This window comes from Pseudopipra pipra, chromosome 13 (genome assembly GCF_036250125.1).
Source record: "Pseudopipra pipra isolate bDixPip1 chromosome 13, bDixPip1.hap1, whole genome shotgun sequence".
NCBI classification, from domain to species: domain Eukaryota; kingdom Metazoa; phylum Chordata; class Aves; order Passeriformes; family Pipridae; genus Pseudopipra; species Pseudopipra pipra.
The window spans coordinates 417272-525718 of record NC_087561.1 but is presented as its reverse complement, the minus strand read 5'-3'; the positions used below and the strand labels follow the sequence as shown (position 1 = coordinate 525718).

General features: G+C 48.1%; 4 protein-coding genes and 1 long non-coding RNA gene across 12 annotated transcripts; 2 read left to right on the top strand and 3 right to left on the bottom strand.

Annotated features, from left to right (window-relative positions):
• Positions 1-2051: 2051 nt before the first annotated feature.
• Positions 2052-10079, bottom strand: LOC135421242 (G-protein coupled receptor 83-like). Its single transcript, XM_064669510.1, has 4 exons — positions 9096-10079; positions 7363-7488; positions 5679-5812; positions 2052-5159 (listed from the first exon to the last, which is right to left on the bottom strand). The coding sequence occupies exons 1-4, from the start codon at positions 9471-9473 to the stop codon at positions 4535-4537; spliced, it is 1263 nt and encodes a 420-aa protein (XP_064525580.1). The 5' UTR covers positions 9474-10079; the 3' UTR covers positions 2052-4534.
• An 11704-nt stretch (positions 10080-21783) lies between these two features.
• Positions 21784-43264, bottom strand: HEPH (hephaestin). Of its 7 annotated transcripts, XM_064669505.1 has the most exons (23): positions 43124-43264; positions 40177-40373; positions 37873-38117; positions 37113-37325; positions 36700-36795; positions 36396-36575; positions 35804-36058; positions 35085-35253; positions 33745-33884; positions 32760-32891; positions 32383-32594; positions 30596-30746; positions 30073-30285; positions 29521-29731; positions 29119-29258; positions 28064-28195; positions 27027-27133; positions 26294-26519; positions 24708-24847; positions 24181-24343; positions 23858-23925; positions 23437-23469; positions 22448-22706 (listed from the first exon to the last, which is right to left on the bottom strand). In XM_064669505.1, exons 2-23 carry the CDS (start codon positions 40335-40337, stop codon positions 22632-22634), a joined length of 3462 nt encoding a protein of 1153 aa, XP_064525575.1. In that variant the 5' UTR covers positions 40338-40373; positions 43124-43264; the 3' UTR covers positions 22448-22631. The 7 variants fall into 7 exon arrangements, with proteins under 7 accessions (XP_064525570.1, XP_064525573.1, XP_064525571.1 ...); XM_064669500.1 differs by lacking the exon at positions 23858-23925 and having other exon boundaries at positions 21784-22706; XM_064669503.1 differs by lacking the exon at positions 23858-23925 and having other exon boundaries at positions 21784-22706; positions 36700-36792.
• A 330-nt stretch (positions 43265-43594) lies between these two features.
• On the top strand, positions 43595-59754 carry LOC135421241 (heat shock factor protein 3-like). 2 transcript variants are annotated; one of them, XM_064669507.1, is made up of 13 exons: positions 43595-43858; positions 44894-45002; positions 46625-46752; positions 49672-49796; positions 50643-50718; positions 51377-51438; positions 51883-51964; positions 52248-52381; positions 53194-53439; positions 54695-54800; positions 55337-55402; positions 56231-56297; positions 57308-59754. In XM_064669507.1, the coding sequence occupies exons 1-13, from the start codon at positions 43610-43612 to the stop codon at positions 57637-57639; spliced, it is 1782 nt and encodes a 593-aa protein (XP_064525577.1). In that variant the 5' UTR covers positions 43595-43609; the 3' UTR covers positions 57640-59754. The 2 variants fall into 2 exon arrangements, with proteins under 2 accessions (XP_064525577.1, XP_064525578.1); XM_064669508.1 differs by lacking the exons at positions 49672-49796; positions 50643-50718.
• An 862-nt stretch (positions 59755-60616) lies between these two features.
• VSIG4 (V-set and immunoglobulin domain containing 4) lies at positions 60617-80449 on the top strand. Its single transcript, XM_064669498.1, has 13 exons — positions 60617-60762; positions 61719-62075; positions 62683-62964; positions 63839-63907; positions 64569-64646; positions 64953-65027; positions 65754-65867; positions 75580-75936; positions 76586-76867; positions 78146-78214; positions 78785-78898; positions 79138-79159; positions 79795-80449. The coding sequence occupies exons 1-13, from the start codon at positions 60708-60710 to the stop codon at positions 79973-79975; spliced, it is 2055 nt and encodes a 684-aa protein (XP_064525568.1). The 5' UTR covers positions 60617-60707; the 3' UTR covers positions 79976-80449.
• Positions 80450-83033: 2584 nt separating this feature from the next.
• Positions 83034-87355, bottom strand: LOC135421239 (uncharacterized). Its single transcript, XR_010433936.1, has 3 exons — positions 87241-87355; positions 85115-85179; positions 83034-84097 (listed from the first exon to the last, which is right to left on the bottom strand). It is a non-coding gene; the product is annotated as an uncharacterized LOC135421239 (long non-coding RNA).
• Positions 87356-108447: the final 21092 nt, after the last annotated feature.

The following is a 108447-nucleotide window of genomic DNA, read 5'->3' as shown; positions in this document are numbered from 1 at the left end:
AACGGCGCTGCTTTGGCTCTTATCGGTGGCCCTCGGTCAGCCCCGGTCATTAGTAATTGGCGCCTCAGCTCTGGGCTCCCCGAGACCGCTTGTGGTGATAAGCCTTGTGTATTCTCCTGCTTATTTAACTGAACACTTCCTTGGAAACACCAGGAGCCGAGTGAGCTGGGATCTGCTGGGCAAACCCCATAGAATCACACCCCGTTACAGCAAGTGGGTCAGGGGTGTTTGAGTGGGCAGAGATCAGGGCACTTTCTCACGTGAGAAGTCAGTTCCATACCTGACTGAAACATTTTGGAACAAAGCAAAGCAAACCACCAGGAATAAATAAACCACCAGAGACATCAATCCCTGTATTTCATGGACAGGCAGAGGTGAAACAGCCAAGCCAGCACAGGTGTATAAATGAAGTAAACAAGCTGTGTTGGCAATGCTGCTTGTAAAGAATCACAAGACCTTCAATGATGCCAGGACCTCAGTGTGATGCATTCCAGCTGAAAAATAGACTCTGCTCTTCCTGGCCTTTTGATTTACAGTGGGTGAAAGATGGGATGGGACCCAGCCCATGTCATGTACCCCTCCAGGTCCTTGGCCCTCCCAGGAGTTGCTAGCAGCTCGCTCCCCTCCAGGCTCCATCCTGCTCTCCCTGCAGTGTCCCTCTCTCCCATCTTTTTGTGGTGCCTCTCTCCCGTCTTTTTGTGGTGCCTGTCCAGGCCCAGACACTTGCCCACACAAAGCCCAGGGGGTTTCTGAGGCTGGTGGGACACTTTACCTGCTAGGTGAGTATCAATACAAATCCCATTTACTCTTGTCCACATCTTGTCAGGAGAATATTAAAAATGAAAATGAATCTGGGACAGTTTAAGGGTCAGAGCTGATGGTACAGATGAGAGTTTGTTCTTCTATGAAAAACAGAATAACTTCTCATTTTGGTGTGTAGGACATCAGGCCCCTTGTTCCTCAACTCACAGACCAGTCTCTGTGCCATTGATGGCACTGTGCAAGTTAACACCTTTCTTGTAAGGAAAATCATCAAGAAGAAGCAATACCTGTACCTGAGTCAGGGATCAAAAATTTTAAAAAGGCCAAAGTCCACAGTAGCAGAAAAGTGGCAAACCAAGTAAATTGGTTTTACCAGCTTAATAGTTACCCAATTAGCTAATAATTACTCACTGGCAAGCTTATCTCCTGCACAACAAGCACTGGGCTCTTCGGCAATAGCAACAATCCCAAACGGACTCTCAGTTCAGGTGACCCCTCTGGCGTGTTCATCACTGTGTTGGGGAGCAGAGTGCCCCATGAGCAAACCCAACAGGGTCTTCTCGCCACAGTTAAAGTGAGAGGAACAGACAGGTTACCTGTCTAAGCCCTTGCTGTCCTGCTTGCAGATTTGCCCAGCGAGCCTGGGTCCTGCACAGTCACAGTGCACATGTTGTTACCAAGCAGCTCCTTCCAAACAAATCCGACTGATAACCAGTTTTCAAGAGAGGCAGAGCTGTAGCAGCCTCAGCAGTGCATGGTTCCTGCTTTGTTCCTGCTTGGGGGCAGGTGAGGGAGAGCAGGAAGTCCCCAGCGAGGGGAAGGGAGACAGGGGATGGCTGAGGATCCCAGCAGGAGCACCAGGGAGAAATGCACAAGGAATCAATCAGGCTGTGCTTATTGAAGTGCTTATTGAAGAATAAGTATTAAATTCAAGGAATTGTCCTCAAAGAAGCCCATGCTCCTACCTGGACTGAGGCACCAGGCAAAAAGTGCTCCCAGGACCAGCTATTGACTGCACAAGCTGCAGGGAAGTGCATGGGAATGGAACAGCCTTTGCAGTCGGGGCACATCCATAGCTGCCTCCTCGCCTGGGTAATCACAGCGCTGCTTTGTGCAAAGAGCTTTTCATGCTGAAAGACGTCAAAACACATGGAGACAGAAGTTTTGGTTGTGGATTTGAGACTGCCAGGAGCAGCACTCTATGCTTTCTTGCTAATCCCCTCATAAGAGGGAATAGCATCTCCTTTTCAAAACCCAAAAGTTACACAAAAGCCACAGGAGAGAGAGGATCCTGGAGCAGTATTTTATTGACTGTTATCAGCTCCCAAAAAACACTAGTGGATCAAATCTTGTTGTATTATAACCGCACAGAAATTTTGACAGAGTTCATATTAAAGCAAGAGCATCCAGAGAGAGGTTGTGTGTGATGAGGGTGAAGTTTGCCAGACTCTTGCAAAAACAACCATCTCAAAGAAACGATGTTTATGAGGCAGCCCAATGTTGCCAAACTGCATGTGCTGCGAGGAAACAATGTCAGTTTTCCTTCCAGGAGCAAACTGTCCCTCGGAGAACCTGGGCCAGGCGAGGAATGTCTGCCCACTGCAGAGGTCACACAGGCAGCTGTGGGTTTGAGCTTGGCTACACCATCTGTCCTTCCACAGGGACACTGACCCAATGTGCTGTCCTGCCAAAGGATGAGTGGCAAGAATAGACTCTGCCTGATTTATTTATCCCAGACTAATGAGTTTGGCAGTTCTCTAGGGGCATGTTGGGAAATACATGCAAACTGCATTATTTAATCTCATTGATTTTTTCCAATGTAAAGAGAAGAACATTGGAATGAGAAGAAGTTTTACTAAGTTACTCACCATAACAATATTTCTTTGGGTTTGTGATTGGTTTGATTTCTTAACAAGAAACATCTTGTTTGTAAAAACGTCCAGATAGTGACATTAGGGAAATGCCATTTGCAGTGGCATGAATTCCCAGTTTTCCAGAAAGCAGAACACCAAACTTAGTAGTAATATATGGTTTATGCTGTCATTTACTTGTAACGCAAAATGAAAGGCTCCAGTGCTGCCTCTGTGGTGGCAGCTCCAGGAAGGATTCCACTCCAGCAGAACCAAAGTGAAGGCTCACACAGTGAAGCCCACAGGGAAAAGTCTGTAAAACACATTTCCTGCAGGTGAATTCCAGCTGGCACCCGAGCCTTGAGTGCTTGTTCTCTGAAGAGAGTTTTCTAATTCCATTTCCTCCCCTCTAGGCACATCTTCTGCAGACTAATTCCTGCAGATGAAGAGGACAAGTGAGCACTGTGCGTAATATGGGAGCCCTGACCTGAAGCCTTAGTGCTGGCAATGCCACTGGGGTTTGCAGTGTCCTGAGCCACACCAGGTCCCTGTCTCTGTTGTCCTTTCCCTTCCCACAATTAGCTTAGAAAGAAGAAAGATTCTCGTTGCTCTTATTCTTTCCTCAGCTTCACAGTTTCTTTTTGAAATGCCAATACATTCTCAGGTCACATATTCTTTCACCCATCAAAACATCTTGATTTTCAAATTTAAGCAGCCTTTCACCCAAGTCTGCAGCTATGGCACAGTGCCAGTCTGGATGGAAATGCCCAGCTGTAGATGTGTAGTTTGGATTATTTTGCATAGGAAGGATGAAGCTAATTTCCTTTTCACCGTCTTTTGAAGCTCAATCCTTTGCCATCACAAAGGCCAAGCCAGGACTGAATGGACACAAAGAAACTGGTTATTCTTTCTGAGAAAGAGAAAAACACAACCTTGGTGGATTTTCACAGCCATAGGTTGAAGTTGGCCACGTGTTCCCACTGAGTCTCTCTCACCTGTGACCTGCTCTGACACACAGGGGCTGGCTCTGCAGAGCCCCCAGAGCAGCAGCTGCCGGCACCCACTGTCCTGGCACTCACATCCCCAGGGATTCCAGCTGTCCCTTAGGTTCAGGAGGCACCACTCGGAGCAGGAGCAGCGCTGCTGGCAGCGCTCCATCACCACCCCAGCAGCGGAACACAGGGGGCTGTGGCACTTTGAGATGCTCAGTTTTACTGAATGGTGAGTACATGAAGGCTTACAAAGGAGCTCTCTCATCCAGGGCCAACTTCTCCTGTTTCCTGCTTTTTGGGTTGAAAACCTGCAGCTCTGTTTCAGCACAACATTGGTTCTATCTCAGACAAAGACGGGTCCCAAGTTCCACAGGTGCCGAGTGGTTGCCGCTGCTGCCCATGGGATAACTCCAGGACAGACAGACAGACTGACCTGACAGGGAAGGGCTGCCAGGCTGGCAGGGAAGCCACTAAGGATGCAGTTCTTGAGGACTGATAAAAGATAAAGTATTATTGAAAGTGAAAAAATTTAGATTTTATGTTAAGAAATGTCAATTAATGAAGTTAAAGCCCAAACGGCCAAACCACAGTGGGCACAGCTGGTGTGTATATAACCAGTGTGGCTTCCTCATGTTTGCTTAGATCATGAAAGGCTTTGTGTGCTGTTAAAGAAGTCTCTTAATTTTTTTCTGATTGTTCCAATGAAAAATATATTTGACAACCCTCATTCTGGAGCCCACACCGGGCAGTTCATCCCTGGAGAATTTTGACACCTGACAGGATGAGGTCCTGAATGACCCAGTCAAAGGTTGGAGTTCCTGTGCCTTGGGTGGAAGGCTGACTAGATGGTCTCCATAGAACTTTCCAACTCTATTTTCCCCATGATTCTGCAATCAGAACATGATGCTGCCCAGCTGTCAGGTGAGGGCTTCAGCTTTCTGCCACAATTGGCTGCACACTGGATATGTCTGTCTTTGCAGAGTTCCTCTGAGAGGGTGTCTGTGCCTTGTGACAGGCACTGCCTCTTTTGTCCCGGCAGTTCTCAGCCCAGGCGTGCTGGAACGGGGGGGAGATGGACTGCAGAGCATGGCCCTGGGCCGTGGCCCTGCGCCGGCACACGCACAGCAGCGCCCGGAGCTCCGCGCGGAAGCTCTCGTTCAGCCAGCAGTAGATGAAGGGGTTGTAGCAGGTGCTGCTCATGGCAAACCAGTGAAAAGCAAAGTACAGAGTGTTGCTGCTGTGGATGGCCCTGCAGGAGATCAGCACCACGTAGCAGTTCAGGGGGAACCAGCACACAGCAAACACAACCACCACCACCATCAGCATCTTCAGCGTCATCTTCTTCTTTCGCTGATGAGCGTAGTATTGCTCCATGGTGAGGTCCCCAATGGCATTCCTCAGCCAGAGCTTCTTGGCCACCATGGTGTACGTGATGGAGATCACAAGCAAGGGCAGGACATACAAGAGAACAAACGTAGTCAAGTCCAAATACTTCCAGAAAAGGTCAGCAGGAGGAGGGAAGCTGGGGAGGCAGACCATTCGGATGGTTCTGTTTCTGAAGATCAAAGAGAGAAAGAAATCTCAATTCCACTTACAGCTATACACATCTGAGGACAAACACCTCAGACATTCAAACAAGTTTCAGTTCAGGTACAGGTAGCAGAACTCATTTGGTATCATGGATAGGTGTCACTCTCAGTGGAAAATTTTTCTCTAGGTTTGACCTTTGGCCCCAGTGAAGGTATCTTAAACACACCCCCAGGAAAAGAAAGAAATCATCCATAGTGACATCTGTGCCCTCTACTAACAAGTAGTCCCTCTCCTCTGTGCCTGCCCCAAATTACAGGGTTGAATCTCTGAGTTCGAAACAACTAATGAACCAGCCTGGAAGCAATTCCATCAATTGTCATTGTCCCTTCATGAGAGACACAGTGCTCAGGCAAAGGGAAGGACAACTTCTCTGTTTCACCACTCTTTCTAGTAAGATGAATGAAGAGGTGTGGCCTTGGCATATGTGGGGCTTTGATTCAGCTGCAAACGTCATATAACAAAAAGCACCATGTAAATGTCTTACCCAATATAAAACCTTGTCAGAGTCTGATAAATGGCGTGAGGCAGCGAGAAGCAGCTGGCCATAACCCAGATGATGATGATGCAAATCCCTCCTTTCACCATGGTCATGCGTGGCTTGAGAGGGTGCATGATCACCTGCAGAAAACAACCACTCCTGAGGATTTACAGCATCTGGGTTACTCTTTGAGCCTCATATTACAGTGTGGCAGTTTCACATGCCTCTGGTGTTAAAAGGCAGAGAAACTTATTTTACAGGACTTCAGGGAGTACAAGGGCTGGGAAATGCATGGAGTTGTGCACGTATTGAGTGCTGCTGCTGGCCCAGAGTCTGATGCTCTGTGACACCCATCAGTGTGACTCCAGAGACCACGGTGGTGAGATCTCTGTTGAGCTACATGCACTGTGGGGAATTACATTAGGCAATGAAACAATAATTAAGAATAGACCTATCATATCATCCAAACGATCTCTTGGTTGATGAAGTCTTTGGTATTTTATGCATATTTTTTCTCATTATAAATATCTACTTAGTGAAGTAGTACAACTTCCATGGAACATCTGTCTGCTCTGGTACCTCTCAGGACTAGCAATATTTTTAGAGGCAAGTGTTGATTTCCCTTGCTGAGAGACATCTCCTTACTTCTGTCTTTATCTCCTTGGGCCATACTAGCTCATTCCAGTTCTGAGGAACCATCTCCACTGAATTTAAGGATGGGTATTGTGTTTGCCCTTAATTAAACAAACACTTCTTGATGCCTAGCCGTGCCTTGCAATCAACCCAGGATCTACTGATTAAAATTAAACCACTATCAAAATGCTTTGATTTCAGGAGCTGTAATGTTGCACATGAAACAGGCAGACTGTCAAAGTCTTTATGGTAAAAAAAGACTGAATTGGCTGATCTGTGCTCCAGTAGTCCCTGTGATTCTCTGACACCAGATGGAGCCCATCCCCGAGTGGAACCCATTCTTGTTTTGAACTTCATCCAGCCATATCACATGACATTGCTTTTCAGTAACAAATGTTTCAATGGCTCCAGCACTGCAAGAAATCCAGGTCTGCCTGAGAGCTCACTGTGCTGGATCTGTCCTCGTAGTGCTCAGCATTCATCAGCTAAAGCACAAATTGCAAACTGTGTTACACTTAAGGAAGCTCTTTGATCTGCACTCATTGCTTGGCCTGGAAGGTTTCCTGGCCTTGAACTGGATGGGCTAACACAGCTCTTGCTGCCTCCAGCCTTAGGCATCCTGAAGGAATGGGACAAGCCTCAGAACTAACAGACTCTCAGAAATCCATGTGGAGAGAACGTGTGGGCTGGCTGATGTTTGCATGCAGCACATGATCCTGTCGTGCTGTCAGGGCTGTGCTCCACAGTGGGGCTGAGAAGGGCAGGGAGTCCACGAGCCCAGGAGCCCAGGCAGAGAAGGAAGGGAGCAGGCTGCCAGCACTGATCTCCTGGGCTTTTCAGCGTCTCCAAGGACAGGGACTCCACAGCCTCTTCGTTTATCACACTCACTGTGAAAAACATGGGTGTTTTGTCTTCGCCATGAAAGCTGGAGTTCTTCCCTCCAGTCCCTGAGTCCCAAGTCAGTGCAGCTTTCCAGGTACTGGGATTTGAGGGGGAAACAACCATGTATTTAGTCCCTTATTTTCTTTGAAACATAGGGGTGGTGAATATGACATACCTGGTGCCGGTCCAGAGCGATGGCAGCAAGGGTCAGCACAGACACGTGGACAGAGCAGTACTGAACAAACCGGCTGATGTGACACATCAGCTTTCCAAAAACCCAGGTGCTGCTCACAAACCGCACCTGAAGAACAGACAACGTTGCATTAACAGGACCTGTACCTGAAGAGCAGCAAACTGGCTTCCCAGGCACATGGTACAGAGGAAATGTTTTAATACAGCTTCCCAAGGCTTTGTAGGTGCTTTATCCTCAGTTTTTCCTGTGGAAACAATGACTGTGCAAGGGGCTTTGAAGCAGCGGTGAGACTGAGCAGCGCCCTGTGTATGTGTTTGCATGTGCATGTGTGCACGTGTCCATGTACCATGGCCCTTCAGGAACACGCAAAGAAACCTTAGCTCTGGTCCTCAGTGAGGCTCTGAAGGGCACACTGGGTGCCTCCTTGAAAACATTTACACCTTTGAACATGTGGATGCTGAAAGCTGCATGGGCTCCAAACTTAGAGAGAGAAATCCTGTTCCTAGAGAGGTGTTGCTGATGATGACTTTTCTGCAGAGAAGATTGTGCCAAATTGCCTCACTCCCTCATTACTCCTGACTGCACAATATTAATTACAAATTAATGTAAGTCATTCTGCAGCAAATTAAGCTAATTTGAAGTAAAGCACATTTACTACAAAGCATCCGTCCACGCAGAAAATTAGTCAAGACTGTTTTCAATTAATCTAATTAATTTCCCTGTAGGGATGATTCTTGCAGCACTGACTGTCCCTGAACTGGAGCAGTGTGCTGGTTCTCTGGAGCTGATGTAAAGCTCATTCCTGAGAGAGCTGATGGATATTTAATTACTCGTGCTTAGTGTGTAGCTGTTGGTGTGAGAACACGCAAGAGGGCACCAGCCTCTCCCTGAACAGATTACAGAGTGCAAATCCCATCAGAGCAAGGTGGGGAAATCCCACCAAAGAAACAGGATCAGCATGAATTCAAATAGCTAATTTGGGATCTGCTTTTGGAAGGAAGAAGAACACACTGGATAATGCTGAGCAGGGATGAAGCAGTGGAATTTAGGAATATTTGCATGCTTTTGAATCAGAGTTCTGGATCAAATCCAGCTGCAGAGTCCTGGTTATATGATGTTTATAGTCTGTAATAGTGGGGCAAGAAATTAATCTTTACTTCTTCCCACCTATTCTTTAATGTTCTTTTATATTGTGTATTTTTTAGTCACTGCAAATAAAGAAAGGACAATCAGCCCCAGGAAGCACTGTCTGTAGTGCTGAGGGAGGGACTTGCTGGCTGACCCAGCTCAGCACAGCCCAAGTACTTCCCTGAGATCTTGCACAGGGACTGACCTTGTTCACGGGGTTTCCATAGGAAACTGGCCATTAATTGGATTTTGTCATATCAAACTAGTCCTCACTTCCTTCCCCATCAACAGACAAGAGGTCTCCAACATCTGTGCCCTGCCCGGGCAGAGGGGGTGGCCTGCAGCGAAGCAACCCCCGCTATGGAATGTGAGGTGGGAGCACGAGCCCCCATCTCCACTTGCTAAGGGGCTGTTGGGGAGGGGAAGCACAACTGCAGCTTCTCTGGGAGGGAAAAGGGGAAGGGGGCCAAAAGAAACTCTGGATCCCAGCCTGGTCCCAGCCCCTTCAATCCTCCTGCACACACAGGCAGCTGGCACACACAGCTGACAGGCACACACAGACAGCAGCAGACACGGCCGGGGCTCACCAGCGTGAAGGGGGTGTTCAGGATGGTGATCATCACATCGGCAATGGCGAGGTTGACGATGAAGAGGCTGGTGGCAGAGTGCATCCTCTTGTTCTTGATCACCACGTGGCACACCAGGATGTTGCCGAAGAGCGAGATGCAGATGATCACAGAGTAGGCGATGATCAGCAGTGCCTTCACCATCCGGCTCTGGGACTCACCCTCATACTTGACCCCGCTGTCAAAGTCGCCCAGGTCCTCCAGGTCCAAGTCATTGTGCAAGAAGGATTGGTTAGGGAAGCCATACAGTGCAGAGAAGAAGCTGGCTGTGCTGTTGTTCTCCGCCCTCCAGAAGGGCTTGGGGAGGTACTGCAGGGGGAACCAGGTGTGCCGGCTCATGGCTGGGGCAGCAGAGCCCTGGCACTGGTCACGCTCCTCTGCACCTTCTGCCAGCTCAGCTGCTGAAGCTGGTGGAGGCAGGAGGGAACACCTGCCTTTTGAAAATCTGCCCCGTGGTTGCAAACCAGAGAAAAGAATTGATAATTGGGTCCTTCTCCCTGTGCTGAGGACATGTCAGCTTCGCCCTAGGGGCTCTCCTTCTGCTGTCCTTTTGAAGTCCCACACGTCCCCTACACGGAAGCTGATTCGGAGGCTGAAATATCAGAGATCCCCAAACACTTTCCCTCTGCACCAATGAAGAAATCCTACTGAATATTTCCTTTTGAACACTGTTCTTCTATCTGCAACTTATCCTTGGAAATCTGCTTTATTGGTTCTCCACACAGTCCTTCATCCATCAGGTTTCTGTTTCCCAAGAGTTTTCAGAGCTTGTCAGAATCAAAAAAGCAAGGGCTGCCTTTCCCATTGCTTTCTCCCCTCCAAGTATCTCTGACTATCCAGTGAAGCAGCTTTGCTCAGCAGCCGTGGTCGCTGCGTTCCCTGTGATATGCACAGCTGCCAGATGACACACCGTGTGGGAAGGAGCCAATGGCAGATCTCTTCCCAGTTTATCCTGAGGTGTATCACAACCCACACGTGGGCAACGGCAGAGTCTGACGTGCAGATCTAGAGAGCAGCAAAACACAGAGAGTGGATGTGCCATGATCCCTCCTGTCTGCTCTCTCCTTTCTGGGCACCCAGCACAACACCTACATGGGGTGAAGCATCTTTACTACTTCACAGTATCACTCTTTCTCTCCATCCCAGAGTTTTTAGCAGACAGAGAACATCCAAGGATTTTCCTTTCTGGTGCTCTTTTGAAATTGCTGAAATGTCAATTGAGATGCAGATCCATCTTCTGAACAGATTTAGTGTGATCCAATGTAATCTCATCAACAGACCAGTGTGGATGAGGGCCAGAGAAATCAGAGCTGTAATATAAAATTTCAGATTTTTGGGAACATTAAAACATCAGATTTCAAGCATTTTCATAGGTCATTGCCACAGTTCAGGCCAAGGAGGCTGTTGAGGACAAGTCCCTGGGCTTGGCAGGTTTATGTACTTCCCTGCAGTGACTTTTTCCTGCCTGACAGAGAGAAATGAGATAATTCAGCAGTCACGCTCATTGTACAACATGTAAAAGCATTCAGAGTCAAGGCTGCTCACTGTTGCACCTGAATTTAGGCTAATTTTAAAGAAATTATTTCTAAAGACATGATTCATCTCCGTTATTGGAGAGAATTTAATGATGAGGCAAATCATAATAGCAATACAGCCTTTTTGCCCAGGCTGTTACCAGGGGCTCAGCAGGTACACACATACAAATGCTTGTCCTTGCCTGCTCCCATGAAGACATACAGAAAATGCTTTCATTACTGGAGTATTGAGCTTGAAAACTGAATAAAATTGTCCCCACACGTCCGTGCAGATTCTTATATCAAACCGGATTTCCCTCTATGACAAGGTGACCCGCCTGGCTGATCAAGGAAAGCCAGCTGATGGGATCTTTTTGGATTTCAGTAAAACTTTCAATACTGTGTCCCCCAGGATCCTTCTGGACTAACTGTCCAGCCCACAGCTGGATAAACACATCTGTGGGGGGTGAGCAGTTGGCTCTCGGGTAGGGCACAGAGGGTGACAGTGACTGGGGTGACATCAGATACCTGTCACTAGTGGGGACCCACAGGGCTCCATCCTGGGCCCTGTGCTCTTCAATGTCTTCATCAGTGATTCAGACACAGGACTGGAAAGGACACTGAGGAAGTTTGCAGATGACACAAAGCTGGGAGGAGCTGTTGACTCCCTTGAGGGCAGGGAGGCCCTGCAGAGAGACCTGGACAGATCAGAGGGCTGGGAATCACCAACCATGGGAAGTTCAACAAGGGCCAGATTCTGCCCCTGGGATGGGGCAACCCCAGATGTATGGACAGACTGGGAATGAGAGACTGGAAAGCAGAGCCAGGAAAGGGCCCTGGGGGTCCTGGTGGGTGGCCAGTTGTTCCTGAGTCAGCAGTGCCCTGGCAGCCAGGAGGGCCAAGCCTGTCCTGGGGGCATCAGGGAGGGGATTGTCCCGCTCTGCTCTGCCCTGGGGCGGCCTCACCTGCAACATTGGGGCAGTTTGGCTCCTGGGGAGGGACAGGTCCATTCAGCCTGCAGCAGCACGAAGGTCACCTGCATGTTCTTACATCCCACTCACATCACTCACCACATGCTTCCTCTCACACTCCTCTCGCAGTATGTGAGAGCATTGCAGATATAACCCAGCTTTTACAAAAGGTTCTCATTTACTGAGGGCAGACTTTTAGGCAAAATCATAAAATTTACCACTCCCGATGTGGTAAATTTACCAATCTCAATGGCTTTTATTTTTTTCACAGAGATAAAATCCCTCTTTGTGGGATAAAATGTGGGAGGAAGGTGCTGGGCACAGGCTGTCTCTGCCAGATACTGAATTACATCCCCTTGAAAGAATATTTGAGCTTTTATTCTCAGAGCTTTCCTGAAGGCAGAGTAATTGGATTCTCAAGCTGCAGACAGAGGGAAGGGACAGACAATGGAGGACACATGTGGGATACCAGGGCACTGACAGAGGGAAGGGACAGACAATGGAGGACACATGTGGGATACCAGGGCACTGATGGTTGAGTTAGGAGCTGGAAATGACTGAATACGCTGGACCAGCCTTTCTGCAGCGAAGCCTGACATAAATTAATCACAGTGAACTGGAACATGGGAGAGAAGCTGTATGACCTTGGATCTAAATGCTGTATTGTTATAGACCGTGTCCTTTCCTAGAGAGCAGCCTGGATTAGCTGACTGTCCCTCATCTGGCAAGGGAGAACTCCCCAGAGTCAGTTCCCGGCCATTGCCATTATGAAGCTCAGTACAACATACCTGACAGGTTTTCTGTGACTTCTCTAACATACCTGCAGTTATTTGTGAATCCATGTGCCAGACACACAGTGGAGACCAGCTGTAGCCCATGCAGGTCACTCACAGCAAAGTGCTCGAGGCAGGTAGAGACACGTCACCCCCAACAGCAAGAAAGGACAAAGTTATATTCTAAAATGTCACATTACTCCCTACGACTATAAACGGCTGTAAAGTAAAACCAAGGGACTCTATCAGCTCAGGACATGGAAGTTGAGATGCACTAATCCAGAAGGTTGGCTCTTGGCAAAGAAGGCTTAATGGATACAGCAGAGACAGGATGTACAGAGGTGGTGACACGGCAGCTGCCAGCCAAGGTTCATCAGGAGATGGATTCAAGCACTGCCAGGTTCAGGCAATGTGCTGGGGTTTTTTGCTTCCCAGATGATTCAATATCAGGAGGAAAAGCCAGACAGGCTGTTCAGCAGCCAGGTCACACTGGTAGAGAGAAGGGAGTTGCTGTGGAAGCTTCTGTCATGTCTTTTTTCCTTAGTTTGAAGGAAACTCCTATGGGAGGATGGAGTAGACTAAAAACTGCTTTGAAGTTTCTGAAAAACAACCAAAAAACTCCCAGCTGGACTTTACTAGCAGCTACAAACGTTCAAACAGTGATCAAGAGCCCTGGTACTTGAATAAGTGATACAGAAGATAAAGATTTGAAAGAAAAGACTACTGAAGACAGATATGCTGTGAGCCTTGAACACACAGTTACGAAACCTGCTTGTGAACAACAGCTTTCTTTTTCAGAGAGTGAAATGGATTCTGCAGGCAGGGTTCTGCACGTTGCATTTGTGTTCTGAAAACACTGTTTTTTCACTGAAAATCTGAATGAAAACGAGGACATAAACATCATCAAAAACAATCTGAAGTTTTAGCTATGGACGATCAATTTTACCCTATTCAATTAAAACTATAATTTAAAAAAATTGCTTTCCTTCAGAAGCAAGTATTTTTCTGCAATAACAAAATTTCCAGCTTCAGTCTCTCAACCCAGACTTCAGTTACTGAGTTGGGTCTTGGTACAGAGGTGGAGGAGGCAAATGCCTCTGAGTGACACGGCCCTGTGCAGGGAGGACATCCTTCAGGGATGAGAGTGGTGGTAGATTGACAGTGAGAAGCAGAAACTGGCCTTCTCTCAGGTGTGGGGAGGTCGGCTCTGGGAGCAGCTCACCCCAGGAGACCACCCCTCACCTCCTCCACAGTGCCCTTCACAGCCCCACCAACCCCGGCATCTCCCACTGGGATTCTTTTGCCCTTAAAGTATTCAGTCTCTTTCAGTGCCTCTTACTCATTCTGGAATTTTGTTTGTAATGTTTCATTTCTTCGAATGTTTCAGTGTTTCCAGGGCTAAGTTTTGGAAACACTGATGACTATTCCAGCTTGGATTAGTTTGCATTCATAGTATGAAAAACATTTCTTGCATTCAGATCCTTTCTCTCTTTTCAACTGCCCTTTATCCAACCGCTCTAGGAAAAGTAGAATTAGCCATTGCTTTGTTTTCTCTCCTTACAGCACTACCACAGCCCCAGCTGCACTCATTACAATTCCTGGTTTGCAAGAGAAAAAAACATTTACATCTACTATTTCCTTTAGCCACCAGATGCCACATTCACATTCTTGGATGATCTATGAATTCCCACATCTCTTTTCAACATCCAAAATTTCAGGGACAGAGGCAAACCTGCCCAAAAGCAAACCCCCTCTGTCACACCGACATACCCGAGACGAGGGCTGAGAGCATCCTGAGAGCTCTCCTGACTCTCTGGGCTCCAAAAGGCTCCTTGGCAAGCTGCAAACATGATGTCAGTGCTCAAAACTGAGCACCAAACAAGGGCTGTAGCTGGAGAAAAGCTTGGCAGGATGTCTGCTTGATGCCCACCTGCAGCAAGGGCACGGCTGGCTTTAAGGGGTTGTTGACCATTTCCCAGCTAAATTCTACCACCCTGTGCCTCAGCATCTCCTCATGGAAATGGAAACCAAGAGCAGGACACAAAGTAAGACCCACAGCTTTACTCCTGCCCCTCTGGAAGGGTGATGGCTCTAACAGCCCGTTCCTCACACTGGTGTGTTTCTGAGCACCAACCAACTGCAGCTCCATCAGCCCACAAAACCAGCTGTTACTGTGGTACAATCAGCTGAAACCTCCCCAGATTGTGCTGTTATGTAAAATCACACAGCTGCTGCCTTCTCTCCGTAGCATCCCAGCCTTCTTCCTCTTTGCCTGTTTCCTGGCTCTGAGGGAAGCCAGGTGGGTCACATCAGCAGTCAGCTCAGGGAAATGCAGAGCCCAGACTGTTCCTTGGGTTTGGCTTTGGGTACTGTGGCAGGAGGTGCTCTCAAAGCAGTTCTTCCCAGGTGAGAGCAGAATCAGGTATTTCCCATGCACCCCTGGGGACAGGGGACAGCAAACACCCCCCCACTCCCTCTGCAGCACCACAACAACTGCCACAAAACCTTTCCTGAAACTTTTTTAATTCCAAGTAACTGGTATTTTAAATTTCTTGTAAGTTACCAGTGATCAGCAGAGTAGAAATTATTTGGTCTTGTTTTCTCCCCAGCACACAAGTATTCCAGAAAAGTTACTTGGCAGTGAAAAGATAATGAGGGAGCCTTTGTGCTTCTTTATTTCTGTGCAACATGATCGGCAAGAATGAGGATGGGGGGGAAGTCAAAACCCCCAAAGAGGTTCCCTTGTACCTCACCCAGCTAAAATAATCAAGGGACAAGAAGAATATCCCTATGTCATGTTCCCTCTTCAACTGAAGGAACACGATTCAGCCAGACCCATTAGTAAGTGCTGAACAATTCACTGTCCTGGAAGCAACAATTGTAACAATAAAGGGAAATATGTTCTGAAAGACAGATAAAGCCATTCCAAAGGACTGAATCACTGAGAACAGGAGTCTCTTGGTGCAGGGAAGCGTGTGATCCAGAAAGAAAAAAGTGCCTGAGTCAAACTACTCTAATCCTAAAGGCTTTGCTTGATGACACAGCCTGATGAGACCTCACATGCCTCCAGAACATATTTTTTAAGGTAATGTCTTTAATTTCTTTAATACTGGTGAATCTCAACGAGGAAAGATGTCACCATCATAACTAGTTTCCTCCAAAGACTACAATTGTGTCTGGGAATTTATAAGGCTCTCAGCTTGGAAGAAATGCGGAAGAGAAAGAAATAAAGTTTGAGGCTGTATTACCTCTTTTCTAACAGTCAAAATTTGAAAAGAAATACAAGATTCTGTGGGAGGTTTCCTACCTGAGAGGTTTCAAATTCCTACATTTTTTTCTTTTCTGCTTCTGGTTACTTAAATTAAGGACCTTCTCCTCAGGCTGGACAGACTCAGGCATTAACCAAACACAGACAGCTTCTCTGAGGGCTAATGTCTCCTCTGGTCATTAATAGATCACAGCTGCAATTGCAGCTGTCCAGAAACCAACTGGGGGAAAGATGCAATTTGGGGAGTCAAATAATCTAAGTCAGAAATGTTTCTCCCCATTCACTTTTCAGTTATTTGTTTGACTACACTCCGGAGTCAGTACCCTGGAGAACAAGGGAGAAACAAGGGCAGAGCTGGCCACAGTCACAGGCTACTCACATTCCGGGGATGCTCTCAGGCTCCAAGTCTCTCTGTGCTCATGGAAAATAGAAGAATTTTCTTCCAAACAAAGAGGAACCACATGATTTATTCTGAAAGGGTTTTCTGCAGGCAGGGCACTCGAGGAGCTGCTTGCTATCAAGCAAGGCTTCTTTCATGGAATTGCCAATTAATTATTCCTCTCTGTAAAACGAGCACCTGGGACTCCCTGCACTGTTTAGACGAGGAACAGCTGTGGTTACACGGCCGCCAGCAGGAGGGGCAGCCCTGGCACGGCCGGGTGGGGTTAGGAAGAACGAGGCTCTACCCGGACCAGCCCTGCCCTGCCTCACCCGGCACCGTGGGATGCGGGGGGAGGGCATCAGCTTCACCACCCCGCTGATGTGGGCACCCAGGACACCCTCCTGGGAGCAGGAGGATCCCCTGGGGGAAGGTGATTTGGGTACTTGCTGTCTTGTACTGCTGTCCTTCAGCTCAGCTGGGTTGAAAGCTGTTTGGAAGCCCAAGTCTAAACAATATCCCAGCACTTCCAAAGGTGCTGACCAAGGACTGAGCCAAAACACAGAGAAATGCACCTAATTTTACAAAAGTAGCTTAGCGGTGAACACTGCTATTCCTGTCTTTAGCTCTAATCCTGATCCCTTTGAAATTAATGACATTCTTAATTTTTGTGTTTTCTGAAAATTTCCCAGAATTTAGCCCCATGAAAGATCAAAAATAATAATCTGTTTGGGAACAGGCTGTCTCCTTTCATACCCTTAAAACAACAGCCCCTCTAACGCTGGCCAAAAAAGGTTTTATGCGGCTGGACACCAGGGTGTACCTGATTTGCACATAAATCTCACCTCCAGAAGGTATTGCAAAATTTTAATTTAATAGTCAGTCTGAGGCAAAGTAGTCCTGGATTACATCCAAACTTCTCCCAGACTGGGCAGAGGGTTTTGTGGTTGGCAGTTTTACAAACCCCTTCAGCAGCCAACTTAACAGAATAATGCTCAAAACCCTTGAGAGCCGTGAGTGGAAGTGGCTATTAGTGAAAAGGCTTTATTATCAACAACAGCACCTGAATTGCTGAACCTCAGACCTAGCACAGAATGTCTCCATAACCACACATCAGCTCTTTTTGAGTCATTGGAACATTTGTGTGAGTCAACCTGAAGCAGAACAAGCAGTCCTGCACAAAGGATGCCTTTCTGTCCCCTGATCCATGGTGCTGCCTTGACTTGTGCTGGGCAGGGACTTCTGGAGCCAGTGGTGAGCAGCTGGAGCTGCTGGAGGGCAAAGCACTTTTAAGTATAGGCAGCTGGACAAATTTTCAACAGCACTGAAAAGATATGCATGTGTGTAAAACAAAAATCAAAGAAACTATTTCTGTATAACCATTTGATTTGGACTTTTTGTTTGTCGTAGCACCTTTTTGCCACAGAAAAGCAGGCCAAGTGAAGGCAAAAGCAACCCTGAAATCTCTAGCCACCACCTTGCTCCATCTGTTACTAATCAGCATCTTGGACAATATGACTTTTTCCCTGTTTTCTGTGCAGCCAGATTCCCAGAGCTGACACACAGGGTGTGGAAGGTGTGCTAAGTGCTCTGACAGCAGTGAAAACTTGCCTCAGGTGCTGGTGAGGAGCATCAGTGCAAACCCAGATGTGCTGACAGTGTATTGGCAAGGACTGGGAGGGGTAACCCGGGCCTGGAACCCACAGCACTGGGCTGGGGCAATCAGCCTCCAACCCCAAATTAAGAGGAGGTTGATGCTGCCAGGGCAGCAGCCATGCACACAAACTGCAGTTCCCATTCCTGACTAAGGCTCCTTCGGGAGCTTCCTTTCTTCCAAAGCCCCACAGACTTTCCCTCGGTCAATTCCCACATTCTGCCTCTCCACACTGTGCTCCACAGACTCAGCTGGTCACGTTTGCACAGCCAATGTCACCGTGACACACACCCGGGAACAGAACAAATTACTTCTGTCTTCACAGAGGTTTGGCATCACAATGCCGAGTGCAACAGGTGGGTGGCCTGCTGAAAAGATTCTTTTTTATCACACGAAGCAAACCACAAGCCCAGAGAAGCCCAGCTGAGCTCTGGCACTCACAGGGTCGTGCCCTGTGCTCAGGAGTTTCTTGTGCTGGGCATGAACCCAGTCAACACTTGTTGCCTTTCCAGTCCACAGGGTGACATTTATTTGCCATCACTCTGGGACAAGCCATGCAGGAATCCACCGACTCTCCTCCATTCAGTTTAGTAGTTTATGTGTCTTTAGCCTACAGAAAGCTGGGCCATGCCTGTCAGCTGGCAGGCCAGGGACAGAACCAGACAGTTGCAGGACATGTTCAGAATGTGCTTTATAACTTAATGTCCTATTCCATCAAAATCATCATCTGCCTTCTGACTCCAGACTCTCAGTTACAGGAAGCTGTCCAGGTACAAACAGGCAGAAGATCCAGATGTGGCGTTGCCATGGCAACACACTTGTAAAACGAATTTGCTGGTTTTCTAAGAGTCTCCATTTAGAGAGAAGCAGCAGTAAAGCTGGATGTTGCAGATGACCCAAAGAACTGTTCAACGGAGCATTTAGAGCACCAGGAGACCCTGAGAGAGGTGGTCAGTGGGACAGATCCTGGGGGGTAGTTAGGGATGGAACCCATAAAGCAGCCACTGTCACGAAACACTATTGAGGCAGTGAGGTTATAGAGGGGTGGATAAATAAATCAGCAGAAAGCAGCCTAAAGAAAAGGATTCACAGGGAAATCCTAATGGAGTGTGACTGTGTAACTAAAGAGCTGACAGAGGTGACAGACCAGGTGCAGCAGCCATGTGGCTCTAGACGCAGGGATTTGATGATTCCTGATTGAATATAGGCAAGGCCTGAGAAGCTCTTTGAGTTGATTGGGTTATATTTGGGCAAAATGGAATGAGAAGAATTTTGAATCTTGGTTCCATTTCACCTGACTATTCAAAATCCCCCAAATTAGGATATAGTTTGTGTTTCAGCAATACTGATGTTCCCCTGGGTAAGAATAAAATTGCTGTCTGTAACACGGTGTGAAATGCCAGTGTCACCTCCTGGTATTTAAATTCTTAGGCAATAAAGAAGCAGCATCAATTTATTCCCAAAGCCTTGTATAAGCTCTCAAGATGCCAGCTGCTTCCTTACAGTCCCTGAGGTCACAGCATGTAATCATCAACCACTACGTTAATTGGTGTCCCTGGGCATTTCCACGCTGTGTTACTGTGGCTGAGCTGAAGCATTCCAGACTCATTTCCCCACAGCCCCTCCACTTGTAACAAGTCTTCAGGCTCTCAACATGACTGAAGATGATGACTTACCTTGACAGTGATTTATATGAGTTTCTCAAAGAGGTAAAAGATGTGGCCTTGTCTCCCAGCCTGAGTCACTGTAGACAGTGATTTGATACTCTGATTGATGATCAACCTTTTGGGAATTTGCTGGCTAATGAAACACTGCAATCAGTTTTATCAAACCTTTGTAGAGCTTCACCCAAGGGAAATCACATAACTGAGCCAAGGCACCACCAATCAATTTCCCAGAAGATTCCTCATAAAGCAACCGTGAAACCTGTTACTTTTACACCTAAAATTTGCAGTTCTGCCATGAGTCTGTGGGTCCCAGTCACTGAGGTTGAGAACAGGTACCATGAGGATCCATTTCTGAGCTGTGCATCTGGAATATTAGCAAAGGCATAAAAGTCATGACTACAACACGCAGAGGTGGTTCATCACCCACTGGGCTTCTCAGACTGGCAATTAGCAATGCCAAGGAATCCTGGATGGTTCTTCCTGCCTAAATCAAGAAACACCCCCAAGCTGAGGATCTCTAAAGACTGTAGAGAGAAAACCGAGAGCTTGTATCTTTCGATACAAGACTTGCAGCCAGACCTTCAGAGGGAGTGAGGATGGGCAGGGAGGCAGAGGGGGGAGCACGACTGAGGAGGAGAGGACAGCCGTGTTCTTGGGCGGCAGCTTTGCTTCAGGACATTCATTGGTGCTTCCCAGACAGCTGCCTTGGGTCTGTGCCAATGGCCGGAGAAAGGGACAAACTCAGATTCCAGTTGCTGTAGGCTCTAGTCCCAGCATAAAACAATGGTAACTAATTTTTTAATAGTTTCAGTGATACCTTGTGAAAATCAAACTAATCATTCTGGTCGCATCAAAACACCTTTGTGAACTAAGAGATAATTTCTATTTCCCATTGTGAAGGCCTTTTGAAAGAAAGCGGGGAGTTTTGGCATAAATCTCCCTCAGGTTTTCAGAAAGCAGAGCTGGAGTGCCTGTTTCAGCTTTTCAGCTTTATTGAAGCAAAACCTTTCAGTCAGGAAATGTTCCTTGGTTTTTTCCTTGTGAAACAACAAGAGATTACAGCTTAAAGGCATGACATGCCTTGAGAAGTGGGAAATGGTCCCAGCTGCTCAGCTTTACACGGACCTGCATGTGTAAGAGTGTGGCAAGTCCTTGGTGCAGGACAGGAGCTGGCCACCAGCCCAGGGCTGGCAGTGGGAAACGAGGCCCCTCCTGCACAGCTGTACCACACATGAGGCCCCTCCCGTGTGGCTGTAACTCTTAGAATAAAGCACTCTGCACTGGGCTGGTGCAGAAATGTGTGTGTGGCCATGAACATCTGTACACAGGTTTATAGCAGCATGATATCAAACATGTGTGAAATCCAGCTCCTGGCCCTGTGCTACCCTGCTTGGGGCCAGCACCCAAACCCCAGGCTGGGCACGGGCTGCAGAGCTGCAGGAAGGGCAACTCCCCCGTTCTGCTGCCCTGAAGCAAGGGAATACATTTACACTCACTCCTCTGTCTCAGTGCAGGCTCCAAACCTTTTTGATCTATTTTTTAACAAGTCCATGGTGAAAAAAATAAAATAAAGGCTTCCTTCTCGGTTCTTATTTCTGATGCCATAGCTTCTAAATTCTCCATGGACTGATGGGCTTGGAAATCTCTGTTTTGCAGCAGCAGCTGAACCAGGCCTGAATCTGAGCAAAGAATGCTCTGAATATGGATGCTCAACAGCCATCCAGCCTCTCACCAGGTTTAATGAAGTGTAATGAAAGAAAATTAATGAGCTTTGTCCTCACTGCCAAAGGAAAAGGCAGCTGGAAATATGCAGGGATCCAGTATGAATTGAACATGATTAAATATGTGATAACTATTGTTCTGAAGAAAACAGTGTTGTTATACCTAAAGAGCCCCCAGAAGTCCCTTGTCATTACAGCCATTTAGCTGCTTTAATTGCCTCTGAAAGCCACTCAGATTTTTTATGCTCTTTCCACTTTAAAACCAGGCACAGAAATATGTAAGCACTAACCTGCATCCATTTTGATAGTGGGAATTCAGGGGAGTGAGCCAAAGACAAATGTTGCATAGGGAACTGCTCAGTTCTTGGCCCACAGGGTGATGTGACAGTGATGTAAGTGGGCGTGGCTGCCACTGGAGGATGGCTACCACAGCCCATGGGGTGGGCCACAGAGGTTAGTCCCACCACCCACCCTGGCCCCTGGCAGGCAGTTGTGGCAGAGAGAATAGGGAGTAGGAGGTGCCTGACCCCAATCCAAAGGCACCCCAGGGTTTGCAGGGAGGCTGAAGGACATGTCACAGCAAGGCTGACAGTGAGGCACAGCTCTTGTCATGGTCCTTGATGGGGCACTCACCGTGACGTGCACTACCCTGAATTTGTGTTGGCCCACTTGCTCATCAAAAAACAGCAATCCAACTCTAAATTAACAATTTCTCTTCTGTATTCTTAATTGATTCACAAAACTGAAAATATTACCTCCCCCCCTGTACATTAATTACTTTAATGGCTCACAGTTTCTTGGGAGACAATTCCCAACTCAGTTCTGGCAATGGAGCAAGACTGGAATGGGGCCTGAGCTAGTCTGCTAGGAAAGACCAAGTGGAGTTGTTCTGGAGAGAAGAAAATGTCTCCCTTCTTTCTTGGGGAAGAGGAGTATTTAAGAAGGACCTTTTTCACTCGTTACTTGTCTTCAGTCAGTTCAAAGGGTCCTTGGATGCCTCCTGGGCAGACATTTTCTTTACAAAGGGCTGAGAAGGATATATCATAGAATCATAGAATGAGCCGAGTTGGAAGAGACCTCTGAGATCAGAGTCCAACCCTTGATCCACTACCACCGTGGCTCCCAGACCATGGCACTGATGCCACATCCAGTCTCATCTTAAAAACCTCCAGGGATGGAGAATCCACCACTTCTCTGGGCAGCCCATTCCAATGCCTGATTACCCTCTCTGTAAAGAATATGAAGAAGTCAGGGTTCCAGCTTCCCCACCTCAGCTTCTAGAAGTACAGTGCACAATTGAAATGATGCCCCAAAATCTTTTCTGTGGACAAGGATCCAGCCCCTGCTCCAATCACACAGCCCAATGTTTGTATGTGGCTTTTAGAGCCCCGGATTCTTTTGAGACATGAGTTTGAATCCGTCATCCAGGATGGATCTCCGATTGCGTCGTAACCTCTTTTGCCTCTCGAGATGGATGACAGCTCCCAGGAGGATGCTGGTGGCCAAGAGCAGCAGGATCCCTACAACAGCCAGAGCGATGACTGTGGCCTCTATCTGCCCTTGGGCCACCTTAGATCCAAAAAGCGTGATCTTCTGGAACTCATCCTCATCCTCATATGGCAACCCTGAGAGACAAACAATAAGATATTATCAATGGGTTGTGAAGAAATACGAAAAATCAGGAAAATAAACCACCACCCTAAACTACTCAGACTTTTACACAGAAAATTTCAAAGGGATTGTATCTACTGCTGGTGCTGCTCAAATGTCTTCTCACATCTGTCCTTTACAACACCCAAAAAAACCCAGGCACCTGCTTGGGCTCTTTTCTCAGGGGAATATCAGAGCAGAAGGCAAATGTGCTTGTTTCATGCTGACTCCATCCCTTCAACTTGTAGTGGCGATGGTGAAACTTCCCTAAACCACAGAGTCACTGAGAGTCCAAGACAGGTGGGTAACTCAGGCACTCTCCTTCAACACTCTCTGAGTCTCTGCCAGTTCCTAAGCTCACACTCTCCTACGAAGCTGAATCCACACACAGCAGGCACAACAGGGGGCAGGGCCTCTAAACTTTTCCACCTAACACCAACAAACAAGCCTAACCAGCCCAACTTCCTTAATTCTATTCCAGGGCACAGACATTTGGCAGGCAGATAAACAAAGCAGCCTGGAGCTCTCCCCGCTATCCATCGCAGCCAGGCCTTGGGCTGAGGTGCTGCCAGGTTGGCAGAGCAGAGGCTGTGGGTGCTGTGTGTGCTCCTCCCTCCCCCTGCACCATCCAAAGCTCTGTGCTGCTGAGGAATCTGCCTCTCCCCCTTGCACAGACAGGGCTTGGCAGCGCTGTTCACACCATACCTGCAGTAACGCTCTCGACTTCCAGCTCTGACTCTGAAAGGAAACAAAAGGAGGGTTAGAAGGTGTTGGGCTGAGCAGGCAGAGCTCAGAACAGGGCACATCTGGTGAGGATCAGATCTAGAGGCAGCCTGGTTTCCAGGGTTTGCAGGTTTTCTTTTCTCCTGTCAGTGTTTTCCCTCTTCACATGAGACAAGAACATGTATCGCCTGCTTCAGAGGCAGCCCCCGTCCTGCAGCCCTTCCCAGCCTTTGAAAGAAAAGTGCTGAGGAAGAAACACAGATGACACTGACACTGGGCAGGCACTGGTCACCCACAGCTGAACCACCGGAGCCTTCACAGCTCTTTAGATTGTTAACAAATCTAAAACCACATCACCATGTGGACTCCGTCACAGCCAAACCCAGTACTGAGTGACACTCACCTCTGAGCACCTTCCAGCTCTTAGAACAATTACTGGCTGAGGGCTGAACGTTGCATGTCTGATACAAGCTAAAAATCAAACTCACAATAACAACACAGGCAATGTAAAATCCAGAAAACAATTTGTTATTAACTCCAGCTCCAGGTATTAGGATATTCAAAGGGAACATCCTAAATTAACTATACTTAAGTAATTAACTGCTCCATTACCTGGCTGCTTATGGTATGTAAGGGCATTGTACATGTGATGCAAACACTCAGAATTTTGCAGCTGTAGCAGAAAGTGCTGCTGGATGTTTTACAGTAACAGTGAAAGCTCCCTACCTGCTCTAGGCAGGACGGTGAAGAGGATCTCCATCCCAGCATGGATATGGTCAGACACATGACAGTGAAGCAGCCACGTCCCAGGGTTCCCAACCAGCATCTCCACCATTTCAAAGGTCCCAGGGAACAGATCTACAACATCTGCTCTATAGCTTTTGCCATTCTGTCAGAGAAGAGAGGCCATTAGCTGCAGTGCTCTCTGCATCTTCTCAGGAGGAAAACTCTGCCAGTGTCACTAGGGACTTCTTCAGCTTTTTAAAGCTCAAAAAAAAAAAAAAAAAAGCTTTCAGAAAGCAGCTCCAGGGCTGCAGCTGGGGAAGCAAACACAATCTGGTAATGCCTAACCCTAACAAGAATTAAGCTGGACATCTCAGCACAACACAGAGGTTCAGGGAGTCAGATTGCGATGTGTAAAACCACATCTCTTTCCTAGCTGGGTGAAACTGCTGTGGAGTCATTCAAAAAATTCAAGTCCAGAGTAAAGCAAAAGTGCTGATATCAGCTTTACTGTCAGCAGATATTCTTACCTTGTATATGAAGGTCTCAGCATGAAAATGGACTGTGTGGACATCAATCTCCTGACCCATCCCCAGCAAGTACCAGTTCACCCGCTCTCCCTGGTACATGGTCAGCCCAGGCAAGTTGGCATAGAGCCTGCCATTGATTGCTGTGCAGTAAATAACACAAAGGGGAAAAGGCTGTTAGTGAAATGGTAAAGGTGCTGCACCACCTCAGAGGAAGAACATGCAGGGCAAGTTACAGGCAACAAAGCTCATAAAGCCACCAGTGCATCAGCAGTTAGTGTTCCCCACATGACAGTCCCCCAAGAGTTTGGCAGTCTCTCCCCAGCTCAGCTACTTCTCCACTCTGCTTATAGCCAGGAAAAGTGACTCACACCCAAGGCCATGCTGTAGCTCAGCTCAAATAAATCTCAAAAACTACCTCTTGGTGTAAACCTGCAGTCAGCCAGCAGAAGTGGTTGCCTCTAGAAGTCAAGATGCATAAAAATGGCCTCCTTAGCCCAGTGATGGAGAAACATGTATATACCTACATACTCCCAAATGCCTGAGCACCTCCCTTGGTGAACAATGACAAAGGGTAAATCCTGCCAGTGGGCAGCCCTGGGGTGCTGTGCCTCAGCCTGGCCACACATGTCACACTCCAACCACTTGTAAAATCCCTGCATGGCAGGACTTTATCTCTCAAGTAGCACAGCTGGAAGGAATCCTGCTGTGACTGCGCACGCAGGAAAGGGATCCAAACAGTGAGTTAGCTGACTGCCATGGCACACACAGACTTCCATTTTCATGCTCAGATGACAACAGAGGGAACAGGATGGAAAGAGACAGGGTCTAAGGGCAGAGCACCAGGGTTTTACTCCCAGATCTCCCACAGGCACTTTGTGTAGCCTCAAACAAGCATCCAACTTCAGCCTGCTGGTTCTGCTAGCTGTAATACTGGGTTAACAATTACACCTTCACGGACACGTGTATTTGGAGAGTCTTTATCTCAGCCATACAAAACCAGCAGTAATGTCAGCACACATAATGCCACTCCTCACTACTCTTATCTCCACAACTGCTAAGGGACCTGTTCTGCTGAGAATAGATAGATCCAGATATAATATCAAAAAAACCCTAACATAAATAACATGCTAATTTAGAAAAATATGTTCATCCTGTCATGGTAGAAATAGCTTTTTGATAATTAGCTAACACAACTGAGCCATGTATTGCAGCCACATAGCTCAGAAAATTAATTTGAAATCTAACATTCTGATGGTCCCTGAGACAAACAGAATTAAATTAGTCTGATAAGTTAATTTCATGTTTGATTTTATTTCCTTTCCTGAGTCACTCAGACACATCGGAGATTAACCTCTCTGGCCTGGATGTTGTATTCCTCCTGACAGGGACAGCCACAATGATCAGCCCTCACTGCAGATCAAAGATTTGGGCTGTAGATGTGCTACAATATTGAGAACAGACAGTTTAATTCTGTTTGTGCGACTGATTAGGGAAAAGGATGAGGACATTCACCAGGAGTCAGGCTCCTGGGTTTTGGGTGGCTGACTACTTAGAGAGGCTGCAGAGTTAACACCGACTGCCATTACCGTGCATTTTGTTGCTTTCCACAAATTTCTCATCCATCAGGCTGATCTCCTTGTGATTGCCCTTACTGTAATGTTCCACATTCTCCTCCAAGTACCAGGACTGATTTTCATCAAAAACCAGGAACAGCAGAGCAAACTCCCTCTTTACATCCTTCCTGGTGCCATCAGCCCGCAGGGCCCCTCTCCGGCAGACCTTCAGGGGCCCGATCAGCCCACTGTACATATCCTAATCAGAAGGAAGGAGAAATCTCTGAGGCAAGGACCTTCTCACCCTCTTTTGTATGCAGTTCTTTGCCTTTCAACAATCATTTTCTGTTCCTGCATCACCCCACTTAAAAAAACTGGTGCTGCCGTGCAAGCAGCCTTGTTGGAGAGCATCAGCCACCGAAACACAGGAACCATTGATGCTCTTACAAGTGTAAATCTAAAAGTCGTAAACACGAATGGTATCAAGACATTCTCCACTCTGCGACTGCAAAGACATCTGCAATTTGAGATAAAAAGGCCATTACTTCTGGGTTGAATGTGATGGTTTATTGCAGGATCCTCCAGGTTTTATCTCCTGTGGAATCAGTACTATGACAATCAATTCTAGCAACGGTCAAATCTTCCTGCTTTATCCATGAGACCTCAGTTTGGACCAATCTCTAAATTGTACCCAACTCACATTGTTTTCTAGATGGGGTAAAAAACTGGTCTAATTGGGCTTTTCTGGCTCTAACTTCTATTTTACCTTTACTGTGTCCACCGCAGAGTAGTAGATCCAAGGAACACAGGCTGAATCATTTGGCCCTGGACCAGATCTCTCAGGAACTTCCCACCGGTATGTCACAATGTCACCTGAGGGACAGAGCAGCACATCACACCAGGTGACACACCCACTCACTGAGCAACAGGAAAGTAAGATAGAAAAAGAAAATCCTGCCTCCAAAGTCCAAATTCAATTCTGTTTTTCAGATATTTCATTTTCCTTCCCCAAACACTGAAAGCAGAGTAGAAGCTCCCCTCTTGCAGAAAGGCAGAGGGGTCACAGGATGCACACACTGTCTGGTACCAGCACAACTCAGGTTTATCTGCTGCCTTTGAGACTGGACCTGGCCATGGAAATTCCACCTCTTTTCATTCAGATGGGGCTTGAGGTGATCTTTCCTATTCTTGAAGTGTATTTATGATGCTTGTTCAAATTGGTTTTTAAAATTACTCTTTTGCACATTAGTAATCCATTGCAGAAAGACATGACCCAGCCAACAGCCTGGCTGTGGCTTGAACAGCTTGGGCAAGTTGGAGGGGATCAAAAATTACACACATTGGCATCTGTATCATGAAACAAAGTGGCAATTTCAGTCTGATCCTGGCAAACAATTGTGCATTTCTGCTTTTTCATACTATTGTGCTCATATATCCCCCAAAGAAGAAGAGCAGGCTTCCCCCATGCCATGGCTACTAAGGACTGGCTAAGCTGTCACCCACCACCACCTTCCCCTTCTCCCAGACAGACCACACTCAGTGTGGGGGAATAAAGCTGCACACAGAACTCTGTCATACACTTATCCTAGAAGTCTGAGCAGAATGTGAACTCCCAAGGCTGTCATTCCCACACAAATAGTACCACCAGAACCATGCTGGACCTGAAAGACCAGTTACTGTTCAGTTCCAGTTCTCTGTCATAAGAAAATCAGGACATCTGAGGCTGCTTAAGTAAGCCAGTTAGGCTCTGGGCTAAAATCAGCTGTGCCAGCCCACAGAGGAAAACTGGAGGCAGAGACCTACCGGGGTTTGCCACTTGGGGCTGCCCTGCGTGCGGCTCCAGCACCCCGTGTGCGTGCACGGAGTAGGGCCGCGAGGCGTTGTTCTTGAACACCACGTTGAGAATCTCGCCCACTTCCGCCCACAGAAAAGGACCTTGAGACAGCAAGAACATAGGCTGAGACCAGCAAAATCCATCAGCACATCTCCCAGGACACTCCCACCTCAACATCTCCCCGGAGATACCTTATAACATTTATGATGTTCCCCTCCCTCTTCTCTACTTCCCAAAAAGAGAACTGGACGTCAGTCCCAATCCAAGTCTTAGGAAACTGGACTGAGTTTCACAATGAGGGCAATGAAGGTGGTTACACATCCTAACTGGGCCCAGCACAACTAAGGCTTGATTTCTGAATACTGTTGTGCTAAGCGTCGCAACATGTTGATCATCCCTTGCTGTTGGTTTCAAAAAAATGTGGTAATATTCAACCTGGCCTGACAATGTCACAAATCAGAGCTGCAGCCTATTTTGAGTGGCAGCTGCTGCCTCAGCCTGGCTGCCCTACCACCACTTACAGCCTTGGGTTTGTAACACAATAAAAACAGAACTGGGTCTCTGCAGACTTTGATTAGTCACTGCAACCAGCTCCTCCACTTCCCAAGGCTGCCTTGGGAAGTGCATTTGCCTTGTCCTGCCTTGTCCTGCATTTCTCACAGCTACAAATTTTCCCCTCCATGTCTCAGTCCCCTCTCCAGAAGTCAGTGGTTGTTTCTGTCCCCCAGTCAGAGAAAGGCAGCTGTGAAACATGCTTTGCCTGAGCCATGAGAGAATGCTGGTGCAAAGGCAGGCAGGAGAGCCTAGGCTTTCCTACAAGCTGTGCTTAGGACCCTTCTAACTGTTGTCTCCAAAGCTAGCAGACGTGGGTAGGAGACAGTCCCAATTTCTCCTCACTTGCATACACAGCAGATGCCTAAATATTCAATGGGCTCTCAGATTACTGCCCTGAGCCACTGCAGCTCTAGAGCCCCAGTCCCATTGCTGTGTGAGCAGAAGGTGTACCCTCTACACACATCCTTACCCAGGATCCCTAGGTGTTCGTCACCACTTTTCCTGGCCTTGGGGGTCTGGAAAGTGCCATCCATGTACTCCCTGTAAACCGCTTTCTTGTACCTGGAGCCGAGCAGTCCGTTCTCGTTGCTCAGAAACACGTCGGCGTAGCTGAGAAACGCAGAACGAGTGCTGAATACACAAAACCTCACAGGGAGTAAGCAACTAAGCTGTGGCAGGGGGTCCACAGCTGAAGGGATTTCCCAGAGCCAGCTTTGGCTGCAATGGAGAGCACAATGACTCGGACGGCTGCGCTCCCATCGGCAGCACCACCAGCACATGCACCAGGTCACAAGTTGGCCAAGACACCCAACAGGCCCCATCAGGGTCTGCTGGGATACTGCCACAGGTTTCCCCAAAAGCTGGGCTCTACCTCTCTTCAGAGTGGTTGTGCCGCTCCCTCTCCCAGCTCCGGTCGGGCGCGTAGTCCCACACCACCTCCTCCGCCGCCAGGTAGTACGTCCGCACTCCCGTGTACCGACGGGAAGAAGCAGGGTCCCTCTTTCCACACTTGGAAACGACATACTGTTCCCTCATCCCATACTGGTAGTGATTGCTCGTCTGGCAGTAGATCTCAAAAGTCCCTGAGGGAGGCAGGATGAGCAAAGAAATCAGTTGCTTTTGAAGATTCCAGGAAACAGGTGCTTTGCCAGCCAGTGTCAGTATGTGCTGGGTGTATCTGTGTGGTGTTTAGGGAGCTTGGTTGCCACAGGCCAAGGTTAAAAGGAGTCACTAGAGAAACCAAGAAGGAATGGCACGACAAAGTCCTACACAAAAATCATTGCAGGAAGCTTTCTTACCCAATAATCACGTGAAGCACAGCTCACCCTGTAAGAGTTGACACTATGCTAGAGAATCTGCCACAGGGGCAAATACCACAATGGGAGACCCTTCCATCTGCCTGGGCAGCTGTGCAAGCACTCACCGCTGTTATCTGGCTGCATGAAGGCAGTGGCAAACGTGTGGGGGAACAGATTGGCTGAATCTCTCCGCATGCCGTTCATCTGCAGGGTGTTTCCCTGAAACACAGCTCCATGCACATCCGCTTCGCTGCCCAAGCCCAGGAGGTGCCAGGACACTTTGTCTCCATCACACATATCCAGCCCAGGCAAGTTACCAAACATAAATCCATTGATGGCTGCAAAGGAGAAAGCGATTAACTCTCTGCAGGCAGGTATCAGCCAGGAGGTTCATTTTGTGCATACAAAGAACAGGCCTGGCATGGGAAGGAAGGGTAGTTTATTTGCAATTCACCCCTGAGTACACTCAACACACACTTCCCCAGACAGCTGGGCTGCTTGTCCACACCCCACCTGCTGCCTCCAGGCTGGTTTGATTCCAGGCCAAGACCACACAGCCCCTCCAGCCCCCAGCTCAGCCTTTAGGTGAGCATCACCCAGTGCTTTGCAAGTTCATCCCTGCTGCCACAGAGCAGCATCCAACCATACCATGCATCCTGTTGGATTCCTTGAAGCCATCATCCTTCTTTACAGATGTCTCTTCCATTCTCAAGTAGTACTTTATGTTGGCATTTAAATACCAGCTGAGGTTCTCATCAAACACACTGAAGAGAAGGTAAAATTCTCTGTCGATCCCTTTCTATAATTACAATGATGGCTGTTAATTTTTAAAACACACCAATTAACTACCCTTAGAGTTAAAGCTGTCTTGCTTGGCTCTTGTGTCCCCCTTTACCTTAAAACCTGGCTCATTGAGGGCCAGGACTCTGTCCCTTTATTCATGTTGAATGTTCCTCTTTTATTTCACAAAAGGCACCACTTTTGCAATTTCCATGACACTTCCATGAATAAACTGATCAAAACTCAGCCAAGGGCATGAAGTCATTGCCCCCTTCCCCCTCAGCTGTAAATTTAGGTGTCAGTGCAAACCAGTCCTGAGACCAGAGCCCAGACACGAGGCTGGCTGATGAACACACTCGACCCTTCCTGCCTCCTACCACAGGCCGGAATTAGGGCTTTTTTTAATTACCCTAAATCCTTTCAAGTGTTAATTCTCCTACAAAATGCACTCCAAAACATGGTGTTTCCTCACTAAAAGAACATCCTGGTGGTGTCCAGACTCTCACTCTGGTGTCACTGTTCCCAGCAGTACTAAGGCACCTGGCCTGCCAAGAAGGTGAAGCAATTCCCAGACTGCGGCACACAGGTGCAGGGGAGTGGCCATGCACCTTCCACAATTAAGCATTCATTAAGGAGTTGCCTAAGATTGTGGAGCCAGAATTGCCACCCCAGGTGATTTTTCTCTGTCCTATCTTTACAAACAGGTCCATCCCTGTTTTGCTTACACCCTTCCAATACCTGCCCACATGGGCTGCACGTATTCCCGATCTCTCTGCTCAGCAGATCCACATTCCACCCTGGGTAGTGTGCTGATCTCTTCTGCATTCCTAATTTAGTCCCATGGTGCCCCCACTGCATGTGAACTCCCCCCAGGAGGCTCCGTGGGCAGCTGTCCCCAGACCCGTCCCCGCTCCCTGCTGCCGCAGGACGGCAGTGCTGGTTTATCTGCTGCCTGCTTCTTTCACAACAAGGCTCTCCCTCTGCTCATCTGTCTGGCATCTCCCCCAGATATCAATTTACTATCTTCCCCAGACTTATTTCCAGGAATGGACTATCCCTGAGTGAAATTCCAAGAGGAAGTTCTGTTTGCCCTTCAGATTTCACCCCTCCTTCATCAAAAGCATAAAGACTGACATGGATTTCCACATGCTTTTTTGTGGTCAGCTCTGCTTGAAAATGAACTTCTCTTGCAGAATAAACAAGGCTCATCCAAACAAAGCACTGTATCAAACAAAGCATTGTATCACCCAAGCAAAACACCTGTAAGTGAAAATGTCTTGTCAATGTTTCTGGGATTGCAATGAGTATTCCACATCCCTCTGAAAGCAGCCTGCTACGCAAGCCCCAGGACAAGAGTTACCTATAAGGTAACTGTTACAATTGTTTAGCCAAGTTCATCTATGAACTTAAAGCAGAGCTCAGAAACCATTTTGAGGGCAGCCCCTGGGAGCCCAGAACACTACTGGCCTTTCCCAGGCTAGACCTCGGCACCAGCTGTCCCAGCATTAACCTGACCCATGGCTTTGATTTGACTCTCCTGGACTTTCACTATTGCATATTTGTTTTCATTACGTTCCCTAGTGTTTTGCTGACACTTTCTTTCTCTACATGAAAGCAAAGAATCTGGTAGGAGCAGGGCAGATAAATCCCTTTACCTGTTTGTTGTTGTCATCCAAAGTGCCTGGCTGGCAGATGAGCAGAGGCCCCACTAAGCCCGAGCTGGAGTCTTTGACAGGGTTCACAGCTGAGCTGTACATCCAGGTGAGGCAGGGAGGGTCGCTGGCCGTGGGCCCCACATGCCTGGGCACAGTCCAGCGGTATGTGAAGTTGTGCAGTGGCGCCACAGACATCCCATTCTGGGACAGGCCTTTAAAACAGGGATTACAGGATTATTCCTGAGGTCCCTGCAAAACCTCAGTTACACCTTCTCACCAGCTACATTCATAGCAGGCTTTACTTTGTTCACGTCACCAAAACACCCAGCACCTCTGAAGGGTGATGTGGGTGTACTCAAGAAAAGGGATCCACCAACCGTCATGGTACCACATCCCTTCCCACGCCTTTCCGTAGGACACTCCGTGTGGCTGGATGCTGAAGGGCCAGGAAGCTTTGTTAAAAAACGTCACGAGGATGGTGTCTCCAACTTCAGCTTTGATCACTGGACCTAGAAAACAGCAGAGAGAACAGATCAGCAATAGAGCACCTCCCCAGGCCACCAGGCAAACCAAAGCAGCCATGGCACCTTCCCCCAGGCTGCAGGGGCTAAGGAGGAGAGCTGGTGGGTGCCCTGGCTGCTGAAGGGAGCTCAGTGGGAGCAGGGACTGGCAAGGGTCATCTGAAAGCACTTTGGGTCTGTGGGAGAACTCAGAGGTGTCAGGCCTTCACAGGGGGAGTAACAGAACAGCCAGATGCGCTGGAATGCCTTCGGGAGAGGCCCAGGTCTCTCTCCCACTGCACAAGGCCCCTCAGCCTCCCAACACGTGTGCCTCAGAGATGTGAGATGCTCCAAACTCACCACAGTCTGTGAGCCCCTGCCCCAGCCAGCCAGAGAGGAACACCAAGCCTTTACCATGCCTGTCCCCACCAGCCCCTGACCTGACCTGGGTCCACAGAGCATCCCAAGGACACAGAAGGGGCTGAGGAGCCAGGCTGCCTCTATGTGCACACTTGGCTGTGACAGAGAGCACCACTCAGGAGAGGTCTCTGTGAGAACATGGGGTTTGCAGCAGGCCTTGAAGGGACTCAGTCAAAAACATGTTAACAGGAGCTACCGCTGTGACCTGTTTACTGTTTACTACACTGTGTCCCTCAGATACCTTAAGAATCAGCTCTGAAGCGATTCTGTCTGTTCTGCCACCTCCCACCTTCGCCTGTCCCACTCGCTCTCAGATGTGACTGTTGTGAAGCACCTCTGTGCCCCCAAAACAAGAGGGCAGGTATAGCTAACTGGCACTCCCAGCATCAGCACCCTTCTCACCAACACTGACAGAGGATTTGCGTTCCTGGATGATTCTCACCGAGTATTCCAAGGTGTTTCTCTTCTTCTGATTGCTGCTTTTCCTCACGGAAGCTCTCATCAGTGTACTCTACATACTTTGCCTTCCAGTAGACACCCCCAATGCGGTAGAGGCTACGCTTGAAATACTGCTCAGCAGGGCTAAATGCAAAAAACAAATGTCAGGTTATTTCATAGGAAAAAAAAAAATTCAGTCGTGTTCCCCTGCTCCCCCTCCCCCTCCCTCTGGCAAGACCAGCAACATCTCCAAATCAAGCAGCATTTCAGACACGGACAGCACCTGTAGTTTGGAACCAGCACACCCTCGACTCTTCAAAGCTTTTTTATCCCTAGAGACTTGTCCACTTGCATGTTCAGAGAGCACCTGTGGCACACAGCCCTCTTCCAGCTGAACCTGCCAGGTTCGGAGGCACAGCTGTGATCAGCACTTCTACATAGGATGTGTAAAGGAGTCAGTGGGAAGGCAGTGCTAAAAGACCAAGCTCTTTAGAGGTCGTAGACAGCCCAGGGGACGGCCACAATCATAGCTAAAATAAACAGCTGTAAAGTGATTTATTTCCTCTGCCAACTCCCTCGCCAAACACAGACATAGCAAGCCTTGCAGGAGAGGCAGCACAGTTACAATGTCAGCTCACAGGTCTAAAGAGCTTTCAGTTCTAAGGTCTGCAAAGTTGCTGCACAGCACTGGGTAAATAATTAACTGCTCTGCATTTCTCCTTCTCCATCTGAATGAAGTATATCCTCTCCAGCAGCTTCCCAGGGAAGGGAGCGGAGGGAGAGGAATTTCTGTTTCAGTTAGCCAAAGCCTGAAGGGGAAACCTCTCACCAACTGCTATCACAGCCACTTGATCATGGAATAGAGGGCTGCCACCCAGGTCCCTGCATTTGATTTCCTAGAAACTGCTTCCTGCAGCAAGGCCACCCTGAGGCCCATCCACAGGCCAGCTCCGCCACCTCCGTCAGCTGCATCAGGGGCTTTTTGAACCATTCCTTAAATACAAAGATCTGTTCCTAGGTCAGGCACAGCAAGCAGAAATGAAGCCCAGAGGCAAACATGACAGCTCATGTTGTACATCTGCTAGGACTCCTGCTGCCTGTGGGTATGGCTGTGCCACACAGCATGCCCACGGGAAGACCCGAGGTATCTGTACTGCTCAGTGTGGTCTGGCTACAGCAGCCTCCCTTTCCAGACAGGGTGATCTGCCTTCCCAGGAAATGTACTTCATGTGAATTGCAGGCATGTATTTTGAAAAGAAAAAAATTCCACGTTTTCCTGAACAGGCTTCCTGACACAGGCCAGAGCCCCTAAACACTGCCCAAACCCATCAGCCTCTCGCTTACCTGCCTGCCTCACTCAGCCGCTTCCCACTGCTCTGCTCGAGCCCTGAGGGTCCGTAGTCCCACTGCACTTCCTTGGCAGCTATGTAGTACTTCCGAACTCTCCCTTCCAGGGTGGATGGCAGAGCTTGCCGAGAACAGGGCCGGACTTCATAGAGTGCTCCCATTCCAGCTGTCCAAGACATGGAGGACATGCACACTCAGCCCCCTCAGCCCCTCTCCGATGGCCAATGGACACAGTCCCACCTTCCCACCACCAACTGGACTCCTTCCCTCTGCTGTTCCAAAAGGCACGTGGAGGGGGGAAGGAGAGTAGGTAGTTCCCACAGCAAGGAGTTTGTCAGTGAGCAGAGCTTCCAACCTTAGGTATTGGACACTATGGAAGCATATATAGAGAGTGACTGGAGCCTTCTGCTGCCCTCAGCTCTACCATGCAAGCACCCCTTACAGGGACCAGAGCTCTTAAGGCACTGCCTCATCTCAGCTTTCAGCTGTACCAAATGTGGAACATCATACTCTGGTACAAATCACCCTCACCAAGGCTGCCCTGCACATTAATAATCAGCCCACTCCAATTTATACAAGACAAGGAATAACCCACTTATCTGGGGATGTTGTCATGCTCAAGGCACTGTCCCCAGCTACACCGTACATCACAGGACCACACTGACAGAAAAAACAGGTGACACAGAGTCCAGGTCATATTCCACCTTCTGCCTTACCTTGTATGTGATCATTGACCTGGCAGCTCAGCAGCCATCTCCCAGGGTTACTGGGGATCATGTCTGCTGTAACAAAAGTGGCTGGGAAGAGGCTGGCCACGTCTGTCCTGTGGCCTCGGATATTGAGTGTTGCTCCATGGAAGAAGGCTGTATGAACATCAATTTCATTTCCCATCCCAAAGAGGTGCCATGAAACATCATCCCCAGCACACATCGTCAGCTCAGGCAGGTTGCCAAACACATAACCATTAATAGCTGCAAAACCAAACAAGCCAGAATCAGAGAGCAGAAAAGGGGCTTTCAAAGCTCCTATCAGCAGGTCACAGCACAGACATAATGGGAGGATGCACCTAACCAGAACTCATCCTCCTCTTCTGTTTTGGAGAGCCTAGCTCCACAGCTCATTCCTAAAATGAAGGGTATAAAAGCTCACTCAAGCCAAAGATTAAATCAAAACAATACTTCCTTTTTCTGGAGTCGTTGCCCCATCCCTGTGACATTTGTTCAGCACATGATCTCAGAGCAGATCCCAGAGCACTGACACCCTTGAGTATCTTGGCAGAGTCAATGGCCTCACAAAGCTGACACTGACCATGCATTTTGTTGCTCTCCTGGAACTCCTCATCTTCTTTGTCTACAGAGCCAGGATCTATGCAGAATGATGCTATGTTCTCATCCAGGTACCAGCTTAGGTTCTCATCCACCACACTGAACATCAGAAAGAAATCAACATCCACATCCTGGCGCCTTTGAGAGCTGCCAGTCAGTATTCCTGAGGGAAAAGGAGAGAGGAATGAATGCAGAAAAATCATACATCAGGCAAGAGATTAAAACAGCAATAGCAGAGACACACTTGTTACATGAATTGGAGGCAGGTGCTTTTCCACCATCCTCACCCTTTTCCAATATACCCCTGCCAATACAATTCTCTCTCCCAAGCGGCTCTGCCACTGCATGGCTCCACTGCAACACCTTCAGTCTTCTCAATCCTGCTGAAATCAGTCACCATATTTTTAATACATAAACTGTATCTTGGACAAGAGTCTTGCATTTAACATGGATTCAAGCAGCTCTCTTAGATCAAGAGGCCTGCAAGCTCATCTGCCCTGCCAGTAATGGATAAAGACAACACGATGACCAGGACCCTGCTAGAACACAAGTACTGTCTTCTCTAACCAAGCTGATTTCCCCCTGAAGCTGGGAGATGCCCACCAGAGTATCTTCACAACCTATCCTTATTCATGTCACCACAAAACCTTTACACTACAAAACTGCAGCCCTCAGCTGCTTTTTCATGTTTTTTTTTTACCTTTTTTACATGTAAGTAATGGCCCAATCAATCCAGACGCAATGTCCCTTGGTGCGTCAATATGAGAGTGGTAGATCCAGGTCAAGCAGTTTGGGTCATCAGCAGTTGGGCTGTGATCTTCAGGGACAGTCCAAGTATAGGTGTAATTCCCTCCTGGGAAAACAGCATCATCCTTCTTCTGATCCTGGGGGGACATATCGGGATACAGGGATCCTGGAACAATTGAGCAATCACAACATCCATTCAAGAAGAGCTGAGATGCCCACACGTGTAACCTTCTACCGAGCCACCCTCACTCAACAGACCTGGATGTATGTACTTGGGTAGCAGATTTCAAAGTGAGACTCACCATTCCAAGGCTGAAATAGTGTTTAATCATCACTCCCCCAAAAGACACTGAGGCACAGAGCCACTGTAAGGCAACTTGCCCAGTAAATGGGCAGCACAGAGTCAGCAAGATTATTTCCATTCTGCCTAGTGCTACTTTGCCTTCAATTCTGCACTGTGCCCCCACAGTAGCCTCTTTACAATCTCTAGGGTAAATCAGTGTTTTGGAAGTTCTTCTAAAACCAAGAAGCCTGGACCGTGTGCTGTAATGTGCAAGTCAGGAAACTACTCACAGTCCCCTGACCCTGCTAACCCAACACCAACCAAGTGCAGTTGCTTTCCAGCTGGGGCTTTACAGACAGCTCTCCTCCACACATACTCCTAAGTTCCCAGTGAGTAAAATCTGTCTCCGTGATGGCAGTGGCTCATTTACCTTCGGAGTCCTTTTCGTAGAAAACACCATGAGGATGGATTGTATACGGTCGAGTAGCAAAATTTTTTAGGTGTACTTTAAGGGTATCCCCCACTTCTGCTCGGATGACAGGCCCAAGGAACCCCAGCCAGCCAGGCTTGGGGATCTCAGTGGTGTACGTGGAGTCCGTGTATTGCTTATAGACAGATTTCTTGTACGTGCTTCCCACCCTGTCTTTCCCAGGCTGGAGGAATGCTGCGGCCTGGCTGTTAAATTCAAAGGGAAAGGCATCGTTATATCCAACAGCTGGTTGATAACACAGTACAGTGATGCTGCCACTCCACTTTCCCAGGTACAGCTGAAAACTTGGGCATTAGAGGACCCTGGGATGCTCTAAGCCACCTCTGCGTGGCCACGACCTCAACCTCAGCTTTCACCGATGGACACAAAGTGCACCCCTGAACTGTGCCCTACGAACAAGGAACAGGAAGGGTGGTGATTCCCTGACAATCCCATGTGGGGTTGCAGGAAGGACCTTTCTCATGCCTGCTTCAGCCTTCACTGGGCTCTGAGAAACTCACTTCAATTCCTTTTTGGCCTTTGCAGCTAAATCCCAAAGCGGGGAGGAAGTTTCCTGAGCTCTCTGGCCAAAATTGATAGTCTGAAAGATTATTTTCTACTTAACAGATTCTGAATTCCTTGCAGAATGACAGATGAGTCAGGCAGGTACGTACCCAGCACGTAACCAGCTTCCAGAGTTAAAACCTCATACAGGTACTAAAGTTCAACTCATGAGCATATTTGCTCTTTATGGCTAATTCTTAATAGATAAGAGATGAATCATGGTACAGGTATTAGTGGAACCAGCCTAAATGAGAGCTGAGGTCACTCCCCCAACTTCCCCCTTTGGATCAATCACCACAGCAGTAGAACAGCCCTGGAAGGGAGGCAAACTCTAACACATGTCTCAGAGCATGAACAGTTGAGACCGAGATATTAAGCATAGCCCTTTTCATTCAAAAAGGTGCAGGGCTGGGCTGCAGCTACACAATCCAGAGCTGAGCCCTTTGCCAAGTCAGCCCTGCAGCCATCATCTGCAAAGAGTTTAAGTTAATTCACAATTCATTTTGCAGATCTGAGTCTTTCCCCACACAGTCCATTTCTTCCCAACAACATTTCTTCAAATATTTTACTACCTCTGTTGTTCATATTGACATCACATCCCTTTCTAATTGGCAGCAATTTCATTTCTGCAATCACTGTATAAAGAAGCTAATTGTTTGCAGCGACAGAACAGCTTTTAAATTCCTTTTAAGTTCAACAGCCTTGAATTTCATTTCCTTTTCTTCATGTGTTATGAGAGAAAGCAAACAAAAACCACTGCATTTACTATCACTTCAGGAATCAGTGATAACATCTTTATTAACCCTGAATTTTTGGGGTTTTCCTGTAAACTAATTTACATCTATACAGCATCTCCAGAGAACAGAGACTTTTCCAAGCTAAACTGACAGACTCTCATGTTTCTGTGAACCCCTCCTCTTCCTGCTGTGCTGGTTCTGAAAGATAAACCCAAGTGGTAGTTATTATGATGGGGTTAAGGACTGAGAGCAGGTCAAGAAATACCGGCTATTCGCCACAGAAAATGAGGGTGGCAGAAAAAGCACAATTGCCTTCAAAATTCTTTGGAAAGCTATTAAACAACAAAACAAACCACACACAAAAAAAAAAACCACCCACCAAAGAAAAAAGTTTGGTGCCTTGAAAAATAAAACCGAAACCTGTTTTTGTAATGACTCAAAGTAATTATAGCAGTTTCCAGATTTACTTTTGCAAGAAAAACAAAAATATTTTTCAAACAAAATCTCATGCAGGAAGTTCCATTAAGTCTAAGGCTTGAAATTCCATTGAAACAAAAAAGCTGTCTCTGTGAAGTCATTTACATCATGATGAAAAGTCATCCTGCCTCAGAATACATAAGCTGATCACCAGCTGGAACTAAGCAAAATGAAACCTCAGGGCAGAGCATTGCACAATCTGCACTATTTTAGAACAAACTGCTCTATGTTCTGTTCCGTGTTTGTTTTCAGTACACTTCCCTCCAGTGCACGGGCTCTGGATGCTTCAGACTGGCCATTCCTTTTCCCACTGACACAGGTTCTATGCTCCTATGACAAAACTAGTTAAACATTAAGCTCATAAAGATCAGAATCTATCAGTAAATCTCTTGCTTGCTCAGATGCCCCAAAATACTTGCAAAAAATTACACATCAAATGACAATTTGAAGCCAGTCCCAGATTAAATTCTCTTAGAGCCAAACATACCTGTTATGAGCAACACTCTGGTTAGCGAGCACATTCCTCCCTGTGGGAGCATAGTTCCAGTCCACCTCGTGGATCCCCAGGTAATAGACTCGTGTCACACCCTCAGCAATTATGGGTGACAGCGTGGGGACACAGAGCAGCAACCACCAGACCAATCCCATCACAGCCTGAAGGGAAAGTGCTTTTGGAGGTTTCACCTGTTTTGGGAAAACAAAGACAATGAAACAGAATATGATCACCTAGGTTGAAGGTACTGGACATTTTGAGAGGGCATGAAGAAATCAGGTGTAAGTCCTATTGGGATTGTTTTTCAAATATCCAAGAAGGAAATCACTCCATAACAGAATTAATGCACAAGGTGGGTAGAGATCTTGCCTTGCTAACGAGCCCCCAGTTCCAAATATGCTGCTCTCATAATAGTTTGATTAACCCTCTTTTCACTGCTGCTGATGTTCCAAATCATCTTACAGGTCCACATACAAAGCTCAGGGAAAGAGTCCTGAGTACATATCTGTATATTTTAAACTCTCGCCAAGATCTCTCTATTCTAAGTCACCTGAGGAAGTACAGCTTAGTCACTATGAAGTAATTTTAAATTTTAACTTCGTTAAAGATGGATCTTACAGAGCAGTTCTCTGTAACCCAGGAGTACATCTCAAAACAGGCTGCACAAGGCTTTTTGCTTTTTGTTCCATTAAATGTTTTCTCCACGATTATGACCACAAAGCAGCTTATTCATAATACTTCCAATTGACATCAAGCTTGGTGTGATCAAGCACCAGAAATACTCTGAAGAGATTTGGGGAAAAGTTGGGGAAACTGTCTGAAATCATCAAAATACAGTTCTGCCAATACAGGTTCAAAAAGCCACCTGTATAAGGAGAAGCTGATGCAATATGGGACAGTAGAATTACACCAAAGGATAAGGAAGGGTTAGAACAGATGAAATGCTTAAGAAAGGTCTTATCCAGTGATACCCTAAACAAAGCTGGATGTAACCAGCAATCAAACTGTACCTAAACCAGATGTTCAGCTCTTCAGACACATAACAGCAACTCAGAGCATGTTCAGCAGAGAGAAACAGAAAGCAAGACAATGAGAAACATGACCTAACAAGAAAGCTCAAAGGACTCAGTTTTCCTTAATTTCATACAGAAGGGGATAGTGACGCAACATCATAGCAAACAAAGGTTTTTTCATAAAGAGACTGTCATTACTTATTCTCCCCATCTTTGTAACAGCAACATGAATATATCAGGTTTATCTGCAGCAAAGCTGGATATTCTGTAAGCTTTCAGCCAGCCTAGCACATAGCAGCTTTGAAACCTCTTACCACATCTGATACTCAACAGACAGGATTCAACCACAGCGCACAGCAATGGACTAGACAGCTTTCAAAGCTTCATTTCTGATTTTCAAACGTGCTGTGCTGTTCTCAGAAGCTAATGATAATCAAGTATTGCTGATTCCAGATAGTCATTAAATTGAGAAGTTGAGACAAAGCAACTCTCAATTTGGAAACGCCTTCTTTCCTACCTTTCTCGGAAGGGGGTTGTAGGGATCTCTAAATCAGAAATGGTTTTGATTCATCAACACAGTATAGCTCTGCTCCAGTGGCTCCACCAGCCACTCCCTTTCTGAAACTCCTAGTCACACATCTAAGAAGCTCAGATACAGAGCAGCCCCTTCCCCGTGGCCCCAGCAGTGTGGGGACAACGGCATCACTGGCTCAGCCCCACTGCCACACACTATCCTTATTATACCCTGCTACTGCTGCTCCAGGACCCACCACTGATCATGGGGAGGTGAAATACTTGCTCTGATCCACTCTGTGCCAATAAGGAGGATTCAAAGGAAGGGCTTCAGAAAGCTGTACCTGTGCTGTTTCACACGGCAGACCAGCAAAAGGCAGCGCAGAAGGAAACAGCCAGCATTGCCAGCCCTCAGCCCGGAACCTGCCCCCCCGCCGGCACACGCCCGAGGGAAGGGCAGGGGATGCTCCTGACTCATCAGCCCAAGCTGTGGCCTTCGTGTCAGTGCAGGGCAAAGTACACGGGGTGGCCTCCTCAAGGCCTGGGAGCCACCGAGCCCAGGGAGCCAGTGCGGACTGGTCTTTGTGTTCTCCCACCTCAATGGTTTATGCAGGCAGTACCACACCCCAGGAAAGGGCAGAGCTCAGACCTTACAACAGGGTGAACAGCAGCTCTCGAAGCTGGTTGTGAAAAATGGGGATGGAGACAAACCCCCTGCACCAGCCCACTATTCCTGCATGGCACAGCCCCTGCTCCGTGCAGCAGCACCACAGCACCCATTAAACGGCCAGAAGTTCTCTGGCACTGAAAATAGTCAAGGGCAAGTCTGTGAGACAGTCCTACTGATTCTTTAAAAGAGTCCCACCTGGGCTCTGGCTAGACCTTAACCACGACACTGCACTCACCTCTGAGGCAATTCTACGGTACAGCAAAAAACATCCCTGAATGCAGATGCAAAAACTGAGACCGAGTCTGTGCTCACATTCCCCTCCCAGTGGCTAATCACCATTTACTCGACTAGTGCAAGGTGAAGGTGGTCCAAAACCTTTAATTCTTTTCAAAATATTTTTTCAATTTTTCTTTGATAATAATATATGCCTTGATTAAGGAAAAAAAAAAAAAAACAAAAAAGGAAACAAAACCAAAACCAACCCAAACTTTGTATTACGTTCATCCCTGAACCTTGCATTTTGCAGCAGAACCCTCCCCCCAGGACTGCCCTTTGCCGGGTCCCCAGCAGCACAGGGATTGCGAACGAACGGAAATGAGACTCCAGTGGGGCTGGTGGGACGCAGCTCCCATCTGATCCGCGTGGGCGCTGCGGGGCCGTTCCCCAACACCTGACTGCAGGAAAACTCCTGTCCGAGAGCGAGGGGAAAGCACCGAGGGAAGGCAGGGGGCGGCTCGTCCCTTACGTGCGGGCGGGACGCGGCTCGACGGGGCTGCGGAGCGGGACGCGGGAGCACCGGCGGGGACGAACCCGGGCGGGACAAAGGGGCGCTGCCTCCGCGGGCGGACCGAGCCCACCCCGCCCCGGCAGTCCCCGCCCCGCAGCACCGCCCGCTCCCGCACCGTCCGCCCACCGTGGGGGCCGGGCTGCCCCGCCCCGCACCTGCGGGAGCGCCCCGGCCGCACGCGCGGAGCGCTGTCCGCGCTCGCACCTGCCCGCCCCGCCCAGGGCTCGTCCGCCGGTGCGGGGAGGCCCGAGCAGCCCCGGGCAGGGCCGGACAGCCCCGGGCAGGGCCGGACAGCCCCGGGCAGTCGGCGGGCGGTGCCGGGGGGGGCCGGGCTGGGGGGCCCCTTTAAATGCGCGCGGTGACGTCACGCGGCCGCGCGCTCCCCTGGGAGCACAACAAGAGCCACGCTCGCGGCCGCGGGGCGGGGCCGGGCGGTCCCCGCCAATGAGCGCTCGCCCCGCGCGCCGGCCCCGCCCCGCAGTGCGCGCAGCGGCCCCGCGGCCCGACCCGGCCCGGCCCGGCCCCAGGATGCGGGAGGCGCCCGCGCTGCCCCGCGGCCCCGCCGCGCCCGGCCCCGGCTCCGGCCCTGGCCCCGGCCCCGGCTCCGGCCCCGCGCCCGTCCCCGGCTTTCTCGCCAAGCTCTGGGCGCTGCTGGAGGACCCGGACAGCGACGACGTCATCTGCTGGAGCAGGGTGAGGCGGCCGCGCGGGCCCGGCCCGGGGAGGCCTGCGCGGAGGGCTCGGGGTGGTGGGGAGTGCGGGGCCCTGCGGGCCGGGCGGCGGCGGCGGCGAGGGAGGAGGAGGATCCCCGGCTGCCCGGAGCGCCCCGAGCCCGGTGAGGCAGCCCCGCGGCTGTGCCCGGGACGCCGCGCTGCCCGCGCAGCCCCGGTGCGGCCCGGGGGCCGGTCCCGAATTCCCGGTCACCGGCATCGGGTGGGGAAAGGAGTCATTAACTGTTAGTTTTCTTTGCGGAGCGGAGGCAGATGCGCCCCGCGGGCACAGGGCACGGGCACACAGACCACACACCCCAGACAAGCACCGTGTTTATTTTTGTCCCTGTCATTTTTAAATCCGCGGGATTTTCTCCTTTGTTTTTAGCCGTTTGTCCTCTACAAGGAAAAGATAAAAAGAAGCACAATGTTTTTGTTCTCTTTGTGAATAGCATTAAAAGTGATGCAAAAAACCTCTGGCCGCTTCCAGGAAGTTTGATCTTGAGCATATGATAAATCTGGGACTGCTGGTGTCTCACTTACCCCTGGTCACCGCTGGGTTGTGTTGTCTGAACTTTTGGTTCAGACAACTAACGGCAACGTTACTTGGTTATTTTTAGTGATGACGTAGCACGTACAATGGAATAATCTTGTCAGGAGCTGGTCAGACTGATGAAGGGAGATGAAATCTCTCTAGTGGTGTGAATTCCATTGTGTTTGAGCAATGCTTATGTTTCCTGTGGACAAGGAGAGCAGGTTTTTAGAAAAATTTTGCTTTGGATTAAGATCAAAGCATCAGGGCTTTAAGAAAATCCCTATTCAATAGAAGTGGTCCATGTAACTGTGTCTCTGTATTAAAATTTTTTAGTCCAGTCCCAAGTACTGAGAAGTATTCCCACAGGCAGTTCCCTTGGTGAAGTGTTTTGTTCGTCTCTGCTGATTTATGGTCTTCACTTAAGAGCAACATCTTAGGAAAGCTGTGCTTGTTCATTAACTGTTACTCCTGTTTATTTCCTAGAATGGCGAGAATTTCTGCATTCTGGATGAGCAGAGGTTTGCCAAGGAGCTGCTCCCTAAGTACTTCAAACACAACAATATCTCCAGCTTCATACGGCAGCTCAACATGTGTAAGCATCAGCTGTTGCTACGTGTTCTCTCTGCCAAGTTCATTGCTCCTTGGCTTCATTTTGGATTTCTTTAAACAAGCAAGTGGACTTGGCAAGTCTCATCCCTGAAAACCTGGGTTCTGGCCTTGAGTTTGCTTTGCAAAAGAAAACACTGATGGTAGAGCTTGGTTTTTGGTTTTTGTGTTTCTGCTCCAAGTCCTTTAGAGCAACAGCTGTAAGAATATGTAAGAACCCCCCAGGGTGGGGTTCCCTGGGCTCCAGAGGTGCTGTTAATGTAGCAGCAAACATATGTGTACCCTGGGGAGCAAAGGCTGTGTATACACCCATACTCCTAGAATGTGAAAAAAATTGCTTGGATTTGGGGCTGCCATTGCTTTTGCTTGCATTGCTGTGTTGGAGCCTGATCAGTCCTGCTGATGGGCTGAGCTGGACTATGTTTCTCGTTACATTTTCTGTGCCTGTGAGCGTCACGTGGCAGCATTTTATAGCACATGTACAGCGTAGCCAGGCAAAGGGATGCTGTGAGAGAGAGACTGCAGCACCCAGCAGGAATAGCTGCAGAAGCTTCTGGGCCCAGTGGAGGGGCAAAGTGCACAGGAGATGCTGCCTTAGTTAGAATTTCATTGGGAGTGAGAGGGAGGAGCTCTCTGTCCATGTCCAGTAGTTTGCCTGGTCTCTCTAGCTAATGCTTGTATAGATTTTGTCAGATGTGAGAGAAAGCACACCTGTTTAGTGTTTGGACAGAGGGTAGATGCAGTTCTTTGTGTCATGTGCTGCCGTTTCTGTGACCCTGTTCCTTGAGTGACAAAGGGTAATCCAAAGAAACAATTGTCACTTCCTTTGTAGCCAGGGTAAGTGTGAAAATGCAAATATTCCTATGAAGACATGCAATGCAGTGGCAGCCTCCTTTTCCTGGTGGACCTATCCTGGCTCTGTAACGCCAACACTGTTGGGGCACAGTGAAGCTGGAATGCATTAACTGTGTTAAAAACTTGAGCGAGGAGAGAGGTGGATTGGTCTGTCAGCTCTGTCCTGCTTCTACCCTGTGGTGCTTAAACAGTGATGGAAATAGAGCTAGCAATGTCTCACTTTGTGCAGACAGTTCTCCATACTTGGAGAAGGTGCTCTGCTGCAGGTATTTGCACAGGCAGGGAACTAATTTCCCTATCTTGCTTTATTCTGTAGACCATGGTGGTGCATGACAGCATTTGCTTTGATATGTAGTTGTCAGGGATGAAAGGGGAAGGTGTACCATTCCTCTGCTTGCACTGGGACAAGATTCTGTGTAAGATGTCATAACAAATCTCATTTCTAACTAACTGCTGTGGTGTTTTGGACATGACTGTCTTGCCCATGGACACTTGGTGACCTCTACCACACAGCTGTGTGTGCAGCCTGCCAGGGCATTCCATGGTACTGTGGACACGTTCTCTAGCTGTGAAGATCAAAGCAGTGAAATCACTGAGCACCAGCAAAAGCTGCTTTGGCTGTTTTTCATAGTTTCTGCTCCTAGTAACTGTGGTGCTTTGGATATTTTGGTAGCCTTGGAGTTTTCTTTAGCTGTATGTTGTAACAGTTAGCTTTGTACTGGAAGAAATGCCTTTGCTGATTCCTCTCCACAGATGGTTTCAGGAAGGTGATTGCTCTGGAGAATGGTATCATTACAGCAGAGAAGAGCTCAGTCATTGAATTCCAGCACCCTTTCTTCAAGCAAGGGAAGGCACATTTACTGGAAAACATCAAGCGCAAGGTACAGTCTAAGCACAATGTTTACTTCCCTGTGTCATGAAAAGTGGCTTATTAACAGCATGTATGGGTGTTTCAGAGCCAGCAACTGCCATGGGAAACAAGGTTGTATATCCTGACGCAAGCCTTAGTAACTCCTTCACAATGCCATGCTGGTGCTTAGCTGGGCCTCCTCGTGCCAGCGCTTAGACAAAACCCACCCTGCTGTTGGCAATGCACTGGGATAGGACCACATTCTGCATCTCCATCAAACAAGAGCCCTTTCCACATAGCTCATATCCCTGATTGCACCTTATCACAGTCTACAGTTCTGTCAGTGTCTCCAACTCGGAGAGAGGCACAAAGTGAAAGAAGCAAAAGAAATACATTTTCATTTGGCACTCATTAAAAATTAGCAAGGGCATCAGTAATCATTTCATTTGGGTGAGTTTGCATAAATTATAGTGTTCCTCCAAAACTATGTTGCCACTAAGCTACATCTTTATGAGCACTTTCTGGTTTTCTTTTGTATGTTCAGGCCTTGTCTGACCTGTTTCTGCACAGATATTCATCTTCTCTTGACACGTTACTGCCCATAATATCCTAAGGAAGAGAGTATCATGATACATCATGTTGACATGTGAACGGCAGAATCTTTTCTTTAGGCTGTCGTCAGGTGTGGCTGCATTGCCCAGGGTAATAAAAGCCCAGGGTAGGCTGGAGAGCCGCAATTGTGTTTGGATCGATTCCTCGCTGAGCTGCCCCTGCTCGGAGCCGGAATCGATTCCCCGGTGCTGGCTCAGGCCAGTGCTCCCCCCGTGTGAGCAGCGCGTGTCCCAGCACCGCCCATGTCCCAGACCACGTGTGTCCCAGCACTGCCCATGTCCAGCACCACGTGTGTCCCAGCACCACGTGTGTCCCAGCACCACACGTGTTGGGGCAGGCAGCCAGTGACAACAGGTGTGGCTCTGTGTGTCCCAGGGGTGGGGCACTGGGTGGAGTGTTCTAGATGAAAAGACAAAAGCTCTGCTTAATGCCAAGGACATCCATGTAAAGTATTGAATAGGTTGGTGAAACATTTTCTTTGTTGCACAGGAAATATTAATGATTTTTTTGCAAAACAGTTATTATTTTTCTTGCTATTTTACTGCCTGGAATGGAGCCATATTCCAGTATTGGCTATAAACTGGATTTCAAGTCTCTGTCAGGAATGCAGGTTTGAATGCAGGACTTGCTTTACTTACTTCCTTTCACTGTTAGCTCTGCTGGTGTGCAGACACCCCGTGTGTCTTCATAGAATCCCAGAATGGTTTGAGTTGGAAGGGTCCTTAAAAACTCATCTCATTCCACCCCCTTGCTGTGGGCACACACACCTCCCACTTGCCACGTTGCTCTAAGCCCTGTCCAGCCTGACTTCGTACACTCCCAGGGATGGGGCAGCTGCAGCTTCTCTGGACAGGCTGTGCCAGGGCCTCACCACCCTTATTAGCCAGTTGGAGACTGAAGAGCAGTTCCATGCACTTGGGCAGAATGTTTTAGTTGGAGCCTTTTTTTAGAGGCTGGCCGCATTTGAAATTCCCACCTGCTCCATGCATCTTCCCCATGGAGACATGGTGTGTTGAAAAGAAATCAGACAGCCATGAATTCCGTTTGGGATGCACCCTGGGTACATTAGCATAAGTTATTACCTGCAACAAACAGTGAAGCTTCTAAGCTGCAGACAGGGAGGAGAACTGTCAGACCCTTCAGTCCATCCTTTGCATCACAGGATTGTGTTAAGAAAATAGTTAGTCATGTCTGAGGAGTAATTGCACAACAGCTGTGTTCTGTTCCAGCATGAAGGAGTGGGATGTTGGTTTATAACACCATAGGTCTGCTTCTGACCATCCTCTTGCCCTTTGGAAGACGGGATCTGTTAGCCAACCTGTGTGGAAGTTATCTTACACCTCAGCAGGCCAATCCCAGATGCTTTCACCTCCCGCTTGGAATTTAGTAGAATAAGAAGAAAACTCCCAGTATGCTGTAGGTTAGGAGGGATATCTGGTGCAACTCTGTTTGGTTCCATCATAGTCAGTATTTGGCAAAATGATGTTTAAAATGATGCCCACAAAACCTGGATGTGTCATTCCGAGCTGTGATGCACTAGACCTGTCTTTTTGAAAATCCTGAATTGTATCATAGGTAACAATGCTCCCACTGCAGAGAGAGTTCCTGAAGGAACCAGAAAATGTTTAACATAGAAGTGCAGGAAGGAGGTGGTGAGCTTTTTGCTTTCTGGTGGCTCTTCCACCATCATTTGAAGTGGCAACATTCACGGATTCTGCTGTGGGCAGAAGAGCAGATTGGACTCTTCTTTCTGGAGACAAGTCTCTGTACCTTTGGAATATCGCTGAGCAGAGAGGTAATAGAGGAAACACCAATATAGGAATCTGCAATTCAGCTGGTGTGGGACAAATTTTCAGATCAAGTAGGATGCATCTAACTTGACACCTTCATCCTCCAGGAACTTAATGGAAATTTGTTACTCCTCTGCTGGCAGATGTACTCACACCCAGAAGGAATATGATCATCTTGTTCTTCTTCCACTGTCAATTGTGTTTTGCTTTTGGCTGGTGTTTGCCTGTGACACTAGAGGGCAGAGAGCCCCCGGGGAAAGCCCCTTGAATCAGTGGTTTTTATCATGAATTATAGTCATGAATCTACTGTCTTTAGGTACAAAGTGGTAATCTCATCTTTTCATTGACAGCTTGTTTTTTTCATACAGTGCAGACTGTCCTAAGGACTGTAACATATAGCAGTTGTGGTGTTTTGTGACATGTAAGAATTACAGTGTTACCTGGTGTCGTAGCAGAGCCTGTACCTGTTCTGCAGACTGACTGCACTCTCCCTGCAGCAAGGAGTATGCAAGGCACTGTTTGTAGTAAAGCATGTGTACCTATTTTAGGTGTCTGCAGTGAGAACCGAGGATCTCAAGGTCTGCACGGAGGATTTGCACAAAGTCCTGTCCGAGGTGCAGGAGATGAGAGAGCAGCAGAACAACATGGATGTCAGGCTGGCTAATATGAAGAGGTAGACTCAGCTGTTTCGGAGGCGCTTATACATTAAATGTGGCTTATATCTGGTGGAGCTTGGCTAAATATGGGTTTCATTTGGACTGGAAACAGGTGAAACTGTATTTTTTCCTAAGAATGCCCATTCCACCCCACACAACATTCTGAATCTTGTTTGTTTTTATAATTCAGTTACAGACTGGAGATTAAGACTGGGAGTTTGTTGACTGTCTTGAGATTTCACTTTGGTTGCCAGCAGCTTTTTAGGGCAATCAAAACATTTCCTTTTCTGAACACAAACAGGGTTAGATGCAGTGAGGGACAATTAGTGTTTGGTTTTCTTTCTAATTGGAAGTGGACTTTGCACATCCTCATCTCTGTTCCCACAGATCTTCTTCATATAGGCACTGGTAATTCATTTAGGTCATTGGTATGCCAGCAGGTATCAACCATAGTTCAGGAGATACCTTACTCCCTCTGTTTCTTTAAAAAAACCCAACACCACCTTGAACACCACTTTTGAGCCTGTCCTGAGGCTGTCGGTGCTTGGAAACAGGCTGAGTGTAACACACAGTCTTTATTTGACAGCTTTGAGGCTTTGAAGGAATACCTCAGATTGAGATTATTGGTGGAGTAGCAGAGGATGAGGGTGCACTTATTGAGCGTTTGGTCCTGCCTGATGGAAAATGGAGTTAAATTAACCCAGAGTTTATGCTAGTGGATTGGATTACCTGAGTTAGTTATCCATAGAGGGAATGTTGTCGTTAGTCCTGCAAGGTACTGTGAAAGTTTGAAAGCTGTAAAACTAGAGCATATAAAGTAAACTCTGTTCATCCTCTGTCTTCTGATTTATTCTGCATTGCAGAGAAAATAAGGCCCTGTGGAAAGAAGTGGCAGTTCTAAGGCAGAAGCACAGTCAACAACAGAAGCTGCTGTCTAAGGTACCATTGCAGCATCTTCAGTGCTACCATCCTTATTCCTGCCTCTGTGATACTTCATGGCATTCTTTGCTTATGTAGAATGACAAATGACACAGAGCTGAACAGGCTGTATTGATACAGCAGAAAGAAAATGTTCACAGTTCCTGAGTGTCCCAGAAGTAGCACAGTAAAGAACCACGAGCAAAGCACTAAGGAAAAGTCATAGTAGGATGTCAGTGTGTGGAGGCAGTGCATGGTAACAGGAGCCCAGAACACAAGATTGCAGGCACATGGAACCGAGTCTGTGAAAGATCTTGGACCAGGACACACTTAGACCACTTGTGAAGTGAATATGGAACCTGGAAACTGTAGGAGCTTGCGCACTGGAACAAATTTTCTCTGGTTTATCCCTCAGCTGTTTCTGGTCTGGAATCCTCTAGTGACTTGTGCTGTTATATTGCATTTCAAAAAAAAAACCCAACTGTGGAAGTGGGATAAGTTCTATGCGGTTTGTAACTCCTGTTTTGGTTCTTAAGATACAATTGCAAATGGATTTTTAATTTACCTGTTAATTTCAGTCACATAACTGCATCATTTTATAGTAAAATCTAAATAGGATATTAGGATTGCTATGCTGACCACTTGGTTTTGGTTTTTTTCCCTTGTTTTTCCTTTTTAGATTCTTCAATTTATACTAAGTTTGATGCGAGGAAATTACATTGTTGGGGTCAAAAGAAAAAGGTAATTACTTTATAGGTCCCAGATCCGTGTCAGATGTGAATTATAGGCATAAATTGGCTTCTAGTGTATGAAGTATATTTTTATTACTTGTATATTCAAACTTGACAAAGCTGATGGAAGTTGAATCAAGCACAAAATAAAGATTTTCCTCCTTACCACTAAAAAAAATAGGCGGGGAGAGAATATTCTATACATACTCAGTTCCAAAGGGCACAGTTATCAGAAGTGGTAACTCTCAAAACATGCACATGTGACTGACTTCTTCCAAACGCAGCGTGTGTGTAGTGCAGACTGCCTGCAGTGCCCTTCCTGACACACATTCCCAAGAGCCAGGCTTCTTAGGAGGGAAAGAATGATTGTCCTTACTACTACTGCATGTATTTGGCACTGCTGCAGCTCCTTCCTGTGGAACTAACAATGTACTAAAGCTGTTGGTTTTCTCAGGTCTCTCACAGATGCTGCAGGTGCTTCACCCTCCAAGTACAGCCGTCAGTACGTCCGCATACCTGTGGAGAGTGGCCAGGCTGTAAGTGTCCCCAGGGAAAGAGGCAGTGGGTTGAACAGAATGATACCTGGGGATACCAGTCTACCCTGTAGCTACAAATACACTAATCTTGTAATCAAATGCTCTCCCTTTTGCAATGGGCAGCTTTAGAGCATTGCTCTGGCTGTAAAATTGTGCAAATCAGTACAACTGGTCACAGATAAAATCTGAACAGGAAAGAGAAGCTGCAAGAAGAATGGGGCTTCAAAATAAAAAAAGAAAAGGTCAGAGCCTGTGGTTTACTCATTCTGTGCTGTATCTGCAGATGGCTTTTTCCGAACATAGTGCAGATGAAGAGGATGGAAATGGCACAGGTCTCATCATCCGAGATATCACTGACACCCTGGAAAATGCCACTGATGGCCTCCTCGCTGTGGCACACACGAGTGGCAGAGCCAGGTATGTCCAAAGCACACGTTTATGCTTGGGTTGTTAACTGGTAGTTATGTTAACGTTGGCGATTCCATGTGGATTCTGGGAAATAGCCTCTCTGAATGTTCACACCGTCTGTGCATGACAGGCCTGTTGTGGGCTCTCCTTTTTACAGCATGTACCACTGGTCATGGTCAGAGCTTGTGTCTCTTCAGGAGTGCCTAGAGGCCTGTCAGGCTGATGGGCACTTCAGGTTTGATTTGCTGAGGCTTTTCTGCCTGTTCAACAAATAAGCACATACTTGACTTTTCGACTGAACAGGGACCTGAATGCATATAGAGGTGATTAATAAACAATCCAAAATGTATATAGGTTGCTGACAGACAAATCAAGATGTATAGTTTTATCTCCAGTCTCAGTACTTCTCTCACTAAGCATAGCCTAGGGAAGACATCCTCTGTGTGGCAGCAGATTCTAGTGAAAACCCATTTAGTTTATAACACCCAGAGTGAAATATGGACCAATTTGGAATCTTTTCTTTTGAGAGTCTGTCTGTTAGGAGTTTCCCTCCTGCCTAATTTCCATGTATTATTTTGCTGCTTTTAGCCTGGGAAAATGGAGTGTTTTGCCCTGATATGTACTCTCTGTATAAGCTGTCATAAGAAATTCTTCATCTGCCTTTAGGAAGACACTTTGCTGCTTTTTCTAAAAACCAGTTCATTGTTTGAACTCTCAACTGGCTTGGTGTTATTAAGGTTCAGGATGCTAAAGCTGAAATGAATAGTAATGCAGTTGGATGAATTCTCCTGCATGTTGTTTCTCTTGGGGTTACATTTCAGAGAGCCACAGGCAGCTGTGGATCCCGGCTTACCTCTTTGTCAAGTATCACAGCCAAGTGAGTTAAATTGTGCAGAACCTGTCCCACCAGTTCCTGTAAATGATGTCAGCAAATCCAGTGAAATAGGCAGTGCTGCTGTGGAACTCCATACTGCACAACCAAATGCTCCAGAGGACCCCGTGTCAGTGATTGACTCCATCTTGAATGAGAACACCTCTGGAAATCAAAATGATCCTTTGCTGGACAGGTATTAACTTGTTTCTGAAAACTGTTACACTGTCATCATCTTGTGGGGTCTTGTTGGAGTTTTGGAGGATGTGTTTGGCAGAATGTAGGGAATCAGCTTTTGAATTGTCATTGATGAAGTGAATTCCCTGTGCCTCTGTTAGCAGGGCTTGAAAAAGCCAAGGCTTGGCATCACACACTGTAAAAGGGCAAGTTCCCCTGTCACTTCTGTGGTAACTAGTGTGCCTGACTGCTGGTGTGTTCATCCTAGGGCCTGTGAAGGTCAGTCTGTCCCATCAGCCCACTGCTGGCACTGCCAGGAGCTGCCAAGCAGCAGGTGAAGGGCACTGATCTCGGGCATGCACTGTGGCCATTTTGTTCCTGGGACCTGGACGTGGATTGTCCCAGTGGCCAGTGGGTGTCAGCTCAGTGTTCTTTCCTTTCTCTACCCCTCATTCGTGCAGAGGTGTTCCCAGGTGCCCTGTCAGATCAGACCCCCCTGGATGAGGGATGCAGGCTGTGGGTTCCCACTCCACACCACCTGTGTGCAGCTCCCAGCTCTGCTTCAGCCCCTGAGCTTTGCCAGCACCGTCACTGCGGCTGTAGGAGAGCTGGATCGAGGAACCTGCTTTGATTCTTGCTCCTACAGCTCTCCTGCTGTGGTCAGTGGCAGGTAGGAAGGTCTGGGATGGTGTCCCAGCACTTGTGTAATCTGAAGGCCCTGCAGTACCTTCCCTCCTGGGCACTGGGAGCTGCCTGTTCCTCACAGCTGAGAATTCAATACAGGAGGAGCTGATGGCACAGCAAGACACTTGGTATGGGCACTGTGCCTGCAGCCATCTTTTCACTTCCTTCACTGTCCTTCAATTCCTGCCCACTGTCCCTGGAAACATGTCCAATTTGGCAACAAGCTGATGTTTCAAAGTAGGTAGAGTTCCTTCAGGCCCAGATTACTTCCATCCCTTTGCTTGTCATTTATTGTTCAGGGGAAAACCATCAGACCTTAGTTTAAACACATACTGGTGTACAGGCTGGGATTTGAGAACATTCACCAGATATTAAAATGAGGGAGGAAGTAGGTGTGGAGGGAGGAACTGCTTTTTCACCCGCTAGCTGTCGCTGTGCTTGCTGTTCACGTGGTCTTCCTTGCGCCTGTACCTCAAAGCTGGAGTGAAAGGTGATGCGGGAATGCGGTTTCATCTGTTGGGTTATTCTGGATTGTAAGCAACATGCTTGCTAACTGTGCCTTACAGTACTATGTCATTTTGGTTTTTTAGAGAAGAAATTCAGGATTTTCTGAACTGCATTGATGCCAGCCTTGAAGAGCTCCAAGCAATGCTGTCAGGGAAGCAGTACAACTTCGGTGCCGAAGCATTCAGCGATGTGAGTGTCTTCTCACTGTTATGATTTCTGAAAAATACTGCTCAAGTTGCATCATAAAATGTTACTGGTTTATTCCATGTTGTAATGGGTAAGGAGGGGGAACATCCTGAGAAGCAAATAGTTACAGATAGTATGATTCGTAGGCTTTTACAGTGTTCAGGGTAACATTGGAAGCCTTTCCCAGGTCATGCAGGATTTCTGTTCTATGTAACTCAAGGGGGAAGCCTTGCTTGTCCTTCATAATCCTCAGTCACATATCATCACATCCTGACTGTGTGTTTGATTATGCTTTATGATATGGAGTGAAACTCAGCTGTATTCCTGGAATCACTGGGAAATACGGTGACTTTTTCTTCTCCTGTCACCTCAGTTTACTGCCACAGGTTGAAGCACCTGGCTGGAGGCCCGTGGAGGAGCCACTGTTCCTGTGCTTCAGTGGACGGAGCAGCACGCTGTTCCTACCATCCCTTCAGGAGTCTCTGCAGTTTTGTTTCAAGAACTTTATCAGTTGACATATGGTCTGGTTTTATTTTCAGACATTTAATCCCGAGCTGCCAGCCCTGGATATGAACTTGATGGAAACACCGCCTGGTATGGAAAATGTAAGAGTAACATTTGCTTCTTTGGTGGGAAAGGCGAATTCTGGGAGCTGAATCTTGTGGGATGCAGCCTGAGGGTGGGGCTGGGGCACAGCCTGAAACTGCCAGTTCATCCTTTCTGGCTGACCCCAGGGTGTCAGTTATCAGTGTTGGCATGTAGGAATTTAACAAGGATCTCAAGATAATTTCCAACCCTGCATTCCTAGTGTAGTCACACACTTGAAATGCCTGTCTGAAGACTGAAAGAAAAGTATTAAATGAAAATTGTAATGCAATACACCATATTTGTTCTGCATGTGGCTGTATGGGATTTCCTTAGAGGACATACAGAAGCTCAGCACAAACTTCTCTTAGTCCAATTCCTAAAATTGAATCATACTATTAAAAAAACCTCTTGTAAGTGTTATTTTTTTTGTAGTCCTGAAATAATATTTAAAATAGGACTTCCCACTCAGAAGAGTTTATACTACAACTGATGTAAAATGCAGCTGTGTTTAAGCGGTGCCCGCAAAATTTAATTGCATAATGAAATCATGTTTTACTGTTATCCCAACAAGACAGATTATAATAAAGTTTCTGGTTTGGAAGGTAAAACAAATATTTGCTAGTCAGAAGCTTTTTTGACCTAGTAAGTTAAGTTTGTCTGTATTTCACTGTGTGTCCTTCTGAGAGCAGTGTGCAGGCCCTCGTGTGCAACAATGGACTCATTCCTCAGCTGCTCCATCTCTCTTCCCTTCTCTTTCACCTCTAATTCTGTTAACCAGTCAGTAAAGACTTCAATTTTGTTGTTGTTAAACATTCTGTCTTAACTCTCTGTCTGCTTTGCTTCAGATGGAAAACTTGACAGAGAGCACTGAAGGTCTGGGAGCGAGTGAGAGGGAAACAGCAGGAAGCAAAGGTGGGTAGGAAGGAACACTGAGCACTATGACAGCTCTTCCAAAACTTGGTATTGAAATTGAATTTTTGTAGCCTGTAATATGGTTTATCTCGTTCTTTGAGTTTAAAATTTTTGTGAAGACTGGGGTGTTTCACTGATCTTGAAGCTGTGCCTCAGTCTCAAGAGGCCCATCCTGTGCCCTGTGGTGGTGCTGACTGTTTCCTTTTTCACACAGAAACATGACACAAGTTCCACAATGGGGAGCAGAACTGCAAATGTCCTTGTGGCAGTATCTCCTATGCAGGCTGTGACCCCCCAGGGGCAGTGCTGTGACCCCCCAGGGGCAGTGCTGTGACACCTCAAGGGCAGTGCTGTGACCCCCCCTCAAGGGCAGTGCTGTGACCCCCCCCAGGGGCAGTGCTGTGACCCCCCCTCAAGGGCAGTGCTGTGACCCCCCAGGGGCATTGCTGTGACCCCCCCCAGGAGCAGTGCTGTGACCCCCCCCAGGAGCAGTGCTGTGACCCCCCCCCCCCCAGGAGCAGTGCTGTGACCCCCCCCCAGGAGCAGTGCTGTGACCCCCCCCCAGGGGCATTGCTGTGACCCCCCAGGGGCATTGCTGTGACCCCCCCTCAAGGGCATTGCTGTGACCCCCCCAGGAGCAGTGCTGTGACCCCCCCTCAAGGGCATTGCTGTGACCCCCCCTCAAGGGCATTGCTGTGACCCCCCAGGGGCAGTGCTGTGAGCCCCCCTCAAGGGCAGTGCTGTGACCCCCCCAGGGGCAGTGCTGCTGGGTTGCCACTGCAGTGCTGCCATGCCATGGGAATCAGGGGCTTAGAGTGGGCTTCAGACCCTGATGTTTGCAGACACAGGGCCTTGGCTCAACTCTGGCAGCCATGGGTGTAGGGGCTTTCCAAGCCCATCTTGAGGCTTTCCTGTAGTGCACCACGTCTGAAGCAGCCTCTCCAGGTTTTCTTGCCTTGAATAAGAGCCTTCACTTAGTGAAACACTTTGAACTGTTTGTTTTCCCTCAGATATGCAGCTGATCCAGTACAGGGCCAACCCTCTGCTTTCCTTATTTGAAGAACAACCCTCAGGTGAAGTTGCAGGAAAGATGGAGGATCCAAAAGACTTTCTGCTGCCTCCCCTGGAGGAGAAACCTGCTCTCCAGTCTCCATCAGGCAGTGGAACCATTGTGCCACTCACAGCTCCAGCAAGCCAGGCTGAGTCTCTGGACACCCTGGGAATGGGTGATCCACCTCTCCTCCCAGAGGATGGGAATGGAGAGTATAAACTGTTTCCACTCCTGCTCCTTAGTCCTGTTGCTAACTTCATAGATGAGGCCTCTGAGATAGAAACTTCTTGAACTCAGAATATCTGTAACTGGCTTAGTGCTGTGGAATAGCCACCACAGGACTGGAGCAGCAAGAAGTGTGAGCTTTGTCCTCACCTGCTTACTGGAGACCCTGTTCTGCACAGACAAATGGAAGTTCTCTTGCTCCAAGCAAGGAGCACATCTGGGAGAACTGAACACAAGCTCAGAACAAAAGCTGGTGGAGCGAAGGCACTAGGAGAAGGGAATAACAACCTCCCTGTAAACATACCACAGTGTATTCCATAACTTTTTATCCAGTATCCTTATTGCAAGAGGAAATCTGTTTGTATCCTGTTTGTAAAGTTTGGCTGGGTTTTTTTTGTTGGGGGGGATGCTGTTTGTTTTTGTTAGCTGGATAGTAATGTGGTGTGTAATATTTTAAACCTGGGTTTACTCTTTGGAGAGCCTGCTTCAATAGGTGGCTTGTCTACTGTTTGGAATTAAGTTGGTTTTAAATTTCATTTTTAATTTGAGATTTCTTTTTTTGATGGTTTGTGGCTACAATTGTTTGCATCTGCTTAGATATCTTTCGTACTCCTAGATCTGCTCCTAGGTATAGGGAACATTTTTCCTATGGAAAATGACATTTTAACTGTGGAGTATTACTTTTAACATGCTAGCACACATCCATTGCCCCAGACTGTAGGAGTTGTGGTAGGAAGTGCTTGCCCCCTGCATAGCTGATTTCTCATGCACATTGCATGGCAGTTCTGGGGTAACCTGCCCCCAGCTCACAGGTCATGTGTCCTTGGAGATGGTCAGTAGGACTGATTCATGTCTAGGAAGGGCCAGCAGCTGCCCCTAAAATGAGAAGGGGAGCCCTGGGGCTTTGTGCTGCAGTTTCTGCCTGTGGAATCTTAAAGCCAAATTAACCAGATGCATCTGAGTCCTTTGATAGCAAATTACAAAATGTAGTGTCTGCTTCATCAAAAAGTCTCTCCCCAGAATTTCTTTCTGCACTGTTTTCCCAAGTTCTGTGAGCAGCTGCACTGTGGAGCCCAGCCCTGCTGTTCCCCTGTGCTGGTACCGAGTGTGTCGCAGTTACACGAGCCCACACAAACCTGCTGTGTGCTGAAGCAACACAGAACTGCTGGGGCTGCAAGAGGCCTGGATGCAGGTAGAAACCCCCTTGAATAATGTCACCTGATATTTCCTACCAGCACAATTACTTGAAATTTTTTTCCAGTTTGGGGAATTCAGGCTACCTACAGGTTTTGTTCTCTCTGAAGTTCCTGAACTAATAAGTTTTGAGCTCTTTTATATTCAAGAATACAAAGTAATTAGACATCCTGAAGCCTGCTAGATAATAATGCATGTTACCTGTGCTGGCCTGACTTCGTTGGATTTGTGCTTCACTGTCAAATCTATGAGCTGCAGAGGAAGGTCCTGCTCCTGAATGTGTGTGTCTGTGTAACGCCTTCAGTGTCATTTATTCCCGTGTTTTTACCTGTTCTTACCTCGTTACCCTTCGTGTTTCCATCTTTTGAATTGCCTTTTGTCAAATTTGTATTATTCGAGCCTTTCACAGTCTTTCACTGACTTGAGGCCAAGGGCTGAATAGTCTCAAGTTTTCGTGAGCTGAAGGGAGTGGGGGGTGGTGAGCAAGTTACATCTGTCCCAGGTCTGGTTTGGTTTGTTGATTCCTCTCCAAAGGCCACAATTTTGCCAAGAGTGAAACAGTAAAAATCAGACCTTTCTGGTGTGCTGTTTGACAACACCATGCAGACAGCAGAGTTCTTTGGGAGGCTGCTCTGTGCCTCTCACTTCCTGCCCAAGTTGGATGGTAGTTTCTGTAAAGGGTTGGTGTCATGTTCTTCCGTCATGGAGTCCTCTCCCTTGAGCGCATCTCACCCTCGGGGGTTGGGTCTGAGTGCATCATGGGTTCTTACTACACTTTCTCTCCTAAGAAGTTAAGAAACCAAGGCTTAAGAAAACTGTAAAAAAAAAAAAAAAGCTTGTGCATCTGTGTATCTGGTTTATGTACCGGTCTGGGAAAAGTGTTTATTTATGCAAGTTTCCTACGAAAGATTGCAGTGGAAAGGAGAAGGCTGAATACCAAGAAAAACCCACATGCTGAAGTAATTAAATGCAAGAATTGCAAAACCATTACTATGTTTCCTGTACATTCTTTGTGTGTGTTTTCTCTATGTGCCAACAGTTCCCAAACCTGTTCACTGATTTTTCCAAAACTAAGAGCTATTGTGCTCATCTCTCAATGCAGCTGCTGCTGGTTCAGAAATAACTAGGATGCTGAGGATAGCCTGTTGCCTGTTTTCCTGAGCACAGGGAGGGCACCTGGGACTGGTTTTTCAAAGGGGGTGATTTGAAAGCTCAAAATACTGTGTGTGCTAAGAGATACAGCAGATGTAGTGCACCTGTGCACATGTTCTCCACAGACTCCACTAGGAAAGGCCCTCAGCTCCATAAGGTATGGATTAAAACATTTACTGGAGATACCAGATGGAAACAAGGAACAGCCTAGATCAGCTGCAGTGTCAGACAGATGTGGCACCCTGTGCATTTAGGCTGCTTCATGAATTTTAACTTAAAACACAGTGGTGGGTGTCCCAGAGAAGCTGGTGAGAAAGTGAATTGTGAGGACCTTGGTGGTTCAGCTCCTTATGAGCTCTCTCTCAGACCTGAGTGTGTGTAACGTGCCTGCTAAAGCTTATTCGCCAGAAAGCAATGCAAGGAGGAAAAGAGAAAGAAATAGTTGCTTAGGAATAAAAAGAAACAAAGGAAAACATTTTAAAAAATAACTTAAAAAACAGAAGGGGGGGTAAAGCATACTCAGCAGGAAATATGAAATAGAGGAGAAGTAATTTTTGAACTTTCCTCTTCTGACCCTCCCTTAGAGCTTCCGTTGTCTGCCCACACCTCTGACAGTGGGCACTGAGATGACACTTGTTTTCTGAAAAAGAGGAAGGAAAAAACACCAGCCGTTGTCCTGGACGTTTGTGACAGAGTGAGCAAGGGCAGGGAAGTGCTCCTGATTTACTCCAGCTTGGGGAGTGCAGGTCAGTCCAGCTGGAGAAGGGAGTGGCCGCAGCCTGGAAAGGATGGGAATGCTGCTACGAGCAGCCGTGCTCCTGAGTTCCCTTCTCCTCTGCAGTGGTGAGTCTGGGCACAGGTCCCCTGCCCAGGGCAGCCTCTGCCCTACGCTGGGGTGTCCGCTTGTGCTTGGCGGGGATGGCTCTGTTTTGGGAAGAGAAATATGGTAAAAAGGCCAAGTCTGCATGCTGCTGGCTCAAGGTTCAGGTGTTTCAGATCCAGTGGCAGCGAAATGCAGCAGTGCATGATGCCATGGAAACCCTGCCAATGGACTGAGAGCACAGAGATCCCACACGTGTTGTGGTGGTTATTTTATGCAACGCGAAGGGTCTGATCAGCACTTGTGTTCTCAGGAAAGGGGAGGTTTGGAAACCAGCAGAAAAGGGTAAAGAACTGTCTATGGAAGCTTAGATTCAGCCCTTAGAGTGACAGAAACGTATTGGAACAAAGGCAGTGGTCCTCATATTTACAGGAAAATTTAAAGAGTTTTAAACTTCTTTGCCCCATGGTTTAAGTTGCTCATGTTTGGTTTAGGCTGAGAGAGCACTGTCTTCCAGAAAAACAAATGAGTAGTAGAGGAGAGTTCACAAAAACAGGGCTTTGCTATTCCTTGGAAGCCCAAAGGGTGACATCTGGAGCAGACATTGGCTGAGACCAGGGAGCTGCAACTTGGGCTTAAGACAGACTCCTTCCCTCAAGCCTGGTCCTCTGGTGCTGTGCTCTGCCCAGGGGCAGTGGTGGCAGGTAAGCACCAGACAGAGCAAGAGAGCCAAGCTGCACATGTGGCAGGAGTCAGTGCCCCTGGCCATCAGCTGCCTCCTGTCCCTCTGCCTCATATCATGCTTTTGGTTAACCCACCCCTGAGCAGACCATGCCTCATCATACACACTGACCGCTTGTGCTTCTCATCGAGTGGATTCTCCTTGCCAATGCTCTCACCAGCCACGGCTTCACCACTTAGCAGCTGTTTCACCCTGGCTGTTTTGTGGCTTATTTTTCTTCCTACTTTCTTTTTGCAGCATTTTTGGATCTGAGTGGCCCCAGTGAGATTAAAGCTGTATGGAAGGGATCTATCACTCTGCCATGTGCCTATGTCCCTGTGGAGGACCTTGTGCAGCAAACCCTCACCTGGTCTGTGGTACATGACCAGAGCTCAGGCACCATCTTTCGGAGAGATGGCTCTGGGGACCATGTGCTCCTGTCTGAGTACAGGGACAGGGTCAGTGTCCCGAAGGACACCCCAGGGAATGTGTCTCTTGTCATCCTGAACCTGGAGGTCTCTGATAGGGGAACCTACACTTGCCAGGTCACCTGGAGAGCCAGCAACAACAGCCTGATAGCAAAGGAGATCGTGACAAAAATGGAGGTTGTTAAAGGTAAACCCAAGAAGGAGGCTGTGTGGGAGGGGAAGGCTTGGCTTGGGAAGGCTTTTGGGAATTGGGTAGAGCAGGCAGGTGGAGTGACCACATGCTTCCATGCAAAACCTTTTTGCTGGGGAGTGTCAGGCTCCAGCAAGAAGCAGCAAATAGGTCAGGGAGTGAAATTCTGCCCAAGACAAAGCAGCCTGTAATCTGGGGAGGATCTGTGGTTCCTCACTTATCAGTTTGTCCCTGGGTCTGGCTGTATCCAATGGTTCAGTCTTTTCCAGGAGCATGCACTGGCAGGGAAGTCCCTGGGATACAGTATGGCTGTTCTTTGGCTAAATTTCACCAGCACATGCCTGACCTCCCTCTGTCCAGGCAGAGGTGGTTTATAGAGGCACAAAGACAGCATCAGTCCAACAGAACAGGACCCCGTGTGTAGTGCCATGGGTGGCACAGCTGATGTAGGCACAGCTGAGCTCAGCCTATGCAGGGAGGTGATGCGAGAACCACTTCATCCTGAGAAGGCACTGACGGCCAGAGCGAGAACTGCCGTGGTGGAGAGACCTTCCCCAACACAGCCAGGGCAGCGTGACCTGGGCCTCTCTGCTTTGTCTTCCAGTGGCAACCACCAAGCCCATCATCAGGGCCGGCGAGCTGGGGCTGACGGTCCCGGCCGGAGCCAGCACCAGCCTGACGTGCGAGGCCAGCGGGTCCCCCCCCATCAGCTACCGCTGGTTCCGGAGCACCCCAGGGGGGAAAGTCCTGCTCCGGAGCAGCGGGGCCGAGCTGGCGTGGGACAGTCTGCGGCCCTCCGACAGCGGGATGTATTTCTGCGAGGCAGCAAACAGGGCTGGCGGCGGAGCGGCCCAGCAGAGCGACACCGTGCAGCTGACAGTGACAGGTGAGTGCCCAGAGCCACAGCACAGAACATCTGGGGCCCTTCAGCAGGGCAGAGGAACAGCCCTATTTCCCTGCCCTGAAAGAAGGAAGCACCAAACACCTTTAGTACTCCTTGTCGCTGGCTCCAGCTTGTGTCCTTCTTTATTTCCTGTATTCGATTTCCTCCTCCTCTTTGAGGAACTGCTCTTTCCTGATGCAAAAGAGGGTTTGTATTTCAAGCACTTACTGATTCCTCTGTGGGTTTTTTGAAGTTCTCACTGCCTCTGTAACGCTGCCCACTGCAGTTCAGCAAATTTAGACAAGGAGTCAGGAGGAACAAGTGAGTGGGAATTCAGTGGGGGAACAAACTAAACTGGCCTTTGCCGGACAGGCAGACGTGCCGCACTTCACACACGCCATGATCTGACTCGTCCAGGCTCCACACAACGCTGCATGATAGGGTGGACTCGATGGCCTCAGGGGTCTTTTTCAACCTAAACAATTCCATGATGGATGCGTGGTGGAAAACTTACAGCTCTCTTTGGCTGGTAAGTCGACCAGCAGAGCTGTGAAGCCCACGATGGCACAGCCAAGCACAAGTACCACACACTGGCCTGTGAAAGAGGCAAAGCTTGCTGAGCTCCCAGGTGACGAAGCTCTGCCTGAAACACCGTGGTGGTTTTCACAGCAGTCGCACCTTGGAGCAAAGAGCACGGGAACCGGGATGAATGCTGGCCATGCCGGCTGACACTGCTGCCATGGCATCCCCCTCCTGTCCACTGCATGGGGCTGGTTCCTCCTGCTCCTGTCCCGCCTGTGGAGAGATCTGTATCACACCAGCATCACCATCATGGTCAAACCCCTGTGTAAGCCTCTCCCTCCCCTTCACCTTGCAGATCTGCCCACAACAACAGCAGCCTCGTGGAGGGATGTGGGAACCCCAGGGAGACACCACCTAACCACAGGTCAGGGTGAGAGCGGTGACAGCTGATGGCAAGGAATGGGTGTTGGGGCAGGGTGTGGCACCAACAGTTGGCAGTGGGTTTTACTGCTGGCAAACGGACTCTTGAGAGTATTGAACTTTAGTCCATATGCCTCAGTTTTTAATCCTGATGTTTCTGAAGGTGGAACATCCTCCTTCCTTCAGTCTTCAGCCTGCAGAGGGCTGTTTGCTTGCTTGTAGGGAGGTTGGGTCTCTGTAGGAGAGACTACCTGTCTTAGTGCTGCTGGAAATGCCATTTCCTAACTTGAAGAGTGTATGGGATATTCTGGGTTCAGTTCTTTTCTAAAGGGCTTTTTTTGCTTGTTCTTTGAATGGAAGCACTGAGGGTAGGCAGAGCTGGTGTTTCCAGTGGCAGATACAAGGGATGCAAAAGCTGCTTCAGACCTGATTGATAACATGTACCTAACCAAGCACAGCAGTTCTGAAGGAGGGCTGGTGATTTCCAGTTTAGTTTTGTGGGATGTGGGAATTCAAGCCTGGGCTAGAGTAGGTCTGCTTGTGGACTCTTTCTGTGCTTGGGTTATGTTTCATTTGGACTTATGCCCAAGCAATCACATGGGGGCTGTGGAAACTGGCATTGGTGACTCAGGGAAGATGCTGACAGGTGTTGACTGTTCTTGCAGAAAAAAACCAAACAGAGCTGTTGTTCAGAGGTACCTCAGGAATCTCCTGGACTCCATGGGGCTCCATCACTACTACAGGTGTGTGTGTACAGAAATACAAATATATATCCACACCTAGTGTGTGTATGTATGTAGTTTGTGTATACATAGTATATATAGTATATATACACTTCATATAGTATCTCTTCAGTGTATACTGCATATACTCTCTCTATAATATAGTGTATCCACAGTACTCATTTCTGTAGTTTGCCTATTTTCACTGCCTTGTAAAGGGGATGGAGGCATCCTCTTCTGATTCCACAGCTCTAATCCCAGGTCTCCTGGTGCTAAAATGAGGGTTGGAAATGCAGCGTTAGCCTTTCACTCCTGTTTGTTTTGCAGATCTGCCCATAACAGTGACTGCAGTGACTTCCGAGAGTGGTGTGGGATATCCAGAGAGGAATTATACAACTCAGGGTAAGCGAGAGCAAAACCAAGCTGCAAAGAAGATTAGGGACCCAAAACAGATGCTCTGTAGTCAGCAACTTCAGCATCAAAATTTGTGTTCTGCCTTTCAGCTGGCTGCAAATTGAATTAACAGCTGTTCTCAAGGAACCTAGATGATTCATGTTGACTCTTCGAAAGACTCTGAATGTTTTTAGGGGGGAATGAAAGAAAAAAACGCTCATAGGTGGGGCACACAGAGTTGTTCCTGTGTTCCTGAGCAGCTGGTCTGTTTTTATCTTTGAGTGTCCAAGCTGGAATAGCAGAAAAGCCTCAGTGTGCACCTCAAGCAGATCTCCTGCACGTTCACCAGCTTTGCAGCGTTGTGACAGGTTTAAACACTTTCCAGATACAACTGAGCAGCACCCTTGAAAGGAAAGCTGAGACCCTTTGTTTCACGATGTGCAGTGCAATAATTCTGCCCTGCTCGCACCCCTGGTGCCTCAGCATTAGGAGATGGGTGCTGTGTGTCTGGCCATGGTCCCTTGGCGAGGGTACACACAGTGCTGGGTCACACAGCACAGCCCAGAGCCACGGGAGGCAGGGGCTGTGGGGACGGGGCCGTGCAGGGACACAGCCCTGTGTGCCAGGCAGTCTGGCTGCTGCCGTCCTCAGGGACAGGGTCAGTGTCACCTAACTGCTGCTGCTGTCACTCAGGAGGGCTCCTCTGCCTGAAAGTCCTCTGCTGTGTTGCTTTAGATTTCCAGAGGACTGGCCTGTCCCTGTATCTGGTCATCCTGATTGCTGTGGTGTGCGGTGCTGTGGTTTTCCTCGTCATCTCTTTTATCATTTGCATTAGAAAGCCCAAAGATGGTGAGTAGAATGTTCTGGAAAACCCAAATGTTTTGTGCATGTCCAGCATGGTTTTACCTTTGAGGGGTCTTGGGGGGCTAGGGCTGTGCTCACAGCCACCAGCTGCAGCTCTGGCATCTGCATCGTACACACAGTGGGTGACAACATGAGCGGGTTGACATAGGTGGTGGAAGATCCAAAGAGGCAGAGAAGTCCCCACATTCAGAAGGGTTTGCCAGGCACTGGCTGCAGGGCTCAGGGCAGCAGTTGCCCTGGTGCTCCCGAGTGGTTTCCCCCATCCCAGCCTGGCTCTGGGGCAGCTCAGTCCCTGCCCCAGGCCCCCCCCGCAGTGCACGGCTGCTCTGCCACAGTGACTGGGGGTGGCTGTTTCTCGCTGTTCCTCACAGACATCCCACAGCTCAGACTTGCCTACTCAGCCAAGCTCATCATTCCAAACCTTTAAAGTCTTTGCTTTTTTTTCTTATTTTTACCTTTTTTTTTTTTTTTTAAGGAATCAGAATAACCTCTTTCAAAACTGTCCTTTATTGAACTTCTAATGAACAGGGAAACTGGGGGGAACCGGGAACTTTTAGTTTCTAAACTCAGCTTTACCTTTGACCTTGGGCTAGTTATTTTAATCCAGTTGTGCAACAGCTGGGATATGGGTTGTTTTCATTTTCTTGGACTGATTCCTGAGAATTAGAGTCATCACCCACCTGACATGACCTCCAAAGTTGTTATTTTTATTCTGTCTTAGGAGGTAATTTTCTTATATCAAGAAGATAAATGTAGAAATTTTTTTTAAGAATGTGAATGCAAATTATTGACACAAATTTGATTATTCTTTTCCAGCTCAAGTCTATGACGTAAAATTGTGAGTATAACTCTTTATCTGACACACTGATGAATCCCGGGGGGGCTGTATCAGAGCAGAAATAAAAAGCACTGCTATTAGCTGACAGAATGAAAAGCCCCTTAAGCAACCAGGGTGAAGAGGTTCCAGTCACATAGGATGGCCCACAGGCTTTCCACAGCAACATAGAATGTGGGAAGAAAGATCTTTTTGTTAGCAATATCAGAATTGTAAAAGTGAGCAAGAGCTCTTTATTAACTCCTCAGCCCAATGAGGGCTACTGAAGATGATTGTCAAGGATAAATTCCCAGTGCTTTTTCAAAAGCAAAGAACAGGAACAAGAGAGCAGAGGCTCCTGATGCTCTACTTATACCCCGATTTATCCCCAAAGTATCCTTGGCTGAACTTGCTTCTTCTTAACCTTATCTGTGGCAGGAAGTTATGGCTATTTCTAAATTTGGGGTTCACATCCTGATCTACTTGTAACCTGTGGGAGTTATACTGAAAAGCCTGATAATCCAGTCAAAACACACAAGGAGAACCACTTCCCTAGGTATAAATTAAAGTGCTCTAACTTGAGTGCCACAGCGGGATGTGCCAGCAGCGTCTGCCCCGGTGCTGGGCTTCCCCAGCAGTGTGTAAGACAGCAGTTTAAGTAACAGCTGAACCCTGAGCAACTGAACAAATGCTGTGATGGTATTTCTCCTCAGAGGACTTATCTTCATTTTAAAAATATTAGATATCATAAGCCACCAGGTGGATGTGGGCTGCTTTCAGTTCTCATTTTACTATTCCTCCAACACTTTTTATAATTATATAGATATATGTATATTTTTCTTGCAAAGAGCAGCTGTCTGGTTACGGCATTCCAAGAAATAGTGGTAACCCTTGCATTGCTTACACACCTTTTGCTGCCTCTCTCTGGAAACTCTCTCTGGGTTGGAAGCAATGCTGCTACAATGCCCAAGGTTCTCCTGCCACCTGAAAGCAAAGGACAAAATTCTCTCCTTCAGAATACTGCCATAATCCAATGGCTCAGGTTTACATGGGTTTGAGTCAGACCACATTATTGCTCAAAATCCTGATGGCTTGGGAGATGCTTTGTCTACTCTGGCTGCTATTCTTCTTTCGTATTGCATTTTGATTTCAGCCATAACTCGAGAGCAGCAGCCTCTTCAAGGCATGAAAGCACAGGGCACTATGAGGAACCCATCTCCTTCACTGAAAACAACTACGTGACGGAGCCCATGGGAAACAAAAGTGCTGAAGGAAATAAGAACACGTCTGACTGTGCTGGAAACTCCCAGGAACATGAGTATGAAGTAGGGGACTCTTCCTAAGAGCCAACAGTGCTCTGTAGGTACCAGTCCTGAAGAGCACCTTTACCCAGGCAAAATTTATCTTTCTTTTACCTTTGCCTCTGAAATATAGGTTGGACAAGCAGTGGTTGCTCTTCCTTCACAATCCCTGCAGTGAAAATGCACACCTCTTCAGGAACTTCAGTTACAGACTGCTGTATAGAACTTCTGATTTTGCTTTCCTTGGTTCCCTTTCATCAGATCTGCCCAAGAAACCCTTTGAAAGCTGGGGAATTCAGGTCCCAGGCTGGGAGCACTGTGCTAAACTTACTGCTTTATATGGCCAAAAGGACCAGCATTCCCAGTCTTCATGTGGTGGGAGCAGAGCCAGCACCAAGGGCTGCTCATCATCCCCATCCCTGGGGGTGAGCAGGGCAGGATGCAGCTGGCCTGGGAATTGATGGTTCTCCTCCTGCCCACACGATGCTGCACAGATGGAAGAATGTCCTTTCATGCAAGAGAGCCCTTAGAGAAACACTGAAAGGCAGATTAAAGCTAGGAGAAAACCAGGAACCTGCCACACCAGGAGCAGCAGTGCAAGAAGTTGGAACATTCCTGCTCAGCCTCTGAGCTGCCCTCGATCTCCCTCCACAGCACGGAAGTACAGACACTGGCCATAGCTCTGGACAGTTCTGATACTGCAACCAAGCACATTCTTTCTGAGCTCACCTTCTCTGGTCTCTCTTTAAATGCATGTTTTATATTTGAAAGAAATTAGATACTTTTCTGTAAGTTTGGGATCAGATTGTTTACACATGCCTCACATACTTTGATGTGCATAATTCTGCACAACCAGCTCATCTTTAAATGCCAGCAAGCACTCACAGCTCCTCCGTAGATACTCAGGAAGCACTTTTCCCCCACCTTAAAGGGCCTGAAGGGTAAGTTATGAATAATTTCTACTGCCCTGAGTAAATCTATAATGTGGGTGCTGCAGTTCTGGAAGAACCTTTTTATAATGAACAGAGCAATCTTGTGTCCTATTAAAAGTCATGTGGACATGTGTAAAACAGAAGGCGTAATGTGAGGGGAACACTGGTGACAGAGGCACAGGATGAGTGGGGCCCCAGATGTGCTGCTCACACTTGGACCTGCACCTGCAGGTCTCTGTGAACATAGGTTGAAAACTCACCAGCATTCCAAGAGAGTGTGAGGTGCTAATGGAAAGGCATTCCAGCCAAAAACCAGCATTGCAATACTGTAAAACCCACCATGGAATGCTGCCACCTTATGTATGCATATTGGTTTCATCTTGGAGCAGCTTAGCAGAGCAAGAAAAGTTACTGAAAAATATTATAAAGGGTAATTATTAGCACAAAACCACAGCTGTGCAAATGCAGTCTTTTGGTCAGCTTGGAAAAAAGAGAAAAAGGAACAAATGAGCAAAGCGTGCTCATGGTGACCAGTGCCAAGAAGGTGAAGGGAATGTTTGGCTACAACTTCTCTGAAAAGGATGCAGAAATTAGTGCAAATTGTCTGGTAGCACTTTTAAAAGGCAAGGAAAAGTACTTCTTGTATGCAACACAGAAGTAAGTGTGGAACACAGTGCTGCTCACTCTGGGCTGAGAGACCCAGAGGTCCAATGGAAAATTAGAGGAAGGAATGATATAAAAATTCATCAAAATGCACTCACTGCCACAAACACTTTCCAGGCACTTATCAGTGACCTTATACTTTCTCCCTGCATTTCTTGCACCACAAGTTTTATTTCTCTTTGTTCAGAATGTACTTAAAAATCAAGTGCTGGGAAACCTTGATTTCCAAACAGAAAAAGAGGAACACACAGCCACTGGTGTCATGGAGAAAACTGCCAGCATGTATCTGCAGCTTACTGCAGGTGTGGAGAAGCAAATGCAAATCATTAAACTTCAGGACTGCAAAGTTTGCAGATTTTGTTAAACTTATCTTTGTTTTGCCTATAAAGGTGGTGGGAGAGGGGTTGGTGTGTGTGTGAGCACCTGTATGTGTCCAGGAATGATGCTCCCAGGAGTGTGGAGGTCTCTCTGCAGAGGAATTCCAGAGAATCTGCTGGAGTTTGGGCTATGTTCTCCATGTTGTGTCATGTGAGGTTTGTAGCCTGCAGTCAGCCACAGTTCAAGGAATGGGAGAGTTGCTGATAAGTCCAATGTAAGGTTCTGAGCTAATGAAATGGAATGTTTGAGGTGTGAAAGCAAATGAGTTCTGTCATGGAGAGTGTAAAAAGCCTGAGGAGACTGGCAGTCTCTTTCTCAGCAGTTAGGTGAGTACGAGAAGAAAACTGTTGCAATAGTATTGCAAGGTACAGAATTTTCAGTGAAAGGGTTTTCCAGAAAACAGCAAAAAACTCACACCTGGCTCAGCATTAATGTGATGGTAAATCAACAGTGTTGAAAGTCTCTGATAAATTGTCTGTTTTTTCTTTAACTGGAGATGAGGCTGTAGGCTTTGGAGCCCTGCAGTAATGTTCTCTTTCTTTTAAAAAAGGTTTTTAAAATAGGTGTGACTGTGTGTTTGGGCATGTGTTAGGTCAGAGGAGGTGGGAAGGATATGTAGCTGGTGCTAGAGCACAGCACGCCCGTCTGAGCTCAACCTGACTGCAGGGACAGTCCCCCAAGCAGGGACATGGCTGTGGGCACCTGAAATGACCTGCAGTGTTCTTTGAGGTGTCATGACGTGGCCAGAGCTCCAACCTGAGGAGAAGGGAGCACTGAGGTAAGGTAAAGGTGTGGAGACAAAGGGCTTTCCCCTGAGGGACAGAGTGGTCACACTGTGGTCTGCACACACAGGGCACTCTCACCACTGACACTCCACAGGTGATGGGTGTCAGGAGTCCCACAGCTTGCCACAAAATCACTCCATTCCAGCTGTGCTGCAAAGCCATGGACAGTGCAGCCCCACCAACGTGGATAAACAGCAGTGTTATCCTGGCTGGAGAGCCAGCACCAGGAGCTGGTGATGTTAAATACAGCTGTTGTAGGGCAAGCTCATGAAACTGGAAAGAAATCCATGAAATATGGTCTCCATGTGTTTTGTGTCTGCATGCACTGTGGGACAGCTGGACAAGGTCCTGATCCTGATTTGGCCTGGGGTGTCCCTGGGCAGCACTTCAACAGCCAGAGGATGAGCTGAGGTCACAGCAGATCATCCCAGACCAGCACTTGTGTTTACCAAACCTAGAGCTCAGCCATGGCGCCCCAGGAGGAGGAGCTGGACAGCCTGCAAGGAGCCAGCATCACTATAGTGATGCGACTGTCGAGAGAACCAGCAGCTGGTACATGTGGCAACTGCAGGTAAAGGCACATCTGAATTGCTCTGACAGCTGTGTGTGTGCAACCCACCTGTGGCACCAGTAGGAAATGAGTACTCAAAGGACATCATATATATGGGTCCCTTTCTGGTGTCAGGAGGTGTTTACAAGGATTTGGCCAAGCTAATGGGTAACCCAGAACTGATGTCATTGACCTTGGAATTCCTAGGAAGGGAAGGGAATTTTTTCAGACTGAGTACTTGTACATCATGTTTCTGTCACTCAGGCCTTGAGGGGAAATGCTCATTTACACTAAATTCTGTTCCTTTAGGTAGAACAAGGTTATGTTTTCATGACTGACTGCCCAACTGCCTGGTGTGTGTGAGAGCTGTGGGGTGAATGGCTGGGGGTGCTCACACAATCAGCCTCTGTAGGACATCCAGAAAGTACTTAGTAAATCACAGTCAGATCTGTGAGTTGGCTATGGCTGGACCAAACAAGAATGTCTCACGTAAAAATTTCTTCTTTTTTTGAGTGCATATGGTTCAAAAAGAGCACTTTCAGATCTTTCTTTTTTAGTTACCTACTTTTGGTGATTTGCTCAAAGCCATGTACTGAATTTCACCCCCTTGGATGCTAAGAATCTTATTTCATCACTGGAAAAATGGTAGCAAACTTCTCTAGCTTCTGGCAGACTTTGTCAGAACTTGAGAGTAAAATGCAGGCTCAGCAGAGCTGGTCCCTATGAGCAGGGTCTGAGGGCCCATCTGTGCTCAAGTTTGGGGACACAAGGACTTTACTGTGTCACCTCTAATTAGCCTGAGATGGAGTAGCAAAAATTACAGAATAAAGAGTGCCTGAACTGTGATACTTGAAGAAATGATGCCTGGAAGAGTGTCCTGAACTCCTGTGTGTTGGGAATAAGGTGGATGCCTGGGGGACAGGGTGCCTTACCCGTGGTGCTGCGTGGGAGAGAGCAGCATGTTCAACCCACAGAAGAGACACTGGAGGAAAATACTGCATTTTAATAAACTGGGTAGCTGGCCATAATGTCTGAGACATTGAAGGCTTTTTCTTCATATGTTCAGATTCAAAACTATAAGGAGTCCCTCCAGTAAAGAAGAAATGGGCTGACTGTGTGACTCAGGGGGAAGACTAGCAGCTGTGTCTCTGTCCAGAGAGAGAAAGACGTCATGTACATCATATTTGAGGAACTGCAGTACTTCATGTCTATTTTAGTTAAATAGTCTTCTTTTTTTTTTATCCTGTATAATTATAGCCTCAGGAAGTCTTGCATGTCCAGTTCAGAAAGTAGTCCTATCAGCAGTTTTAGCTTGGGTTTTCAGCTTGTTCCAGGGCATGTTCCCCAAAATCTAGCTTCTTTTAAAGTCTTTTGTGTAGCAGACTGTTTCTCTGTCATAGCCAGGGTGTGGAAAAGGTTTGTTTTAAATCATCTCTATGAAAATGGATTCATATTCCCTCTTTGACTGACATAGCTTGAATTTTAACAAGTGCTTTTTTGTCTGCTTGTTTGCTTTTAGGCAGGACTCAAACGTCACTAAAGGCTCCTCAGAGGCAGCATGGGTAGACAGATAGAAGCTATGTGTGCTGGTACCACACTGGTAGTTGCAGCAGAGATGTCAAGAAAAGTCAGCAAAAATCCAGTTTCCATGTCTTACATAGACTTGTTCTGCAAGAACAGGTGCTACTGCCTCTGTCCTCTTCCTTGGCTGGATGGCAGCAGGTGGTGACTCTCAGCCTGGAGCTTTGGACGAATCTGTTGCACCAGGTCTTGCCACACCACATTCAGCTTTTTGCTCCAGGTGGCCTCTGCTCGCCCCAGGCAAGTTCCACTGTAGCAATCAGCAGGGCTCAGCCCCAGTCACCGGGCAAGTGCCCCCTGGGTGGGCATGCCTCCACCTGGGACTGAAATGAGATCCCTACAGTTCTCATCAGCTTACTGACTTTGGCGAAATGAAGATAAACTCCAGCTCTCATTGCCCTAACATAGAGGGAACAAGCCATCACTGACAGACAGCAGCACTTCCAGAGATGGGTCCGAGCTCAGATGCAAGGTAAACACTTCAGCCCAAGCAAACAGGTATCTGTTGTGACGGGACAAGGCTGTGGCAAAACCACCCCATTTACCTTTCCCTCTCAGCTCCAGCAGAAAATGGCTCTTTGTCCTTCAGACACATTTGCCTCCTGCTCAAAGATACTGTTCTCCTGGTGCAGTTGTCACAACCTTATGCAAAATCATGGCTATTGAATAAAATTCCAAAAGTTGCTCTAATGACTGGTTAAACACCTACAACAGAATTCACTAGGTCAGTAGATCTGCTTTTATACATGATTCTCATCAACTGTAAATCCTTCTTTTGGTAGTAATTAGCAAGCCAATATTAATCCTGTGCATCACACCTATTGGCAAATCTTGGAAGTACTTTTAAAGGTACCCTACAGAGCACATTCAGAATGGCCCCTGGATTAAAGTCCCTTGGCCACCAGTCATAAGTCACCCCCTTGGCAAACATGATGTGAGCCCGCAGAGCATGAAACATGATGACTTTTGCCCACAAACTGGACTATTGTAGTAGAAATGTGTGCTTAGGTAGTCTGTGATATTCAACACGACCCAGCAATGGGCACTTGCAGCCCAGAAAGCCAACTGCGACCTGGGCTGCATCAAGAGAAGTGGACGGGGACAAGGAATGGGACTGGAGAGATCCATACAGCCTTTCTCCTTCCATTACCCTTCACCTAACCCAGCAATGAAATGGACTCGTGATGTTTCAGAAAGAGGATCCTAGATGACAAAGGACAGAAGAAAGGGAAGTGTTCTTCACTTGCAGTCTGGTCCCAGGAGGGTGGGGGTCTCTCACAGAAAGGAAGACAGACCTGCAGTTCTGAGAGAATGAGAGAAGTTGGGTGGATAGTGGTGTTTGTGATGATTTTCATCAGCTGCAATGGTGAGTAAATATTTCTGTGGATAAGAACAAAAATCAGAGTACTAAGAGGGTAGGGAAAGTCTTTTGAATTATATTGTCTTAATTTTTTTAAACTGACAAGTGTGGAAAGTCTTTAGTTTATTGTATTACCAACAGAGTCTGAGAATTCACAAGGTTCTCCTTTGGTATTGGATACAACGAGATGCTTTTAAAAGTGGAGCAAATGGGACAGTATTGGGCAAGTCAGCTCCCCTGCCCCAAGGCAAGAACAGAACACAATTGTTTGGGACTCTTGGAGAGGACCCTGTCTGGTGTGCCAGCTTTCAAAACAGTCCTGGTGAAGCTGGAGTATGCATTCTACTAGAATTTAATAATGCATCCCCATCATTATGCTTGCATGGCCCCAGGAAGAAGAGGAGCCGTAATTGTGAGACCAGGTGCAGGCACAGGAGATTCCCCTTGGTCTCTCCTATCTGCTGACTCCCTGGTTGCATCAGGAGAGCTTAGATAGCAGCCTTGGCTTCAGTTCCTAAGCTTATTACTGTATATACCCTCTCTCAGGGCACGTATGACACTGGCAGCAACAGAGGAAGGCTCTGGGAAACAGGAGAAAGGTGCTTTAACAAGTTGTATACAGAAGCACAGGATTGCTCCTGACGTTTAGAAAAATGGGTTGAAGTACATTCCTCATTTCAGCATAAAAAAATAGCTTTGCAGATTTCTGGGATCTGCCTCATGAGTGACTTCTTGTGTGAACATAACCAGTGCCTTTTTGGGGAGGTGAAAGGTGAGAGGGATGAGGGGCATGGGGAGAGGTGAGCCAAGTCCAATGAAATTCAGTTGATTTGCTACTTATAAGAGGCACTTCCCAGAGGAGCTGTGGGATCCATGGCCAGACAGCTGGAAAGATTGCAAGAATGAGCAGAGAAAATCTGCCCCCTCTTCTTCTGTACTTACCTGAGTGCTTGGCAGGGTGCTGATCCTGTCAGGAAGTTTTCCAAGGCTAAAGCAAAAGGATTGGCTTCAGTCCACCATTCCCATTCCAGGCCCAGTACTGCAGGGAATATCCCTAAATGCTCCTGCCTGCAAGGAGCCCCTCTGTACCGAGAAGGAACTGAGAACTGCTAAGTGTCCAGAGAGAGACGCAATAAAAACAGCCATGAGGTCAAGGCAGCTGTTCAGTTCCCTGTGCTTGACTCTGTGGGCTGGCTTAGTGGCTGTTGTGTCCAGCACATCTGAGACACAGCCAAAGGCTGGCTTGCACCGCCGGTGAGTCCCATCCGTCCTGAGGATGTTCCCCTCTTCTGCTGCATTCTGATTTCTTCCCTTCCACTGTTTTTCCCTTCAGCCCTCCTGGATCTGTCTGGTGTCCACCAGGTCAAGGGCACATGGATGGGATCCACCACTTTACCATGTACCTACGTGCCTTCAGAAGGTTTCACAGAGCAAGCACTCAGTTGGAGTGTGGAGCGGGACTCTAGCACCTCTACCATCTTTCGGAGGGATGATTCTGGTGACCACATCTTGCTGTCTAACTTCCGAGATCGAGTCAGCGTCCCAAAACACAGCCCAGGGAATGTCTCACTCCTAATTGAGAACCTTGAAATGCCCGACAGCGGACACTACACCTGTCAAGTCATCTGGAGGTCTACAAATAACAGCTTGATAACAAGGGAGGTGACCACTATAGTTAAAATTGTCAAAGGTAAATCCCACGACAAACCCCTGCTCTTGTGGAGTCAGTTAATCCGAGAGCAGGTAGGAGAAGCAGTGCTGGTGGGAATAGTCTTTCACAGGACACTGTCTACCTCATCCAGGCTAGGGGCTGAGGCATCTGCCTCCCTTGATGTGTTAGTTATCACTTCTCCACTCATGGAAGTGTAGGGATGGACTGGGGAAGGGGATCAGTTAGTGTACAGCCCAATCTGGATCTACTGATAAGCCACTTGAACCAGCGGTGCTTGAAATAACATCCAAATCTGATCTGGGTTCTCTGCAGGTAGCCAGCCACTGTCTTTGTGGTTCTTGTAGCAAGTGGGTGATGTGTGAGCCAAGTTTGCCTTCTCCCCTTCCCAAGCATCCTTGGTGTGTGCTAGAAATAACTGTCTTTCTGCAAGGGGGTTACCCCCCAACAGAGCAGGACTTTGTGACAGGGCTGCAGGAACAGTGGCACAGCTGGTGTAACCTGGTTTAAGGTACGGGTGACCTGAGCTCAGCCTATGCAGGGAGGTGATGCGAGAACCACTTCATCCTGAGAAGGCACTGACGGCCAGAGCGAGAACTGCCGTGGTGGAGAGACCTTCCCCAACACAGCCAGGGCAGCGTGACCTGGGCCTCTCTGCTTTGTCTTCCAGTGGCAACCACCAAGCCCATCATCAGGGCCGGCGAGCTGGGGCTGACGGTCCCGGCCGGAGCCAGCACCAGCCTGACGTGCGAGGCCAGCGGGTCCCCCCCCATCAGCTACCGCTGGTTCCGGAGCACCCCGGGGGGGAAAGTCCTGCTCCGGAGCAGCGGGGCCGAGCTGGCGTGGGACAGTCTGCGGCCCTCCGACAGCGGGATGTATTTCTGCGAGGCAGCAAACAGGGCTGGCGGCGGAGCGGCCCAGCAGAGCGACACCGTGCAGCTGACAGTGACAGGTGAGTGCCCAGAGCCACAGCACAGAACATCTGGGGCCCTTCAGCAGGGCAGAGGAACAGCCCTATTTCCCTGCCCTGAAAGAAGGAAGCACCAAACACCTTTAGTACTCCTTGTCGCTGGCTCCAGCTTGTGTCCTTCTTTATTTCCTGTATTCGATTTCCTCCTCCTCTTTGAGGAACTGCTCTTTCCTGATGCAAAAGAGGGTTTGTATTTCAAGCACTTACTGATTCCTCTGTGGGTTTTTTGAAGTTCTCACTGCCTCTGTAATGCTGCCCACTGCAGTTCAGCAAATTTAGACAAGGAGTCAGGAGGAACAAGTGAGTGGGAATTCAGTGGGGGAACAAACTAAACTGGCCTTTGCCGGACAGGCAGACGTGCCGCACTTCACACACGCCATGATCTGACTCGTCCAGGCTCCACACAACGGTGCATGATAGGGTGGACTCGATGGCCTCAGGGGTCTTTTTCAACCTAAACAATTCCATGATGGATGCGTGGTGGAAAACTTACAGCTCTCCTTGGCTGGTAAGTCGACCAGCAGAGCTGTGAAGCCCACGATGGCACAGCCAAGCACAAGTACCACACACTGGCCTGTGAAAGAGGCAAAGCTTGCTGAGCTCCCAGGTGACGAAGCTCTGCCTGAAACACCGTGGTGGTTTTCACAGCAGTCGCACCTTGGAGCAAACAGCACGGGAACCGGGATGAATGCTGGCCATGCCGGCTGACACTGCTGCCATGGCATCCCCCTCCTGTCCACTGCATGGGGCTGGTTCCTCCTGCTCCTGTCCCTCCCTGCTTCAGAGTGTTCCTGAGGATGGCAGGGGGCAAGAAAATGTCCTCTGTGTCCCTCTGGGACCAGAACTCTTGGGGTTGCAGAGCTTCAGGGGAGGTCACCTAAGGCAAGAGACCTGGCATGGGGCCTCACACCTCAGGGAGCTTACAGCTTAGCTGTCGATGGCAAAGCCAGGAAATCACCACAGGAGAGAGGGAGCAAAAGAGTTCTGTGAAAATCTGAATGAGTGCCAGCAGGATAAAGCCAAAGGGTTCCCAGAGTGTGCTGTAGTCAGGCATGATGCACCATGTCAGCTAGGTCTGCCAGGAACCCCTGGAGCAAGGGTCAGGGAGCAGGGATGCAAGTGCCACAGGCTGCTCCAGGGTGGTTGGCAGGACACACGCAGGATGACAGATGAGTCCAGTGCTGGCAGAGCAGACCCTGCTCTCCCAATGTCAAGGGCAGCTCCCGACGGGGTTGTGATGCATCCACCATTCTCCATTAGCAGATCTGCTCCCAACAATGCTGGTCTCCAGGATGGATACTGCTCCAGAAGGGCCTGTCACGGACACAGGTGAGTGGAGTCTTGTGCTGGAAAACACCAGATTTGCACAGACAAGAGTGGGCTGACAAACACCATCTCAGACCAGCTCCAAATCTGGCTGCTGTGCTTATGGCAGATCCAGCTGAAGGGAACAAACCCCTGCCATGCCAAACCCCGGGCACCATCCAGGCAGAAGATGCCCTTCTGGCTCCCACCCACAGGCCTGTTGAGGGGCTTTTGCTGCCTGGAGTTTGCTTGTGTTACCATCCAGGGACACCCCATCCCTGGAAGTATTCAAAGACAGGTTGGACGGGGCTTGAAGCAACCTGGTCTAGTGGAAGGTGTTCCTGCCCACGGTTACTGGTGGACGCAGGTGGGCTTTAAGATTCCTTCTAACCCAAACCACCCTGGGATTCTGTGACACCACTGGGAAGTGACTGAACCTCAAAGTGCCCTGGGCCCCACCTTCGGCACCGCCGCAGATTTCTGTCGGGTTTAAAGCCCATCCGAAGCAGGCCCGGGCACTGCCCGCTCCCGGCGCTGCGGCGGGGGCTCGGCCCGTGTCCCCCCGGCCGGGGTCACAGCGTTCTCCCCCCGCAGGTGCCCCCCCGGACCCGCTGCTCTACGGGACCGTGGCCGCGCTGGCCGGAGCCGCGCTGGGAGCGCTCGGGGTGGTGGCGGCGCTGCGCTGGAGGCGGCGGCGCAGGAAGGAGGGTGAGCGGCGGGACCGGCCGGGCACGGCCGGAGGGGATGGCGGGGGGGACAGCTCCGGCCCGAGGGGACGGACGGGCAGGCAGGACGGCCCCATTCCCTCCGTCCCCAGCTGGTCCCCTCCAGGGAGAGGCCTGTGGGAGAGTTATTCCCGAATGTGGGAACACCTGGAAGCCAAGTTTTTTTTTTGTGACACATAAAACAAGTCGATGCACGTCTTGGATTTTTTTTTTTTTTTTCAGATCCTCTCTATGAAGTTGCTTTGTGAGTGTAATTTCCTACCTGGCACATTAAGCACGTTGTACTGGTGTCTGCTCCTGCAAAGCCTCTTGGCTCAGTGAAAACACAAAGATTTCTTTGCCTTGCGGGGGAGGATCTGAACATTTGGCAGTTTAGTTAGCAGCACGAGGACATTAATACTTGAGCATAGGAGATGATAGCCATAAGAAACATGTCTCAGTGCTTGCCCAGGTATTACTTTGTGCAGTTCCTATTTGCTTATGATTATATGAACACATCTTCTGCCTGGTCCTCATCTCAACCTTCTTACTGCTTTCCTAGTCAGAGGCACACCCTAGCCATCTGTAGCCATTTTTCCCAGTTGCTCCTGGTAATTACTTTCCAAAGGCTAGAGTGTCTGCTGGTAAGTTTAGAATATAACATGATAATGCCATGAGAACTTATGGTACCAGGGTTAACTGTTCAGTGCTTCTTTTTGTGTAATTCTTTTAACGTCATTTTCTAGTGTCTTTCAGAGCCTCACAGGGCCTCTCTAGAGTAATATGAATTTTGCTATTCCACATATTGTGTGGTAGATCTTGTCTCTGACTAACATGTAAATTAAGTGCCGTCTGCTTTAGTCGTCCCACTCACTCGTGTCTGTCCTGTCCCAACCACAGCACTGCAGGTGTCACGGCGCTGGAGGCTGAGGTGAAAGTCCCTATTAAATGTCTTCACAAGGAGACATGTTCTAATGCTGAAACATCCAATGACACTTTCACCGTGAAAGACAGGAAGAGTCCTGAGTATGAGAACCTTGTGGTTGCAATGGAATCAGAATATGAAACAGAGGGAATTTAGCAGAGTACCAGCTCTTCCGCATGAGCAGCCATGCAGGACTGCACATACCAAATGGTGAACTTAACAGGAGCAAACCCTTCCTCCTGTTGGTCTTCTGCTCTGATAAATGTTTCACTGCTTGCTTAAACCCAGAGGAGCTGCATAATCTTCTTGGGCTTTGGCAAACAAGGCCTTGCCCGCTGGAGCAAAAACCCTCAGCTGAGCATTTGTCTATCCACTTCTACAGAGTGAGTAATTTCTGAGCAGCCTGAATGACTAAGGTCAGGAAGAGAGGATCTGAGGGACTTGGAACGTGAACGTCTTTAGCCTGCAAATCCAGGAGTAGCTGGCTGCAATGCTGCCAGCCAGTAACAGCAGCAAGGGGTACTTTTCAGTGCATGTTCCTGTTAGGACATCCCAGGCTGCAAAGAACCAGGGATTGTGCTGGAAATGGATGTCCTCTGGCTTTTGCAGTACAGCAAATACTGGTTTGTACATCCTGCTTGCCCCTGAGTCTTTTTTTGTTAGAGCATAATAAAGGGACCACAGATGGGAGGTTGATGTCCCAGGACTGTCAGTTTTGCTACCAGACTGAAGCTCAGTGCACAGAGGGAGAGGGAATGAGTCTCCAAACTGCCACCACTGGTTTTGTCCTGGAAAACCAGAACTGATGTTGAAGGAAATGGTGGCATTTAGTTTTTACAGTGTGGGGGTCAGAGGCATAACAAAATAGAGAGAAATTTGAAGCATTTGAATAATGATTAAGGGACCTCTCTGGATTTAACAGACTGACACTGATTTACTCTGTGGGACACAAGTCAATCTGTGTGATTATTAATGCTGACCTATGTTACAGGGATGCTGTGAGTGCTCATGATTGTAAAATGCTGCTCCTGCCTTCAACTGCAGCACGTTCCCTACAATACACTGTCACTTGGCAGCCTGGTTTGCCTCTTCATTGTTAATCGTTTGTACCTTGCCTGTGCTGAGATGCTGCTGGCAGAGGTCTGTCCTCCCTATCTGTCCCTCCAGCCAGCGTCCTTCTGTTCTCCAGGCTTGTCAGGGAGGGGGGATGCCACCTGTCCTTAACAAAGTAAATGTGTAAGAAGAGTTACTGGCTTTTATTAAACCAGTGGGTGCAGCAGGGGGAGCATGGGGAAGCAGCTGAGCTCAGGTCATGCACACCCTCCTGCTTGTTTGCGTGAGGCTGCTGCACTCCCATGAGGCAGGCAGGATCCAGCCTGTCCCTGTGGGGCCACAGCAGTGCCAGCCCCCCTCCATGCACTGGTGCCTTAGCTCACATGTGGGTGCTGCTCTCTCAGACCCACCAGCTCCCCTGCCCCAGCTGGAGAGGAGAGCTGGAGCCCTGAGCGAGGGTAAGCAGTGTGGGGACTGTTTGGAATGCGTGTGGGTCTCTGATGCTTTGCTCCTGGGCTGAGGGAAGTCACCCCTCGCAGGGTGTGTTTGCTGTAGCCTCGTGTACACCCCCACAAGCAGGCCCTGGAGACCCCGCGCTGGAGAAGCTGCTGGCATCAGCATTCAGGGCTGGTGTGGAACAGAGGAACGAGGGGGATGGGAAGCTGCAGCCACACTCATGCAGGGCAGAAGCATGTGGTGCAAAGTCAACACTGTGTGGAAAGGGAACTGAAAACTTCCCAGCTTCCCCATCCTCTCCTCAGCATATCCAGGCCCAAAACACGATATGGCGCTCTCTTTCCCCCCAACAAGTGCCATCCTCATTAATTTTCAATTAGCCTAGTGTTTTGTGCAAATTTTCTTGCTGTTATAAACTCTGAGCTCCAGGTTCACTCATTGACTATGTAACACCATGGTTTTTCCCACTTGTCATTCCTCCCAGCACTGATCTGCCCTGAGGAGGTCTGGACACCTTCCTCAGAAGACCCAAAACCTGAGAGAAGCTGCAGAGAAAGAAGGCAACAGGAGTTAAGAAAGGGGGAGCAGATGCTCCAGTTGGAGCAGCCCCCATGTTGTCACTGCCTCCAGTTTGGGCAGCAAAAAGGCTTTGGTCACAAGCAGCAGAACAGTGGAAACACAAAAAGTCCGTCTCTGGTGCCAAGGTGGTTGTTTTTCCCTGTGCAGCAAGCGTGTGATTATTTTTTAATTTATAGTTTTTGCATGTTTGGTAGTAAAACCTGTTAGAAACAGAGCATTTTTCTTCTGGAAGTCACAGAGGATTTTGCTATGTTGCATCACCATCGAACCAGAGAACTTCTCCTTTCCTTGCACTGGTCACTCACCCAGTGATGGGACTCATCTGCTGAGTCCCAGCTCTACTCCAGCACAGAAGGAAAACCTCAGTTTCTGCTCTGAAACAACGCTGCCTCCAAAGAACACACTATCTTGAGTGGCTGGCGCAGTGTCACAAGAATTACAGTTCCCCTCGCCTCAGAGCAACTGCAGTGCCCATCCCATGGAGGCTTTTACACCTGCTGGGTTTGCCCCCTACTTCAGAGCAGGGACATGGGACATGAATTCCCAGAGAAATTTATCCCACTCTAATTTGTTCTTGTAAGAGAGAAAAAGGTTAACTTTCTTCCCCTTCCCCCCAGCCATCTAGAAGGAACCAGGGGGTGGAGGGGAGAGTTATCCAAAAAGCAGAGGGACAAATTCTACTGAAAGCAAAAGCTGGAAATGCACAAGAAAACAAAAATGAAGGAAATAAACAAACACTTGGCCAGCTGTGGTGCAGAGGAGGTTAGGTCTGTTGAAACCTTGAGATCTGGGTGACAGCAGGTTTGGGGCTGACAGAGTTGTCTGCTACATTAAGGATCCACAAAGCAAAGCCTGAAATCATAGACCTTGTTCTCTTTTGAAGCTGACCTCAGTGATAAAGATCAGGGTGATATCTGTGAGTCATGAGTAGAGTAGGTGCTGGAGAAAGACCATGGGAGTGTGAGTCATAAGGAGTAGGACTGTCTTTGTCCAGAAGTGCACGAGCTATTCAAAAAGCAAAACACAATTTGCTTAGGCAATGATACAAATTCATGGGTCTCAGCTTCGTATGAACTCCAGCTTCTTCAAAATATTTACTAAGAAATACTTGCAACAAAAAGCCCAAAAAGCTTAGTATTCAAGTTTATTAACATTCTCAAATATTGCAAATTTTGCTGGTGGTACTGTCCTAAAACAAGTCAGTAGGGTCTTGGGAATTTTTATTCATTTCTGAGTTTTCCATGTCAAATGCTTTCAGAGAGTTTGATTTGTCAAACTGGGCTGGACACTGCCCCCACTCTGACATATCTGAAGCTGCAGATCTGATATGCCACAAGCCAGTCATTAAAAACACTTACCAATTGTGACATCTTCAAGTGGGATGATTTAGAGGGAATTACTTTCATTAGACAGCAGAAACAGGCAACCTTGCTGCAAGGGCTGACTAGGAATGACCATCCAAAGACAAGGAGTCTTCTCCAAACAGCAAGGCTGCAGGGAGAAGCAATGGACTTTATGGTCCAATTTAAAACAGATTGAGCAAACATGCATTTTCACTGGCTGATGGGCCAGAGATAAGTTAATCAGCAGCCTCATTAGTTTGTACTCTGAATGAAAAAAGATTCCTACATGTGCAAAGAAAAGAGTTTGTATTATGGGTAATACTGCCTGTACCCATGATGTTGTGATTATGCTTGCCAGAATCCTTGTTAACTGAGCAGGATGATTCATTAGCAGCTGGCTAGTTAATGCTGTGTAGAAGAGCAGAGCACTGTCTTTGGAAGCAAAGAACAAGGACCCTGGGCCCAATTCTCTGCCTTTGCAGTGCAGAGAAGCTGCACCACCACCACTTCTGCACAGATGTACTGTTGGGAGGGATACCCCGGTAGACACTTCCAAAATTGGGGTTGAAGGGAAACGTGGCAGCACAGGTGTTCTGTAACAGTGGGACGGGCTGTTCAGTACCTCGGTGGGTTTCTGGAGAGGTGCAGAGCCTGGAGAGGAGGACTCGTGCCAGAGCAGGAGGAAGAGGCTGGACCCTTGGCTGCGCCGTGTTGCTCAGCAATGCCTCACTTGGGGTATTTGACAAACTGACACTCTGCACACTGAGTGTCGGACTCAGCTTGTCAAATACACGCAGTGCCACACTGCAGCTCCCAGGGGGTCACAGTGTCTTCGCTGGATGCCAAACTGGGGGCACAGAGAGAGAAAAGAAGCAAAAGAAGAGCTGATGTTAACTTCAGAGGCTTTTTCCAGTTAGCAAAAAACATCATTGACCCTCCCATATTTCCGCCTCCTATACTCTTCTTTCAGTGAGAGAGAACCACATCAGCAAACACTGCCTTCTGCTGAGGAAAGGGAAAGGTTTTTTTCATGTGAAAGCACAAAATAAAAACCAGTAATGTCCAACACATATTCTCCAAACCCAAAAGAGAGTGGAATAAGGTTTAAGAGCAAGGTAGCAACTACAGCTTTAAAGATAAAATCAGTTTCTTTGCAATTCTTGCATTCCCCCTGTCTCTACCTTCACCTTGGGCGGGATGTAGATAGTGACCAGTTCTTTGTTCTGGCTCCTCCTTCCAAATGGAATTCAGCCATGATAGATAAAAGTATATTGCAATGGATAAAAGGAGCATGTATATTTCATGAACATAAGAAAACAGTGTTAATAAGCTGATTTAAGATCAGCCTACCAGAGTATAAGTGACCCTGTCATCCCCAAAAGGACCCTTAGCTATACCCAAGTGTGGGGAGGCCACCCAAGAAAGACTGAGCAGGCTCTTCAGCAGGTATCAGTGACCAGACTACCCTCAGCTTCAGTGCTGATGTCTAACAGGGGCAGAGCTGGCCTTGGAGGGGGAAGAAGAAAAGAAGACAGCACTGCTCCTGCAATTGCAGCTTAAAATAATCCCCCGTGTAGCTTTCTGAAGGGAAAACCAGCCACTTGAAATGTTGCTATGAGGGACAGATAAGGGGAGGGTACACAGTGGAGATAATTCTATCAGCAGATGGGAATGGAACTTGCTACTCTACCCATAGAGATCATATCTAATCTGAATCAGTTTGTCATTGAAGAGGTTCTGGTTTCAAGCTGAAGAGGGTATTTCCAAGTAAAAGCTCAGAGTTATAAAACTGAACAATCTACAGTATACTCTAGGGGGAAACAGAAAGAGTTTTTCTTCCTGCATTCTTCAGTCAGTCTCTTACCGAAGTTAGAAAAAGTCCCCTCCAGGCTGCACATTTTCACGCAGGGCTGTCAGACTGCTCTGCAACTTGTGATGAAAATAAATGAAAAGTAAAATTATTGGATAGATTCGATGCTAAACCTAGTAACAGCATGCATCAAAGTGTGGCTGGGTGGTTTTCACATACTGAGTAGAGGAGCCCCAGCATGCAGGCTGCAGCCATTTCAAGGCATGCGTTTATTATACAGGATTTGAACTTGAATCAAGGTTATCTCCATTTTCCACCCAGTGAAACCCAAATCAGAGCCTGAATTGAAAGCAAGAATACCCTGTGGGCAACAGGGTCTGCTGAACCCCTGGCCAGCTGAAACCTTGGGGTGTGCTTCTCCTAGGAGCTGGTAGCCTTCATCCTAACAGAGTCAAACAATGCTTTGCTCGTGGCAGGTTTCCACTGCATGGTGTCCTGCTCCATATAGGACCTTCCTATGCCCCCAGCCCTGCAGCAGACACTGCAGGGAGCTTTGCCAGACACATATTGGAATATTTGGCTCAGTAAGGTCAATCTCATCTATTTGCTCCAAAAAGTGAAAAACATAATTCAGCACTTTTCGTCCCACAGAGATATGCCTCCTTCTAACAAATAAACTTGCACTTTTGTAACTCGTACCTTGACACCTACCCCAGCCCTCCTGCTGCTGGTGGCTGCCCTGGCACTGCTGACCCCTTGGTGAGCTCTCCTGGCTTCGATGATCCCACAGCACTGGTGGCTCCCCCAGCACCATTGACCCCCAACTGCACAGCCCTGCACCCAGCTCCCGGAGCAGCCAAGTGCTCCCTCCCCTCTGCCCCGCACCACAAGGAATGCCAACACCATGTGAGTGCCCTCACTCCGCGTGGTCTCCAGAGGCACATGGCTCCCGTTTGTGGAGCCATCCCCCTCCCTCCCCAGTTCTGTGAAAGTTTTCCTGAAGTGTCCAGGAGCAACTGTCCCTTCGGGAGGGCCAGGAAACAGAGCAGCCCTGCTGGGCACTTCTCTGGGAGCAGCTGGACCCACTCCAGAAGCAGACAAGCTCCTGAGGCTTGGGACTTTCCAGAGGCAGATCCAGACTCCAGGCCTCGGCTGGCTGTCAGGAGCAGAGGCACTGGCTGTGGTCCCAGCTGCCCTGCACTGGGGGCACAGGGCACATTGCACACCCAAGGGGCTGCTGTTCCAACAGCCAGTGAACATGGCAGCAAGAGGCCTCTGGGTTTCAGGGACAGTTGTGGGAATGTCTTGCAAGGCCAGGAATCAGAAACATTGCAACCAGCACTTCATGGTTCACATCAAAGGGCCACCAGCCACACACGCTCCCACAGCCCCTCCACTCACCTGAGCCCTGTGGCCCCCGCCCAAGCACCCTGGACTCTGCCCCCAAGGCTGCTCATGCCACAGACACCCAAGGAGGGGAAGAGGGGTGTGTGGTAAGCATTTGTCTGCTGTACCGAAGCCACTGGGACAGTGAGAAATGAAGCTGAAGAGCATGCTTGCACCTGGCTGGAACAGGATCTCTCCCTGGTTACACCCACCTCCATCCTGCACCTTCCTCTGCTCCTTTGTGCGCTGCCTCATCTATGACTAATTTAGATCAAAATCTCCCACTGCCAGCAGCTCACAGGCAGCATGTGTGTGTGAGAGCTGGGAGAGCATGCACACATGCACCCTGGTACCCAGTAGGGCTACATCACTGCTAATTGCAATTCATCCTCATCAAGGAATTGCCGTCCAGAGCACAGCGCTCCCTGGCTGGGACCAGCGGCATTCCATCCCTGAGCCTGCCCTACCCAAAGCACACCCAGCCAAACACCACTGCATCCCTGAAAGGAGGCACCAAAAAGCTCTTCTTGCTCAGGTAGACACACACCCAGCACTGAAGGGAGGCAGCTCAACCCGAGTGGATTCAGACCCCCTGAAGCTCGAGGTGTAACATGGGGTGGCAGGGAAGCTTTCTGCATCGCCAGGAAAATGGACACCCCATGGGTTTCTGTGTCCCAACACCCGTGGCCCTCAGGGACCCCCTGACAGAGAAACAGGAGGTCACCCCTGAAGGACAGATCCTCCCCTGTCCCCAGCCACCCCTTCCGTGGGCAGGACAGGGAGCTGGCACCTACCATAGTGGGCCATCCCGACCCTCAGTGGGCAGGCACCGGGGGTCGTGCAGGAGCGCAGTGGGGACACAGCCCAGGCACACAGCTTGGTTTTGAAGGGGCTGCTCCTCCTTCAAGAGGAAGCTGCGAATGGGGAAGATAAGGCTGAGGTTAGATAACAGGAAATGTCTGGATGTGAGTGACAACACATCCAGGTTGTGAAAGCAGCCCTCCCCATCCTGCCGCGGGGTACGAGGCTCACAGAGGAGCCGGGTGGGAGGTGCTGCAGGAGGACGAGCACCTCAGCCTTTGCCCTGTGCAGCCATGACGCCTCAGCGGGCTCGGGGGGCCAGCAGCCACCCCAGCCAGAGGCAGCATAGGGCAGGTCACTGGGGAAGCTGTGAGGAGCCACACCAGCTGTCCCAAGTCCGGCCACCTCAGGCCACCCATCCCACAGTGGTCAGGCCCTGCTGCCCTGGCTGCTGAGGAGCCATGCAGAGGGCTGGGAAAGCAGGAATGGCCAGAAGGGCTCTGTCGGGAGACAGGCTCATGCCTGTGCTGTGCACAGAGGAGTGGATCTCTTACCCTTCTGTCTGAGGGGCAGGGAAGCAGAGCTCTGCTTGCAAGGATGGGATTATGCCTCAAGCATTGCAGACAGTTTTGCTCCAAAAGCTTCCCTGCAAGGCTCACCTCCCTTTTGAAGTCACAGGTGTGGATGGTCATGCCTCTGTTCCCTGGCACATGCATGGGCAGACAGGCTTTGCTTTCCCAGTGCCTGACCAAGGAGCCAGCACTGGTCCTGTGTCCCTGCCGGTCCTTCCACACACCCATTGGCCAAGGTCCCCATCCCTGTCTCTGGAGTAGCTCGGCATCCAGAGTGCCTGCACAGAAAAGTAAACGCAGTGTTCAGTTTAGAGTCGTAACCAAAGCAAGTCCCGTTGTTTCTTCTCTCCTGTCTCCCCTTGGACAGCCCACAGTATGAGGTGTTCTCAAGTAGCACCCAACATCTCAGTGTTGTTTTCATCCAGCCTGCCCGGGAGCCCAACTGGCCAGCACAGCTCTGGGAACAGAGGCAAGCAAGCTGCCTGTGCCAGGCCAGCAGCACAGCTAGCCATGCAAGGGCCAAACTGATTCAAGCAAACACAGGAATTTTAGAGAGACATTCCTCATCTCTCTAGGCCAGTATGGTACACAGTATATTTTGTAAGGCCAGGACTCATTAAAAATATATCACTCTGCACTATCCTAAGCCATCAGATGTTTGCCATCAGCTAGCCATGCAGTGTGATGGGCACTTGTGAATACTTCTTGTAGGATTGGTTTTTCCACTCCGAGCACTCAGCAGCTGCCCTTCCATTCCAGCTTTGCCTCCCTGCTGCTGTCTGGCTCTGCAGCCAAAACCCGCGGGGACCCCCCAGTGCTGACAGCCGGGGCCTGCCCTAGTCCAGCAACTTCAGTTACATTATCAGCATGCCAGGGCTGCAACCACAGACTTTATGTTCCTGCAGCTCTGTCCAAACCCCCAATCTGGAAAACACTTACTTATGCCTCCGAGTAACTGTGCCCGCTGAGCTCCCCCGGAGCACTCTCGAGGTGCTCCCAAGCCTGCATGCAGACACAGTGCGATCAGCCATCTGCTAACAGTCAAACCCATCTCCGGTGCCTGAGGGAGACTTAGATAATGAGGAATACAGTTACTATCCAGTTCCTCTTTCATCTGCCCGTGTTTTAAAATATACTATAAAAGAGGAATAGAAAGGTCTGGATGGTTTTGCTTTGTTTTTACTTTGGTTTTTATTGGAGGAAAGAAGTAGGTCTGCTCATGTAGTCTGTATTTTTTTATGTATGCCAGCACAAGCTTCAGTCCATGAAGGCCTTCTAGCCAACATGCCACCAGAAACCTGAGATTCATCAGCTGGGGCAGTGGGAGATGAAGCATCCTCTCCCAGCCAGGACATCCCACTGTGCCCACACCTGACTGTGGCCCAGTCCTGTGGACCCACAGTGATGTCCAAGGTGGATGTATCATAGTGAAGCTGATTTCCTCTCCTCTTTGCAGATGTCACCACCCCACTCTGTGCAAGAGCCTTGAAATTGCACTCCACTTTTCCTAATGAAGCAAGTGTTTTCAGTGCACTTGCAGACACAGCTCTGCAACTTGCTCTGGCAAGAGGAAGAAGGAGGTAGAGAAGCTGTAAGGGGTCACAGACTGCAATCAAATACTGTCTCAGAGGCTTCTGCATACTGTTCCCCGAACCATGAAATTGCTTTGGAAAACAACTTGAAAAATAGTGGCTAAAATGAGTCACATAGTCCATTTGATTAACATGCATCAAATTCTCTCATACCGTAGTTTCAAAATCTTGTACTTTTTACCTCCCATGAAGTAAGGCACAAAAGATTAACAGGTTTGTACTGGACACAGAAAAACTGCTACTCTGTGCAGATCAATCTGTGCAGACATGGAACAAAGAAGGACATGGAACTGTTGGAGCAAGACCAGAGCAGGGCCACAAAGTTGATAAGAGGACTGGAGCACCTCCCCTACAAAGACAGGCTGAGAAAGTTTGGGCTCTTCATCCTGGAGAAGAGAAGGTTGCATGGAGACCTCATAGCACCTTCCAGTATCTGAAGGGGATACAGGGAAGCTAGAGAGGCATTCTTCACCAGGAACTGTAGTGATAGGACAAGGGTTATAGGTACTGAAAGAGAGGAAATTTAGGCTGCATATTAGGAAGAAATTCTTTACTGTGAGGGTGCTAACAGAACAAGTTGTCCAGGGAGGTTGTGGATGCCCCAACTCTGGATGTGTTCAAGGCCAGGTTGAATAAGGCCTTGAACAATCTGGGCTAGTGGAAGGTGTCCCTGCCCTGGCAGGAGGATTTGGGACTAGGTGATCTTTTAGGTCCCCTCCAACACATAACATTCTATAATTCTATGATCCAAACCAGCTTAGCCAAGGCCAGGTGATCGCGGAGTCTGGCCCTTGGGCAGCATGCCTTCACAGGAGATTTCACCCTGGGACAACTCCTTGCACAAATACATCCGAAGCCAATGTACTCCTCTTGACAAAGGAATTAAAGCTGTATGCTACCCAGTCAGGCCCAACTCCAATCATCAGTGACTGTCTTCCATTTCAGTTTACTCGGTCAATCCAGTTCTACTGTCATGTAGCATCCAGAATCTAGGCCGTCAGTTTTGAAGCCACAATATGGAGGGATGGAAAGACAAATTATTCATACATCAACTTCAAAAATACCAAACCACTCTCCTGAAGTTTCTCCTCCCAGGTGAAGAACACCATTATTTACTCCTGCACGGCTAACTGTTCAAATTATTGTCCTCCATCCTTAGGTCTTGGAGAGCTTTCAGATTAAATCTCAGAGAGCCAGTTGCTACCAGAGTTTCTCCTGAGCTGTCTGAACAGCAGTCACTGTCTTGCCCTGCAGCACGGTATTAACAACCCGGGCTCTAACAAAGCCAGCAGCCAGCTCTAACACTGCCCTTGGCAGTTTATCCAGATATGACTGAGCTCTGACACTTCTCAGCTTTACAGGTCCTGCTTGGGCGAAGCTGAGGGATCCAAGTATGAGCCCAGCATGAATGCACACAGGGGGAAAACAATACAAAGAAGGGCGTTCACATGAGTGACCACAGCAGAGTGAGAAGAGGAGGAAAGGGGAAACCAGGAGCAGCCCTGAACTGCCACTGCAGCACCTCCCAGTGCCTCTGGAAGCTCTCATGGTGCTGGATTCTCCAAGGAGCAGGATGGGATGAGCATTGTCACAGTTCCTTCCCTCCAGAAGATGGCTGATGAAGCCACAGCTTAGCTCTAGGCACTAAAACAACCTGCAACAATGCAGGAAAAAATGATAACTATTCCTTGAAGGCTAAGCTATGCATGATGGAGGAACTCACTGGGGAGATCCTCTCACCACCCTGGCCTTTAGCCCCTGCAGGTGGACACTGGGCAGGGATCTCTTCCATCAGCGAGGTTAGAGACATTTCATCCCCACCATGAGCCTGCCTCTGGGCACAAGACTTCACCACTGGACTGCTACCTGCCAGGTCTGTCAGCAAAACGCACTCAGCTGAACCCTGCCTCACTGGCCAACCTGGGATTTGAGTTGTGTGAACACTTTGTTCTCATTTCCATTCTTTACCTCATTCAGAAAAGAAAAAAACAAATCAACACACCACATGGACCTGCCGCTTTTGCTGTCAGTGCCATCCTCCCTTCCTGCCCCCTTTTCAGATGGGTACACAGCAGCAACAGTCAGAGGCTGGGCTCCAGCAAACAGAGCTGTTCTGTTCATGGCTGATTATGCATTTGTCACTTTTATTTTAGACCTCTGGTTAAGGAAAAAGAAGAGAGAGAGACAGAGGAAAAAAAAAAAGACAGACACCAACCAGGAGGTTCAAGGCTGTTTTTCAGATGGACAGTGAGAGATAAGAAAACCCCACTAACTGTCACAGCCACTGAATGACCCCAAAGACATCCTGTACAGCACCCACTATTAATAATAGCATATGGGGAACAGTAGTAGTGTTGATACTGTAATCCTAAAGAAGCAGCAAAATAGCACCAGCCAAAGGTCAAGCAGCTTCAGGGAACTTAGATTTCTTCTTTTCTAATTTTGATGAGTACATCTAGATTTTTATATGAATGGAGGAAAACCAGACTTGCTTTTTTTCCCGAAGTCTGCCATCCCTTTTCAGTTGAGACCAGTTCTCTGTTCACAGGTGCTGAGTAAGTAACATTGCCTAGGAGTTTTGTCTCTAAATAAGGTTGTATTGCAGTCACCTGTCTCCTTAATTCCGGCAGATCATTGAAAAATAAAGCCATATTTTCCCATATTTTCTCCCATCAAGGACTATCTTTTCTCTTGCAGTAATCTTGTTACATGGCTAGACAAAGATTTATCTCTAAGCAGGTAAATCTTACTTGGGGTGTGAAAGATTGACAGACTTTATCTATTAAAGAAATCAAGAGCCATGGAGTTGCTTTATTCACTGCTGGTATCAATACAGTTACTCCACACCCATTATCCCTGAGAGCAGAATCCAACCCTGGATTCGTACATTTTTTTTTAACGTTAAAAAAATTTAACAAGCATTTAAGTTGTCAAACAGAGGATTGTGCCAATTCTTTTTCACAGACAATGAAGGCAGAGAGCAACGGTGCTACTGATTCCCATTGCTGTCTTTTACTGAACATGCTACATTTCTTTTCTCTGCATATAACTTTCAGAAACCCTGTATTAGCCAAGTTTCTCTGCTGTCACTTTCTGGAGATCTTACCAAATGAATATCCTGGGCACAAAGCACTGCTGATCACTACATGACATAGCGGGCAAAGGCCTGTGGTGAACTCACACACTCCTGGCTCTGCAACTTCAGTCTCTGTGCTGAGCCAGGCTCTCTACTGCATGGGAATTCAGCAGGAAAAGCAGCATTGCAGTGGTGCTGCCCTCCCATTGCCCAAGGGGCCAGTGCTGTCAAAAGCAATTGGCAGTCAGGGAAGAAAACCACATAAGGCTTTTCATGCTCAGAGATACCACTTCTGAAGGTTCCTGAGTCACAGATAACTGGAAACTGGGACTGCACTAGAGAGATACCAGTTGCCCAGTTCTTCCATTCTTCCCTCAGCATCTGCTGCTGGTGATGTCCAAGTGACAGGGAGCTGGGTCAGCCAGCCCCTCGTCTGACCCTGGGCAGATGTTCTGCTCTTCGGTTAAGCCTCAGAAACAACTGCAGAAACAACATGGGACCAACAGACCAGGAACACATAAACACCAAGTCAGTGTGTTTATCATTCTTGCAATCCACAGGCAGCTGCCACAGTGTTGCAGAGAGGTGCCTTGAGCATTGGCTGCTCTCAGCCACTTTGCTTTGGCATTCTGGGAGGAGGCAGATGAGCAGTTATCACTCACCCCCCCCGTTTAGCACACAGAGGGCATTTCGACACCACTACCTCTGCTTGCAGAGTCACTGGTGAAGGGAAGTACGTGACCGCGGGGCTCTGGCTCACAGCTCTCCTGCTCTGTTGCTCAACAGCGTCAGTTGGGTTTACATCAGCCACCCTCCTCTGTGGCAATGAAGTGTTTCCCCAAGGCCATTGTAACAGAACAAAAGGGTTTGATGTACAACACACCTCTGTCTCTTGATCTGTGAGGTATCATGCTGCTGGCCCACCCTGTAACCATTGCACCAAACCTGTGCTGTTTGGACAGAGATCTTCACAGACATTGTTCCCAAAAAACATCTGCCATAGCAGGATCGCTTGCTTCATCAGACCCCTTCACAGTAACACAAGAAAAGCCCAAACAGAATTATGTGGGTTGGTACAACTGCCAGCAAGTTTGCAAAAGTGGGAGTCCTGTTTTCTGTAAGCATTGCCTTGGCTGCTGCAAGGCTTCTCACCCTTCCCAGGAGGAGAACTGTACTTTTAAAGAAGACCACAGTCCTCACAACCTGGGCAGCCTTTTCTCTTCTTCTAGACTCTTAAGAGACTATTCATTAAATCATATGCCTCCACACTATAGCTGAACTGGGACAGACCCACCAAACAGACCAGAATCTCTCCAATACCCAGTGTCCATTTCCAGCACATCTTTGCTCTTATATTGGAGCTCTTAAGACATTTTCACTCCAGTGAAACTCCATCAGCATGCCTCTTCCCTCTGCAGTGCCTCACATGACACTGCCTAGAGCAGCAATGCAGGCTGAAAAGCCAGCATGTAGAAATTGGGGATTTCTCCACCCTTCCCAAAGTAGCTGAGTTGCTTGACATTCTTTACTCAGTCAGGTATGAAGCAGAGATTCCTTCAGGCCAGATCATGGAAAAACAAGGAAGGGGAGAGGTTTTATTGACCCTGATGGCTTAATCTCATCCCAGGATGTGAATGAGCTTTGAAAACCCTCAGACTGAAGAGTTCAAATGCATAAACAAATGTCTCTTTCCAAAGCAGCTTATGCAACACTGCACAAATTCAAGAAGGTGTATAAAGTCTATTTTAAGTAGCACTCCAGCCTTATCCAGATGGTGAAGTTACACTTGGCACTCAGAGAGACAAGAAATTGCCCATCAGAACACGCGGCCCAGGGAAGGTGTTAGTGTCAGAGCACTGATTACCTGCGGAGCAGGCCAAAATGCCCACAGGCAAGGGATCAGGCCATCCATCTGCCTGCAAGGCTGATCTGGAGGGCTGGTACGGTCACAGCCCTTCCCATGGCTTCCTGCCAAAGGCTGAGCAAATGTGAATGTCGAATCTTAAACCTGGAGCAGACAGGGTAACAAGAGGCTGCTTGGAGTCACTTCTCAGGTGACGCTTCTAAGGTGGGCAGGCTGCGCACAGGTGCTGTGCTCGGGCAGGGATACTGCTGCTCCAGCCTCAGCCTGCAATTCTGCAGGGCCCAGAGATAAGCATCGTTTAAAAACTGTTCTGCAATGTATCACTCCAGTATATTAGGGTTTTGCCCAAGGATTTGCAACATTTTAGTGGATACAAAGCGAAATTTACAGTGACTGATGAAAGGAAGGATAGAGACACACAAGCGGGAGAGACGCTGTGCTCCCCAAGTCACCAGCACACCGGGAAGCCTGCAGGGCCGCGCAGAGGCACCGCTCGGGGCCAGACCGCGGGCACAGCTCGGCTCTCACCCAGGGCCGGGCCCGGGGCGGAGCGGCCCTGCTGCCCGCCCTGCCCGCCCTGCCCGCCCTGCCCGCGGCCGCCGGGTGTCGCTGCCGCGCCGCTGCCCGGCCCCGGCCCCGGGAGCGCCCCGAGGGACCCCCGCCCGGCCCCGGGAGCGCCCCGAGGGACCCCCGCCCGGCCCCGCCCGGCCCCGGGAGCGCCCCGAGGGACCCCCGCCCGGCCCCGCCCGGCCCCGGGAGCGCCCCGAGGGACCCCCGCCCGGCCCCGCCCGGCCCCGGGAGCGCCCCGAGGGACCCCCGCCTGGCCCTGGGAGCGCCCCGAGGGACCCCCCTCGCCGGGACTGGCGGCCGGCTGAGCCCCGCGTTGCGCGGCGGGTGGTGCCGCGGAAGCTGCGTGGGAACATTCTTGACGGTCCCGGGCTTGCGGCCTCTCCAGGGAGAGGGCTGCTGGTCAGAGGCAGACTAGGACGACTTTCAGGCAGGGGCCCGGGTTTTATTTTTAAAGGAATTGCCGTCGTGCCAGCCCTGCTGTGACTCGGTATCGCTGTGACAGCCGCAGCTTTCTGCTGGGACACAGTTAAGAAAAGAAAACCTCGCAGGGCCTACCAGTGTCAGAAATGGAGAGAACCTGGGTCTTGTCAGCCCCCAAACCGTAATCAAACCCACCCCGCACTGCCTGTCGCCTCCATCCCTGTCCCAGCACTGCTCCCTGAGCACAGCGTGTGCTCGGGGCCGTCGTTCCCGGGGCAGCATTCCCGGGCACTGTGTGCGCACAGGTTGGCAGCCGCCCACCATGGGCCCGATGCCCGGGCGCAGGGCACCTCATGTGCGTGCACAGGATCGCAGTGACCAGCTTTCCCCCACCGGCATAACTTTGCATCTTCCAGCCTGGCCCTCGCAAAATTCCTCCTGGCATGTGGAACCTTTGTGGTTCTAAAGCATGACTTAATTTTTCATGTCTTTTTTTTTTTTCCATTCAAAGCACGTAAAAAAAAAAACACATCCTGTGCTGCAGTTCCTTCAAGCAGTGTTTGCATAGCATGAAACTGTATGCTTGCCCATGCTGCCTATTTGGTAATTGCTCCTGATTTATGATATTGTCCAAACAATATTCAGGCATCATTTAGGAGACTATTATTAGCAAAGGCTAAAATAGTGCCAGGGTGTGAGCTAATAATTAGGCAGGACAGAAAATCACCAGTCCAGTGCTGAATCTCTTTAGCTGGGAATGTTTTGTTCAGCAACGTAGCCATAACCTGGAAATCAATGGAAGCTGGAGGGATGTGATCTGGGAGGTATGTAGTTTATACACTGCTCTGCCAACTGGGACATCCCACAGCATCAGGAATCTTGGTTCTTCCAACACTGCTCTGTTTCTTCCTTTCCAGTGACCATCAGCTGCCATACTTTAATTCAAGCACTGTAATATTTATATCCTTACCTAAAAATCACAGAATCAGTTCTACTATGAAGGCTGTCTTGATACAAAGGGCAAGAACATTCATGAAGTGTTGTACACTGAACAGTGGTTCAGGCAGGAATGGCATGCGGTGGGTGTTCCGAGTTTGCAACAAGCAGAGGATTGCCACCTGGAAAGAAGGAGAAGGTTTTTCTCCAAGGAGAGTGAGAGCATTCAAGCATCACAGGTAGCACAGCTGGTGCCATGCTCAGAGATTATGGATACTAAAGCAACTAGGATCAGAGCTGGGATCACTAACAACTTAAATGTCCTTTTGCACAGTTTCATACCACTAGTTTCAGATACAAGCTAAAATTAAGAAGAACAACATGAAATTAAATCAAGAGAAATGTATTGTCATGTCTGCAGAGCACACTGATAGAACAGCACAAAATGTGCTTGGGAGAACAAAGAAATTGATTGTTAACAGCACTTATGATGCAGACACCAAAGAAATTTTGTGAGTGCTGTGAAGTCTGTGTGTGTTAAGCTCATGGTGCGGACCTGCAAAATGATCAAGGTAGCTCAAGGTAGGACATTACAAGGTGTGCATTTGGATCTCATGAGGCACTGAGCAGCCCTGAACCCACCCCCACACAACCAGGTCATTTCCAGTGCTGGGCATCCCCACAAGAATCTGCTAGACCTGCTGGCTTGGGGGAAGCACAGGCAAGGGGGTTGCTTCTAGGAGCAGGGCTCAAAACCAAGAAAAGTGCAGTAATCTGACTCCAAGTACATGACAAACTTTGTTTATTGTATGAGAGCTAAACAGGAGGGAAGGAATTGTATTGGTCCCTGCACTGAAAATGGATTGCTATCCTAAACCCTGGGCAGAACATTTGAGTCCAGCAACATCTGACAGTAGCTGTGATTGTCCCACATATATTTGGCAAGCAAAAGAGAGTTTAAACTGTCTGGATCCCTTTCCCCCCATTGCGTGGGGCGGCCCAGTTCTAGTTCCATTTCCATCTGAGGAACCATTTCTGACGGCTTGAGGTGGATAGGGAAAGGGAACCCCAGCACCAGGGGTTTCTTCAGGTCCTGAGCCTGGAGGGGAGAGGTGCTCTCCCCTCTCTCCACCCACGTAGTCCCATGGCAGGCACAGAGACACCACACCGGGCGTGGAGAGGAGGCAAGAGAGGGTTTGTTGTTGGGGATGTTACATTTATAGGGTTAGGAGGATTCACAGAGTAACCAATTACAGGTTGCAGGAAGGGGTTAACAACCAATAGGAAGGGGTTAAAAGGGGCGAATGAGAACACCTCAGGACACCTTCCCAGGACATTCCTGCATGGGATAACACTTGTCATGGGGGGTGTTGGGAAGAAGAAGCATGTGTTTGCAAAGAGTCCACAAAAAGCCATTTTAAGACATGTTTAAACAACAGTTTTCCCATATAATGCAGGTTTACTGCTACAAATCTAATAATCGAGTTCAGATGGGAGCCATGCTGTGGACAGAAAGAAAAGTTCAGGTCAGCAGACCCCAGTATCTATCAGGTGATAGAATTAAGAAGATGGATAAAGAGGAGAAATTTGATGAGGGTGATGGGAAAGAGGACAAAAAAAAGTTAATGCCAAAACTCAATAACAACAAATTGAACAAAGTGGTGATTTCTCAGTGAGTGGAGTGGCACCAAAGCAAAGTCTAAACATGCTGGGACACTGGACCCATCCTGAAACCCAAACCATCTGAATCACTGCCAGTGGTTTTCCTTTGACAGCTTCAGCCACCAGGGGGGAAGAACTGGGCAGCAGTTGCAGAGAAGGAGACCCAGATATCCTCACAGCAGGTACAGCACAGAGGGCTGCAAGCTCCATCTCTTTTAGGGAACACACTGGAGTCCTAATGGCAGGAACATGTATAACAAGTGAGGTCACAAGGACTAATATTATTACAACAGATTCCACATGAATTAATCATGTTTAAGCCATGATAACAGAGGGTTGGATACCGAGTTATCTCTGAAGACTCCCATCCCTCTGGCACTTGATCGCAAGGCAGTTTCTTGGGATGAGGAATGAAGTGTTTTCTTTCAAAAGAAAGCAAGCTTTTCTTTCAAAGCCAGACTCCTTTAGTCTGTGTGAGGTTTATTCTCGGTTAGGTCAAACTTTTGTAGTATAAGCAATTCCAAAACTGTTTGTAAGGTTTTGTATTGGGTTTTTTCCCCTCCTTTCTGTGCAAGATACTTTCAGGATCCTGGGAAAGTTCCCCCATCGGCCTTCTGGCTTTGAGATTAAATGTAATCTCTTTATAAAAACACACACTTAGATAGCCTATACCAGCCTTGTGCTGTATGTGGTGCTCACCATAAACCACCTCACTGCCAAACCAAGTCTAAAACATAACAAAAGAAACATCTTAGTGAAAGTCCATCTTAATTTCTGCCCTTTAGCAGCAGGAAACCCCTGTGAAATGTTTTTATTAAACCTTGCACCAAAAAGAGGTTGTGAGATCTCCAGATAAAAGTTTTCCCAAATTAATAGACCACATAGATCAGCATACATCCATAAATAGAAATTCTTATGACCATGAGAGGGAAAACACATGCAGGACTGGAGCTGCTCTGGTGCCTGTGTGTCATGGCATAGACTTCCAGTGTGACCATCCTCCCTGACGCTGTGTGGCTGCCAGGTTGTTACTAAAGGAATGAGAGAAATAAAGCAAATGAGAACTTTGACCAAACTCCTGGAAATGAGAGCAGTTGTTAGCTGAATTGCACATCACAGCAAAGGATGAACTCAGGTTAATGCCAGCTGGTTATTCATGGGCTATTTTTCTCAATCTGGTCACCCCAGAATAGCTGCTGGGCTTCAGTTTGCAATACAAAAGCTGTGGCTCACATGTAGTAAGCAGGAAATTAGCAGGAAAGAGTGAAGATTCCACAAAAATTCCACCTTTTCCTGTATTACTGGTTGTACTGATGCTTTCTCTGCTCAGTTCTTGTTTGACTCCTGGGCACTCACTCACATTTACCCTCCAGCAGAGACAAGTGTCGTTCATGGACTGAAGATTGGACCTTCAGTCCTGAGAAACCAGCTGGCTGACAGATGTTTCTGCTCACTTGTCTGTCATCATTTTTTTCTCCCACTAATTCCTCTTCTAGGAAGCGTGTGGCACTAGTGCAGAGAAGGGAGGGGGGGAAACCCACAAAAATAAAAACATTTTAAAAGCCTTAAGTGTGAATTCCAACCAAACCCTGCTGCCCTGGTGATGCTGGGGGTGTGTCTGCACCACTGGCTCTGAGTGGGAGCCTGACTGCAGTGGATATTTCATGCCAGTCAGAGGGCAGATGTCACACAATGTCTCCCAACTCCTGTTTCACAGGACAGGGAGTGTCAGCAGTCCAATGGTTTGCAGAAATGCCATCTGACAAAATGTGCAAAGTTGAGCCCCAGTCCTGCGAGGAGCAGAAATACCTCTGTCGGTGCAGAGCTGCCACCAGAATCTTAGTGAGGGATGTGGCAAAGCAGTAAAGTACTGGGTAAAGCTCAGGAGGAATTCCATTCTGCTTTCTTCATTCTTTGAGCAGATCAGATCTCATTTTTACGACCTTCAGTGAGTCCCTGATGGATTAAACTGGCCCATAGAAAGGAGACACAAAGCACCACAGTACATTTTGTCTTTTGAAACCACCTTTACGCACCAGGATGGGCTCAGGAGGTTTTTTATTCCAGGAATGGGATTTTTTATAGAACCTAATCCAGGAAATAAAATTATATGGTTGACCAGCACTGAGACACACACCATGTAGTCTTTGCAAACTGGACAAAGAGTAACCAGAGGAGCACAGACAGCACTTAGAGACATGAAGACTGGGTGAAAATTACATATTTTGGTCAGAAGTTTATAACTGAGAGGAATATGATAATTCTGCAAATGGCATACCAAGCTAACTAGTAAAACATTCTTATACTGAGGTGTAAGCTCCCAAGAGAAATAACAAAATCTCTGTATTTTGCTGTGCATTTTTTACATCATTGCAACCTCTATTCAATTTTAAATCCATCTCTCAGGCCCTGCAACCCTGTGGTACATAAGTCCCTTAGCATATTCCTAGAGGATACTGCAATAGTACTAAAACTGATTAAAACACCAGAGGAGGCAAAAGGCTTAAAATGCCAGGGTAGTGTACAAATTTTTTCAGGATTTGAAATAATGGCCTTGGAAAAGTGATACATGCTTGTGCTTTTACACATGCATGAAAGGAAAACACATGAAAAGATAAAAATAGTGCAAAAGGCTGATAATTGGTCTGGAATCCCACACAGCTTCACTCCTCTTCTGGAGCTCAAGTGAAAATGCTGAAGTACTTTGTCAGCTTCAATACATTTGGAGGAGTTTGACAAAATCAGATTGCTCTAATCATGGCCCTCTTTCAGCCTCCTTTAATGAAGAGTTAATTGCCCATGATGAGGCTTTGATTTCCTTGCAGTGCCCTTTGTAATTTTCAGATTTGGGCTTATTCACAGACGTTTTCATGAATAACTGCAGTTCTTCATGAGTAATAAAGGAAGAGAGTCCTCCGGGGGAAATGAGCAGGATATTTTCCACCTGTGCATGAGGTACCTGTCTATTTTCATCTTTCAGCCTTTGCCCAGGTTTCATGTCCTTCCATGGAAATCAATCCAACAATGTCAACACCCATTTTCTCTCCAAGCTGTATTTCTACATGGAATTTTTCACTAAAGCAATGATGCAGCTGAATGGAAAATTATCATAGAGCCAACAGCTTTCAACACTGAACAAAGCCTATGCTGCTATTGGAATCTAAATTGCACAGGTTGAGGCTCTGGGCTTTACAGCAAGAGCTCTTCAAACTAGGAATGTATAAAGACTTTTCTCTGGTTTGGCACACAGGCAGCATTCAAAAAATACATCACAGAACTTGAATGTAGAATTTAAATATCCCTGTTGATAGATCTAATCCATTTTGCTTGGATAGCACAGACTTGGTAGCTATGGGACAGTTTGCACTGTTTGCTTGAAAAAAGTTTAAAATTTCCTAGGTAATGAAGTTTCTTCCAACTCTTTTCAGGAAACAACAGCCTAACACATCTCAGCATCAAGAAATTTTTGAGAAGTTTTTTTTTTTTTTTCTTTTTTTTTTTCTTTGTTTTGTTATAAATAATTTCCTTTTCATCTCCACCAAACCCCTTGTGAATAATCCACTCTGGAACCTCTCTGCTGGGATATGGCCCTCACAGTCCTTCTAGAGGTTGTCGAGAGCAAGACCAAAAAGCAAAAAATGGGTCCAGCAGTGTTGTGCAGTTCCTCACGTTCACTGCCCCAACACTGTCCTACTCACACCTGCTCACCACCACCCACTGTTCCTGTCATTCTCCCATCAGTGTTTCCTTCCACTGTTCCCCAGCAACTCCTTGGGCAATACTGTCCCTCCCCAGTCTTGGCTGCCCAGGGTGAACCAATGGATAAGCTTTAAACAACAGAACAGAATAAAAATTGCTTCTCCTCAGCAGTTTCCCCTTCCCCAGTACCCCCACACCCACAGACTTGCTGCCGTCAGATGTCTTTCCTCTGACACCGGTTGGCTCAGGGATGGAGGGTTTCAGAGAGACACTCACGTCACCTCGTCTCTTGGAAAAATCACTCCTGACAGAGCTCCTGGGCTCTGCTGTCCCCTCCTTGCCATGTCCTCCCAAGTATTCCATGTGAGCTCTCATTGCCAAGGTGCTGAGCATCTCCAGCTGAAGTCCTAGAGGCCAAAAGGAAGCCAAAGTCCTTGGAGTTTATTTCTCTTTTCTCCCGTTTTCCTCCTTTTTCAGAAAACAACAGTTTGCTGGTGAAGATGGGCAGAAAGAATCAGCAATCCTGAGCAAACTAGGAACAATTGTTCAGACCAAATGCCCCCAATATTTCCAGCAGCCAAAGCCACCTGTATCCAATTTATTTGCCCAGAAAACTTGAAAAACCATGAGAAGTCAAGACAGTCACTCTATGTTTTAATAGTTTAATTTCAAGCTACCAAATGTTAACTTGAAAAAAAAAAAACAAACACAAAAACAAACAAAAAAAATGTACAATAGGTTTTGTTTGTTTTTAGCTGTTTGGGGTGGTTTCAATTTGTTTCATTTCTGAAATTATTTGACCTTGGTGCAAAAAAGTAAGAAAACAAGAATGTTGCTGTTTTAAGTCTATTAACTTTAGAGTGTCCCATAACGATCCGATAAAATCCTTGGGAACATGCACAGCAGAAGAGCTGCTTATTCTGTCCAAATGCAGTGTGATGAGGGAGGATGTCACACGACGATCTCACCACCAACTCGGTGATGTGGCTTCACGAGCCCCGATGCCCTCATCCCCATCCATCTCATGCGCACAACTTGTGCCTCACATTCCCCCAAGACTCGCTCAGGGATGGGTTTATATCTCCCGATAGTGTGACTGGCCTCGATGTTCAAGGAAGGATGATGGCAAACATTGGTGTGTGGGGATTTCTGGCTTCCTGGAGAGCTCTCTAAGCTGCTCTGCCTTTGGAAGCACAGGACAGTGGTGTTAGAAGGAGAGGTTAAAACCTTGGAACACTTCCGAACTCTTTTACGGAAGGAGTGAGGTCACAGACAAATTAGCAGAAGATTGGGACTGTTTCTAAACAGCTGTCATTTTCCTGTAAGGGGTTTTTACCTCCCCAATAAGGGACTGTCCAAGGCAGGAGCCAGTTGAGGGAAACACTTTGCTCACACTTTGGCTGATCCAGTCCAGGCGATGCTTCTAAGGGTGAGACAGTTTTGCAAAACTCCTCCACCCAATTCAGAGCTCTGTGACTAACTGTCCTGCATATAGCCCATTTCCTCAGAGCAGCAATCAGAGGCTGCAGACAGCAGCCTGGTCCTGCCCTGGTGATGTCCTCATCACAGGCAGCTCAGTGCAGCGTTTCTTAGGGAGCACTAACATGGGTGTGATACCCTGCCCAGGAATTCCAGCGTCACAAAGTAATTATTTGTAATAACTCAGAGTAACAATTTCCATATGTAGGACTCAAAAACAAGAACTACAGGTCAGGAGATGCCTCCTCCAGCTTGTTAGATGAGAGCAGGATTTCCATGTCTTTTAAAATAAGATCTGTCCTGTTTTCTATTCCAGTCTCCATCACCCCACCAAAATAAAATCAGCTACAGACAGTCAGTAAGCAGAGCTGGAATTTTTGCTAGAGGTTTGGGGTGGGGAGGGTTTGGCAGGGACTGAACTCTCAACACTATGATCATATTTTACTGATTAAGGAGCCTGGACTTTTCACTTCTAGTTTAGATGAAAACCTTGACTGTCTCCTCCAGGTTCACAAGTTTGGTATTCAGACTCCTTCAGGACTGTCCAGAATGTGGAAATTCATAAACAGAGTGAAACCAAGAGGCAGAAACAAACTGAGGGCTCCCTAAGAAGAGGTCTGTGTGTGCTCCTGCACAGAGGAATGAAATCTTCCTTTGCCCATCCTTCAGAGAGCTCCTTTGTCCAGCTGGGCGGAAAATTCCAGGAAGGTGAGGGTTAATGCCATGAAGGTTATTTAGCTGAATGGTGGCTTTTTTTTCCCCTTCACTCCCCATTCCACCACACACACAAACACAGGGTCTGGCACACACAGATCCTGAAGCAGGAGGAAAAGAATTCCCTGCAGGATGTCAAGACAGAGGCCAGGACCTCCAGTGACACCGGGAGCCGGTGTGTCCTTGCCCCCCCGGCAGCACCTTTGGCTCTCCCCAGCACAGAGCTGGGTCACCGGCCCCGCCACAGACCTCACTCTGTTCCTGGGCACAGCGTCACCCTGGCTGTGGATGGCACAAGTCCTCTGGACCCCAGCCAGGCCACAGGGTTTCTTTCCTCCTCTCTCTGCCAAAGCAAATTGACTTCTGACACCTCCCCTTATGTTTTCATCCTTTAAAGGGTGGAAAGCTGAAAGCCTGGCTTTGCTCTGTTTACTTCCATGCCTCCTCTGTGCTCTCCTGCCTGGATGATAACTAAGCTCTTTCAGGGAGGACTGGGCATTAGAGTCACTGGCCAGCACTGCGTGCGGGCAGGGCAGCGTGTGCATGCATGTGCGTGTACACACACGTGTGTGCCCATGTGCCTGGGGTGCCCTCCCAGCAGTGCTGCCCCAGGAGTGTGTCCCGGCTCCCTTTGCTCCCACTCCCCAGCATTTCATGTCCCTGGGCCTCAGCCATCCTTGTCTGTGAAGGGTTGGCAGCAATTCCTGTACCAGGCAGCAGCAGGAGGAGGAAGGTGATCTACACGTGCCCACTTTCCAGCACAGAAACCACTGGCTTTCAGTTCTTGTGCTTGGACTTTTTGTGACAACCCAGATGTGATGGGCACAAATGCAGACCCTCACTGACAGAGCTACATCAGCAGCAACTGTGGAACCAATCACAAAGATGCCCCAGTTTCATCACACCAGCAGTACACTGCAGTACAGCCTGGAGAGTTTCTAACCTTGGAGCACTCGGGCAGTAAAGCTGATCTGGCTTCTCAAGGATATTAAATGCTTTAAAATTGTAGCACATCATAAAACATGGCCAAAAACTATAAATTAAATATCCTCTCTCTCTCTCTCTCTCTCTCTCTCTCTCTCTCTCTCTCTCTCTCTCTCCCCTAAAGTTTTACTTTAGGTAAACTTCAATAAGATCCAGGTGAAAGAAAGCAGCAGAGAACCAGTTCATGCAGAGACACCTAACAGACTTCCCACAGTTTGTCTTTTTTGAATGGTAAAGAGGACCTAGTCCATTGTTCCTGAGAGACCTCAGATGTATTCTTAGCTCTGTTTTGTAGTAAAACAAAGCTTTTGCTGTAAACCAAAATATGCTATTTTTTTCATAAGCTTTTGAAAAGTTTCAGCCAGCCTTTTCTGGAGTTTTGTCATTTTAAGGCAATTAAGTTTCTAGAGGTATTAAAAGCATGAGGAGAACCTGGGTTGAAAAGGGAAATCTTAATGTTGTTTTCATTTCAGAAAAGCATATAACCTAGTCCCTCCCTTGTCTGACAAAATAGAACACATTGCAGATTGTAACTGAAAGAGAAAAAAGAATTTTCTACCCCATGGATCATGGATCTTATTGTCCTCTCAAAAAAAGAAGTATTTATAACTTTACAATCTCAGACAAGACCTTGTGCTAACAAGTGGATACCTTCTTCTACTTCCTTCACATTAGCAGAAATCTAATCCACATATATATCTACAGACAAACTCTCCTTCTTGATCACATACAGTTTGCAGCATTTTTTCCAAAAAGAATGAGAAAAGGCTTGTCCATGAACTGAATGAACTCTGCCTCTTCTACTCCTCTTCTTTGTCTTGCATGAGATTATGAGGGACCACCTCATGGTTTGTGCTTATGTAAAATAAAACACTGTGGTATTACAACAATCCAGTCAGTAATAAACTGATTAATAAAAAAAAGTGGTGCCAAAACCAGGTGGGATCATCTGAAAATTTCTTTAGTTAACAAAGGCACTAAGGCCCAAGCCCAAAGCCCAGTGGAAGGCACCCATGCACATGGATGCAGTCCAGTGAACTTGGCCGTAACCAGGGACTCCATCAGCTGGGCCGTGACGGTAGCCAAGGTGCACTTACCAGATCTTGTGCACAGATGATGAGAAAAGCATCCTGTGACAGATTAGTGCAAAAAAAGTGCCTTGCCAGAATCTCTTCTGTCTTCGTTTCTGGTGCAACTTGCTCTATTACCACAGTTTTCTCATGATCTTTTGTAGTTACATTTTTAATAGTAAAGATGATATAAAACAATGGACACAAGAGTCCCTGCTTTAATAAGCATTCCATTACTTATTCCAAGTAGAACAGTGCTCAGCAAAGACAAGGGACAAACCAATAGGCCTAAGGGGGCTTCAGAAGAGACTTGAGTCCCAGGGTCAGACAGACCCTTATGTGAAGTTGGAGCTACTCCACAGCCAACTCCAGACCTTCACAAAGATCAAGTGTGAAGAACAGACCAAAAAAGCTTGAGAGTCAGAAGTTCTGCTGAGAATTCTTCAAGTTTTCCTGCTGTTCCCATGGCTGGAAATGCTGCAAGAGCAACTTTTCTTAACGCTTTCCTTGCTCAGGGCCACATTTATTAACACCACAAATAAGAGAGTGGAAGGAAAGTATTGTGAACCATCTGGAAAGCCATGAGCTGAAATGAGGTCTAGGCACTAGAAGGTTTTACGTCTGAGAACTTGAAAAATTCCATCAAATTTTCATCAGGTTCATTAGTTTTGGCTTTAAAAATGTTGGCCTCTCATCTGTCTGTGTGGCAAAAGTCCTTGCTTATAGGGTTTCTTTCAACATATAACCCAGAAGTAATTAAGACCCCAATTAGTCAAACTTTGAATGAAGTTCTGGCAATGACATCCCTGGCAAAGAGAGTCAGCAGTCCTAACTGGACTGGGTTTGTCAGACATTTCCAGAAACCAGCACTGAGCCCCTCTCAAAGCCCACGACCCCTCCTCCTGCTCCTTTGCCCTCCCCATCACTACCAGCCTCTTTTCATCTGTCGTTGCTGTAGGCAGCTCACAGAGATTTTAATGTCCCAGAAGTGATCCCAACACAAGGTTTCTCTATTAAATCCATCTCCAAGCAGCAGTCAGGTTTCCTACATGCCCCTGGACTTCATCACTCTTGGGCAGCCACAGTGAATCAAGAGTTGGGGCTGTGTCATTCTGTGCTGTTTGCTTGGGCGCTGCTGTCCCCCAGTTCAGGAAGGGCTGTAACAATATCCCTTGCCAAACGTATCCAGCCAAATGAGGAGGGGATGAAGCTGGATATACAGGGACGTGGAGTCTTCAGATTCTGGGGCTTCCCTGCTGCATTTATTTTTCTTCTGCATGACTACAGCAAGCTTGAGTGAGTGACTTCTGCCCTGACTGAGGAGTCAGCAGCAGGGGCTGTTACACTTCCAGCCCTGGCACTGACCAGAAGAGGGGGTTGACTTCCGTGCTTCCTTTGCCCATATTTTATTTTCGGAGTCTCTTTAAACGGACATAAGCTGTTTTCACCAGCAGCCGCAGTGCTGACACAGGATTTGCATCCTCCACCTCCACCTCCAGCCCTGGTGCTCCCAGTGAGTGTTCTTATCCCAGTTTCATCGCAGCAAAACAGCACATATATTTTATCCCAGGATCAGACATGCAAGTGGCTGTGTAAGCCATCTCCCAGTGACTACCAGGGCATCACTTGTCCTTTCCATCCATCCCAAAGTCTGACCACTTTGGGATCAAGCTTATGTTTCACTAAAAGCCTGTGGCATTCTGCAGCACTGATTTTTAGTGGGTCCTTCGACCTTGTGCAGCATCGCCAATCCTTCAGAGCCAAGTGCACCTTGCTAACAAAATATAGCAACATTAAAGGTAAAGAAGGGAACACTAGGTCTCAAGTGCCTTGTAATAGATTCCCCTGGGCTCTGTATGGAGCTGGCAGTGCAGTGCCAAGGTCTGGGGTTGCTGGGGATGAGGAGGAGTAAGGGAAAATGCAAATTTGCTGCAAGAGGGCTGAAGAGATCTGTTTTAAATAGTGGACTCCAATTTGTGTTTGGCTTCTTATGAGTGGACAGTGGTGGAGAGCCAAAGTGTTCTCAGCTTATGACTGGCACAGGAGCTCCTCATGAGGAAGTCTTGAGGAAAGAGCTGAGACACTGCTGGAAATCTCCTCTAGTCCAATGTGGTCCTGTAGGGTGCAGCTTATCACAATACAGAAATGCTCTGTGTCTCCAAATTTGCTTTTCTAAGGAAGAAATGGATTATATGGGCCTGCTTATGATATTATTTCTAGTGGATTTTCTTTTGTCATATACCTCTCCTAATGTTTACTTTTTGGGGATCAGTTCCTTGACTTGCACAAGCTGGTGTTATTTCGCTTATTGCTCTGGAGCTGTTCTGCTTGTGACCAAACGCAAGTTGGTGGTCTCGGATGGTCACCACTGGTCCTCTCCAGCCCTTTTGCCATCACCCTCAACAAGGACATCAAGAGCATTACCACCCTTGAAGACATTCCCATGTCACTCTGATCCCCATCATGCTCACACATTTTTGCAGACAAGATGGATGTCACAGGAAAGCATGTGTTGGAATACTCCTTGTTGAACCTGCTGTGCTAGGTTTGTTCTAGCAGAGC

Coding starts and splice junctions, on each gene's coding strand:
- LOC135421242 (XM_064669510.1), bottom strand. CDS start 9,473: ATGAGCCGGCACACCTGGTTCCCCCTGCAGTACCTCCCCAAGCCCTTC. Junction 7,489..9,095: donor TGAACACCCCCTTCACGCTG/GTGAGCCCCGGC, acceptor TCTGTTCTTCAG/GTGCGGTTTGTGAGCAGCAC. Junction 5,813..7,362: donor TCGCTCTGGACCGGCACCAG/GTATGTCATATT, acceptor TGTTTTCTGCAG/GTGATCATGCACCCTCTCAA.
- HEPH (XM_064669500.1), bottom strand. CDS start 40,337: ATGGGATTGGTCTGGTGGTTGCTGCTCTGTGTCCCCACGCTGTCACCC. Junction 36,796..37,112: donor ATTACTTACATGTAAAAAAG/GTAAAAAAAAAA, acceptor GACTGATTTCAG/CAGGATTGAGAAGACTGAAG. Junction 23,470..24,180: donor CACCGTCCTGCCTAGAGCAG/GTAGGGAGCTTT, acceptor GTTTCCTTTCAG/AGTCAGAGCTGGAAGTCGAG.
- LOC135421241 (XM_064669507.1), top strand. CDS start 43,610: ATGAGCGCTCGCCCCGCGCGCCGGCCCCGCCCCGCAGTGCGCGCAGCG. Junction 52,382..53,193: donor CACACGAGTGGCAGAGCCAG/GTATGTCCAAAG, acceptor GTTACATTTCAG/AGAGCCACAGGCAGCTGTGG. Junction 53,440..54,694: donor AATGATCCTTTGCTGGACAG/GTATTAACTTGT, acceptor TTGGTTTTTTAG/AGAAGAAATTCAGGATTTTC.
- VSIG4 (XM_064669498.1), top strand. CDS start 60,708: ATGGGAATGCTGCTACGAGCAGCCGTGCTCCTGAGTTCCCTTCTCCTC. Junction 65,028..65,753: donor GAGGAATTATACAACTCAGG/GTAAGCGAGAGC, acceptor GTGTTGCTTTAG/ATTTCCAGAGGACTGGCCTG. Junction 78,215..78,784: donor AGGGCCTGTCACGGACACAG/GTGAGTGGAGTC, acceptor CTCCCCCCGCAG/GTGCCCCCCCGGACCCGCTG.